The sequence below is a fragment of the Lithobates pipiens genome, unplaced genomic scaffold (assembly GCF_037356315.1).
Source record: "Lithobates pipiens isolate NorthernLeopardFrog02 unplaced genomic scaffold, aLitPip1_a1.2 Scaffold_27, whole genome shotgun sequence".
NCBI classification, from domain to species: Eukaryota; Metazoa; Chordata; class Amphibia; order Anura; family Ranidae; genus Lithobates; species Lithobates pipiens.
In genome coordinates this window covers 177,322,790-177,466,968 of record NW_027507788.1, presented here as the reverse complement: position 1 = coordinate 177,466,968, position 144,179 = coordinate 177,322,790, and the positions used below count along the sequence as shown (strand labels likewise).

The 144,179-nt window shown below is 43.0% G+C and overlaps 3 protein-coding genes across 4 annotated transcripts; 2 read left to right on the top strand and 1 right to left on the bottom strand.

The window, feature by feature from the left end:
- Positions 1–10,595: 10,595 nt before the first annotated feature.
- Positions 10,596–11,895, top strand: LOC143933271 (olfactory receptor 6N1-like). Its single transcript, XM_077456155.1, has 2 exons — positions 10,596–10,780; positions 10,901–11,895. The coding sequence occupies exon 2, from the start codon at positions 10,919–10,921 to the stop codon at positions 11,891–11,893; it is 975 nt and encodes a 324-aa protein (XP_077312281.1). The 5' UTR covers positions 10,596–10,780; positions 10,901–10,918; the 3' UTR covers positions 11,894–11,895.
- Positions 11,896–48,290: 36,395 nt separating this feature from the next.
- On the top strand, positions 48,291–49,804 carry LOC143934374 (olfactory receptor 1L6-like). The gene is given in 3 exon segments (XM_077457937.1): positions 48,291–48,501; positions 48,673–49,029; positions 49,031–49,804. Coding segments are annotated over 2 exon segments (936 nt in total). The 5' UTR covers positions 48,291–48,501; positions 48,673–48,826; the 3' UTR covers positions 49,764–49,804.
- Positions 49,805–56,729: 6,925 nt separating this feature from the next.
- ZBTB40 (zinc finger and BTB domain containing 40) lies at positions 56,730–127,198 on the bottom strand. Of its 2 annotated transcripts, XM_077457935.1 has the most exons (18): positions 127,042–127,198; positions 118,058–119,098; positions 114,482–114,615; positions 109,290–109,497; positions 106,792–106,943; positions 104,562–104,754; positions 102,819–102,955; positions 100,003–100,201; positions 96,825–96,958; positions 93,895–94,063; positions 90,218–90,664; positions 86,325–86,531; positions 85,688–85,852; positions 81,640–81,854; positions 78,615–78,777; positions 72,436–72,522; positions 64,001–64,227; positions 56,730–61,568 (listed from the first exon to the last, which is right to left on the bottom strand). In XM_077457935.1, the coding sequence occupies exons 2-18, from the start codon at positions 119,052–119,054 to the stop codon at positions 61,344–61,346; spliced, it is 4,059 nt and encodes a 1,352-aa protein (XP_077314061.1). In that variant the 5' UTR covers positions 119,055–119,098; positions 127,042–127,198; the 3' UTR covers positions 56,730–61,343. The 2 variants fall into 2 exon arrangements, with proteins under 2 accessions (XP_077314061.1, XP_077314062.1); XM_077457936.1 differs by lacking the exon at positions 72,436–72,522.
- Between the last annotated feature and the right edge of the window lie 16,981 nt (positions 127,199–144,179).

Sequence of the window (144,179 nt, the reverse complement as noted above, 5' to 3'; positions counted from 1 at the left end):
TTCTATATGTACATTACGTGGACTAACTTTCTAAAGATTTTTCAAAACTGTATTTTTTCTTTTTTCTTTTTACACATATTGTCATTACATTTGATTGCTAAGTTTGTATAAACCCACAGATATTGTTTTTCACTAGATTATCTAATCAATTTTTTTAATTAGGTTACTTTGTATTGTAATTTCAGTTTTTTGAATTGGGTATTTTCCATTGATATTTTGTACAAATGCAGCATCCATCTTAAAAGGGACCATTATTTGAACATTCCATCTTAAAGAAATGTGGCAGACATCTTTAAGGAGACCATTCCAGGCAGCCATTTTGAGATGAGGAGGAGCTGTAAGGGACAGAGGAGTGAGCACACATTTGGTGAGTGGGTACAGGAGTGTGTGCAGAGACTGAGCTGTCTATCTGCAAGGTACCCCAACACTGGAGATGCCCCCTACCTCCCGAGTGCATTTGGAATTTTCCTGCTGGAGACAGTAACTGGCTGTGCCCAGGACCCTGTTGTGAGTAGCTGTCCCCCAGGGACACTACCAGGAAATCAAGGAACAAGCTGGTGTTTGGAACTTTGCCTTGGAAATCATGAGTATTCTCCCTGGGATGGTATGAGGCATTTGTTGAACATCTTGTGTGACAGGACTGCCTGACAAAGCCTCCCCTCTCACTGCTGATGGCTAAAGTTATACTGAACAAACAAAGGATCGTTATTTGGTGGGGGAGGGGATGTGAACTGGACAACTTGGCATATACAGTGCCTTGCGAAAGTATTCGGCCCCCTTGAACTTTTCAACCTTTTGCCACATTTCAGGCTTCAAACATAAAGATATAAAATTTAAAATTTTTGTGAAGAATCACCAACAAGTGGGACACAATTGTGAAGTGGAACGAAATCTATTGTATTTTTGAAACTTTTTTAACTAATAAAAAAATGAAAAGTGGGGCGTGCAAAATTATTCGGCCCCCTTGCGTTAATACTTTGTAGAGCCACCTTTTGCTGCGATTACAGCTGCAAGTCGCTTGGGGTATGTCTCTATCAGTTTTGCACATCGAGAGACTGAAATTCTTGCCCATTCTTCCTTGCAAAACAGCTCGAGCTCAGTGAAGTTGGATGGAGAGCGTTTGTGAACAGCAGTTTTCAGCTCTTTCCACAGATTCTCGATTGGATTCAGGTCTGGACTTTGACTTGGCCATTCTAACACCTGGATACGTTTATTTGTGAACCATTCCTTTGTAGATTTTGCTGTATGTTTGGGATCATTGTCTTGTTGGAAGATAAATCTCCGTCCCAGTTTCAGGTCTTTTGCAGACTCCAACAGGTTTTCATCCAGAATGGTCCTGTATTTGGCTGCATCCATCTTCCCCTCAATTTTAACCATCTTCCCTGTCCCTGCTGAAGAAAAGCAGGCCCAAACCATGATGCTGCCACCACCATGTTTGACAGTGGGGATGGTGTGTTGAGGGTAATGAGCTGTGTTGCTTTTATGCCAAACATATCGTTTTGCATTGTGGGCAAAAAGTTCAATTTTGGTTTCATCTGACCAGAGCACCTTCTTCCACATGTTTGGTGTGTCTCCCAGGTGGCTTGTGGCAAACTTTAGACGAGACTTTTTATGGATATCTTTGAGAAATGGATTTCTTCTTGCAACTCTTCCATAAAGGCCAGATTTGTGCAGTGTACGACTGATTGTTGTCCTATGGACAGACTCTCCCCCTTCAGCTGTAGTTCTCTGCAGTTCATCCAGAGTGATCATGGGCCTCTTGGCTGCATCTCTGATCAGTCTTCTCCTTGTCTGAGCTGAAAGTTTAGAGGCACGGCCAGGTCTTGGTAGATTTGCAGTGGTCTGATACTCCTTCCATTTCAAAATGATCGCTTGCACAGTGCTCCTTGGGATGTTTAAAGCTTGGGAAATCTTTTTGTATCCAAATCCGGCTTTAAACTTCTCCACAACAGTATTACGGACCTGCCTGGTGTGTTCCTTGGTCTTCATGATGCTCTCTGTGCTTTCAACAGAACCCTGAGACTATCACAGAGCAGGTGCATTTATACAGAGACTTGATTACACACAGGTGGATTCTATTTATCACCATCAGTCATTTAGGATAACATTGGATCATTCAGAGATCCTCGCTGAACTTCTGGAGTGAGTTTGCTGCACTGAAAGTAAAGGGGCCGAATAATTTTGCACGCACCACTTTTCAGTTTTTTATTTGCTAAAAAAGTTTAAATTATCCAATAGATTTCGTTCCACTTCACAATTGTGTCCCACTTGTTGGTGATTCTTCACAAAAAATTAAAATTGTATATCTTTATGTTTGAAGCCTGAAATGTGGCAAATACAATTGATCAAACCTCAAATTTAGTTGGGATTTTTAAGGCAATATAAAAAAAATTATACTAAATATATATAAAAAAATATAAGTTTTATTACAAATACAAAAAGACATTACAACAAAAAAATCCATAAAATAACATTGTTGTGCTGACATATGTGTATAGCATAAGACAATACCACATGTGTAAATTTATGCGACAAAACAAGCGGCTATTTTTCCTACGCGTTTCGAAAAGTATGTATGAATAGTTTCTTCTTCAGGGAAGCCACTTTCTGTGAACACATAACAAGCTAAAAATATTTCAAAAAAATACATTTATAAATTTAACATAATAGACTTAAATCCCAACACTTGAATACTCACGTTTTTTTTTTTTTTCAAAAATAACAATATATATTTGCATTTTTGTATATATTTATTTATTCAATTTTGTGAACAACACTTGATGCTGTTAACACATGTTTACAAGAGGACTTACCTTTTGATAGGATCTGCGGTCACCGCACTCCCGGCCCAGGTAAGCCCACCTATGTGGCCCCATTGGGAAGGGGTTGTTGGGGTCTTAGTTTACCCTTTTCTTTTCCCCTTCCTGTTTTTCGGCCATCCACGTGCGCACTGGGTTCACTCTTGGCCGCCACTTTATGTGGCTGTCATGGGTTTATCCAATTTATCCCTGTGTCAGTGGTTTTAGTTCTTGCCTTTAATGGCATACCACATTAGATAAATTTAATTGGTGTTTATCTGTGAATAAATAGTCATTTTTGTGGATTAATTTCCATATGCCCACTTAAAAGAGTTGATTGGGACAGGCCGCCCTAAGTATAGTAGCTATTTTGAAGCTACAATATGAGTTTGGTCAGGATTGCAATACATTTAGCGATCCATGATCTATCATTTGGTTTTTGCCTTTCTGGATATAGTTCATGTAGATAAAAAAGATGGACGGCGCCGTCTCCTTGGTAACGACGCCGACATCTTCTTATTTGCTCTTCCGGAGGTGTATGCTTAAACTATCTGTTGTTTGATATAGTCACTTCCTGTTGTGGAGATGTCGTCACTTCCAGAAGTTCCTGAGAAGCGTAATTTCCGGTTCCGGTTGAGGATGACACACCGGAAGTGCGATGGACAGCAGCAATGACGCCGTGGTTTGGGTAACAATGGGCCCTGCAATTGGAGTAGTCTCCAAGTGAGACCTCCTATCAAAGGAGTAGTTTTGATAGTGAGGAGGAGCTCATTAAAGAAACCTCCTATCAAAAAGAGTCTGTGGATAGCTAGGAGGAGTCATCATTTCTATTGGAGGATTTTTTGGCGCCAATCAATTCAACAGGGGCTATTCAAGGCAGACGCCAGAAGTCCTATTAGGTGGGAACTCTCCATATGTCCTTTGGATTCTCAAGATCTGACTGTATTGGCAGGATAACCAGGGAACATAGGTCTATGAATATGGAACCTTGATACGGCGGTAAGCTAAGATTCAGTAACCTCTCTCTCTATGAAAAGTGCAAAGATAGGGGTCAGACTAAAATATTCCTTGGTTCTTTTTGCCTTAGGTTCTTCAGATAAGATTGGGGCTTATACAATACGATGTTTCCTCATTTGCTGAGCCATTGGACACATTATCAAAGGAGTTCTTTATTCCTATCCATTGTTGAGTCTTTTTGACTCCAGGGCTTTGTAGTGCGGTGACATTATAGCAGACCATCACCATCTTCATTCATTGGTTCAATCTTTTCCTCTCTGGCCCGTCTTTTCTGTTTTTGGGCGGAGCCAAAAAAAGAGAAAAATGTCCTCTAGGCACTAAAAACAAACATGTGAGTATTCAAGTGTTGGGATTTAAGTCTATTATGTTAAGTTTATAAATGTATTTTTTTGAAATATTTATTGCTTGTTATGTGTTCACAGAAAGTGGCTTCCCTGAAGAAGAAACTATTCATACATACTTTTCGAAAAGCGTAGGAAAAATAGCCGCTTGTTTTGTTGCATAAATTTACACATGGGGTATTGTCTTATGCTATACACATATGTCAGCACAACAATGTTATTTTATGGATTTTTTGTTGTAATGTCTTTTTGTATTTGTAATAAAACTTATATTTTTTTATATATATTTAGTATAATTTTTTTTATATTGCCTTAAAAATCCCAACTAAATTTGAGGTTTGATCAATTGTATTCACTATTTCAGGGATGATGGCAATAACATGTCACAGCACGAGTCCAATAAATATTCTGAAATGTGGCAAAAGGTTGAAAAGTTCAAGGGGGCCGAATACTTTCGCAAGGCACTGTATATATATATATATATATATATATATATATATATATATATATATATATATATTAGAATATAAAAAAATAAATACAAAAATACTACCTATATGTGCATGTAGCACCCCCTAGCTGTGTTGCTAGAGTGCTAGGATTTATGTTTGTAAGTGTAGGTCAATTTCAGATCTGGCTGGCAGCTAAGCCTGTGTGTGTTTTCTGGGTTGGGCAGAGACATCACTGAGACCTCTCCCCTACTTCTAGAATGTACTGGAACCTAGAAATGGGAGGGAAAGTAAGGTGGAGCTGTTTGGAGTTTTCTAAGGACCCAGACCAATCCCCAACAGAAGGGTTGACAGGGGGTAGGCCCCTCAAATACTCTGGGTCAGCCCAGCTGGGGAAGTGTGGAGTTCAGGTGGAAGATGGAGATGGAATGTTTAGGCTGTCTTGGCCTTTAAGGGAGCTCCCCAGTCTGGGGGGGTGACCTTGGGCCTGGGCTTGGGAGCAGGACCCTCTTCAAGACACATAGAGGTGTCCTGGCCAGGAGGCACGGGAGCAAGGAGGGGACAGCAGGAGAACATGCAGTCAGGAGGACTGGGAGACATGCCTGGGAGGACTGGCATGAAGCAGTCTGGGATGGATGCAGAGCCAGTCAGGAGGACTGTGGTGGCACGGGCAGGATAAAGGGGCAGCTGCAGCCAGGAGGGCTGGCAGGGCCTAAAGAGGTGGTGCTGGCAGCAGTAGCCACAGATAGGACAGCTAGCACCATAGACTACTACTTTTGCTACACCAAAGGGGCCCACGGTCCCTGCCTGCAAAGGGCATTCTGCTAAGATCCATCTGGGTCTGTGTTGGATCTAGAACCTGTGCTAGCAAGTCCTGGGAGTAACAGTCTGCAAGCAATTTTTTTCCTTCATTCGTTTCAACGAAAATTCAATCTTCAAAATTGCGAGGACCTTCTCCAAAATTAGGTCCTTTCGGCTGTAGGGCCTTTCATAGTTGCTAATTGAATACACAATGGTGGATAAATTCACAGTGCCAAACTTTTTGCCTGAATTTATAGAGCAGTACCAGGAGCTGCCGTGTCTATGGAAAGTGAAGAGTAGGGATTACTCAAATAAAATCAAGAGGAAGGCAGCAATGGAGAAACTCTTGGAATTGGTGAAGCCTCCGTACCCCATGGCAGACATGAATTATTTGAAGGCCAAAATTGGTATCCTGTGTAGTACATATAATAGGGAGCACAAGAAGGTCCTGGAATCCCACACTAACACAGGTACCACCACAGCCTGTGTTTTTTGTCTGACCAAACCGAACCACGCCCATCACTCTCAACACTTCCTTCCACATCGGCTGAGGCCACAGTTCCTGAGGCCCACCCTGGTCCTTCTACACAGGAAGAAGATGTGGAGGAGCCCAGCTTGACTCAGATGTAGCATTATTGAACATATTTGTATCCAAAAATAGAATGATGTTAACAAGACGTTATTGACCCCAAATTTCTGCCTTAACAAAGTGGTTTACATATCAATAGACAGTAGTGGCCAAAAATGATTGGGACAAGAATGAAAAATGCTGGGGTCAGAATGATAGTCTTTTCTATTTGTCCACATTCAATTTGCAATAGTCATGAGCTCAAAATTGTGTGTGATGGATGACTAAAAACCAACAAATATGTCCCATTTTCATACACAGGAAAGTCTCAGTCAGGACAAGCCCGTGTCCAGCAGCCAGATGGAGTCGCAGATACATCCCCTAGGCCATCCTACTAAAAGGGCCAGGAAGAGCAGGAACCTGGAGAAGGCCGGGGATGGCTTCCTCAGCCATGCAACAACGGCAATTAGTACAGCCCCAGATGCACAGGAGGCATTTGGCTGTATGACAGGGAATGAGCTGAGAGATATGGAGGAGGAGCAAAGGAGCATGTATGAGGAGCTAATCCTCAAACTCCTCAACAAGTGAAGGAGGGGACAAATTACATCTAAAACACCTTTGATTTACATGACACACCTCTACCATCCACACATCACAGCAGCCCCAACCACACAGCAGCATGGCAGACCATAGCAAATACTGCCCCAACAGCCCCAACAAGCCCACTGGCCTGGGGATTTTCACCCCTTAAATTTCAAATTTTCTTTTTGTTTATTTTTTCAATTATGATTTGAGTTGTTATACTTTTTTTGTGCAGAGAATGCAGTTTTTATTTAAATTATTTTATTTTGATTTGTAGGGCAGATTACATATATAATTTAGTTTATTTGATTTGTTAAAGAATGCACCAAAAAAAATGGCCTCAGCCGATGTGGAAGGAAGCATTGACAGCAATGGCCTGGGTTCGGTCTGGTCTGGCAAAAAATTAAGGCTGTTGTAAAACCAGAGCCTGGGGACATATATGTCATCTGCTGCTGCTCCCGATCTCTTGGAGTCCAGGACCTTATTGTGCACCCTATTAAATGGGCTCCTCAGGTTCCCAATTTTGTGCTTCACATAACTGAGGTCTGCCCTGGGTTACAAAGGCCTCACCAATTCCAACAGTTTCTCCATCGCTGCCTTCCTCTTCATTTTTATATGACCTTCTTGTGCTCCCTATTAAAGAAAAAATAAAGAATAAAAATACTTGGCCATGTGCTTTACTTAAAAAATGACAGTTTGTTTGTGAGTAGGCAGGTACATTTCAAAAATACAATGTCAAATTAACAAGGGGCACCAACATAGTTGTATCTTTGAGCTTGAAAACTACGAGATAATAATGGTGTTGTGGTAACTTGACCCAAAATAAAAAAAATAAAAACATTATTATTCTGGATATCACTAGAAAAAAAAGCCTTTTTAAATACGTTTAGCAGTGTCAATATCACCAGCAAAGCAGCTTCATTATTATCTCATTATAAAGAAGAGAATGTGCACTGCTTTTCAAGATTTCATAATTTGCCGTGTCATGAATGTGATATCTCCATTACGAACGCTAGTTTTACAAGACCTACCGCTTCTGGCTCATCCTTGCTTTTGAGCATGCATGTTTGTACTTTGGACATTTATTTGACGGGCTTGTGAACACACGCTTGGAAAATCCAACAACAGAAATTTGTCCACAGAAAACTCTAAAACCTGCTATCCAACATTTGTCCACAGAAAATCCAACAACAATTGTCCGATGGAGCATACACACAGTCGGATTTACCGCCAACAGCTTGTCATCACACATTTCCTGTCGGAAAACTCCGATCATGTGTACGAGGCTTAAGGAATACTGGCTACAGAGCAACATTGGTAAAGTTGAAGCACATTGATTAGAGGTAAGGATTGAAGGGATGAAAAAAAAACTCCTGACTTCCACTTTGAGAATTATGATTGTTTGCTAAATAAGAGTTTATTTTTTTCTAATATTTATTTTTATCACAAAAATCTAAATCTATGCTAATATCCCATAACTATCTATTTACAACAACATACACGATACCAGCTGCTGTGTACAAATCACTTGAGAATATATTCCCAAAGCATTCAAAGCTATTTAAGCATTGTTGACAATGCATTTCACACACACTGTTGAAGTTAATAATTATAATTATTAAGAGATGAGTTAGTAAGGCATTTACTTGTTTTTCTAGGTTTGCAATAACCAAAGACACATTTATTCACACAACATGTTTAAAGGACTCAAAGTCAAGAATTCACATTTAGTTTATCCCCTTACTTTATTCAGGAAATCATCTAGGCCAGGGTAAATATCTTTATTTTCCTTTTTTTAGGCTGTCTGCAATCTGCACTGTACAGTTCAGAAAGCAGAGTGCCTCCGACCAGGACAGAGCAGAAGGATGCTCATTTCATTCTTCTTGACTGGCTGCCTGGATTTACAAGGGATGGGGTTGAGGACAGATCTCAGCTAAAAGGTATAGAGTGGCTGTCTTATTCCAACAGTTGGTTATCTGTTTCTTTAGAAGGGCTCTACATAATACACCGTGGAGGAAAAACTTTATGTGCATGGTAGCCATTAGTTCTAAATAGAGATATACCACCATGGATGAATAGTAAAGCTATTCTTTAAATCCCCATTATTTTCTGAATATCAATGGAAGGCTACCTTCCTGCTGTTAAGAGAAAGAAGGTATGGATTATACAGTAAGTAATCTGCTAATCATTATCTGATCATGATCAATGAATTATTCATTGAGTAAGAAGGAAAGTGTTTTTCAGTGATTATTTTATTTATCTATATAGACCAGCCTTTCTCAACCTTTTCAAAACAGAGGAGCCCTTAAAATAACTTTCTGATCTCAAGGATCCCCTGCTAAAAATTAATATATCTAAAACTCATGAAACATTAGTGTGATGGTAAAGATGGTAAAGAGGAGAATGCTTCTTATGCCGCGTACACATGATCGGAATTTCAGCCAGCAAAAGACAGATGAGAGCTTTTCATCGGAAAATGCGACCGTGTGTAGGCTCCATCGGAATTTAGCTGGCCGAATTCCCGCAAACAAAAATTTGAGAGCATGTCAGAGAGCATCGGAAATTCCAATCGTATGTATGCAATTCCGACACGCAAAAACTCATGCATGCTCAGATTCAACTATGAGATGGAAGCTATTGGCTACTAGGTATTGAACATCCTTTTTCTAGTCCCGTTGTATGCGACACCGCATTCTTGGCGGTCGCAATTTGGTGTGACCGTGTGTATGCAAGACAACTTGAGCAAAATTCCATCGGAATTCCGTCGGGAAAACCAGCTGACCATTTTCCGACAATAATTCCGATCGCGTGTACGTGGCATAACGCGTTTAGTCATTGGGAAGAATTAGCCCCTTACAGATGGCTAAACAGATCAATGGTGTCACTGGAAACTTACCTGAGAGGCAGAAATTGCTCATTGCTCAGGGAACCCCTAGCAACCTCTGGAGGAACCCTAGGATTCCATGAAACTCTGGTTGAGAAACCCTGGTATAGGCTATAAAACAGGTACAGTGGGCCCATATGTCAAAATTCAGAAATTACTATACAGTACTTCTGAAAAATGAAATATTCTGAACAACTTATTATAAAATGAATTGTACAAAGAATCCATGAGGCTGTTGGGTGCAATTATCATCTAAGTTATTTGCCAGATGCATTTCAGGGCAACAGAATCTCCCTTCAGGGGTTGGAGGCACAGATGAGTGATTGACTGAACAGTGTAAAGTTTAGCTGCTGCAGCTAATTTTTCATGGCTGTGGTTTTATCAAAGTCTCAACTCAGTGAGACGGCAAGGCAGCAATCAAGTGCACAGCATTTGTTAAAATCTACTTTACATTCAAGCTCTGAAGAAGGGGGATTATTTTACCCCTGAAACACACCGGGCATCAATCTGTTATGAAAGGCCTACCTACCCATCTCATTGATTAATCCTTTTGGTGTTCCTTAGCTTATACATTTCGCCCAACGTCTCTCCATGGGTAGAGGGTAACCTACACTTCTACACACTTAAAAAATGAAGCATGTTAACAAATGAGCACAGCGCATTTTTTTTGTTTTGCATTCTTACAGCATTCCCCTCCATTTTAAATCTCTGTATTTGGTCACATAACATCTAAGAGGTAGATACGGGAAGACTTCCCTGTACCGGGTGATGCGATCACAAGTTATAACAGGGAGAAAATAGCTATGTAACACCCAGCAGCTGCACTGACTGCAGATACTGCTTTGATGTCTGACATAGTATATGTATTGGAAAGAAAGGGAGGCAGCCCATTCCTTTTGCCTCTGTTGCCCTTTAGTTTAGTTTCAAATTTCTGTCTTTCTCTTCCCTTTGCCCATCTCTTTCCCCTGCTTTCCCTGCTATTTCCTCTCTTTGGTGTACATGCGTACTTTACAGTGTACTTTTTCCCTTCCTTCAGATTTTCCTTTATTTTTATTTTTTTTAGCTCTTCCTCCATCTCCTTTCCCTTTTCATTTGTCTTTCGATGTTACATAGTTACATAGTAGGTGAGGTCAAAAAAAGACACAAGTCCATCCAGTCAAACCTATGTGTGTGATTATATGTCAGTATTACATTGTATATCCCTGAATGTTGTAGTCGTTCAAGTGCTTATCTAATAGTTTTTTGAAATTATAGATGCCCCCCGCTGAGACCACCGCCTGTGGAAGGGAATTCCAAAACCTTACTGCTCTTACAGTAAAGAACTCTCTACGCAGTTTAAGGTTGAACTGCTTTTCTTCTAATTTTAGTGAATTTTAATGTCTTATTAAAGAGGAAACGTTTAATGTTGTTACTTCTGTTCCCTTTATTACGTTGTTTATTTAATTATTTCTGTATTACAGGTACAACGTATACAAATTATGGAGAAACCTGACAACCATAGCAAAGTTAATGAAATGATACTATCTGGGTTCCCAAGTCTCGAACGTTTTCACATTTTACTCTTTGTGATACTTCTGATCATCTATCTGTTCATCATCACTGGCAATTGTTTAATTATTTTAGTCATTCAGAACGTGCCCAGCCTACACTTTCCCATGTATTTCTTCATTGGGGCTTTATCATGTCTGGAGATTTTTTATACAGCAGTTACAATTCCAAAAATGCTGGCCGACCTACTGAATAAAGAGAATAAAATCTCTTTCACTGGGTGCCTACTACAAGCCTACTTCTTACATGCTTTTGGAGCTGCAGAATGTTATATCCTTACCATAATGGCTTATGATCGGTATTTGGCCATCTGTAAACCGCTACAATACACATCTATAATGTCAACTAGGCTTTATCTCAGCTTAGTTATTGCTTGCGTTATTGGTGGATTTATCAGCCCTGTGCTTGAAGCTATCTTAATATCTCTTCTACCTTATTGTGGTCCAAATCATGTACAAAATGTGTTCTGTGACTTCCCTCCATTAATCTCATTAGCATGTACTGATACAAAGATGTACATACTGGTCGAGTTTGTGGTCAGCTCTTTCATCATCCTTTTAAGTTTTGCCTTTGTTCTACTATCTTACATCAGAGTAATACTTGTTATATTAAAGATCAAGTCCAAAGTTGGGCGTCAGAAGACGTTCTCGACTTGTGGGGCCCATCTGATCGTTGTCAGTCTATTCTTCGGCAGCATTGGCTTTATGTACTTACGTATTACAAAAAGTGCCTCTGTAGACTATGATAGGGCTGTTGGTCTTACTTACGCTGTTTTTACCCCTTTAGCTAACCCTATCATATATGGCTTGAGAAATCATGATATTAAAACATTTTTGCTCAGACGTGCACAATCTCATAATTTTTTTCACGTTCTGATTTCAAAATATTTGAACTTACATCTATAATATTTGGTGCAAGATATTAAAACTTTCATAATGCTTCACTGATGGTCTAATATGATGTTCATTTTTTTTAAATTGGGTTATGGGTAAAGTATATCTAAGGTCAAAACCTTTTCTTTTGCTTTGGATGGAGTGGTGAGAGGGTAACCACTTCAGCTCTGGAAGAATTTAGCCCTTCATGACCGGGCCATTTTTTGCATTTTAACTGGTAATTGAGCAGTCATGCAACACTGTACCCAAACAAATATATATTTTTTTCGCCATTTCTTTTTTTTTTTTTTTGCAATATATAATCGAAAAAAGACAAAGAAATGAAAAAAAACTATATTTTTTTACTTTCTGCTATAAAACATATACAATAAAAAAAATCAAATTTATTTATAAATTTAGGGCAAAATATATTCTGCAACATGTCTTTGATTAAAAAAAAAAAAACCAATAAGCATATATTGATTGAATTGCATGAAAGTTATAACATCTACAATCTATCCTAAATGTACTGGAATTGTAAAAAAAATTTATACTACAAATGGCAGTGATCAGTGACTTATAATGGGACTGCGATAATGCGGTGAGCAATCTGATACTAACCAATGCTGGGGGGGGGGGAACTAACTGCCATTGACATCACCAGTGACATTAACCACTAGCCGACCAGCGCACTGCGGCATACATCGACACAATGGCACAGCTGGGTAAATGGGCGTACAGATACGTCCCCTTTAAAGCATGGCATTGTGGGCTCCATGACTGTGCCCGCGGGTCCCGTGGACTTGATGTCCGCCGGTGTCCCGTCGATCGTGACAAAGACCGGAAGAACGGGGAGATGCCTTTGTAAAAAAAGGCATTTCCCCGTTCTGCCTGGCAACATGACAGGGATCTACTGCTCCCTGTCATCGGGAGCAGTGATCGCTGTCATGTCGGTGGAAGCCCATCCCCCAACAGTTAGAACACCTTCCTAGGACACACTTAACCCCTTGATCGCCCCCTAGTGTTTAACTCCTTCCCTGCCAGGGTGTCATTTACACAGTAATCAATGCATTTTTATAGCTGTTTAAATGACCCCAAAATAGTGTCAAAAGTGTCCCCCATAATGTCGCGGTCATGATAAAAATTGAAGATCACCACCATTACTAACAGAAAAAAAATAATAATAAAAATGCTATAAATCTATCCCCTATCTTGTAGACGCTATAACTTTTGCGCAAACCCATCAATATATGATTGCGATTTTTTATTTTTTACCAAAAATATGTAGAAGAATGCATATCAGCCTAAACTGAGAAAAAAATGTGTTTATATGTATATATTATATTTTGGGGGAATATTTATTATAGCAAAAAGTAAAAAATATTGCGTTTTTTTTAAAAAATTGGCGCTCTTTTTTTGTTTATAGCTCAAAAAATAAAAACCGCAGAGGTGATCAAATACCACCAAATGAAGGCTTTATTTGTGGGGAAAAAAAGGACGTCCAATTTGTTTGGGTGCAACGGTGCACGACCGCGCAATTGTCAGTTAAAGCAACACAGTGCCATATCGCAAAAAGTGCTCTGGTCGGGAAGGGGTAAATCGTTCCGAGGCTGAAGTGGTTAATACAGTGATCAGTGCTAATACTATGCACTGTCACTGTACTAATGAAACAGAAAAGTCACACTGGAAGTGTGAGACTCAGCACTAGACCTGCTGGATATGGATCATGTTCATCTTGATAATATAAAAGTGGATATAAAAATTACTAAATATTATTATTATACACAATTTATATAGCGCCAACAGTTTAGCCCTTTACAATGTAGAGGGGGTACAGCACAATTACAGTACAGTTCAATACAGAAGGGACAGGAGAGCCCGGTTCGTAGAGCTTACATTCTAAAGGGAGGGGGTGGTGGTACACAAGGCAATAGATCCAGGGAATGATTTGATGGGGGTGTCTCGGGGACAGTTGTTAGGTGGGTGTGGGATAGGCTTCCCTGAATAAATGAGTTTTCAGGGATCTCCTAAAGGTGGACAGGTTAGGGGCTGATCGGACAGACCCGGGCAGGGAGTTCCAGAGGATGGGAGAGGCTCTGGAGAAGTCCTGAAGGCAAGTATGAGAGGAGGTAACAAGCGAGCTAGAGAGCAGGAGGTCCTGGGAGGAGTGGAGGGGGCGATTTGGGTGATATCTGCAGATGAGGTTGGTGATGTAGGTGGGGGCAATGTTGTGGATGGCCTTGTATGTTGTGGTTAGCATTTTGAATTTTATATAGTGGTGTAGGGGGAGCCAGTGAAGCGGTGGCAGAGAGGGGCAGCAGTCACAGATATGTATTATATATTAATGAGACACTTCTTGGCAAGTGCTCTCTGACATTGGGAGTATGTTAACCTCTTCCCATTTCGAATATACACATATGACAAGGCAGCTCTCTCATCCTGGGCAGCCATCATATGACGTCCTAGGCTTCCCAGCCGTCTAGGGGGCCCACTGCTTCACTCAGGAGCCGATGCGTGTGCACGGTGGCTGCGATGTCCGCTGGGCACCTCGCGATCACTTGTCACAGATCAGGGACATGGATCTGGGTGTGTAAACACCCAGATCCATGTCCTGTCAGGGGAGAGGAGACCGATCGTGTGTCCCTTGTATATAGGGACACCGATTGGTCACCTCCCCCAGTCAATCCCCTCCCCCCACTGTTAGAATCACTCCCTAGGTAACACATTTAAGCCCTTGATCGCCCCCTAGTGTTAACTCCTTCCCTGCCAGTGACATTTATACAGTAATCAGTACATTTTTATAGCACTGATCGCTATATAATTGTTAATGGTTCCAAAAATTCAAGTCAAAAGTGTCCAATTTGTCCGCCGCAATATCACAGTCCCGATACAAATCGCGCAAACCAATCAATATACGCTTATTGCGATTTTTTTTGTACCAAAATATGTAGAATACATATTGGCCTAAACTGAGGAAGAAATAATTTTTTTTGTTTTTTAAATTGGGATTATTTATTATAGCAAAAAATAAAAAATATTGTGCTTCTTTCAAAATTGTTGCTTTGTTTGTTGATAGTGCAAAAAATAAAGGGCCGCAGAGGTGATCAAATACCACCAAAAGAAAGCTCTATTTGTGGGGAAAAAAAAATATATATTTCATATGGATACAGTGTTGCATGACCGTGCAATTGTCATTCAAAATGTTACAGTGCTGAAAGCTGAAAATTGGTCTGGGCAGGAAGGGGGTGAAAATGCCCGGTATTGAAGTGGTTAAGCGTGCCTGCCGTTACACCCATGGACCGCTGAAACTATAAAGCACAGTAGTGGAAGTGTTTATCCTGTTTTATCTCCATTGACAGAGGCTTTGAAGGATAATTCAAATGAAGTTATGTGATTAAGAAACACAGTGTGATTCTGTACAGCCCATGCATAAACCCTGTAACTGTGTATGAGAATGTTATTTGCATTATAACAACATACAGTAAGATGAAACCACATCGCGTATGGAAGCTGTTAAAATGAGTTGACTTCACAATATTTGGGAGAATTTATGGATATAGTCCTATGGTGGAATACTGTTTACATTGCAACTCATATTGTTGGGCTGAACTCAGCCTAGGACATATTTGGATGCCCAGTTCTTCTAGGCGTTCAGCACAGCACATCTTTTGGATTACTTGCAGGAAATATTAAGAATTTTAGCGTTATCAGCTCCAATTTCTGTTTCAGTATTTATAGTTGCCCATTTGGAAAAGATACCTTGGGTTGTTCTATGAAAACAGACACAAGGGCAATTGGGCATGGAGCATCCATTCCCACGTTTGCCAGTTTAATGCATGTTAACAGTGGTCATTTAACTACGTTGGCTAAGCTTTTTTTTTTTTAATACAGTTTGCATGTGTAAATAAACTATGCATTATAGTGTCACAAGCAGTTGATAATTGTTCTTGCTTTATTTGTTGTATAGTGCTGAGATATGATGGCACAGTGGTTGGTTGATATATATTTGTCTGACATTATGCAGTACAGACTTTAGAGGTGTAGCGGCGGCCTCCTGAAGAGTTTGTGTTTTTCAAAATTAAACTTTGCCTAAACTGCAGTTAGGTTTGGGTTTATTTGTCTAAATTTGACTTCTGTATCAGACTGACTGGACTGTGAAATGTTCAGCCTGGCCACAGGGGGCACTGTCTCTTGGGGCAGGCGTGGAACTATGGTCTGGTCAGCCACTTAAGTTACTCTCTTTCGGAGCCAGGTCAGTGGGAGTGGCTCTCGCTGTGCCCTCTGGGAGAGGGTATTTAAGATGCAGACGTCATGTGGTTCGGGGTTCCGGTCCAGTATGATGTGCCAATTACATGGTCCTGGTCCTCCTGACCAGCCCACAGGAAGGCTATGGCCTGGGGTGCGGATCCACCCAACTGTAATGCCTTGGGGCTGGCTAGCCCAGGGCAAGGAAACTAAAGGAGAATTCTGAGGTGGTTGGGTGCCGTCTCCGGTTCGGGAGAGACCCATTGTACTTCGAGCATTCCAGGGGAGGACTCTTTAGAAGAGCACCACGACGGGTTGGTTTTCTTAACAAGAGCCTGGAAGGGCTGAAATTACCGAAATAATCCGGTCTTGTGGATATCGCCAAGCAGGCTGAAAGATCCAGGTATCCTACAAGTGTTCTAAAGCTTAGTTTCCCTACATGTTCAGCAAAAACATCTGTGACAATGACTTTGTTCTTGAGTAAGCATCTTGTTGGCTTCTAGGCCTTGTGAGAGAGGGACTGTCCAACCTGAGTGTTCATCCAGCTGTGAATGGCTATTCTCTGGATGCAGTCAAAGTAAGTAAGTTCTTTAACGTTTTTGGACTTTGACATTGAGATGGTTTGACTTTTGCAAATAAAATCCATTCAAGTGGATCTATGGTTAGTCTCAAGTTACTGAGTCATCTACCACGGGACACCACCTAGACGTGTCACAAGGAGAACGGAAGGTAACGGTAAGCCCAAAAATAACCAGCAGCTCCTTCGGGGGTTAGTGCTACAGAGGTATAGTGAAGCAAATGGGCCAATCTGAGACCATACAAAAAGCTTTAATATTTACAAGGTTGTAGTGAATAACAGAACAGATGAAAAAATAAAAATAAATGTGCAAAATTATAAAATTTCCCCCTAGAATAAATATATTTCTCTTAAATATTATTAAGAAAAAAGAGGCTCAACTCATAATTTTCCTGCAGTGATTTGTTTTAGAAATTGTTTATTGGTTATATTTCCAATAAAAAGCACAAAAGTTCACAGACTATGTTACACTGCTCAGTACAAAGCTTTACAAAGCAGTACAAAGCCAATACAGTTAGAAACAACCCAAGAAATAAAGGTGAGAGGCCTGCAGCAACTGATAAATGCTCCCATGCGTGCTTTGGGCCATACCCTCGACCTCATGTTCAAACAAAACATGGATATTAACACACTTTATAACATGCCATTGCCTTGGACTGACCACCGCATAATCAAATTCAAAATAAACATAATTTACCAAATACCAACACACTCAACAACAATACACTTGACAAGATCACAGAAGAAACTATACTCACAACTCTTCAAAACTACACTATCCAACAAAATAGTGGTGTTAACCCAAAACTGCTCAACTGAAGACACACTCAACTCCCTTAACACAGCATTATTACAGACAGCAGACATAGTCGCACCAATACGCAGAGCACCCACCCGCAAAAACAATTCAGGCTGGTTCAATGACTCTCATACATCACTGAAACAAGAATGCAGAAGAGCTGAAGGAGCATGGAGAAGGAACCCAACGGAAAACCACACAAATTACAAATCACTCACCACAAGATACCACAAAGCCATCTTCATAGTAAAAAAAAAACATTTATCCAAAACCATCTCAAAAGCCATAAACAGCATCAAGCACTCTTCAAACTAGTCACCCGGACTATGAACCCCACCTGCTTAGAGTCTCCAGCAAACAAACACAAGAATTATGCGATGAGTTATCTGATTTTTTTCATTGACAAAATCACAACCATTCGGGAAATAAATCAGCAGAACATACCAAGTAAACCCATTCGGCCAGAACAAGAAGAAAAAAACACACAAAGTTTCTACAACCACCGAGATTTACTCTGGTTCCAATCACCACTGAAACCACCAAAACTATCATCATAAATATGAGACAGCACATTGCCAAACGACATTATTCCCACAAAACTTCTGAAAGAATGTACCGACATCCTGGCACCTATCATTGCATACCTCATAAACCAGTCATTTAAAGGGAATCGTCCCGACCTCCCTCAAGCAAGGCGCAATCATATCCCTCCTAAAGAAGCCTAACCTCGATTCCAAAGACCCAAACAAGAGCAGACCTGTGACAAGCCTCAACACCTTCTCCAAAATCATCAAGAAAGCAGTAGTACAGCAGCTACAACTCCATCTGGACACCCATAAACTCTTGGACCCACTACAATCTGGTTTCTGCCCTGGCCACAGGACAGAAGCTGCTCTCCTCAAAATCTGGGATGACACCCTCGAAGCAGCAAATAAAATAGAATCGTGTCTCCAGGTGCTGCTGGACCTCAGTGCAGCATTCAACACAGAAGACCACAAAACTCTGCTCACTCATCTCACAGAAGTATCTGGAGTTGCAGACTCTGACTTATCCGGGCTCGCATCCTTCCTAGAGAACTGATCTCAGAAAGTGAAACTAGGAATGTTCACTTCGGAAGCACAAAAAATTACATGTGGAGTCCCTCAAGGATCCCCCCTGCTCTTTAACATCTATCTCCGCCCACTCCTCAAAATCATCAGCAACCAGGATCTACTTTATCACTCCTACGCGGATGACGCCCAACTCTACCTATGTATCACCAACAAAAAAGACCAATACTAGGCACTGGAAAACTGTCTCTCATTGATTGGCGATTGCATGACTGAGAGCTCCCTTAAACTCAACTGATCCAAAACAGAACTCCTTTTCCTCCATGCAAACTGAAACAAAAACCCTGGCACGATGTCCACACCACTCACCATCCTTGGACAACCCATCACCCCTAGCACTAAACCAAAAAGACTCAGAGTCATCTTTTGCTCACACATGACGTGGATGCACAAATTGGATCAGTAGTCAGCGGATCCCACTACATTCTTCGCCTACTGCGTAGACTCATCCCCTTCATCCCAGAAGGAGATACGGCAGCAGTAGTTGGAACAATCATGAATTCCCGATTCGACCACGCAAATTCCCTCTAACTAGGACTTCCAAAATACCAAATTTATCATCTATAAACCATCCAGAACACAGCAGCCAGACTGGTAACTGGAAAAAAACCATGGCAATCAATCACCCTGTCCCTGAGGACCCTCCATTGGCTAGCCGTGAAGGATCGAGTAACATTCAAGACCCTCTGCCTCACTCACAACTGCCTCACTCACAACTGTACACAAGGAAAAGCCCCGCAATACCTCTGCACCAAAATAAAGCACTACACCCCAGGTTGCACTCTCCAGTCAACTAACTAGAACCTCCTCCACATCCCCAAGACCCGTTATAAATTAAAAGGCTAACGAAGGTTCGCAGTCCAAGGACCACGGCTTTGGAATGTTCTACCTGCGGACATCCACTTGGAAGAAAACTATCTGGCTTTCAGGAAGAAGCTCAAGACCCATCTCTTCTGAAAACCCAGATGGACACTGGCGGCAAAAGCGCTCTGAGGGGATTTAATTTACATATGTAGCTCTATTCAAGTTATTCATTCATTTATTCATTCGTAACGTTCCTAAGGGTTAACAATAAAAGTACAGTGGTGTGAAAAAGTGTTTGCCCCCTTCCTCATTTCCTGTTCCTTTGCATGTTTGTCACACTTAAGTGTTTCGGAACATCAAATCAATTTAAACAATAGTCAAGGACAACACAAGTAAACACAAAATGCAATTTGTAAATGAAGGTGTTTATTATTAAAGGTGAAAAAAAATCCAAACCATCATGGCCCTGTGTGAAAAAGTGATTGCCCCCTAAACCTAATAACTGGTTGGGCCACCCTTAGCAGCAACAACTGAAACCAAGCGTTTGTGATAACGTGCAATGAGGCTTTTACAGCGTCCTGGAGGAATTTTGGCCCACTCATCTTTGCAGAATTGTCCTAATTCAGTTACATTAGAGGGTTTTCGAGCATGAACGGCCTTTTTAAGGTCATACCACAACATCTCAATAGGATTCAGGTCAGGACTTTGGCTAGACCACTCCAAAGTCTTCATTTTGTTTTTCTTCAGCCATTCGGTGGTGGACTTGCTGGTGTGTTTAGGATCATTGTCCTGCTGCAGAACCCAAGTTCGTTTCAGCTTGAGTACACGAACAGATGGTCGGACATTCTCCTTCAGGATCTCCTGGTAGACAGCAGAATTTATAGTTCCTTTTATCACGGCAAGTCTTCCAGGTCCTGAAGCAGCAAAACAGCCCCAGACCATCACACTACCACCACCATATTTTACTGTTGGTATAATGTTCTTTTTATGAAATGCAGTGTTCCTTCTATGCCAGATATACTTGGACACACACCTTCCAAAGAGTTCCACTTTTGTCTCATCGGTCCACAGAATGTTGTCCCAAAAGTCTTGGGGATCATCAAGATGTGTTGTGGAGAAATTGAGACGAGCTTTGATGTTCTTTTTGCTCAGCAGTGGTTTTCTCCTTGGAACTCTGCCATGCAGGCCATTTTTGCCCAGTCTTTTCCTGATGGTGGAGGCATGAACGCTGACCTTAACTGAGGCAAGTGAGGCCTGCAGTTCCTTGGACATTGTTGTGGGGTCTTTTGTGACCTCTTGGATGAGTCGTCGCTGCGCTCTTGGGGTAATTTTGGGCGGCCGGCCACTCCTGGGAAGGTTCACCACTGTTCCATGTCTTCGCCATTTGTGGATAATGGCTCTCACTGTGGTTCGCTGGATTCCCAAAGCTTTGGAAATGGCTTTATAACCCTTTCCAGACTGATAGATCTCAATTACTTTCTTTCTCAATTGTTCCTGAATTTCTTTGGGTCTCGGCATGATGTGTAGCTTTTAAGGATCTTCTGGTGGACCTTACTGTGTCAAGCAGCTCCTATTTAAGTGATGCCTTGATTGTGAACAGGTGTGGCAATAATCAGGCCTGGGTGTGGCTAGAGAAATTGAACTCAGGTGTGGACAACCACAGTTATAGTATGTTTTAACAAGGGGGGCAATCACTTTTTCACACAGGGCCATGATGGTTTGTATTTTTTTTTACCTTTAATAATAAACACCTTCATTTACAAATTGCATTTTGTGTTTACTTGTGTTGTCCTTGACTATTGTTTAAATTGGTTTGATGTTCCGAAACACTTAAGTGTGACAAACATGCAAAGGAACAGGAAATGAGGAAGGGGGCAAACACTTTTTCACACCACTGTAGTTGCACATCCAAGACTCTGGGGTATTCTGTGATTTACAGTAGCCTGTTCTACTATTAGCCTTATGCCTTGTACACACGATTGGACTTTCTGCCAACAAAACCGTGGCATTTTGTCCGAAGAGCATTGGCTCAAACTTGTCTTGCATACTCACGGCCACACAAATGTTGGCCAACAGTAACAAATGTAGTGACGTAATACGTGATTTTTAAGCTCTTTTAGCACCACCCTTTGGGCTCCTTCTGCTAATTTCATGTTAGTAGAAGTTTGGTGAGTGTTGATGCACACTTCTTTTTTTGCATTTTTCATTTAGCGACATGTTGCGGAATCAGAGGAGATAACATGTTATTAATTATTGGCCTTGGAGTTATTGCTTTGACATTATTTTTATGGTTGAATAATGATTAGATTTGGTATATTTTCTATATTTTTGGATGCATAGAATGCACTTTTTGGTTAAGTTCTATTGGTAAATAGCATGTCTAATTTTTTTTTTTTTTTTTTTTTAATGCACAATAAAAAAATTGTGGAGAATAATACTTGGCTATGTGTTTTACTTCAAATGACAGTTTGGGAGTAGGCAGTTACATTTAAATAATACAATGTAAAATTGACAAGGGACACCAACATAGTTGTATCTTTGATCTTAAAAATTAGGGGATAATGGTGTTGTGGTAACTTGCCCAAATAAAAATAAAAAAAGCATAATAATATTATTCTTGATATCACTAGAAAAAAAAGCCTTTGAAAATTTGTTTGCAATAATTCCATAATATCACCAGCGAAGCAGCTTCATTATTATCCCATTAAAGAAGAAGCGAATGTGCGCTGTATTTGGAGATTTCATAATTTGCCACGTCATGAATGTTAATTCTCCATTACGAACGCTAGTTTACAAGACCGACTGCTCCTGGCTCATCCTTACTTCTGAGCATGAGTGTTTGTACTTTGGACTTTTGTCTGACGGACTTGTGTACACAAGATTGGAAAATCCGACAGCACACATTTGTTGGTGGAAAATTTGAAGACATGCTAGCCAACATTTGTTGGCGGAAAGTCCAACAACAATTGTCCGATGGAGTATACACACAGTCAGATTTTCCAGCAACAGCCTGACATCGAACATTTCCTGTCGGAAAGTCTGATCGTCTGTACGAGGCTTTAGTGTTGCCTGAGTATGAAGGGGCCTAAGTGCTGCCACATGGTCAGCTATAATGCAAGTGCACACCAATTGTAATAAGACCCAGTCCTCCAGGGGACCCACTTGGAAAAGTAGATATATCCCAGGGCCTTAAGCTTTCATTCTTGAGCATTCATTTAGGTAATATTGCAACATAAAATATAAGTAACCAAAGAACAAGAAAGGATAGAGAAAGGAGGAGAGGTTGGAAAGATAGTGTAACCCGTCCGATCCAGGAATGCATGCACATTGCTTCCCATGTTAGGTAGCTAACCCCAAGTTTTTTCAAATAATTTGAGTTTGTCCTTTAGAATTACAGAAATAAGTTGATTGACCATAGTCCATGATATTTGGCCTTCACCAACTCAAATGGGAGCAAGCAGTGATTTCAAGCAAATCTGAACCTCTCTCTTTCTGTCTCAGCAAGGGAAACAAAGTGTCAATGCTTCCTGGTGATATTTTGTGGAGCATTGTGATTGGTCACAGACATCAATCTTGAGTAAAGAATACAAAAATCAATTTGTGTTTTAAATTAGAAATAGGGAACTTCGTAGAGGGTTCAGAAACCCAACGGAGTGGTACACGCATACCAATCTGCCTTCTATTCTGTGCACTCTCTCCTCTCCAGCACTTTTGCTTGTGGAGTGGCTCATGACAAACATGGTGATCAGGGGCCTCTTCATGATATGATTGCTATGCCATTAGTTTTATTTGGTGGGAACATTGTTATCTGCAGATTGATGACAAGCACCAATTTGGGTGAAGAGTTTTGCCTTCCAAGAGAATTACCTATTCCATAACTTTTTAAGCATCATGCGATGCTGATTTGTGTCCTGTAGGTAAATGAACATTGCTCCACAAAATAGTAGAAGAGATTTTTGGATGACAACAAATTGATGCTACTGTGAATATGGTCCACAACTACAAAATACTAATACTATAGTGCAGTAAGTACTGCAGGAAATCATCATTATGTAAAATTACCTTATTTTATATTGGACCATTCCAATGCGCAGCACAGTGGGTAAGTTAGAATTTCTGCCTGGCAACACTGGGGTCCTTGGTTTAAATCTCAACCATGGCATGGAGTTTGCATGTTCTCCCTGTGCCTGCATGGATTTCTTCCAACACACAAAAATGTGATGGTGGCCACACAAAATATTGACACTTTGGGCCCAATTTGGACATTTTCACTTAGGGGTGTACTCACTTTTGTTGCCAGCGGTTTAGACATTAATGGCTGTGTGTTGAGTTATTTTAAGGGCACAGCAAATTGACACTGTTATACAAGCTGTACACTCACTACTTTACATTGTAGCAAAGTGTAGTTTCTTCAGAGTTGTCACATGAAAAGATATTTGCAAAAATGTGAGGGGTGTACTCACTTGAGATACTTGTGAGATACTGTATATATATTCTTTCCTGAAATATCCTGTATATTATTTTAAAAATGTATTATTACAATATATATCTATTCATTATTTCAAAAGTAATTTACAAACCTACTGCTAGAATTATTAAAACAACCCCTTTCCTTGCCTTAAGACAAATAAATACTAAATCTGAAAAAAATTGTTACTCAACAAATTTTATTGTGAAAATGTGCACAAAATTGGCACAAAAAAAATGTAAATCACATATAAACTCAAAGACAATACTTATTGTATATCACTTCCTGGGAGCTGCAATTGTTTTTGTTTTCTTTCCTTTTATTTTCACCCAGTAATCCTGTGAACAACAGACTTTTTGCTTAATGCCGTGTACACACAACCGGACTTTCCATCAGAATAAATTCTGACGGTCTTTCCGTCAGAGTTCCGCTGAAATGGACTTGCCTACACACGATCACACCAAAGTCCATTTGTTTAGAACGTGATGACGTATGACGGGACTAGAAAAGGAAGTTCAATAGCCAGTAGCCAATAGCTGCCTTTGCGTCATTTTTGGTCCGTCGGAATAGCATACAGATGAACGGTTTTCCCGATAGGAATTGATTCAGTCGGAAAGATTTAAAACATGTTCTATTTCTAGGTCCATCAGAATTTAAAAAAAAAGTCAGCTGAAGCACATACACGATCAGAATTTCTGATGAAATGATTCCGTCTGACCTTTTCTGCTGGAAAGTCCAGTTGTGTGTATGCGGCACTAGAGTTACAATGCATACTTCACTCCACTGCATTAATAGATGTCAATAGGTTGCTTTCCTGATTCAGACTACTAACCCCTTCTCCAATCCCTATCTCCATTGCTTAGGGCAGGGTTTCTCAGCCAGGATTCTAGGAACCCTAGGGTTCCTTCATAGGTTGCTAGGGCTTCCTTGAGCAATGAGCAATTTCTGCCTCTCAGATAAGTTAGCACTGACACTGTTGATTTTTTTTAGCTATCTGTAAGGGGGTAATACTTCCCAATGAACACAAGTGTAAGGAGCATTCTTCCCATTTACCATCACACTAATGCAGTGTTTCTCAACTCCAGTCCTCAAGGCGCCTCAACAGGTCAGGCTTTCAGGATTTCCCTCAGATGAAACAGCTGTGGTAATTATGAAGGCAGTGAAACTGATCAAATCACCTGTGCAAAATAATGGAAATCCTGAAAACATGACCTGTTGGGGCGCCTTGAGGACTGGAGTTGAGAAACACTGCACTAATGTAACATGACTTGTAGATACGGTCATTTTTAGCAAGGGTTCCTTGAGATCAGAAAGTTATTTCAAGGGTTCCTCCATGTTATAAAGATTGAGAAAGGTTGACTTAGTGATGGGGAAATTGCATATTACATATCCCTCTGTTAATATTGTGGCTAATGAATTCTAAGCCTCCAAATCTTTACCTTATACCAAAGGAATGTTATTGTTAGATGACTAGGATGTGGCCAAGCCCACTTTCTTCTTTACGATTGGCCATTTCCTTACAATCAAGTTTTATATTAACACAGTCAAAGCAGATAAGACCTCATTCTCATCTTCAGAGCTTGCAATTCTGCATGCGTCTCCGATTACCTATATGTCACGCTGCGTACGCAGATGGGACTCCGTGTTGGAAACAGCATCTTTAGCTAAGTACTAATGTTATATTTTCTGTAGCTGTAGCTATCATTACTTTTAATAAATGTTATACTTATAAGTATTTGTGCGATCTCTCTTTGCACATATTGAATACAACCCCAAAAAACATAAACTATCATGTGACTGTGATACAAGACTTAGGGGGGGCGTGGCTTGGTGCCTGAGGAAGATGGACGCTCGATTCTAAGCTCTCTCTCCCGGAGGTCCAGCTATCTATTCATCGGATATCTACATTACCGAAAATCATGGGGAGCACACCGCAAAACCCCTCTGGATTACCCCCCCGTTCGTCCAGGAGCCAAGATGCCCACGTAAGCCAACACATACCGGAGATATTCCGGACGCGGCCTAGAGGATCGGCATCTGACCCACAAGCAACACCGCGTGACAATTCACCTCATGGCAGAGGGCCTAACAGATCCAGAAGCCGGAGCCTGCATTCCCAACCCCCGGATCCACCGTTGTCTCAATCACTCAGTCTTGCGGACTTAAAAGCTATGACGGCGGACATCAAAGGAGCACTAGCGGCTGCGGTCTCCGAATTACGCGCAGACTTTCAGTCGATGGTCCTGAGAGTAGAAGACATAGAGGAGACACAAGCCCGCCATGACACTACTCTCTGCCGACTGCAACAAGTCTCCGAATCCCACGCGGTCCACTTGAGGGACATTAATCGCTACCTGGAAGACCTTGACAACCGTGGAAGAAGACACAACATTCGGGTACGAGGTCTTCCAGAGTCTGTGGAACCAACACAGCTTGCTCACTCTGTTGCGGCCATTTTCAATGGCCTCTTAGAGAGGCCCCCCGATACGCCTATTATCCTAGAGCGCATACACCGGGCCTTGAGACCCAGGGGCAGGGATGCTGATCCCCCTAGGGATGTAATATGCTGCATAGCTGACTATATCCTAAAGGAAGAAATTATGCGGAGGGCAAGGAATGGAGGGCAGCTACACCATCAAGGCGCTGAAATTGAACTATTCCAGGACCTGTCGGCCATTACCCTGCAGAGAAGGAGAGAGCTGAAACCTGTCCTAGACCTATTGAGAGCCCGCGCTATTCCATACAGATGGAAATTCCCTCTTTGCCTATCTGTCAACTATAATGGTCACACGGTCAATCTCAGAGTTCCTGAAGATCTTGATCATTTTTGTAGTACTCTCAATTTGCCTCACGTTGAAGTACCTGACTGGTACAGTGATTTTCGTCTCCCCCTGTTACGGAGAGCAGAATCTATGGAAGGCATAGCAGAGGCAGGCAACTTTAACATCGGCAGACGCAGGAGGAGCCATCCCCCTGCCTCATCACCGAGAGCACAAGGCAACTTGCGTAATCTCAGCCCTACAGCTTCACCGGACCACCGAAAGCCCAGAAGATCGTAAAGACTCTTATTACTGGAGACCAGTCTCGATGACACACAACCCACCGAACCGTGTTCTCTGTTTCTCCTGTTACCAGAGTTTCGTGCAGTCCCCCATAAAACCTAGAACCAATGCTGTTCCGAGGACTTCTATTCCCTTTTCCATTTGACAACCAATATTGATGTGTGAGAACTTTCGAATAGTCTTGACCTAGAATATACTCCAGATACACTCGGTCAGAGACTTCTCCTCCGAATATTCTCCCGAATCTTCAACATGGCACCTAAAGACTCCGCTCCTTTGCATCTGGCTTCGAACATCAAGCCTGTAGGTAAGCTGTCTTGCTGGACTATATATATACTCACGATCCGATCTCTAACAGTTGGAGAACTCACCCATGGACGTTGTCATGATCTCACGCTTAACTTTTCTTCTTTTTTCTTTTTGTGAAGCAGTTCCATTTTTTCTTTTACTTATCGGTTTACTATTTTTTCTGTTTTCCGCAAGTTTCCTCGGATCTCTGCTTACCTGATAAGCCAGACATACGATAAGGGTATACGTTCAGTTATAACAATCTGTATAGATTTTCATCTAATGTTATTTGCCTAGTCACTCTTTCATTCGATTTCCGAATTAATACCACATAGCATTGTATCTCCTTTGATTAGATTGACATGAACATTTGATCTCTTTGAGGCAGCCTTCGCTAGGGGAGTCAATCCCACCTAGTTCATAGATTCTATAGTTAACTTGAACCTCGGAACGTATATTCTCAAGCCCAGACTGCTCGCTTCACTTGTTGTTATTAAGATTGCCTTCTGATTAATGTTTATGTTTTAGACTAGTTGTACATTGTACTGTATTAAGAGCTCCCCTCCGTTCCCTCAGAGTTGTAACGATCATCTTCCTGATCAGAAATGATTCTCTCCATGACCTTTCTAAAGAACCTACACGTTCCCCGTAACTTTACATAGCAATATTTCCAATCTCCACCATGTTTCCGAACTTCCCCTCATGATACATATGTCGTCACAAACGAACCGATATCCCTCTTTATCCCTTCTTGACCTCAAGGGACATAGAGCATATACCCATCTGTGCTCAGTTACCAAACACTCTCCAACACAGGAATCTCTATGAGACTCACCTGACCTTTACTGGTATTATTTTCTGTCGGGAAGTTTCTACTAATACTTCCGGACCCCAGTTGTATTTACACCCTAAAAATCCACCTTTCACATCACATCTTATCCACCATATACTCACCTTTGCTCACAGATTTCCTCCTGTCGTCCTTGACCCATCACCTCCCCCTTTTTTTCCTATAGCTTATTATCCTTCCCCTCGTATCCCCCTTCCCAACCCCTTAGGTTCTCCGCTACTCGCCGTCTACTTCCCCAGACCACCAGGGAAAAGGTAATAAAAGTCATAATCCTCCCTAGACCACCAGGGATGCCAGTCAGCACAATGGGTGCCAATCAGTGCCCATAATGGATGCCAATCAGTGCCCACAATGGGCATCACTGATTGGCATGCATTATTGTTTGGCACTGATTGGCATCCATTACTATAGTATAACACCGATGCCGCCTATGAGTGCCCACCTGTGCCGCCTATGAGTGCCCACCTGTGCCGCCTATGAGTGCCCACCTGTGCCGCCTATGAGTGCCCACCTGTGCCGCCTATCCATGCCCACCTGTGCCGCCTATCCATGCCCATCCGTGCCGCCCATCCGTGCCAGCTATCAGTGCCAATTTGTGCCACCTATCAGTGTCCGTCCGTGTCGCCCATCCGTGTCGCCCATCCGTGTCGCCCATCAGTGCCGCCTATCAGTGCCACTTCATTGGTGCCACATTGGTGCCCATCAGTGCCGCCTTATCAGTGCCCATCAGTGTAGCCCCATCAGTGTCCATCAGTGAAGGAGAAAATGTACTTATTTACAAAGTTTTGAAACTAAAACAAAAAAAACTTTTTTTTTTTTCAAAATTTTCGGTATTTTTTTATTTGTAGCGCAAAAAATAAAAACCGTAGAGGTGATCAAATACCACCAAAAGAAAGCTCTATTTGTGGGAAAAAAATGATAAAAATGTCATTTGGGTACAGTGTAGAATGACCGCGCAATTGTCATTCAAAGTGCGACAGCGCTGAAAGCTCAAAATTGGTCTGGGCAGGAAGGTGTTTAAGTGCCCGGTATTGAAGTGGTTAATTACGATTTCGTTCATCATGCCTCCCCGGAATTCAATCCGCACGCCACAATATAGATCTCTCAAGATCGTATCTCTAAATGCGAAAGGTCTCAACACCCCCGAAAAAAGATCTCAGCTTCTGGCCCATGTGAAATCTCTGAAAGCTGATATAATTTTCATTCAGGAAACCCATTTTAGCTCTCAGGCCACACCTAAATTCTCCAACTTACACTACCCTCAGGGTTATCACTCAACCACTCCGAACTCTAAAACAAAAGGTGTCTCCATTCTCATATCCAAACAGACCCCCTTACAAATTACTGATACCATAGCTGACGATAATGGTAGATACATTTTTCTTAAGGGTTCCATACACGACAAACCTATTACTTTAGCAAATATATATAGCCCCAATTCGGCGCAAGTCCCCTTCTTTAGGACGATTACGAATCAATTGGCTGCTTTCCAAACAGGCATGTTGATCCTAGGGGGCGATTTTAATGTCCCCCTAGATCCCCTGATAGATACCTCAACCGGATCCTCTCTTCTCCCTTACAGGGCCCTAAAACAAATTAAACTGACGCTACAAGACCTCCTTCTCCACGATACATGGAGAACCCTTCATCCGACGGAGAAAGACTTCACCTTCTATTCTAACCCTCACGACAAATACTCTAGACTTGACTATATTTTCCTAACCCAGTCTGATCTATCCTACCTCAAACATGCGACTATAGAACCTATGGTCCTGTCGGACCATCACCCTATCTCGATCACACTGACATTCCCTGAGACTCATGACCGAACATATATCTGGAAATTGGACCCAGGTATCCTGACTGATACTGTTCGCACTGCACAAATCCGACAATGTCTCACAGATTATTTCATTGAAAACACTACACCAGATACTTCTTCTATCACCCAATGGGCCGCACACAAAAGTGTTATCAGAGGGAAACTTATATCCATTTCTGCTGAGCTCAATAGAGAACGAAAACGTCGCCTATCCGATCTCTTCATACGACTCAGAAAGTTAGAAGCGGCACACAAATGTACGTTGGCTGAGCAGACCCTCCACGATTTACAAGCCACTCGTTCCTCCATTCGTGAGGAATTAGGGAAAACTATCCGGAAAAAATATATGCTTTCTCAGAAACTATTTTACCAGTTCGGCAATAAAAGTGGTCACCTTCTAGCCCAAGCCTTGAAAGCCAAACGGTCGAAAACGATTGTACATTCCTTACATACTTCCTCTGGTAAAAAACTCACCTCAAACGAGGAGATAGCTAAAGAATTCGAATGCTTCTACTCTCATTTATACAATCTTAAGAATTCTGACGTGTCCCCCTTAGCTAACCTTCACAGACAACGCACGATGGAGGGATTTTTACGCCAATTCTGTCCCAAGATTCAAAATCCAGACATCATATCTTCTCTAGAGGACCCGATTACCCCTTTAGAATGGAAGACCGCCCTTAAACAGACTAAAACTGGAAAGAGCCCAGGCCCAGATGGGCTACCCGCGGTTTACTACAAAACCTTCTCGGAGGTTCTCCAAGATCCTTTTTGTAGAGCCTTCAACTCCATTTCAGACACTACCCCCCTTCATCAGGATATGCTAGAAGCTCATATAGTGGTAATACCGAAAGGTGACAAAGATCCAACCAAAGCTGAAAATTATAGACCTATTTCACTGCTTAACGTTGATTTGAAACTCTTCTCCAAAATTCTTGCTAACAGAATTCTTCCTCTTGTCCCTAAATTGGTCTCTTGCGATCAAGTCGGATTCGTCCCTGGCCGTGAGGCACGGGACAACACGATTAAAGCCATTAACTTACATCACTTGATCAAAACTTCTGGACAAAAAGGCTTCTTCCTTTCCCTCGACGCGGAGAAGGCATTTGATAGGGTAGCATGGGATTACATGCATTGTGTTCTGCAAACCATCGGACTGGGACCTCGGCTTCTCCGCTTCATTAATGCCCTATACATCAACCCAAAAGCGAAGATAAGAGTGAATAATACCCTATCGAGTGCCTTCTCCATAAAAAACGGGACCAGACAGGGATGTCCCCTATCCCCTATTCTATATATTCTCACTCTGGAACCTTTCTTAAATAGCTTAAGACATAACCCAGATATTAATGGAATTAAATCTAAAATAAGAGAATATAAAATCACTGCATACGCTGACGACATCTTGATGTTTCTCAGCAATCCCCTTATCACGATTCCATCCCTCTTAAAAGCATTTAGCTCATTTCATACATTGTCCAACTTAAAAATTAACTTTAGCAAATCTTATGCCCTCAATATCTCTTTACCTCATGAATTGGCCGAACAATGTAAACTCAACTTTCCGTTCCAATGGACCAATGAGACTATTACCTATCTGGGCATACAACTCCCAAAAAATCTAGACGACCTATACGCTAAAAACTACTTACCCATCCTACACAAGATATTGATGGACTTAAAACTATGGAACAAACCAATTTTTTCGTGGTTCGGTAGGGCTTCCATTCTAAAAATGAACATTCTCCCTCGTATCCTATATCTTTTACAAGCCGTGCCGATAAAACTCCCCATAGCCTTTTTTAAATCGTACAGACGAGCGTGTACAAACTTCCTGTGGAATATGCGCAGACCCAGAATTAGCTATTCCCAACTTTCTCTACCCAAAGACAAAGGTGGCATAGGTCTTCCTGATATCAATAACTACTACAAAGCCACTCATATGACGAGAATAATTGATTGGAACATTCACTCACCCTACAAAGATTGGATCGCTCTGGAAGCCTCGTTCGTAGACTCCCCTCTTCAATCTCTTCCATGGGTACAGCGCTCACACATGTCCTCTTTGACTAAATCCCATCCACTAATAGCCCCAACTTTACAATGCTTCTCTACTATATGTACCCAAAAGGAAATTTCATCCAACCCTGGACCAATGACCCCACTGAAACAAAACCCACTCTTCCCGCCAGGCATGCACGAATCTTTCCTTGTTAAACATTGGACAAACGAACCGATCCTCATTAAATCCTTTTACAACAAAGGACGACTGCTCACGACACAACAAATCGCAGAGAACATGCGAATGCCCCCAATCCCCATGTGGACCTACCAACAAATTCGACATTACCTGCAATACACTAATAAACAACATGACTGCACTAGATCTCTGACTCCCTTCGAGAAACTCTGCTCCTCACGGACACCCCTGACTCATCTCATCTCTTTGACCCATTCCCTTCTATTTCAGAGTTACATCCCTGGCACCTCTTTGGCTTGCAAGGCTTGGGAAAAAGACCTGGAACTTTCCTTTTCACAGGAAGATTGGGAACATATCTTTCTCAATATTCATAAAGGTACGCTGAACGTCTCAGCTCAGGAAAATGGATTTAAATTACAATGCCGCTGGTACCGCACTCCTTCCCTGATTCACTCCTGGGATGCACAGACTCCGGATACCTGCTGGAGATGCCACAATCAATGCGGCACCCTCCTACACTTGTGGTGGCTCTGCTCAGCCATACGTCCTTTCTGGCAGAAAATACATAAGATAATTGAACAAATTACAAGCACGATCATACCCTTCTCTCCAGCTCTCTTCTTACTACACCACAATGCCCACTCTAGCACATATTACCGAAAATCTCTCACACTTCACTTAATCAGTGCGGTGAAGCAATGCATCCCGACCTTTTGGAAGTCTCCCACCGTCCCTTCCATTGCAGAATGGCTTCGTAGAGTAGACAAGATAGCAAATATAGAAGAACTGATCCATATTCATACTGACACTCCGACGAGTTTTGGCTCGAAATGGGCACCCTGGCACCACTTTCGGAATACTGCTGACTTTCACGACATGATACAAAACCCCACCTGACTAACCGTCTGATATTTAGGTACACGTACCCAACACCATGTACCCCCTGGGTTTCACCTCAGATCTGTATTATACTACTCCTATCGGAGAGACCGTTTCTAGCATACGACACTACAATCGTTCACCCTAACTGGGTGTTGGTTCGTGGACGGCGAGTAGCGTATCTCATGAGCCCTCATCTTAGTCCCTTACCTGAAGCAACAATCTCCCCCCTCCCTGCCCTTTCCCCTTCATTCTTTATCCCATCCCTCCTTTACATAGTTCCCCCCCCCCTCTCCCGAAAAGGATATGCATTTCCAGAATAGAAGGTGTAAACCTGTACCATCCCCCCTTACCTCCTTCCATGATCTTTCCTTACTTCGACATGTTCTTCATTGTTACAATATGGCAATCCAACTTCAGACTTGTTGGTATTAGTACAACCCTACACGTACACAACGAAACGCTCTGATTTCACGTGCATCTGGAATCTCTTCTATATATTTCTACATGTTGTCAAACGTTTGATTAGACCTAAGGTTAACATCTACATGAACCGTATAACAATATACAAGATGTTTGTATTGTTAATGTTCAATATGGATTGCCTGTTATATGACTTATTCTTCTGTATGAGGTATTTTGAAAAACAATAAAAACTTTTGGAAAAAAAAAAAAAAAAAGACTTAGGGAGTCATTCGTTTATAGTTAACAGACCATAGCTGGGAAAACATATAGGGTTGTTTGATAAACACTGATCAGCTAGATTATTATTGTTACCAAGCATCTGAAGTTGGGTGGGATATATTAGGCAGTAAGTAAACATCAGTGGCGGTGTGTCCATCAAGGGCGCACGGGTGCTGCCCCCTCTCTCCAGCCACTCCCTCTATGACTGATGGATAGATTCATGCATTGCAAGAATCTATCCATGGCTGCCGCCACCACCCCCTATTAAGGCATCTGGCTCCTTTTCAGACACCAGGCGCCTGAATTACAGTGGCGGGGGTGTATGCTTGAAGCACCTGATTAGAGCCATAGGCTCTAATAGGCTTTAAAAAAGGTGCACAACTTGAAGCGCAAAGCATTGTGCTTGGAGTCCACCCAGGTGTGTTAAAAAGGTGAATGAATATTCGCTTTTCTAACACGGAACCGCCTCTCCACCAATTAGGTAGTGTGTGTCTGATACCCATCACCTGATTGGCTGAAAGGGCAGGCACTGTGATTGGACGCCTATCAGGAGGAGACGCATGGAGGACACAGGAGCCGCTATCTGAGCTGCTGCAAAGTCCCACAGCTCGCTGCTGTCACCTGCTGCCTGCCTGCCACCAAGATAGGGTAAGTGCCGGGCATATGGCTAGCGGGTGGGGGGTCACATTGGCAATTTTTGATGGGCACGGTATTGGAATTTGATGGGTCACAGTGGCAGAATTTGATGGGGCACAGTGGCTGCATTTGATGGGCACAGTGGCAGAATTTCATGAGCACAGTAGCTGCATTTGATGGGCACAGTGGCTGCATTTGATGGCACAGTGGCTGTGTTTGATGGCTAAGTGGCTGAGTTGATGGACACAGTGGCTGCGTTTGATGGGCACAGTGTCTACAATTGATGTTTTTTTTCCAGAATTTTTCAGCTTGTTTGTGCCCCCCCCCCCAAAAAAAATTGGAGCACCAGCCACCACTGGTAAACATGTTGTCCCTGAAGTTGATGTGTTGAAAGCAGAAAAAATAAGCATCACAGTTTGTTGTGGATGCAGTGCCCTCTACTTGTAGGTAGGTGCTTAGTGATGTGTTTTTGACAGTATAGGATATAGAGACAGGTAAATTCAGCCAGGGTCCTGCACTTTACTAGACCTGATTGTTTATTTAGCGATGGGAGTAGAAGAGTAGAAGGGGGTGTGGCCGCCTACACTTGGGCTCAGGGATAGCTCCTCTGCTTGACAGTAGATTCTGCTGGAAAGAGAGGATGGGCTGAGACCTGAGTGGCAGGAAACCCATGTGAGAGAATTGACCAATGGTTAATTTTTATGGTCAATGGGCGGTCTCTCATGAAACGGGGGGGGGGGGGGGCTCCATGCTCCGGGGGAGTCCAAGAGAGGGAGTTGGAGGTCCGGATGCCTGAGAGTTCAGAGATCCCGGAGCCTCTGGGAGGAGGCTGAAGCTGGATGCTAGTCCAGGGAGGCCAAAGTCTGGCCCCTGGAGAAGTCAGCATGTAGCGCTGGAGGAAGACCGGGTGTCCAAGGCGGGGATGTGCCGGATAGCGTGGAGGAGGAGGAATGAAGCAGAAGGAGAAAACTGGGAATCGATTTTCTGTGAGCAGAACATGGACTGTTGATTGGGAGAGAGCAAACCAGTAGAGCTATTCAGTAACTTCATACTGTGTATCCAAGGACCACAGTATCAAGCACTTTCCAGGAGTGAGGGAAGTTCGACAAGTCATGGAAATAGGCAGTGTGGCCTGTGACTTTGAGGTCAACATCCACAGCATTATTCAGAGTGATGCTTATCTGTCCATATTGGAAGTGCAACAAAAGAGAGAATTGGAACCAGGAAAGGATCGCTGTAAGGGATTAAATTAACAACAGCCACGGCTACAGAATTAGTACCCTTTTGACCTAAAACTGGGGTTGGATGGGGCATCTCATATACCCTATTGAACAGCCCACCGATTTATACCCAGAATAAAGCATTATAAAATCCAGAGTTCTGACTGTTTGGTATCATTTACTTGCATGGGTCATTGGAAACTGAGCCATCTGACAAAAGGTAATGAACAAACTCAGCAGCCCTCACGGGGGTATCGCTACATGTATTACCCGTGTCCATAGCCAAAAGAGCCTACGATGGGCAGGTGAGCATCAGAACTGGTCTGGCCTGATGAATCACATTTTCTTTTACATCATGTGGATGGCTGGGTGCGTGGGTGTTGCTCTATTCTGAAGTGCTTATTATCTTACTCGCTATGTGAGTTGCCAATTATTGTTTTTAATCCATTGAAATGGTATTACTCCTATACTTAGAGGAGCTTCTTTCTCTTGTTTTTAGGGCTGAATACAAATGCACGTCACACTTTTCACATATTTATTTGTAAATAAAATTGAAAACCATTTATCATTTTCCTTCCACCTCACAATTATGTGCCACTTTGTGTTGGTCTATCACATAAAATCCCAATAAAATACATTTATGTTTTTGGTTGTAACATGACAAAATGTGGAAAATGGCAAGGGGTATGAATACTTTTCCCACTGTATCTGGGGAACAAATGGCACTAGGATGCAGTATGGGAAGAAGACAAGCCAGCAGAAGCAGTGTGATGCTTTGGGCAATGTTCTGTTGATAAACCTTGGAACTTTAGTTTACCTTTACCAAAAAATGGACTATGTAAGTAAGGGATGCCTGTAGATAAACAAAACTGTACAGCTTTGCCCAAAGTTGAATAATGCCCTTCCCATAGGTGTAGGCCTATGCAGAAGCCTAGCCGAAAAAAAATCTTAGAGATGGCATCATCCTGTCCTTTCTTGTTGCTTGGACATTGCTAAGAAACTCCCAGCTGTTACTGCTCACCCTCACTATCACAGGAGAGAGCTCTCAAACCCTCGTCCATGTGTGGTCCACTATCTCCTCTGTCACAGCATCCCTGAGCTCAGAGCTACTGCAACAGGGGAGAGAGCACACACAAGGGAGTCTGAATCAGCTGGGAGTGTTTTAGCAAAGTCCTAGCAACAAGGCAGGACAGGATGATGCCATCTCTGAGAGTTGTTCGGGCCAGGCTTCACGAGGTGCATAAATGACCTACTTCTATAGCAAGGGCACTATTCAACTTAAGTCAAAGCTGCACAGTTTGCTTTGATCCACAGGTGCCCCTTACTTGCGTAGGCAGTTTTTGGTAAAAGTGAACTAACCCTTTAAGAATAAAAAAAACTTAAATGGGTAGCTCCACTTTCGTGGGGAAAAAATAGCAAATAAAGAAAAAATAGTATATCGTATACAATTGCGACATAAGTCATACTGTAATTGAATGTTATTAAAAATCACCTTTCCTTTCCAATCTGCAGCCGCTGTAATTTTCTGAGAATGCTACCTGCAGTTGTTCTGTACACACAGTGTGTACTGACCACACCCCAGAACATAATTTCCTGCTTGTGTGATTGGCTTACCAATTTTCCCAGAAATCTGTCCTAAGATACAAGTCAGTTTTCAGTCAACCCCTGCAACAACAATGTAATTTTGGGTGAGACACTCCCAGTGTGAACACGTATAAAGGGATGCAGGCCCAGCAGCTTTCCTCATTAGTGCCCTGCAGGTGCACACCTGATAGATAATTATGAAACCACTCCCACTAGACACACTCATCACTGAGGCTCAGAGGAACATACAGGGATTATTTCAGAATAACAAAAGGTAGGAATCTGCAACAAAGGTTATTATAATCCTTGCACTGTACATCACCCAGAGGGGAATGTTTTTTTTCTCAACAAAAGTGGAGTTACTCTTTAAAAGATCATTATTAATATGAAATACTGCAAATTAATATTTTGTATTCCCAAATCCTGCCAGCAGGTGGAAATCTTTTTTTTTTTTTTTAATGGTTTCCTTTACATCTTTGCAAAAAGAGGAAGACACATAGAGAAGAGTAACCAGCGCTGCACACCCCTAAAATACAAAACGTACAAAAAGAAAAAGGATTTCCCCGATGGGGCTTTTTGGCAGCGGGATGGCAAAGTCAAGTACCTTTATCATAGTTGTGTATAAAGAGATTGATTTATTCAAAAAATGTCCAATGTCATAGTATGGTTCAATACAATGTATACCATCTGGTTCAAAGAATACACATTACATATTCCACAGCCCAATAAAACAAACATGTATAGTTACACACTGTTGTATTACATAGTATTGTATAGCAATTGAGCCCCGACGCGTTTCGACCAACATATGGTCTCTTCAGGGGGACGGTTGGATCTGGAAAGATTTACATGAGTTCAAAGTTAAAAAACATGTCAATGCAGATAACATTTAGGTGAGCCAATGGTGGTATATTTACCGCTCAAGGGTGGAATGGGTATTCCTATCACCCAAAATCCTAAAAGCCGCTTAGGGAATCCGAGAGGTCTCTGATGTTCGCCCCTGCCTCCCCAGGGAGGAAGGAAAACCACCTCGGAGGACTTGCAAGGAGCCACACTGTTCACGCCCCTGGAGGGACGGAGGAGACTGCGCCTGCAATCAATACCCAATAGTAGTTATTTAGTATTTGCGTAAAGGTAAGTAAAATCATGGCGGTTTCACCAGGATATCATTATATGGTAAATAATTCTAAGTATATGTATATAAATAAAAAGACTGACGATAACAGGGGTTATCAAATAATAATTTGGCACGATATCATATATGTCCCATAAACATAGTAACTTAGTCAGTATTAAAAATAAAAGGGCATATTAGAGTAATAGAAATATATTAATAGTATTCGTGACAATGATCGTGCATTGTGAAGTGTAGATTACAAGGGTGATTGTGTGTGAGTGGATTGACACAGTCAACAAGTGCTGTATAAGTAAAATAATGATGCGACTGAAGCAAAAAACAAAAAACAAAACTTACATACTGTGAATGAAAACTAAAAATCAATAAAAGAATATGTGATAAATGTGGTAAATACTAAATACTTAAACATGAGTGTGACAGTGTGAGTGTGAAGGTATTAATGCCATCCTGGTAGTAATGAAATTTACCTTATGCAGTGTAAAAGTCCGTATGGGCTTGTACACTGTTGAAGCTTGTGACGATTGTTGGTTAGTAAAGCCAACCTGCTATTATGCAGGAAAGGAAGGGACTCGAATGCCAAAAAAGGGTAAATGCAGTACCATCCATCCAGGCAAGCATGTAGTCCTGGATTGCTAAGAAGCGTGCAGTCTTTTATATACATGGCTGTAGCAATTAGGGTAATTACGCAACAGGCGCCCGTCTTACCTCCCTCCCCCAAGAGATATGGCATGAGGGCCGCTGGATAAGCTGCCCATGTGTGGCTCCCTCGGCGTTCCGGAAGGCTAAAAAGCCCCGACCTCTGTCGTCATCTCCTCCGCAAAACGCGTGACGTCATGGCGCTGCACGCACGCCAAACGCGCATGCGCACTTCGCCAGAGACAGTCAGGAGACAAACAAGGAACGCCGCCGGCAAGGATAGGCTTATCCCGGCGGCCGAGTGTAAACCCCAACCTCCAGTTATAGCGCAGGAGGGCGGACATGTGGACTAGTCCAGCAGCCGCCCCACCTTGCCGGGAAGTCCTGGGGGGTCAGAACCCACCCCTAGGGATCCAGGCAAGCGCCACCAGAAACATGTCGTGACTCACAGCGGTCCCAAATCCAATGGCATAATAACATAAGTCATAACAATTGGACATTTAAACATAAAATCATAGAATATCCGGTAGGGACTATTTATGTTTGACTATTGTACAAGGGCTGTCTGCTACTTTCACCACTCCAATTATCTGCACAAAAAATTCCAATTAACGTTTTCCCACAAATATCGTTCAAAATATTCAAGCATCATATCATGCAGGGGTCCATAATGGATTCCTCCTAATGCGTGGAGGGGGAAGAGATTGGATCTCAATCCAATCCCCCTTTGTTTTAGAGAGATTATTGTTGAAAATCAAAAAATTGGCAAATGCAGGAGTTGGGATGATGGCAGAGGAACACACAGCCCTTGTCTTATCTCGAATGTGTCATAATGGGGAAGGGGTGTTTAACCACCCAATATAGAATGCAAAAAGAGGAAGACACATAGAGAAGAGTAACCAGCGCTGCACACCCCTAAAATACAAAACGTACAAAAAGAAAAAGGATTTCCCCGATGGGGCTTTTTGGCAGCGGGATGGCAAAGTCAAGTACCTTTATCATAGTTGTGTATAAAGAGATTGATTTATTCAAAAAATGGCCAATGTCATAGTGGGTTCAATACAATGTATACCATCTGGTTCAAAGAATACACATTACATATTCCACAGCCCAATAAAACAAACATGTATAGTTACACACTGTTGTATTACATAGTATTGTATAGCAATTGAGCCCCGACGCGTTTCGACCAACATATGGTCTCTTCAGGGGGGACGGTTGGATCTGGAAAGATTTACATGAGTTCAAAGTTAAAAAACATGTCAATGCAGATAACATTTAGGTGAGCCAATGGTGGTATATTTACCGCTCAAGGGTGGAATGGGTATTCCTATCACCCAAAATCCTAAAAGCCGCTTAGGGAATCCGAGAGGTCTCTGATGTTCGCCCCCGCCTCCCCAGGGAGGAAGGAAAGCCACCTCGGAGGACTTGCAAGGAGCCACACTGTTCACGCCCCTGGAGGGACGGAGGAGACTGCGCCTGCAATCAATACCCAATAGTAGTTATTTAGTATTTGCGTAAAGGTAAGTAAAATCATGGCGGTTTCACCAGGATATCATTATATGGTAAATAATTCTAAGTATATGTATATAAATAAAAAGACTGACAATAACAGGGGTTATCAAATAATAAATCAATCTCTTTATACACAACTATGATAAAGGTACTTGACTTTGCCATCCCGCTGCCAAAAAGCCCCATCGGGGAAATCCTTTTTCTTTTTGTCCTTTACATCTTTATCCACTTTGCTGAAAAAAGTTTGCGAATAATTGTAGAAGCTGACATATACATACAGAATGGGACGGCTCAGAGCGCTGACACCACCCCCTTTCTGCCTCCACGCTGTGTTTAGACAGGACCCTATGGATGTTTAGTTAGAAAGAGTGAGAAGACAAGCAGCTACTGCTGTGCTCTTTCGAAGAGCTTAGTGAACCCAGTGTCAAAGGGGTACTGTGAAACTCTATATCAAAAGAAACAAGAAAAAAAACTGATATAAAGCATCAAAAATAAATACATAATAATAATCCAAAAAAAAAAAATCTATCTATCTATCTATCTATCTATCTATCTATCTATATATATATAATTTTATTTTTTTTACACAAAAGGTTAAAATAAAAAGTGGCTTTACACCATTACAGTTTCTCTTTCATTAAACCCTAATATGCTTTTCACATGTAAATAGACAAAACAATGAAAACATTTAGAATACATACACCCTACAGTAATTCTTTAATTAGGCCCTGGGGAAAAATTCTAGGCTCACATACGGCTATTTAAACAAAGAGTAATTATTTTCTTGCAACCTTGAGCATCCAAAAGAAGGTATGCCATGTTGTTATATTTTTATTCTCAAAAAATAAATAAAATCAATATTAGGAATAAAATGTTAGTACATAATATAATATAATAACCGTTTGGTAAAGTATACATTTTATTATAATACTTGCTTAGGTGCTGAGACCATTATTTAATTAAACTGAATATTACATTTAGTAATGGTGGAATTTATCAGAGCATACAAGCTATTTGCTAGATAAACATAATTTATGCTTATTTCACAAATAAGATTAAGAAAAAAATATCTCTGTTACCCTACTATTTGTAAGGTACATTTCACATTTACCTACTTTAATCCAGTCCAGTTATGTGATCCAGCAGCTCCAGCTCTCCCGAGCTCTTCACATCAGACAAGATGTGAACTCCTGGAGCCATGACTTCAACCAAAGCTCCCATGGACCATCTGTTGCTGGCACTCCCTCCTCTCCACTGCAGCAGCCGCTCTCTGACATGTGACTGGACCAAACAGGATTAAAAAAAGGTATTTAGATTGCCCCTTTTCATACTGGCTATGCAGTATAGGTAGAAGGAGGGGGAAAACATAATTTTTAGGAATTGTTGTCATTAGCCTTCCACCTTCACCCCTTCACGACTCCTTAACATATAAATGCAGAACAGTTTATTATGGAAAAGACATCATAGTTATAGCACCACATCCCTCAATAATTTGTATAGTTGCAGGTTTTTGGGGTTTTTTAGGTGCATTTTATGAAAAATCCAGCGCTATATAAGTACCTGAAATAAATAATAAAAATAAATAAAATATTCCCAGGGTTAATCGTCGGAGTGGCCATCAAGATGAACAAGCACGTGTGTATTGCTGCTGTTTATTATTTGTGATTATGGATTAAGTGGGGTACACACTATAAGAAAATAGGGCAAAGGTTAGTCCGATTTTTCGCAATGTTTCAAAGCAGATCGGAACCCATGTAAGAAAATTCGTATGAATATTCTCGTACGACAAAGGCTTTTTTTGTTGTTTATTGTTTCTGATCATGCGCAGTCTTTCTTTTCAGTTTTTTCTTGTATGAAAATCAGACGAAAACGATACACATTAAACGAAAATTGTTTGTCCTGTCTTATACGAGAAAAATTTTGGACCATATACCATATTACCAAAAGTATTGGGATGCCTGCCTTTACATGCACATGACCTTTTCTTCAGGGAAAGCTGTCAAAAAGGTTTAGGAGTGTGTCTATGGGAATGTTTGACCATTCTTCCAGAAGTGCATATGTGAGATGAGGCACTGATGTTGGACGAGACAGCCTGGCTCACAGTCTCTGCTCTTATTCATCCCAAAGGTGTTCTATCGGGTTGAGGTCAGGATTCTGTGCAGGCCATTCCAGTTCCTCCACCCCAAACTCACTCATCCATGTCTTTATGGACGTTGCTTTGTGCACTGGTGTGCAGTCATGTTGGAACAGGGAGTGGCAATCCCCAAACTGTTCCCACAAAGTTGGGGGCATGAAATTGTCCAAAATGTCTTGGTATGCTGATATTGCCGATCTTAGCGCCATCCACCCAAGCAGCAGGAATGATTTTAAAGTAATATAGGCAATTTTATTCAGTTATTATATGAGTGCATTTTTTTTTCTCTTTCTCTTCTTAATAAAAAATAGCTCAGTGAGACTATGTCAGTTTTTGTATCCTTTTGAGCAGTGATTCATGCTTTATCACCTGAGCTAAGAGGATTACTGGATTTACGGAGTGAGAGTTCTGGGGAGGATTGCTTGAGTCTTGGGAGAGTCCAGCTGGCTTTATAGCATCTGATTGATTTGATCAAAGGTACAAAAAGACCTTTTATAATGAGAGTCAATCCATAACATGAGCTTGGTGCCCAAAAGGGGTTTGGTGGAGGTGTCTGCTATTACACAATCTGATTAAATGAACTGTCTATGTGGATTTGATCAGGATTGGTGGATTATATTACAGTTTTAGTCATGGACATTTATATGAAGGTGATGAGGGATTATAATTACACGTTTATAGTCAGCACAATTTAGATTTTTGTTACTTTGGTATTTTATGTTAATGTTTTTTTTGATTTATGAATCAGCACAGAATATTTTTATACACATATGTTGAGGGATTTTTCACTTTCATGCCTGCAGCTTTAGTTTAGTTTACTGGTGTACAGCCACATTTGTCCCAAATGACGGAGATGGTCAATTTGCTGGCAACAATAAAACAACTGGGGCAGCCTATGGTTGGCATGATTGAATACCATAAAAGAGTATAATGCTTCAAGTGTTATTTTTCTAGTTGCGGTCTGGAAATTAAAGCAAGCAACCCCTTAGCCATAGTCCTTTAATAAAGGACTTGATATCATTGCCTAGCTATATTGGAAAACATTATCTGGAATTTCCTGTTTCATAACAGCCTAGGTCAGAAATTATGGAAAATTAATAAGCTATATTATAACCCAACCACCATTTAACGGGGCACATAAGAGGACCAGGAGAGTGGTAGGGAACACCTTGTGAAATCCTAATGCACAAATAAAAAACAAACACAAGAGGCACCTCCCTCCAGGTGTAGCGATTTATTAAAAAGAATAAAAGATAAAAATGCACTCACTAGTTAAAAGTGGACCAAGGCTTGTCAAAAACCCATATAGACCTCCATAGATTCACTGTGAGGCAGCAGAGCTCTACAGGTTTGAGGCTGGCTGAAGCAGAGTTCTTGGTGAAAGTACAGCTGTCAGGCTTCAGGCTGGAACAAGGCGATAGCAGTTTTCAGAAGTAGCAAGATGGCTGCAGTTCTAAACAGATTAGGCGACCCATCAGACTTTGTAACAGAAGTGATGTTTCCTCGCTGCCGCCATCTTGCTACACCCTGACCTCGTCCACAGTAAGGATAGAGTGAGAAGGTGGCAAGCGGACATCTTAATTACACCCACCAGCGTCTTGCATTCATACAGCTATTTTTAACAGTAAACGGAGTATATATAGTGAAATGCAGTATTTTGAATTCCCTTATAATAATGAAATTTATATATATTTTTTTCACACAAATAGAGCTTTCTTTTGGTGGTATTTGATCACCATTTTTTTTTATTATATAAATGAAAAAATACAAAACTTTTGAAAAAAAAAAAAAAGTATTTTCTACTTTCTTTTATAAAACATATCAAATAAAATCAAATTTCTTCATAAATTTAGGCCAAAATATATTCTGCTACATGTCTTTGGTAAACACCAAAACTGGATATTTGGGGACACTAGTATAGTTTTGATCATGATTAACCACTTCAATACCGGGCACTTAAACACCTTCCTGCCCAGACCAATTTTGAGCTTTCAGTGCTGATGCACTTTGAATGACAATTGCGCGGTCATGCTACACTGTACCCAAATGAAATTTTTATCATTTTTTTCCCACAAATAGAGCTTTCTTTTGGTGGTATTTGATCACCTCTACAGTTTTTATTTTTTGCACTACAAATAAAAAAATACCGAAAACTTTGAAAAAATTTTTATTTTTTTGTTTCAGTTTCAAAACTTTGTAAATAAGTACGTTTTCTCCTTCACTGATGGGGCTACACTAATGGGCACTGATGGGCACCAATGATGTGGCACTGATGAGGTGGCATTGATGGACACTGATAGGTGGCACTGATGGGCGACACGGATTGGCACTGATAGGTGGCACAAATTGGCACTGATAGTTGGCACAGATTGGCATGGATGGGCGGCACAGATGGGCATGGATAGGCGGCACAGATGGGCATGGGTGGGCACTGATAGGTGGCACGGATGGGCACTGATAGGCGGCACAGGTGGGCACTCATAGGCGGCACAGGTGTTATACTGTACTAATGGATGCCAATCAGTGCCAAACAATAATGCATGCCAATCAGTGATGCCCATTGTGGGCACTGATTGGCATCCATTGTGGCACTGACTGGCATCCCTGGTGGTCTAGGGAGGATTACCTTTTGCTCAGCATCCCTGGTGCTCTGGTGGCGTCCCTGGTGGTCCAGTGTGGGCATCCTCGGGGGGGCTGTGCTGATAATCAATCAGCACAGACCCCCCCCTGTCAGAGGAGCAGCCGATCGGCTCTCCTCTACTCGCGTCTGACAGACGCGAGTGAGGAAAAGCCGATCACTGTCTCTTCCTATTTACACTGTGATCAGCCGTGATTGGACACGGCTGATCACATGGTAAAGAGTCTCCGTCGGAGACTCTTTACCGAGATCGTAGTTGCCAGGTGTCAGACTGACACCCCGCAACAACGATCGCCGCGATGCGCGCCACCGGGGGCGCGCAGTGGCTCATAATCCTGATCACGTCATATGACGTCCGATCAGGATTATGCAACCACTTTGCCACCGTCAATTGCCTATAGGGCGGGCAGCAAGTGGTTAAGATACTGATCCATACAGACACTAAACTAGTAATGGCAGTAATCATCTACGTATAATGTGGCTTTGATAGTGTGGCAGGTAATCTGTTGATAACTGAGGGACACTAATACAGTGATCAGCGAAAATACTTTACACTCTACCGAGGACACTGGCTGGTAAAGAGGGTTAACATCAAGGGGCAAAAAAAAAAGGGGGTTATCTGTGTGCCTAACAAGTGTAACGTGTGTTGATTTTACTCAAAGATCCCTGCTTTTCAGGGAGAAGAAACAGCCAAATCGCTGTATACACAGAGTTCTGTGTGTTTGTAAACACAGGACTCTGTGCTGTGACTGACCACAGCTAATCAGCAAGTTTCAGCCAAAATCATTGGCTAAAATCTGCTGACAAACTCGTGCTGTGTCCAATCACAGCATGGGCCAGCAGAGGGAGCACACACATGTGCGCCAGAAAACCAGCAAGTTCACTGCCACGTACGAGTCTGTTGCAGTGCCTGTGTAATGACATATTCAGCGACCCATCTCAGTTTGCTACGAAAGGGACGTTCCGTCTCTGCCATCTTGCTACACCCCACACTCATCCACAGTAAGGATACACTAAGAAGGGGGAAAGGGGACACGTGGTTATACCCACCAGAGTTTTGCTTTTTAGAGGTATTTATAACAGTAAAGTGAGTTTCTATAGTGAAATACAGGACTTAGAACTCCGTCTGACTACTTATATGTTGAATTTTAAAAGCAGCGAACTTCTGTCAGATTAGCAAACCCATGAGATGAGCAGGGTTGCCGCTGCTTTTAAAATTCAAGATCTAAGTAGTCAGACGGAGTTGTTATGTACTGTATTTTCACTATATAAACTGACTTTACTGTTATAATTATATGGACAATGCAAAACTCCGGTGGGTGTAACAACATGTCCGCTTTCCCCCGTTCACAGTGTATCCTTACCGTGGACGAGTGTGGGAAGTGGTTAAAAAGTGTGCCTTCTGCATTGAGGACCAATTCAATTAGAGGGCGTGTGGCCAGACTCATTACCTTACAGATGATGGGAACAGTTAGGAGTCCAACAAGACTCATTGGGTTTGATTTAGTAAAACTGGAGCGTGTAAAATCATGTGCAGTTGTGCATAGAATCCAATCAGCTTCCAGGTTTTGTTGTGAAAGCCTAATTGAACAAGCTGAAGTTAGAAGCGGATTGGCTACAATGCACAGCTGCACCAGATTTTTCACTCTTCAGTTTTAGTAAATAAACCCCATTCACTCTCAATTGATGGGAGAAGCTAGAAGGCTACCCGCTGCTAGATTTTCACGTCAAAAGACATGTGATGCCGCATACACACGACCGGACTCTCTGGCAGAAAAGGTCAGACGGAATCATTCCGTCGGATATTCTGATCGTGTGTGGGCTTCATTTGACTTTTTTCTTCAAATATTCTGACGGACCTAGAAATAGAACAGGTTTCAAATCTGTCAGATGGAATCAATGTCTATCGGGAAAACCATTCGTCTGTATGCTGGTCCGATGGACCAAATACGACGCAAAGGCAGCTATTGGCTACTGGCTATTGGGCTTCCTCTTCTAGTCCCGTCGCACATTATCAATTTATCAACTTTGGTCCGTTCGTATGTGGAAAAGTCCGTTCAGTCGGTACTCCGTCGGGAAGACCGTCTGACCTTTTCTGCCGGAAATTCCAGTCGTGTGTACGTGGCATAAGTCTTCTTTTACACTGCTCCATTGCACAAATCTGTGGAAAAAGGACATGTGACTAAAAAAACCCAACCGTGGGTGCATTTTTTTTTATACATTTTCCATTCATTTAAATGGGCAGTTGTGTTTTTGGTGTGGTTATCCTACAGCACCAAAAATGGTGGAGGACTTTAAAATTTTTAAAGCATTTGTTACCCCAACACTTATTTCTGATAATGCCTTGTTGATTTCAGAGAAGAATGGTCAGACTGATTCCAGATGATAGAAGGGCAACAGTAACTTAAATAACCACTCATTACAACCAAGGTATGCAGAATACCATCTCTGAATGCACAACACATTGAACCTTGAAGCAGGTGCCAATCATGTCAGCTAAGAACAGGAAACTGAGGCTACAATTCGCACAGGCTCACCAAAATTGAAGAACAGAAGATTGGAAAACCATTGGTTTGATGAGTCTCGATTTCAGATACGACATTCAGATGGTAGGGTTAGAATATGGTGTAAACAACACGAAAGCATGGGTCCATCCTGCCTTGTATCAGCAGTTCATGTTGGTGGTGTAATGGTGTGGGGGATATTTTCTTTGGGACCCTTAGTACCAACTGAGCATCGTTTAAATGCCACAGCCTACCAGAGTACATAGTCACAGTTATAGTAGGTAATGTTGAAAAAAGTTCATCAAGTCCAACCTATGTGTGTGATTATATTGTATATCCCTGTATGTTGTGGTCGTTCAGGTGCTTATCTAATAGTTTCTTGAAACTAATCGATGCTCTCCACTGAGACCACCGCCTGCTAAAGGGAATTCCACATCCTCTCCGTTCTTACAGTAAAGAACCCTCTATGTCTTGTTAAATTCCCTTATGCAAAAAAGTTTAGTTGTTGCTGAATATTGTTTCTGGCCATGTCCATCCCTTTAGGACTACAGTGTAACCATCTTCTGATTGTTCCTTCCAGCAGGATAATGCACCATGTCACAAAGCTCAAATCATCTCACCACTGGTTTTCTTGAACTCCAATGGCCTCCACAGTCACCAGATCTCAATCCAATAGAGCACCTTTGGTATGTGGTGGAACAAGAGATTCACATTATGGATGTGTAGCTGACAAATCTGCAGCAACTGCTTGATGCTATCATGTCAATATGGACCAGAATCTCTGAGGAATGTTTTCAAAACCTTGAGGAATCTATGCCCCAAAGAATTAAGCCAGTTTTCAAGTCAAAGGTGGGTCCAACCCGGTACTAGCAAGGTGTACCTAATAAAGTGGCCGGAGAGTGTATATCTGGTCACCTCCTGTGCCAATTCCTGACAGGTCCTTTACATTTCACTTTTTTTAGTTGAGCATATCTGTAAACCATATATTTATACATTATTCGTAACTTTGTTATTCTACAGAGGCCTATAACATCTTGGGAATAGGACGTGGATCAGGTCAGGATGGGGAGGATGAAGTCATCTGTAGAAGACGAGGCCAAAGAATGTGAGATGAAGCAGCAAGCCAAGTATCTTTAGAGATTTGTGCTTTGCAGTTTATATAAAAAAAAAAAAAATGACTAACTTATCTACAGACTTGGCAACAACAGATTTTATTTTAGTAGGCTTCTCCGATTATGTCCAACAACCCATTATTTTGTTCCCGGTATTTTTTTCTATATACATGCTTTCTATTTTGGGCAACCTTCTTCTAATTTCTGTCACTATCATATCTCCTCGGCTACAATCTCCCATGTACTTTTTCCTCAGCAACCTTTCTTGTAGACATGAGTTTGACAACAGTTGTGGTCCCTCGACTCCTTCTAAACTTACTGCTCAACCAAAAAAACATTTCTTTTCCAGAGTGCATTGCCCAAGTTTATTTTTTCATTGCCTTTGCAGGAGTTGAATGCTTTATTCTTTCCTCAATGGCCTATGACAGATACATAGCGGTCTGCAAACCTTTATACTACATAACAATAATGAACAGAAAGTTGAGTCTCCAGCTAGCCTTGGCTTCATGGATAATCAACTTCATCAACTCTATCCTTCACACGCTTCTAATTTCTAGGTTGTCTTTTTGTGGACCTCGACTTGTCCAGCATTTCTTCTGTGACTTACTACCCCTCTTTAAACTTTCTTGCTCAGATACATCAGTCAATCAGTTGGTTATCTTCACTGAAGGCTTCATGATCGTTGCATTGCCTTTCTTGGTAACATTGATTTCCTATATTCATATCATTTGGACCATATTGAAGATACCATCCTCCATAGGGAGGAAGACGGCATTTTCCACTTGTTCAGCCCACCTGACCGTAGTCACCTTGTTTTATGGAACAATGATTTGTGTGTATTTTCGACCATCATTTGCATATTCTCTGGTATATGATAAACTTGCAGCAGTTCTATACACAGTCTTCACGCCAATGCTTAATCCATTTATTTACAGTTTGCGGAATAAAGATGTAAAGATTGCATTCAAGAAACTTACACATTCTAATATATGTAGCTGAATCAAGTATTCAATAATACATAATAAATCTATGCTTTGGAACAGTGGCAGCTGGTGCTCAATTTTTTTTTTTTGGGGTGGGGGGGATTGGGGCAAAAAAACTGAAAAGTTCTGAAATAAAACCCCATACATTTCCACCACTGTGCCATCAAACGCAGCCACTGTGCCAAAAAATGCTGCCACTGTGCCCCATCAAATACAGCTACTGTGTCTATCTTATGCAGCCACTGTGCTCCATCAAATACAGCTACTGTGTCTATCTTATGCAGCCACTGTGCTCCATCAAATGGAGCCTCACCCTGTCACATCAAATGCAGCCTGTTACATAGTTAGGTTGAAAAAAAAGACAAGTCCCTCGAGTTCAACCAAAAAAAAAAATATATCATACAATCCCATATACCCAATTCTATACCCACAGTTGATCCAGAGGAAGGCAAAAAAAAACCCCCAGCAGAGCATGATCCAATTTGCTAAAGCAGGGGAAAAAATTCCTTCCTGATCCCCCGAGAGGCAATCAGATTTTCCCCGGATCAACTTTACTTATAAATGTTAGTACCCAGTTATATTATGTACACTTTGCCTTGTGAGCCTGTGTCCCATCAAACCCATCTCCCCCTCCATTCTTAGTGGAAGGTCCAGACCAGCACTTACCTTACTGTGGTGTCCTCTCCTCCTGTTGCGTCTCCTTCAGTGGGCACCAGCACCGGCAGTGGAGTCCGCTCCTCATAAGAGAGAAAACCGGAAGTGACAACAAGCTTCTATGTCAATCAAACTACCTGGCCATATTGATACATACTATGGGCGCCGGGCGGTAGCTGTTCGGTGCAATGGAATGCACTGCAAGGCCGGACAAAAACCTGCAAATGAAGTGCCACGTCTCTCGTATCTCGTGATTGCAAAGACGTGGCGCTTCCCATAGTGTCGGCGCCCGAACACAGTGTAATTAATGACCTTTATTTATTTTTTAGGCCATTTAAAAAAAGGAGGCGACGGGCCACCACTGCATTGGAACTGCTGTGCAGTTCTCTGTACATTTGAGCTTGGATTGGGAGAGCAAGAAGTAGCACAAGTAGCCAATCTGTTATGGTGCAGTGGTTTAATTAAAGGAGAGAGCAGGGTGAGAGGGAGATGTGTTTGTTATTCTGATGATTCTCCTTCACTGTCCATTCTCAGAGTGGGGAAAGAATACCTGTATTATTTAAGTGACACTAAGACCCCTTTCACACCACACCACCCATAGCGTGGGCAGTAAAACGCAGCTATTTTTAGCGGCATTTTACCACTGGATTTGCAGCACATTTCGCCCGCTGCCGGCAGTATTACAGCACTGCCCCATTGATTTCAATGGGGAGCAGCAGTGGAGGAGCGGTAAACACACGGCTCCTTCACCACTCCAAAGCTGCTGGCAGGACTTTTCCCTGACGTCCTGCCAGCGCACCGCTGTAGTGTGAAAGCCCTCAGGCTTTCACACTACAAACAATGGTGCAGCTTTTTTAGGGCGGATTGCAGGCGCTATTTCTAACGCTATAGCACCTGCAAAACGCCCTGGTGTGAAAGGGGTCTAAGGCCACTTTCACACCGAGGCACTTCTAAACTGCCAGTAAAAACACTGAGCGCTTTTGAAGAGCTTTCCCTTAATTTCAATGGAGAGGGGAGTTTTTCACACCCCTGCCAGCCACTGCCCCAGAGTGAAAGTGTTCATTGATTTTAATGGAAATACGTTTTGTGAGCTTTTTAGGCGCTGTTTTTAGCGTGAAAGCGCCTGAGAAGCACCTCAGTGTGAAAGTGGTCTAAATGATATCATTAGGCCCCTTTCATGCAGGGCAGACTGCGTTCTGATCAGCAGGGGACCTGTGAGCAGATCCCCTGCAAATCAGGGCAGATGACACGATCGTTACCCCTCAGTTTATGCAGAGTGGACACAGACAGCAGCCAGTCTGGTCTATGGTCAGACAGGTGTAAATAGCCTCCGCTGTCTACCTCTGATCTGCCTATAAGAAGAACAGATCCCCTTCAGTTTGTTTATATTGGACCAGATCAGAGGAGGTAGGCGGTTGTAAACAGACACAAGTTGGTTTCTATCTGCAGGTCCATAGGGATGAACTGACAGTCTGACCTGATCAAACAGTCAAGTGAAAAGGGCCTAAGTCTCCAAAAATAATCTATACACATCCACTGGTAAAAAGAACTGTAATCTATTTTTTATGAAATTGTTTCATACTGTGTTTTTCAGCCTCTTTGCAACATCCTCTGTGAGCTCCTGAATTTTTTATTTCCCTTCTTCCTTATATTTGGAATGAGCAGTACACATTATTTGCACTTGTGTACTGCTCTATGCATGCTACAACTCTCGTAGTCCATCGTCCCTGGTCCGTCTCAGAAGCGAGTAAGAGAGTGTGGCCTGTCAGCATTTCCTTTTCCTTTGCACACGTTATGCAATTCTGGTTTGGCCAATCAAGATTCCAAAGACTCCAAACCTGGAAGACCACAAAGTTAAGATGGAACCACAACTACCAAAGGAGAGAGCAGGCGTTGCAGGTATGTAGAGGGTTGATTTGATTAAAATCATGATTTAAATCACTAGCAAAAAGATTTGATTTAAATCATAATATTTAAAGCACAACGGTCATCTCTGTTCTGCAGCAGCTCCTCCTCTGACCCGCTGTTGACTCACCGACAGTCCCATTCACTTTAATGGGATGGCTGAGGATGCGGCAGGGACACAACAAGGCGACATTTTTAATTTCAAATTAACCACAGCACAGAAAAATCTGTTCTCCTGCCCTACCAAGCAGGGCGGTGCTGTGTAAATATCAGGACCGAATGGACAGAAATACAAATCTTTTAGCAAGTTTAAAAAAAAATAAAAAAACATATGTCCAGACATCAGGTTTAACCTTAACCATTTGACCACTGGGCACTTAAACCCCCTTCCTAACCAGACAGATGCAGCCCACAGCGCTGCTACAAATGATCTCTCCCCCTTACACTGTACAGATCGGTACCGAGAGGGGAGGGAGGAACCAGCGTCATGACATGACGTTGGTTTGTTCACAAGTGATCGCTCCATCATTTGACGGAGTAATCACATGGCAACATTCTGGAATGACGCCCTCCCAGAATAAGCCAACCTCGCTGTAGCCGTCTCTCGGCTATGGCCCTGTCGGCAATTGATAAGCGGAAGCTCCATTTATGGGTGGAGCTCCGCTTTGACCCGGTACCCCCTCCGGTGTCCCATTTTGCACCTTTCAGGAGGGAGCAGATACCCGTCTAATACAGGTATTTGCTCCCACTCCCTGCGACAGATCACCGCAGATTCTGTGGCATGCTATGCCATGTTTGGACCCCCCCCGTCTTCTGGGAGACACACAGGTCCCAGAAGACAGCAGGGATCCGTCAGGACTCGCGCATGCGCAGTAGGGAACCAGGCTGTGAAACTGCAAAGCTTCACTTCCCGATTCCCTTACTGAAGATACCGGCGCCTTAACCCAGGAGCGGAGGGACATTCAGCTTCGGGCGAGGACATCGCGGGCACCCTGAACAGGTAACCGTCCTTATTTGAAAAGTCAGCAGCTGCAGTAGTTGTAGCTGCTGACTTATTTTATTTTGGCAGAACTCTGCTTTAAGGTAGAACTCGTTTTTAGAGTAAGGGTGGGGTATAAGCTCTGTTAGATTTTTTTTTTCTGCCACTTGTGTCTCTTTGGGGAGATTTCCCTTCACTTCCTGTCCCATAGGCAAAACAGGAAGCGAGAGGAAATCCCTTCAAAGTAGGGGAATTCTTTGGGGACCCCCAGGTCACCAGAACTAGTATCACCATTGAAGGTTTCCCCTTACAGCATAGGATACTAGCTCATTATAAATAACTTACGTGAGATCGAAGCCCCCGAATCGGTCCTTGTTCTTCATCTCCGCCGCTGCCATGTATCCCGGAGTGACTTCCGGGTCTCACGGCTTCAGCGCTGTGATTGGCCAGAGCTGCGATGACGTCACTCCGGCACACGCGCGGGAGCAGTCAGTGATGGCATGTTCGCCTTCAGTTGCAGCGCACCCAGTGCGCGTGCGCCGTAGACAGCGGTGCCTTTTTTTTTTTTACAATATTTCCTTAACCGTGTAGGTTAAGGAGATATTTCTTGGACCTACAGGTAAGCCTTAATCTAGGTTTACCTCTAGGTCAAAGTGGTCTGTAAGAGTTTACAACCACTTTAAAAACTACCAAAGGAAGGTTCTATTTGTGTAAAAAAAAAAAAAAAAATTTATTTGGGTACAGTGTTGCACGACCACGCAATTGTTATTCAAAGTGAAGCGGGACTGAAAGGTGAAAATTGGTCTCGGCCGGAAGGTGTATAAGTGCCCAGTAATGAAGTGGTTAAAGTAGAGTTCCAGGCTAAACCTAACTAATCTTAAAAATGCTCCCCTCCCCCCTCCTAATACCCATGTTAACCTGTGTAAGAAAGCTGTAGATATACTCACCTATTTTCAGCCTGTTCTGGTCAGGTCATGTGATCTCCTGTGTCAGCTGCAGGGGAGAGGAGAGCACGCTCAGCAATGACTAGTAAAGCCTGGGAGTGATGACATCAGCCATAGGCTCCTATTGCTCATCTGTTTTCAGCGCTCCCTCCTCTCCCCTGTAGCCACCACTAACTTACACAATTGAGCTGGACTGGACTGAAAATAGGCAAGTAGTTTGGTTTATCTGGAAATTCTTTTTTTTAAAGTGGTTGTACATCTTATATCCAGTGAAGTGACTGGCCTTAGGTGATACGCAAAGATGAAACAAATCCTCTTACATAAGTTGTACCTGTTAGTCTGCAGTCTTCTCTTCATCGGCTCAAACTACTGAATTTATACAGCTTGTCTGAGCTTTCAGAAAGCAGGTGGCAAGGAGCTGAAGATACACTCCACGAGGAGAGCTGGTTGGAGGGAAGGGACACACAGCCCTTCACACAGCACACAGGAACAGAGCTGAAGCTATCAATCGCAGGCTGTGTTGCTGGAGATGCCTCCCATCACGTTTTTTTCTCTTGGTGTCGGGAAAACTTGTCGGCCGCGACTCATGCTGCTAGCAGAGGTACGAAACAGCAGACAGAAATTACACGTCGGGGTTTATTTACTAAAACTTGAGTGTGCAAAATCTGGCATAGCTCTGCGTAGAAGCCAACCAGCTTCCAGTTTTTTTTTTGTCTAAGCTTAAAGCGGAGGTCCACCCTAAAGTGGACCTTCCGCTCATTGGAATCCTCCCCCCCCGGCGCCACAATTGGCACCTTTCAGGGGGGAGGGGGGGTGCAGGTACCCGGTATCTGCACCCACTTCTGGCGTAGATTCTGCAGAAGGTATGCCCCTTTCCGCAGAATCTACGCCCCTTTCCGAAAGTCCCCCGCTGCCTGCTGGGAAACACACGGATCCCAGCGACAGCGGGGACCATCTTTATTGCGACTCGCAGTAGGGAACCGGGAAATGAAGCCGAAAGGCTCCACTTCCTGATTCCCATAACCAAGATGGCGGCGGCGGCAGCACCCAAGAGACGATCGAGATATCGGCTTCAGGTGCCGACATCGTGGGCGCGCTGGGCGGGTAAGTGTCACCATTTTAAAAGTCAGCAGCTGCAGTATTTGTAGCTGCTGGCTTTAAAAAAAAAAAAAAAAAAAAAAAAAAAAAAAAAAAACGGCGGAACTCCCGCTTTAATTAACCACTTGCCGACCAGCCGCCACAGTTTTACTGTGGCAGAATGGCACGGCTGGGTGAACCAATGTTATTTAACATCCCTTTGCCCTGTGGCCACTAGGGGTGCCCGCTGCTCACCCCCCTGGAGCCGATGTGAGTGCTTGTGACACACCGAGAACCGGGATCTGTGTGTGTAAACACAAAGATCTCGGTTCTCTGAAGGGAGGAGAGACAGATTGTCTGTTCACACAAAGTATGAACAGCGATCTGTCATCTCCCCTAGACAGTCCCCTCCCCCCTTCAGTTGGAACACAGAGAGGGAACACAGTTAACCCCTTCCCTGCCAGTGACATTTTTACAGTAATCAGTGCATTTTTATAGCACTGATTGCTGTATAAATGACAATGGTCCCAAGTTTCAAGTGTTCGATGTGTCTGCCATAATGTCACAATCCCAATAAAAATTACAGATCGTCGCCATTGCTAGCAAAAAATAAATAAAAGAATAAAAAATGCTATAAATCTATCCCCCATTTTGTAAAGACTATAACTTTTGCGCAAACCAATCAATATCCACTTATTGTGATTTTTATTACCGAAAATATGAAGAATACAGATTGACCTAAACTGAGAAAAAAAATTGCTTTTTAAATAAAAAAAAATAAAAAAATAAAAAAGGGGGGGGGGGGATTTATTATAGCAAAAAGTAAAAAAATTTTTTTTTTCAAAATTATCATTTTTTTTTTGTTTATAGCGCAAAAGATAAAAACTGCAGATATTATCAAATACCCCCAAAAAGCTCTATTAGTGGGGGGGAAAAGGACGCAAATTTTGTTTGGGTGCAACGTCGCACGACCGCGCAATTGTCAGTTAAAGTGGCACAGTGCTGAATTGAAAAACAATGGCCCAGTCATTGAACAGCCAAATCTTCCAGGGCTGAAGCAGTTAAATAAGTTGACATCAGAAGCTTAATGGCTTCCATGCAGTGCTGCACCAGATTTTGCACTTTCCAGTTTTAGTAAATCAACCCCTTAGTGCTCTGGATGGAGACAAGTACACACTATAGAGGGGTAGGCTTTGTTCATATTTCATGTCTGAGGTTTACACTTACCACTTTAACTGCTTTTTGGAGAACTGCCATGTTAGGCTGAGGAGAGGCTGCTCAAAGAGGAAAATATCAGCCTATGAAATAATGTCTCCCATCTCAGCTATAGTTTTAATTTGTTTCTGAAAAATGTACAATAAAAACTGTAAATATATTAACAATTCATATATATATATATATATATATAAATATATACACCAACTTGTGTTCAAGACTTATTGGTCCTTTAATATATAAAGTAACATTTCCAATAACTCTAAACAATATTTCACGTTTGAGCAATGCGAATCTGCTGTACAAAATAATCCTGTATATGCATAGAAGGCTGCTGGCCATCGTGTCGCTGTGTATTTATGCTTTGCTATAAACTCTCTGGTCTCTTCTAAACTCAAATCTGTTGCTAGAAGTTTTCTGGAACGTGTAGACATGCAGCTGAGCTTAGAGTGTATTTCTACTTTTGCGGCTAAATTGGGATAGCACTTAATTTGTTATGTGTAACATGTTTGCAAATTACATTTGGGGTTTCCCTGAATTGTCAAGAATTACACTTTAAAGCGGGACTCCGCGTTTTTTTTTTTTTTTAAAGCCAGCAGCTACAAATACTGCAGCTGCTGACTTTTAAAATAGTGACACTTACCCGCCCAGCGCACCCGCGATGTCGGCACCCGAAACCGATCTCTCGATCGTCTCTCGGGTGCTGCCGCCGCCATCTTGGGTATGGGAATCAGGAAGTGGAGCCTTTCGGCTTCATTTCCCGGTTCCCTACTGCGCATGCGCGAGGCGCGCTGCGAAATAAGGATAGTCCCCGCTGTCTCTGGGATCCGTGTGTTTCCCAGCAGACAGCGGGGGACCTTCGGAAAGGGGTGTAGATTCTGCGGAAAGGGGAGTGCCTTCTGCAGAATCTACGCCGGAAGTGGGTGCAGATACCTGTACTGTACAGGTACCTGCACCCCCCTCCCCCCTGAAAGGTGCCAATTGTGGCGCCGGAGGGGGGGAGGATTCCAAAGAGCGGAAGGTCCACTTTAGGGTGGACCTCCGCTTTAAAAGCCAAGATAAGCAAATATTGCCTGAATACAAATGGCACATGTATTCTTCCTAGAATCCTGGAGTGCTTTGTGTATTTCTTCCAGATCTGGGCAGTAATCCAGTGTGAGACTTTCTTCCTATAATAAAGACCGGTCACTGTTGCTCTCTCTCCTTGTGCAGGGTGACTGGTCTCGTCTCCGCCCCTTCCTGTACTTTCTACAGGCAGCCTGTAGTGGGTGGAGCCTGCTGGGTCCCTCCCACAGCTCTGCACAGGCCGAGTACAGCACAGTGATAAAGTCACCACTACTTTTAATAGTAATATCTTGGGAAATAAAAGGCATTTGGTGCACACAAAGTGGATTTATAGCCTTTGTCGGTCCTGAGAAACTACTAAATGAAAGCTTTGGGCTGGGAGTTCAGCTTTAACCCATTTATGACGAAGGTTACATTTTATTTTTAATTTGTGCATAAAATTCTTATGTTGCCGAGAGCAATAGGATATAAATAACTCTCACATCACTACTGTTCCAATATTGGAACAAGAGGCATGGGTTAAAGCAAACCAATACATAATTAGCATCAATAGTGATAAAACTTTAAGCCTGGGTTCACACTATTGCAATGCAGGAACCAGCGCGATTCCAGTACCGGTTCTCGCATCGCATCTCCCTCGCAGGCAGTTCACACTGCCTTCTGTGAACCGCTGCGGGTGTCAATACAAAGTTAACAACACTTCAAGATCGTTTCGCAGTGCCAACTGTGAATTCAGACAGGAATCAGATCGCATGGGTGGTGTGCTTCCAGTGCGGGGGGAAAAAAAGGTTCTTGCACCTTTTTCGTGCAAACCCAATGCGAGTTCAGCCATACAACTGTAGGGCTTAATTTGCATTGCATGTGATCGGCTCAGCAATGCGGTGCGAATCACATGCAACGTCTGTGTTCGCAATAGTGTGAAGCCAGGCTAAAAAATTATTCGCAATGTCAAGTCTACATTGGAAATAACATTTTTTTAGCTGGAATTGAACGTGCACATATGTTTACTAAATAAAAAAAATTTCATTTTTACTTAAATAATTAAAAAAAGAAAAAATATTTCTAAGTGACGGTTCACACCAGCACGGCTTTGAAGCCGACATTCTACACGACTTCATTGCGGCTTGCAATGCGGCTTCTTTAACAGAAGTCAATGCAGGTCATGATGAAGTCGTCCTAAAGTTCTGCAGGAACCTTTTACGAAGTCGGAGTGACTAGAACAGTTTGATTGCTGTTAATGGGGCGCGCCTTGTCGGGAACCGAGGATAAAGGAGCTTTGTCACACTCCTTGGCCACCTCGCATACACGCTTGGCGAAGAATGTCACCAACCTTTGTGTACGTCAGCAAGGCAATATTGAATACACCATCTCCACAGTACCATGTGAACAGTAATGCAGTAGAGGTGTCGGCCTACCCTATGGCTAAAGGCTGGATTAATGTCTGAACGACTCGTGGGCAGAAACACGCATTTCTTTCTGCGCTTTTGGAAACACGCATCGTCACTTGATGCCATTATTTCTTAAATGCGTTACCCCAAACATGGGTGTAAGTGCAGCATTTTCCATGAGAAAACCATGCATCGCTAAATGTGCTTGACTCCGTGCCAAAAATTGGTACCTGAGCTTCTGTGTGTTTGTCACACAACAGGCAGCCAATTCAAGGTAATAGGCTGTCATACCACAAACGTGCTAAATTGCGCAGTGCATCACTACACACACATGTGAGCCTAGCCTAACAGATGTAATCTTCTTTCCTTTTCCACATCTGCTGGCAGGGGGCAGAACCTGCTGGCACAGAGGGGATGTGAAGGCAGCCATGACAGGAGGAGAGGGTGGGGTTTATTTACTAAAACTAGAAAGTGCAAAATCTGGTGCAGCTCTGCATACAAACCAATCAGCTTCCAGCCTACCACTTAAAGTGGTTGTAAAAGGTAATTATTATTAATTTGTCTTCATAACAAAACTCGCTATAGTTACCTGTGCAGGACTTGGTCCCGCCCCTCACCAAAGTCTTTGACTGACAGCAGCGGCAGCCAATGGCTCCCAGTGCCCCAGCTAAGCCAGTGAGATATGAAATTGAAGGGAGAGAAGAGCTGCAGACGTGCAGTGCACAGCACTGGATCAAATGAAGGGCTCATGTATGTTAGGGGGGGGGGGGGGGGGGGGCAATACTGATGTCTAAACATTTTTATTTTTAATTTTATTACCATAACGCATTAGGCTCCTTTCATATAGGTAACTCCGTTCTGCGGGATCCACTTGCTCAGCAGAAGATCACGTCCCTGATCCCTGCTAGGCAGGCGGGTGACAGGTCCATCCCGCTCTCCTCTATGGGCAGATGAAAACGAACCGCCTTTCCTTTTCACCTGATCATATCCGATTCACCAGACTAATGGAAAATAGGACCTCCATCTGTCTGGATTTTGCGGACAGGGTTGGATAACAGTGGATGTCAGCGGACACATCCACCTCTCCATGGGGTTAAATGGAGGGTCCAATCAGGTCCGCCTGAAAACCTAACAGGCGGACTTGCGCGGAGATCCTGTGCGAAAGGGCCCTTAAGGTTAAAAAAAAAAAAAAAAGTTTAGGCTTTAGAACCACTTTAATTGAACAAGCTAAAGTTAGTGGCGACCATGCACAGCTGCACCAGATTATGCAGCGTGTGCGAATTCTTCATGCAAGTGACCTAACCAGAATATTTAAATGTTTTACATCGCATGCTGTGAAAACCTGTGGCAAGATTTACCTGCTGATTTTTTGATTTTGGGCAACTTTAACGCTGTAATTCATACTTATTTTTGTATGCAATCGAGACAGCTAAACAATAGAAGGTTGTGGTTAAGCTAGCCTTGGCAGAGCTTTTAAAAAAAAGTCACATCTGGTTATTTTTATTGCAATATATAGGTGTGAATGGGCTCTTTCACCAACTTTAACTTCCGAGAGCCTGGAGAGATTGTTTTCAGTATAAAGCTAAGGCAGGAGATTAAAGATCTGCAAGGACATCCAACTCTGAGGCAAAGGGAGTACAGTTTATACAGCCATTGATAAGGTAAGGCTGCATTGTTAAAAAAATTTAAAGAGGGGAAATTCACAGTTTTACAAAGAATCTCGATTTTTCAGATCTTAAAAAAAAAGGGTACAGGGCAGGGAACGCACTGCTATAGATCCCCAATATCTGCAAAAAAAATAACACAAAAAACAAAACAAAAACAAAAGGGCAGTTGCTGTTGTCACACACCTCCTTTGCAGCATATATTTTTCCTAAACATTACAAGTGCTCTTTAATAGAAAACATACAATTTTCTAATTGGTATCGCTTATCTTCGGTGAGGAATGGAGGGCAAATGAAATAAACAATGCATAATCATGATTAGGGACTTTGAAAGATGAATTGTGATTGGTTTGTAAGATGCTGCACTTTGCATTACACCCATTAGTGACATTCAAGCAGCGCTCACAGACAGACACAGACTGGAGACCTCTGCACTATGCAAACACAAAATGAGTGAAGCCTTTTAGTGTGGTTACTAAATCTGTAAAGTCTTGAAACTGCCATATGGCAAACTGAATGAAAATCAATTGAAAGCTGGCAACGAGGGGGGGATGGAGGAGGAGAGAGAGAGAAAACAAAATAAATAAAAAGCAATGCGGCGCCATGGGCAGTAATAAAAATAAAAACCTAAAATAAAACAAATGTGGTATAAAATTAATTTTGTAAATTACAACCATATTATATCCAAATCCATGGAAAGTGTCCTTAGCTTTGAGTTCTTTGAGTTACTGCAGGGACTGGATCTCCACAAATTAATGTTACTGTTCCATCAAATAAATCCTCCATGCTGACCGCTACTAGTTCTGTAGCCGTAGCTTGGTTGGTTTGGGAATCTGGTAGTGCCACAATTACTTGGGAGCCAGCCAGTTGCGATTCATCCAAGGTGATCACTTGCTCTGTAGTAGCGACTTGCTCCTGGGTCTGTATAACCTATGGATATTACAAAGCAGGTTTAGAACAGTTACAAGCTAATCATCAAAGTTGAAGTCAGGCCTAGACTGACTAACTAAGCTTAAAACGGCTCCCTCCCCCTCCTATTTTACCATCTTATAGATCAGGGGTGTCCAACCTGGGCCCCAATACAACATTGTAAACTTACTTGAAACATTTTTTTATTTATTTTTTTTGTAAAAATGCTTAGCGAACACATGTGGTCAAAGAAAAATTTGACAGTGTCTCTCTGCTGGACTTTTATAAGTTTCATCTTTCCAAAGAAAAATCTCCCACTCTTCATAAATCGCACCTTATTAATGTCATCAGTTTTCAGAAGCACCTATATTCATGAGCAATCATTTTCAAGGATGAAGCACAGGAAGGGCAAAATTAGAACCAAAATATCTGATGAGCACTTTGAGAATTACTACTAAAAGTGTCAAATATCGCACTTGTTTTATGTTGCCCTCTTTTACTATAAAAAAAAATATTACAAATAAAATGAGGTTTTATTACACACACACACATATATATATATATATATATATATATATAAAATATACAAGAGAACAATGTACAATGTAGGGAGATGCTGCCACCTGCTTCACTAGTACAAAAGAATTATTATTACACAATGCAGGGCTAGTAGTTCCAGTCTTCTTCCATTACAGTGGGTATGCCAGCAGGTCCTTTAACCACTTCAGCCCGGACCATTTTGCTGTTCAAAGACCAGACCACTTTTCTGCGATTCGGCACTGCGCCGCTTTAACTGACAATTGCACAGTCATGCGACGTGGCTCCCAAACAAAATTGACGTCCTTTTTTTCCCACATATGGAGCTTTCTTTTGGTGGTATTTGATCACCCCTGCAGTGTTTATTTTTTGCGTTATAAACAAAAATAGAGCGACAATTTTGAAAAAAACACAAATTTTTTACTTTTTCAGTGTCAGTGATTTTTATTGTGACTGCGACATTATGGCGGACACATCAGACATTTTTGGGACCATTGTCATTTATACAAATGCAGTGATTCCTGTGTAAATGACACTGGCAGTGAAGGGGTTAACCAGTGGGTGGCAGTGTAGGGGTTAAGTGTTCTTAGGGGTGTGTTAGTAACTGTTGGGGGCGGGGCTTTAATTTAGTGAACACTGATCTCTGCTCCAATCACATGGAGCAGAGATCAGCGTCACTAGCTGCTAGGCAGAACGGGGAGATGCTGTTTACAATGGCATTTCCTCGTTCAGCCGCCCCGTGAGACGATCGCGGGTATGCCCGCGGCGATAGAATCCGCGGGACCCGTGACCGGACTCATGGGGGTCCCGACCAGCACGTGAGCCTGCCACCGGCGGCGCGCTCGCGACGGCAGGGTGGCAAGTTTAAAGGGATGCACAGGTATGCCCATTTGCCTGCCCATGCCATTCTGCCGACGTACATCGGCGTGCTCTGGTCGGGAACCGGTTAAGGTCTTGACTTTACCTTCAGGGGATCACTACCAGCCTGCCAGCGAGGTCAACATTTGCATGTAGGGTTTGGGTCCAGTTCCTTTTGACCATGTAGCTGCAGCAACCAATCTTAAAAAGAGGAACTGCAGTCTGTTCACATCATTTGTAATAAAAACCATCTTTTCCATTCTGAAGCTTCCCTCCAACCACTTTGCATATTATTTTATATATACTGTGATTCTGTACTTGCCAAATATGCTGCCGAAATCTCCCTCCCCTGTGTCTGGCTACAACTATTTTAACTGTGCGCAGGTGAAGCTGATGCCTGTTCACTTCCTGGATTTACACAGAGACACACCTCCAGCTCTGCAGGTCTCATTGGAACTCTTATGACTCACCCCCCCTCCCTTCCTGACAAACTCTCTAGCTTGAGAGAGAGCTGTGCATGATCTCATAAGCCTAAGCTTTTTACCAGAAAAAAACAAAACAGGAAATGGGCTGTGTAAGGTATTTACTGGCAGAAAAAAAAGGTTTTACTATCCAAAATGAAAACAAGGGCAGAAGATAGAATAGATGGAAAGATGAAAAACATTACTGAAGTTCCACTTTAAGCCCACCAGTGCTCCATCAGGGGTATCAGGAAAATGGCCTGAAGTATGGTACTAAAGAACACAAAAGATCCTTCAGAAAGACATTTGTAGGCATATCCCCCACATAAAGACACTAACAGAGGTTTAGCTGTGCTAGGGGGGGGTTATGCCCTGGCTGGGTTTCCTGCTTTTTTTGGTGGGGGATTTTTTTTTTTTGTGGTCAGCGTCCATTTACCTGAAGGTGGCAGCATAACCCAAGTAGTCATGAATAGGAAGTCCTGGGATGTACATATATCTATATCATCACTTTAAGGATGAGACAAGTTAACAGAAAAATCCAGAAGTGAAGGAACTTTGCCAACGACAGATTTCTAAAAGTACAAAATCATGACATACCTGTACAACCTGAGCATTTCCTGTATCGGTTTCTTCTATTACGATGTTGGGATGGTCGTTTTCATAGTGTCTCTCTAGCTGAGTCTGGGAAGTAAAAAGTTCACCACACAGTTCACAACCAAATGTATTCTCCGTCTCATTAAAGTGGTTGGCAGCGACATGGTGCTGCAAGGCTCCAGGAAACTGGAAACACTCACTGCAGTAAAGACACTGGAATGGCTGGGACCCTAAAATGGACAAAAATTAACAAAGTCAAAGCTAAAAACAATAATTTATGATATGCAAAAAAAAAATATAAAAAAAAAAAAAAAAAAAAAAAAAACGAAATGTTTGTGTACCAAATGTAACTCTATATATCAGCATATAAAAATGCACAGGCGTATAACAAGCATCTTCATTTTAGGAAAAAAAATTAAATATTAAATAAAAGAACTTTGAAGCAAAATAAGGGTCAGTGCCCATCAATGCAGGCTCACCATTGCCCATCTTCAGCCTGATGAATGCCATCTGCAGCCTCACAATTGCCCATCAATGCAGCTTGATCAATGCCCATCTGCAGCCTCACAATTGCAGCCTGATCAATGCCCATATGCGGGCTCACCTGAGATTACTGCTGCCTCGGAGAAGACAGGGACGGAGGGGCACTACGAGCACCGTCAGATTAAATACAGCAAGAATCTCCCGTTCATTCTGCAGCCTCTTTAATACAAAGTTCTACGATAGACTGAACACTGGTTGCCAGCCCAGGAGACGGGACTTCCTATTACAGAGTAAACAGATTCTCGCTGTATGTAATCTGACGGCTCTTGTCCCGCCCCTCCCCGTTCCCTCCTAGGCAGCCCAAATTGCAGTATCGGCGTACAACTTGTACCCGATTTTCAGGGTGAAAGGGTGCGTGTTATACGCCAATAAATACAGTATGTTCTTTCATTAGCATTTGAAAGGACAGGGCCAGTTTCGAGGCCAGATTTGACACCTAGAGGCCAATAAAAGTTCCCATCGAAGTAAACAGATTGCCACCTTCCTGAAGCCTCCAAGAAAAACGACTAGTCATCTTGGCTACAAGGATCCGCAGGAGCTATTCGCAAGGCCCCAGGAGGACTGCAAACTTTGATTGTATTAATAGATACAAGGAACCTATTTTATCACTCATAAAACCTAAATTAGCAGCAGAGAGACAAAAATAATTCCTTCTGATGGTACACGTTGGGTTTACGTGTATCCTCCCCCCCCCCCCCCCCCCGGGTAGATTGGCCAAGGGCTAAAGTCCAGCCTACATCCATATTTCAATAAATTGGGGAACCTGCAATATGGACAAGGTTCTTCCACGAAGCCAGGTCAAAACTGGGGAGTTCCCACATGGTCCGGAATGCTTCTACTAAAAGATAAACGTCGGTAAAGTTTATTTCTGTTTTTATCCCTTTTGATTTTCATAGAAAATTTCCAATTGTGTGTCTTTTTGTATTTTTTAGTAACTCTTTTTTTTCCTTTGTATATATTTTATGTACTGCCCACTTTCAGAAGATAAAATGAATAAGTGTCTTCTGTGTACTAAGCTAGGACTCATATCTCTCAAGAGATTGTTGTACTTCAATGCCTAAGTGCTCAGTCTAAGTTACATGTCAATCAGTATGCAATTGCATGCAGATTGTCTGGCAGATCTGCCAGACAGAGGTGTGTGTGTGTGTGTGTGTGTGTGTGTGTGTGTGTGTGTGTGTGTGTGTGTGTGTGTGTGTGTGTGTGGCCCAGCCAACCAGTCTGCAGACAAACTGTTGGGTGGTGGAGGCTATCATTTATTGTGTGTCGGGTGTGTGGACAGTGGGAAGAGTGATTAACTCCGGGGTTCTAGCTTCTAGGATAGCTGGAGGAACCTTAGACATGTGTACTAACTGCTAGATTGCTCCCCAACCCTGAAGCCTCGTACACACGATCGGATGTTCTTCAGGGAATTGTGTGATGAGAGACTGTTGGCCTAAAATCTGACCATTGGTACGCTCCTTCAGACATGCATTGTCCAACTTTCCGCCAACAAATGTTGGATGGCAGGCTAGTAAATTTTCAGCGGACAACGTTCTGATTTCCGTATCGTGTGTACACAAGTCCATCACACAAAAGTCCAAAGTACAAGCACGCATGCTCAGAATCAATGCTCACCAAACACAACATTAGCAGAAGGTGCCTAAAGGATGACGATCAAGAGCTGAAATTCCATGTAGTATGTCACTACGTTTGGGTTTGTTGGCCGACAGTTGTTTACCATTAGTATGCAAAACAAGTTCCTGGCACACGTCCTTCGGACAAAAGTCTGACGCTCTGTTGGCTACAATCCAATTGTGTGTACGAGGCTTTAGAGTGCTCCAGGTTGTATGTAAGATTCATATCTGCCTGTGTGCAGCAGGCTGCACTAGTGGTGGCCAAAGATAGTGCGGGCTGTGAAAATACCACAACCAGTCTTATTGCTTTGTACAAGTATAAATTCACCCTTATTTCCTTATAACCCAGTCACAGAACCACGTCTTAGTTAGCTAGTTGCTGTGGGCGAGCGTAACCGTGGCAGTTTGCCACAACATTTTTTTCTTGAAGTTTAAAGGGGACGAGATAAAAAGAATTGAGACCTATGGGACATACTGCTGCTTAGAGGAGATCGGAGACTGGCAAACCAAAAGGTATTAATTAGCCCACCAGGATAATCCCTCACACTCCCATTATGCTTCAGTTTTGTGCATAAGCAGTGGTAGAAGTAATCAAAAGACAGAAGGGTGGAACCCAAGTCCCTTAGTCTTCATTTACAAGGCCATAATAATTTTACTGGTGTTATTACACCTTTTTTTTTGGAGGAAAGTTACGTATAGATGCGCTTAAACACTTATGCGTATAGATCTTGTTTTTATGACTATTTATTTTCCCCTTTTGTTTAGGCTTAAAGTGATTGCAAAGTCTTGCTTTTTATAAAAAAAAAAAAACACAACAAGCATGTTATACTTGCCTCCTCTGTGCAGTTGGTTTTGCACAGAGCAGCCCAGATCCTCTTCTTCCCGGCTCCCTCTTCACCGTTTCTGGCCCCTCCCTCCTGACGAGCAGCTGCTATGGGGACACCCAAGCCGAGCTGCAGCCCTGTGTGTCCATTCAGACACGCAGCTGCCATTCGGGCCCACCCCCTCTCTTTCCCAATTGGCTGACTTTGATTGACAGCCGTGGGAGCCAATGGCGCAGCAGCTGTCTGGCGCGGGTCCAGGCTGAGACTGCCATTCACTTTCACATAGCAGGCTTTGACTATTAGGGCTGAAACGAATCGATTAATTATCTAAGAATCGATTATAAAATGAATCGATTACTATTTTCATAATCAAATAATTGTGAGTCAATTAGTTGGCCTGCATACAGAATGCATTCATAGTTTCATAGTAAGTAAGGTTGAATAAAGACACCAGTCCATCCAGTTCAACCTGAGTGAGTGTCTACAATTGTCCCTATCCCTGTACATTGCACACTCACATCGGTCCCTACCCTCAAGGAGCCCACAATCCAAGGTCCCCATTCATATACTAGGGCCAATTTTGGACAGAAGCCAATTAACCTACCGGCATGTCTTTGGATTGTGGAAGGAAACCGGAGTACCCGGAGGAAACCCACACAGGCACAGGGAGAACATGCAAACTCCAGACAGGTAGTGTCGTGGTTGGGATTTGAACCAGCGACCCTTCTTACTGCTAGGTGAGAGTGCTAACCACTACATCACTGTGCTGCATTATTTGTTTACATATCAGAAAATACAACGCAGCACACATACAGCTCAGTACACTGTTCATACATGTCAGTAAGTGCCTGAGAACATGTTAATGTGAGGAGTAATGCCTCATGGGACATGTAGTCCTGGGCAGGAAGTGAGCGGTTCTAAAGGCAGAAGTTTGCTTTACCTTGCTATTGGGGCGCTCTATACTGTACTTAACGCAAAGCAAAAAGCACTGTAGAAACAGATCAAAAGCAAACTGCATAGGTGTGTACCAAGCCTTATGCTGGCCACACGGATCATTTTTCAGACGAGAACATTCATATGAAAAATCTTTGTACATTCGCTGAATGAATGTTTGAAATGTTCACTTGCTTTTAACATTCTGTTTTAAAATGAATGTAATTTCTGAACGAAAAACCACATACACTGTCTGAAAATTCCTTTGACCAAGAAGTTTATCATTTCTAAATGTTCCTGTCACTGTGGTTGAAAACGAATGTCGATTTGACCCCACTAATCATTCGAAAATCAAACAAACATTCTTACAATTAATTTTTTTTTTTTTTTGAAGGAAGATCTTGTTTTTGTATGGCCAGCATATAATATATTACAGTTCTGTTTGAAACTTTTTTTCTTTCTTCTTTAAAGTCTGATGATATTTACCAGATTCAACCTCTAATACTAAATACAGTATATTCTCCTCTAATAGTATATACAGTACATCTCCTCTAATAGAATATATAGTATATCTCCTCTAATAGAATATACATTATATCTCCTGTAATGGTATATACAGTATATCTCTTTTGTCTTATTCTTAGAGCGGATTCGAGATTTTGCTCTCTAATCATATAGTCGGTTATTTATATTTACCACTACATATAAATAGTTAATATGTAAAGTTTAAAAAAATGGCAATTTATTCTTAACTAAATTAAACGCCACACTTTTAAGGTTATTAATTGGTTTTGATTAATCGGCCAACTAATTGATTATATAAATCATTATTTGCAGCCCTAGACTTGATATGCGGCTCTAGGGACACCCATCGCTCTCTACCATTTCCTGGATCATAGACAAGCTCCCTCCCCGGTCAGCATTCACAGTGGTGGGCACAGGACTTCATTCTCATACAGCCTTAGTGGCTCACACACATACCTTGGTCAACTGAAAATAATGTAGCCGTGTTTAAATCCATAATTAAAAAACACTTAGTATATGTATATTTTTACAGCGGTATGAATGAAACCTTAATGAACTTCAAGAAAAGGGTTTTACAATAAGTAAATTCCTGTTCCTTTACTGCTCATTAAGGGACACAGGGAAAAAGTAATTCAGAGATTTAGGACACATCCAAAGACATCCAACAGAGGTATGGGCAATGCAGCTAACAAACAGCAACAAGCCAACAAGGTAAATGGCGGGTTCAAAGAACTATCTGCTACAGTCTGGAATGGTCACCTGGAAGGTAGGGAACATGCAAATGGGAAAAAACAATGTGGCAGCCTTTGAACCGATGCCTGATGCGGAAAAGCCCAAGATGCGCTCACTGATGTAGTGGAGTGTGCCGTGAGAAGAAAACGCAGAGCTTGTCCTTGGGCCAAATAGGCCTGAGCAATTGCCCAAGCACCCTAGAAATGGTAGATTGAGGGACCGGCTATAACCTACAGGGACCCTCAGGAATGATGAATAGTCAGAATGAAATAAAATATGGCTGAGGAACAGCTTGCACCACATACATACATATATACAGGGTAACTATCTGAACAACATCTAAACAAAGGCTGTCACCAGCGAATGAGAAGCAAGCAGTTTTTAAAAAGACTTGCTAGAGCTGAGATCTGACCCTCAAGAGTATTCAAGGTCAAAAGTTAATTCGGACATACAGCATCTCACAAAAGTGAGTACACCCCTCACATTTTTGTAGATATTTTATTCTTGAATTTTTTTATGTGACAACACTGAAGAAATGACACTTGTCTACAATGTAAAGTAGTGAGTGTACAGCTTGTATAACAGTGTAAGTTTGCTGTCCCCTAAAATAACTCAACACACAGCCATTAATGTCTAAACCGCTGGCAACAAAAGTGAGTATACCCCTAAGTGAAAATGTCCAAATTGGACCCAATTAGCCATTTTCCCTCCCAGGTGTCATGTGACGCATTAGTGTTACAAGGTCTCAAGTGTGAATGGGGAGCAGGGGTGTCAAATTTGTTGTTATCACTCTCACTCTGTCATACTGGTCACTGGAATTCCAACATGGCACCTCATGGCAAATAACTCCCTGAGAATCTGAAAAAAAGAATTGTTGCTCTGTATAAAGATGGCTTAGACTATAAGAAGATGGCCAAGATTCTGAAACTGAGCTGAATCTTGGTGGCCAAGACCACACAGCGGTTGAACAGGACAGGTTCCACTCAGAACGGGCACATGCTCAGTGTGATAGCCAGAGGTTGTCTTTGGGAAATAGACGTATGAGTGCTGCAAGCATTGCTGCAGAGGTTGAAGGGGTGGGGGCCAGCCTGTCAGTGCTCAGATCATACGCTGCACATTGCAGCAAACTGGTCTGCATGGCTGCCAGAAGGAAGCCTCTTCTAAATATGATGCACAAGAAAGCCCGCAAACAGTTTGCTTTAGACAAGCAGACTAAGGACATGGATTAATGGAACAGTGTCCTGTGAGATAAACTTATTTGGCAACCAGGTGAGGAGTACAAAGACAAGTGCGTCTTGCCTACAGTCAAGCATGGTGGAGGGAGTGTCATGGTCTGGGGCTCAATGAGTGCTGCCAGCACTGGGGAGATACAGTTCATTGAGGAAACCATGAATGCCAACATGTACTGTGACATACTGAAGCTGAGCATGATCCCCTCCCTTCGGAGACTGGGCCGCAGGGCAGTATTCCAACATGATAGTGACCCCAAACACACCTCCAAGACGACCACTGCCTTGCTAAAGAAGCTGAGGGTAAAGGTGATGGACTGGCCAAGCATGTCTCCAGACCTAAACCCTATTGAGCGTCTGTGGGCATCCTCCAATGGATGTTGGAGGAGCTCAGCTTCAAATGGAAGGTGGAGGAGCTCCATGAAGTTCTCTAACATCAACCAGCTCTGTGATGTCGTCATGGAGGAGTGGAAGAGGACTTTAGTGGCAACCTGTGAAGCTCTGGTGATCTCCATGTCCAAGAGGGTTAAGGCAGTGCTGGAAAATAATGGTGGCCACACAAAATATTGACACTTTGGGCCCAATTTGGACATTTTCACTTGGGGGTAAACTCACTTTTGTTGCCAGCGGTTTCGACATTAACGGCTGTGTGTTGAGTTATTTTGAGAGGACAGCAAATTTACACTGTTATACAAGCTGAACACTCACTATTTTACATTGTAGCAAAGTGTCATTTCTTCAGTGTTGTCACATGAAAATATATAATAAAATATTTACAAAAATGTGAGGGGTGTACTACTATTTGTGAGATACTGTAACTGGAGAAGGTCAAGATATACTTCCCTCTGTGCAGTGGATGTGCACAGAGCAGCCTGGATCCTCCTCTTCTCAGGTCCCTCCCTTCTGTCAAATGCCCACACAGCAAGCTATGGGGGGGAAGCCGAGCTGCAGTTCCATGTGTCTATTCCACAGCACCTTGTCTGATCAGCCCCATCCCCCATTCCTGATTGGCCCACTGACTGACAGCAGCAAAAGCCAATGGCACAGCTGCTGTCTCCCAGCCAATCAGAAGGGAGAGTCTTGGACGGCCGAGGGACTCGTGGGCATTGCTGGATAGAGAGGGGGCTCAGGTAAGAAGTATTAGAGAGAGGGCTACTGAACAAACTATGCCTTTTACAACTCCTTTAAATCTTAATTATTCTTTTTGAAATTAAAATAAAGATGTCAAACTTACCTGCTCTTTGCTATGGTTTTGCACAGAGCAGCCCCATCTTCTTCTGGGGTCTCCTGCCGGAGCTCCTCGGTAAGTGGTCCCAAGGAAAGCCTCTTTTCATGGGGGAACCCGTGCGTGCGGTCTCACGAGCCGTCCTTTCTGCGTCCATTGACAGAGCAGGCAGCTTGGCCCTGCCCCCCTGCTCGGCACAGCATTCCATTGACAGCAGCAGGAGCCAATGGCCCCCACTGACATCAATATGCCCAGGGAGAAGGGAGACAGCTGCTCTTGTGTACTTGGCTGGAGTGGATCGGGCTCAGGCAAGTATAAATGGGGGAGGGATTTTGCAGCACAGAAGGTTTTTCACCTTAAGGGATTAGTAAGATGCCATATATTACATTTTTTTTTTTTTTTTTTTCGCTGGACCCGGGAACAGGTAAGTGTCCATTTATTAAAAAAGTCAGCAGCTGCAATATAAGTAGCTGCTGGCTTTTAATATATATATTTTTTATTTTATTTTTTTAGGTGCAGAACCGCTTTAATGTACCATTCATAAAATGCAGACGGCGATATGGAGCCTGTGGTGTCTGAAAGAGTTCCCTCTAATGCTGCAAAAAATAAAAATAAAATAAAAAAACAAAAAAAGAAAACCCAGAAACGCTGCGATTTGAGAGGCTGATCATATGACTGGCAGGTCACGTGACCTGGCTTTACTCATGAATTATATGTCCTTGACACATATGCAGGCTTTAAACAGAGACTCCCATCACTCATTCTACATTTTCCAGCTCATCTGAAATTTTTCTTTATGGAGAATGTTACTTGCCTGAGTGTTTGCATTTGATGTGGACTTGTAGTGCGGCAGATGTGGGGAAGCTCTGCTTACATTTCTCACATTCATACCCTTTCCCATCTGAAATGGAAAAGAAAAAAAGGGGCTTTGTTATTGTTATCACACCGGGGGGGGTGAAATATGAGACTGTGGGCACAATTCACTAAAAGTTATCACATGCGTTATGACGGTCACGGGACCAGTTAACGAATGCAATAACGAAAAAGTAAACTCACCATTTCTCATATGGGGTATCTAGTGTAAACACCAGAAGCGCTCGTTAAATACCGCAGGAAAAGGCATTTCACTCAATTCACAGAAGGAAATGAAAAAAAAAAAATATGCATGCTGTAATTAAAACGGAGTGCCAGGCTTTTTTTGTTTATTAAAAGTCAGCAGCTACAAAAAGTATAGCTGCTGACTTTTAATAAACAGGCGCTTACCCTGTTCCACGGTCCAGCGATGCGGCCGCACAGACCCCCGCTCCTCTCCTCTGCGCCTTCATTGAAACTGGGCACCCGGGCGTGATAGCTTGCGGCTTTCATGGCCAGGCGCGCACTGCGCTCTCCCAGAGGACAGGCAATCTTCTGGGACCTGTCACATGTCCTACTTTAGGGTGGAACTTCGCTTTAAGTAGTGGTCCATGCGTGCAATAACTATGCGATAAGTATGGCAACGGTCAGGCCCAGGGTTTGAGGAAAGCGATGGGTTTAAAAATATTGGCAGGAAAGTGCAAGCTGAAGCAGGTGGCAGCTAGATTGCACTCAGGAGTGATCTCTGGAGGCTGGCTGACAGCGTAGCACAGACGATGGAGCCCTTTGAATCCAGTCTCCTGAAATTTAAAGTAAAGCAGAAGAGAAGATCTCAGGTGATCCTTTTAAAGGAAAGATGCTTTAACCACTTAAGGACCGGAAGAATCTTTCCCCATTAATGACCAGGCCATTTTTTGCGATACAGCACTGTGTCTTTTTAAATGACAATTGCGCGGTAGTGCCCAAACTAAATTGATGTTCTTTTTTCTCCCACAAATAGAGCTTTCTTTTGGTGGTATTTGATTTTATTTTTTGTGCTATAAACAAAAAAAAGAGCAACCATTTTGAAAAAAAAACAAAAACAATATTTTTTACTTTTTCTTTTTTTACTTCAAATCACTTTAGGCCGATACGTATTCTCCTATATATTTTTGTTAAAAAAAAAAAAAATTTGCAGCAAAGCGAATATTGATTGGTTTGCGCAAACATTATAGCGTATACAAAACAAGAGGATAGATTTATGGCATTTTTATTATTTATTTTTTTACCAGTGCTTGCGGTGATCAGTGATTTTTAGCGGGACTGAGACATTGCGGCGGACAGATCGGCCATCTGACATTTTTAAAACTTTTTTGGGAACCAGTGGCATTATTACAGTGATCCGTGCTAAAAATATGCACTGTTATTGTACTAATGACACTGGCAGGGAAGGGGTTAACATCAGGGGCGATCAAGGGGTTAAATGTGTTCCCTGAGTGTGTTTACTAACTGTATGGGGGACTGTGTGACTGGGGGAATAGACAGTGTCTGTGGGATCTCCCCTATTAGAACGGAGATTTGCCTTATTTACACAGGCAGAGCTCCATTCTCTCACTGCGGGGAATGATTGCGAGTGGGCGGCAGATGTAAAGTCCGCCCCACCCATCGAGTGGCTCACCCATTTGCCAGTGGGCATGCACGCCCACAAACTGCTGTGTACAAGCAGGCATACGACGATGGCGATTTGCGGAAACCAGCCACATCGCTGCTGTACAACTGCTGCTGCTGGTCCGAAAGTGGTTAAAGAGCACACATTGATGGATAAATTCATGGATGTGGATACCCTGTAGAAGTTCCGATTATCCAAGGCACTAATTCTAGAGATGTATACCCAACTCACAGGGTACCTTGAGCCCTCGACCCAAAGAAGCCATGCCAGTCATGACTAAATTGTTGGCTGTCTTACTTTTTTGGGGGAAATCGTCCTATCAGACGGTAGCTGGAGAGATGAGGGGGTTTCGCAGGTCTCATTTTCCCGTCTCCTCACCAATGTACTGCATTGGTTTCTGTGCAGTAACAGCTCAATATGTATTTCTTCTGGAATTTCACCAGGAGTGGGAACAAATCAAAAACAATTTTTTTATCAAATTGCCAAAATCCCACATGTGCTAGGTGCAGTTGACTGTACACACATTGCTTTTCTTGCACCAGCTTTTAAAAAGGAGCAGATCTACCACAACAGGAAAGATTACGACTACCTAAACATCCAGGTGGTATGTGACACCAATCTGGTTGTTAGGAACGTAGTGACTGGATTTCCAGGATCTGTGCACGATGCCCACATATATTACACCAATCCCAAATCTATGACGACTTTGAAAACCAGCAAGTCTTCACTTTACACCTAATCATCATAAGAGCAGACTTGTCCACGATTTTACAATTGGTGAGAAAATTACAATTATGTTATTTGCTTATACATGCATAACAAAGTAGAATGTAACTTCCTGCATTGAGGTTTGATGGTGGCAGCTGGGTGAAGATCCAATCGGATGCAATTCTGAGAGGTCCACCTGAGCCAGGCCACGCGTAGTCCGAGTGTCACAACGATGAGCTCCGGCGTGTTTGCATGCTCCATGTGCAGAGCCTGCCAGGAAGTCGGCGCAGCGCTGTGCTGCGCTAATCACAGGCAGTGAGACATTGTCCCGATGCGCAGCTGCAGAAATCAGGCAATGTCTCACTGCCTGCGATTAATGCAGCGCTGCGCTGACTTCCTGGCGGCCTCTGCACGTGGAGCATGCAAACACGCCTGAGCTCACCCCTAGTCACAAGTGATGTGATGTACAAAAGTATCTCACATAACAAAGCAGCTACATAGAGAGCAATTAACCAGCATTTTTGATTGGTGGACAATTGAAAACCTTTTTGCAACTAGTAGCCATCAATTATCTTTTCTACAAAAGGAAAGATAATAAAGCTATTATTGCCACATGGGTCATATTTGCCAGCCAAATTAGAAAGATGATCACTATCAGTCTACGAGAAGTTGTTCAAAGATGAACAGTGACACATTCACCTGTACAGTGGGTATAGAAAAGAATCGCCCCCTTTAAAATTCTCATATTTTGTTGCTTTGCAGACTGAAACAAAGACAGACACACTTTTTGTTTTATCCAGGTCAGTGTAACTTATCCAAGTGAAAGATAACACCAACATGTCTGAAAAAAGAATTAAAAACAGAATCACTGAGTTGGAAAAGGGCTCACCCCCTCCTAAAAATAACTTGTAAACTCACTTAGGTGTAGCCAATTACCTTCTCATTGGCATACAAAGCAATTCAACTGATCAGCTGTGGTCATTTTGATTAGCTCAACATGAAAAGAGCTTTCCTGGAGCATTTCATTCCCTGGTAGTGCAACTGAAGAAAACAATCCACTATGGGTGACAAGGCACTGTCAAAAGATCTTCTGGATAAAGTTGTCGACAGACACAAGTCAGGAGATGGATACAAAAAAAAAAAAAGTCAAAGGCTTCAGCAATGCCTAGAAGCACAGTGAAGTCTATTATGAAGAAGTGGAGAGTATTTGGTACAACACAGACCCTCCCTGGATCAGGACGTCACTTCAAACTGGATGAAAGAGCAGCCAGGAGGAAAGTGATCAGAGAGGCTATCAAGAGGCCTACAGCAACTCTGATGCAGTTGCAGGAAGTTATGACAAAGAGTGGTCCATGTGACAACAATATGCCGATATTCTCCACAAATGCGGCATGTATGGGAAGGTTGAAAGAATAAAGCCACTCCTCAAGGAAGGCCACATGCAGTCATGACTGAGCTTTGCTAAAACACACCTTGAAGATTTTGAGGCCACATAGAAAAAAGGTGTTATGGTCAGATGAGACTAAAATTTTATTATTTGGCTTCAACATCAAACAATATATCTGGCGGAAATCCAATACAGCTCACCATCCAAATGCCACTATTCCTGCAGAAAAACCTGGGAGGTGGCAATGTGTTATGGGGGTGTTTCTCTGCTGCACTGGACTGAAGCACTTGTCAGGAGAAGTATGGACGGATGGAAGAATGGATGGGGCAATATAATATCAAATTCTTGATGAAAATCTGCTGCCCTCTGCCAGAAAGTTGTCATTGAGAAGAAGGTTTACCTTCCAACATGACAAAGACCCAAACGCACAGCAAAAATGACCACACAGTGGTTGAAGGAGAAAAAGATGAATGTACTCGCATGACCTAGTCAGAACCCAGACTTAAACCCCATTGAAAATCTGTGGAGTGACTTAAAGACTGCAGTTCACAAAACGGTCACCATCAAATTTAACTGAACTTGAGCAGTTCTGCAAAGAAACAAATATTACAAAGTCTAGATGTGCAAAAGTTAGTAGAGACATATCCCAACAGACCAAAGGCTGTCATTTAAGCAAAAGATGTTAACAAAATATTGACACAAGGGGGTGATCCTTTTCCCAACTCAGCAATTCTGGAGCGCTGAGCTGTGGAGGGGAAGGGAGCGGCCAACTCAGCAGCTCGCTGAGAGGCTGAGACTGCCATCAGTCGAGGCACCTGTTGAATCCAGACTTCGGAAGTCGGGATGATGCGGTGCCTGGACTGATTCCAGTGATGTCAGCAGAGAGTGGACTTCAGACCGCTCCCTGCTGAAAATGGGTCACAGGAGTGCAAAATGAATTGCACTTTTGTGACCCTTAGGCTCGGTTCACACAGGGGGCGATGCGAGGCGACACGACTTGCCTCGCCGCGACCTGCCGCGACCTCAGCGGCGACTTGCAAATGACTTCTGTATAGAAGTCAATGCAAGTCGCCCCGAGGTCGCCCAAAAGTAGTACAGGAACCTTTTTTCTGAGTCGGAGCGACTCGAGTCGCTCCTCTTAGAACGGTTCCATTGTACAGAACGGGGGCGACTTGTCAGGTCGCGGCACGGCAAGTCGTGTCGCCTCGTGTCGCCCCCTGTGTGAACCGGCCCTTAGGGTCCGTTCACACAGGGGCAACACGACTTTGAGCGAGACTTTGGGAGGCAACTTGGACACGACTTGAGTATGAATCACAGCACGACTTGAGGCAACTTACAAGGCAACTTGAAGTTGCTTCCAGGAGAGGAGACTTTGCCAGTGGCCAATCACATAATAATCAGCTCTGTGGGAGGGAGGGGTTTGCCTAGAAAACTATTTTTACTTCCTGGAAAGTTGCTTCAGTTAAGACCGGGGATCAGACTTGGAGGCAACTTCTATTGAAATCAATGTGTAGAAGTTGCCTAGAAGTCGGATTGAAGTAGTACAGGAACCTTTTCTGAAGTCGGAGCGACTTCAGTAGTGTACATTAAGACGGCTCTCATTCACTTACATTGATTTTATCATGTTGCGCGACTTGAGGCAACTTGGGACGACTTCAAGTTGGATCCAAAGTTGCTCCTGTGTGAATGGACTCTAAGTGCCCGTTCACACAGGGGCGACGCGACTTGCAGCACGTCTCACAGACGCGACCTGCACACGACTTCAGCGGCGACTTGCAAAATGACTTCTGTATAGAAGTCAATGCAAGTCGCCTGAAGTCGCCCCGAAAATACTACAGGAACCTTTTTCTAAGTCGGAGCGACTTGAGTCGCTCCTATTAGAACGGTTCCATAGTACAGAACGGAGCGCGACTTGTCAGGCGGCTAAGTCGCCTGACAAGTCGCGGTAGTGTGAACGGGCACTTAGGGGAAGCCCAGCCAAAAACGAGCTCAGGATGGACTTCTCCTTTAATAATGTTTTTGTCCCCAACTAAGTAGACTGACTTATTCTTGCCCCTACCTTAAAGTGAGAGGGCTTCAAGAGCACTCAACAGACCTTCCTAACTCAATGAAAATAAAAGAGGGTTTTATTGCTGTCTGGCACAACAGATAATACATTTCACTTGTTACCCTGGTGACATCATAGCAAGGAAGAGGATATCTCCTCTTTGGAAAACACAGGCCGTAGGAAAAAAATAAAAAAAAACACACCAACAGAATCTGACCTTTCCTGATCCCTATCAATCAAAGCAAAACTAACAAATGCAATCAAATCCAATGTTGAGGAGTCATAGATGCAGCTAGATTGTGAATTCATCTTATAGTCAAGAAAATGTCATGTACTGGAACAATCACTCACCGGGATGCTCTAATTTCGTGTGTTTCTGGAGCGTTGAGGTGTTGGAGAAAACCTGTTCACAGGAACTACACTGCGCAGCAGAGAACTTGGAAGAACGATGATTCTGAGCAGCAAACAGGTCTGGATGATGTGTGCGATTGTGGTACCATAAACCAGACAGTTGCTGTAGAACAACACAAGAGGATATATTTCATTATAAAACACAAGACTTGATATAATGCCCCAAGTATTCATCTTGGGCAGCTAGAAATACTGTTACCAAATGATCTAGAGGTTGAGCCTGTGAAACTACAGCCAAAGTGTCCAAGTCCCAGCAGCACAGACTGTGCTTTCCTGAGCCTTACCCACACAGAGCCTGATGAACGAAACTGCTCCAATGATGGTCTCAGGAAGCATAGCAACCAATTAGGTTTAAATGTCAATGTTTTTATTCAAATTAAGACAAAGTAGGCGCTTCCGAGTCCTCAGTAGTCCGTCAATGCATAGTGAATCCAAGGGTCCCATGGTTTGTTGAACGTGGCTTGGTTATTTTCAAGGGTACACATGAGTTTATCGTTAATTACTTTTGAATGGGCTGAAATCACATCGCACTACAAAAGTAGTGCATGCACTACTTTATGAAACGCACCACAACTGGATTGCATGGTAGTTTTGTACCATGAGATGCAAAGGTGAGGAAATGCACTGCTTTCGTGACCTGTGTTTATGGCATTGTCAACTTTGCATTGACACCCACTACAGAGCACAAGGGCAGTGCGATTGGAATGTGATGTGGGAAATCGCACGGAAACATGGGTTTCCCGCACTGTATTCTAATGGCAATGGGCCCTTAAACTTGGCCAGTTGTTGTCTAAAGCCCCATAAACACTATCAGTTTTTCTACTGAGTTTTTCCTTAATATTTACCAAAACCATATAATATATGAGGTCAAACCTTAGGAGTTTCAATTTATATGCAATCAGGCAGGCCCTTGTACTACATGGTTTTGGTAAACCTGAAGGAAAAACTCAGCAGAAAAACAGATAGTGTGCATGGGGCTTTAGACTGCAGATTTGAACCTGACATACATAACCATTTGGACCAAAGTCCTGCAGGACCCCTTTTTTTGGTCCCCACCAGAATTGGATTGCATGGGTGTTCACACTGCGATATGTGGGGGTGTCATTAACTTTTTATTGGCACTCCCAACAGTTCGCATAGGGCAGTGTGAACCATTGTGCGAATTGAGGTGCTATGTGGGAACCAGCACTGGATTTGCAGGGTTCTCGCATCGCACCAGTGTGAACCGTGCCCTTGTGTTTTTCTGTTTCAGTGCTGTTATCAGCATGATAACTTCTTTCAACCAAGATAAAACCAGCCTGAAATTTGTGAGCAGAGAGCTTGACTTGTCACAGCACAGCTCTGCAAGTCTCTGCCTATGTGTGGTGTGTGACATTACTCCAATCAACTGTCTTGGCTGTATGCCAAGAATCTGCTCCTAGTGCTGAACAGGAAGAGAAAATCTCTAACAAGAACTGCAATTTCTAAAGAATATATAAAGATGAAGACAGCAGATATACATGTAGAACTTATGTAGGGAGATTTGCTTCATTGTGTATCATCTGAGGCTGTTCACTTCACCGGGTATATGTGAGGGTTTACATTCACTTTAATGCATTAAAGATAAAAAAAAACTACTGTGTGCAGCAGCTGCCCCAGCACCCCCTAATACTTACCCGAACTCCCTCTTTCCAGTGATGTCCATGAGTGCCTCAGCCGTCTGGGACGCTCCTCCTGATTGGCTTAGGCACACCTGCAGGCGCCATTGGCTCATGCAGCTGCCAAAATCAGTTAGCCAATCAGGAGAGAGAAGGGACGGGGCTGAACGGGGGCTCCTTGTCTGAATGAACACAGGGAGCTGTGACTTGTCCCAGGTGCCCCCATAGCAAGCTGCTTGATGTGGAGACACTCGACCGGAGGGAGGGTCCCAAAAAGAGGAGAGTCCGGGCTGCTAAGTGCAAAACCACTGCACACAGCAAGTATGTATAAAATATATATATATTTTTTTTAAATAACAAACAAGGACTTTACAATCACTTTAAACACGCTGACTAGATTTTAGATTGTGAAATAATGACCACGGCTCACATACTGCATAGTATAAATCTGTTAAATTAATACCTAAGGGACAATATAACCTAGTTCTACAGGGAAAGTCAGATACTTACTATATATGACCATGCAACACAAGGAGCCCAATCTGACCGATAACATTAGTTGTAAGGAGCTACTTTAAAAATATACAGCAATGGCTTCATATTTGTATTACAGTTTTAGGTCTTTATTACGGAGTTTGTTTTATCAGATTTTACAAGTTTTTTTATTTTTATTTTTTTTAGACAGACATGAAATCTCAGATGGCGGAGCTCAGAACAGGGGAAAGAGAGGAGGACGAGTTACTCTTCTAAATGATTCACTTTTATGCACTTTTCTGCTTGAGCTACTGAGATGTTAAGGAAACTTACACTTGCTTTTACAGGAAAGAAATTTCTGCAAAATGTGAAGCAAAGAACTAAAAGCGCCATTCTCCTTAAGACCCCTTTCACACTGTTTTGCCACTGGCATCAGCGGTAAAGCGGCGCTATATTTATCGCCGCTGGACCGTCATTTTAACGGCGCTATTCAGCCACAAGCGGTTTTAACACCCGCTAGCGGCCGAAAAGGGGTTAAATCCGGCGGTATGACAGCGCTGCTGCATTGATTTCAATGGGAAGGAGCGGTGAGTTCACCGCTTCAAAGAAGCTCCTGGCAGGACTTTTTCTGACGCCCTACCTGCACAACGATCCAGTGTGAAAGCCCTCGGACTTTCACACTGGAGTGAATGGAGCAGCTGTTTTAGGGCGGTTTACAGGTGCTATTTTTAACGCTATAGCGCCTGCAAAACACCCCAGCGTGAAAGGGGTCTAAAAAGGCAATACAAAATATTAATATTTTATATTTACCTGACAAAAAATTCCCCTTAAGGTAAAATGTTAAAGCTACGTACCTGATATGCCTTATCACAGATATCACAGTTGTAAGGCTTCCCCCCGACATGGGTGACAATGTGACGTTCTAGTAGAGAGGGGGCGCTGAAAATCTTCTCACACGACGGACACGGGTGATATTCCTTAGAATGTACAACCTGAATGTGTTGTCTGTTCTCCTCCAAAGTTGGAAAACTCATTCTACACTTCTGACAGTCATATGGATCTTCAATGTCTGGGGAAAAAAAAAAAAAGATTGTTACTTTTGGAGATTTTGCATCATTTTTTGTCCTGACGACACGCCATGCGAGGGGAAAACAAAGAAATAAAAATTCTCAACAGAGCCACAGAGTAGTCAAAAACGAACCCCTCACCAAAACAAAGAAAAGTTATGGTTGAATTATCCATTTTTAAATATCATTTGAATGTCCACTGAGAAAACATGGCTATTGAAATCATATCACAGATTATTCATACAAAGGGCTGCAAATTCCTAATTATAGTGCATATGGTGGTTGTGACATCACGCGTAGGGACGGGACAGGCATTCTAAGCTGATGTAGGCTAACAAGCTCACCGCTCGTGGAGATACATTTGGTTACATTTATGTTTTGTGAGTGCCTCCATTGTTTGATTAATAAAACACTACATATTGTTTAAAATACTACACTATCCGGTACCCCCTTTCTTTTATTACTCCTGTATCCACTGAGGGACAAAGACATACATACAACCCACTTTGGTCCAGGAATACAAGAGAGAAGAAGGAATTATTACCAAGGTTTACTTATTATGCGGTTACCTCATTACCGCAAGGCAAGAGGCCACTTCTCACTTGTGTGTGTTTTTTACAGGAAGAGGAGATACCCATTCCTCCAGCACTTCAGTTTACACATTGGAATGTTTATCTACACTGAGAAGAAAAGATTCTAAAGACTCTCATCCACAATCTGATTACATTGTGCACACTGTGGATTTGTTTGGATCAACTTTAGTGTACTGGAGCTGGCACTATTGGACTTTTTAGTATATTTTCTACACAGATTATCTGCATTTTGCACAATTTTTTTGCATTTTTTGCACACGATATATGCATATTTGCTGATTTGCTGAGATATATGTTGCTGATTTTGCACATTCCTGCATGGTGATCATTTGTATTTGTTCGTTTGCAATTTTGCACAAGTTATTTGTATGGATTGGCTCATTTGTACTATTATACACCGAGTATATATATCCCAGTCTTTTTAGTCATTTATCTGTGGCACTTTGATATCACTATTATCTGGTTGTATCAGCATTAACCTCCTCGCGCCCGCCCTATAGCCGAATGACGGCCGTAGAGCAGGCGCGTTCGTTCGGGCGGTCGTCCCTGGACGGCCTGATGTTTACTTCCGCAATGCGCGCCGCCGCGGGCGCGCATCGCGGAAGTTCTGTGTTCGCCGTGTCCCCCGGGGACAGGCAAACACAGATCGCTGTAAACGCCCAATCACAGCGGCCGTTTACAGCGTGATCGGCGTGTCCAATGGGAGATGATCTCATATGTAAACATATGAGATCATCTCGCAGCGCCGCTCTCCTTCCTCGCACAGACAGTGCGAGAGGGGAGAGATGAACGGCTGCAGCGGCAGCCGTTCTGATTCTGGAAAAAAAAAAAAATTTAAAAATGAAATAAAAAGTGCCATCCGCCCCCAGCAGTGCCATCCGCCCCCAGCAGTGCCATCCGCCCCCAGCAGTGCTATCTGCCCCAGTGCCATCCACCCCAGTGCTACCTGCCCCCAGTGCCATCCACCCCAGTGCTACCTGCCCCAGTGCCATCCACCCCAGTGCTACCTGCCCCCAGTGCCATCCACCCCAGTGCCATCCACCCCAGTGCCACCTGCCGTCAGTGCCACCTGCCGTCAGTGCCACCTGCCGTCAGTGCCACCTGCCGTCAGTGCCACCTGCCGTCAGTGCCACCTGCCGTCAGTGCCACCTGCCGTCAGTGCCACATAGTGCCATCTGTCATCAGTGCCACCTGTCAGTGTCACGTGCCATCTGTTGTCAGTGTCACGTGTCATCAATGCCACTTATCAGTGCCATCTGTCATCAGTGTCACGCGTCATCGGTGCCATGTATTAGTGCCATCTGTCATCGGTGGCACATATTAGTGCCACGTATTAGTGCCATCTGTCATCGGTGCCACGTTTCAGTGCCACGTGTCATCAGTGCCACGTATTAGTGCCACGTGTCATCAGTGCCACGTATAAGTGCCACGCGTCATCAGTGCCTCATATTAGTGCCATCTGTCATCATTGCCACATATTAGTGCCATCTGTCATCAGTGCCACATATTAGTGCCATCTGTCATCAGTGCCACATATTAGTGCCATCTGTCATCAGTGCCACCTGTCATCATTGCCACGTATCAGTGCCATCTGTCATCAGTGTCACGTGTCATTGTCCTGGTGCTTCAAAAGTGTAATAAATAGTCAACAAGTTAGATGTGTAACTTATGTTCCTAGAACACATGATGGCGCTACCTGCATGTTGGGCCTCTCTATGTGGCCAGGCTGTGAAAAAGTCCCACACATGTGGTATTGTAATACTCAGGAGGAGTAGCAGAATTTTTTGGGGGGTGTCATTTGTGGTATACACATGCCACGTGAGAGAAATAACCTATTACAATGACAATTTTGTGGAGAAAAAAAAAAAAAATGAAAAATCTTAATTTTGCAAAGAATTGTGGGAAAAAAATGACAACATCAAAAAGCTCACTATACCTCTTACTAAATACCTTGGAATGTCTACTTTCCAAAAAGGGGTCATTTGGGGGGTATTTGTACTTTCCTGACTTGTTCGGGTCACAAGAAGCGAGATAGGCCACCAGTACATCAGATGTGATCAATTTTGTGCGATTCGCACCACAGCTTGTAGACTCTCTAACTTTCACAAAGACCAAATAATATCCACTAATTTGGGTTATTTTTACCAAAGATATGTAGCAGTATAAATTGTGGCCAAAATTTATGAAGAAAAATTAATAATTTGCATAATTCTGTCACAGAAACAAAGAAATATGCGTTTTTTTTCAAAATTTTCGGTCTTTTTTCATTTATAGCGCAAAAAATAAAAACCCCAGAGGTGATCAAATACCACCAAAAGAAAGCTCTATTTGTGGGAAAAAAAGGACAAAAAATTCATTTGGGTACAGTGTTGCATGACTGAGTAATTGTCATTCAAATTGTGAGAGCACCGAAAGCTGAAAATTGGTCTGGGCAGGAAGGTGTTTAAGTGCCCTGTAAGCAAGTGGTTAACATAACGTTTATGTTTATGATTGATTTAATTTAGATTTCTACTACTACCTTTAGCAACCTATTTTTTTACTTACTGAGAACAGCGCAACATTTTTTATTCTCCAGGGCCCCTGCTTTCAGAAAATATATGATTGGGGTCTTAACTAGGCTTGTTCTTTTTAACATGTGCAAAAAATTAAAAATAAATAAAAATGTGAAAATGTCTCTGGCAGCAAAAAATTTAAAACACTGAGGCTCTGTTCACACCTAGGCGTTTTTCTGCTGTAAGCCTCAGCTCTAAAAAACATCCAACAAGACGAATCCCATTCATTTAAATGGCCCCTGTTCAGATCTGAGCGTTGTTGCCTGAAGCAAAACGTCTGTCACTCAAAAAAGTACAGGGGCTTATTTTTTGGCAGATTACATTAGTGAACTTTTGACCTGTACAAAAGCGAGGCAAAAATTGCATGACTTTCTGCCTGAAAATGGAACGCTTAGGTGTGAACAGAGCCTTAAGAAAGGGATGTTTATTTTTGCTAACACACCATGCTGCTGTTCTCAACACTGTTTTGGAAGATGTTGCCTTGTCACCTTGAAAAGTCATGTCCTCCAACATAAGACTTCTACAGTCAGTAGATGTACCTACCTATTAAAGCTTCCCCCCCCCCATGTATAAAAAAAAAAATCCAAAAACAAATAAAAAAAATCTGCCAATAAAGGCCCAGAAGATGTAGGATGAGAGTGACCAAAGAATACAGTCCATTCATGCAGCTAATGCATAAGCAGCGCTTACTATGGAATGTGCGCAGATGTATGGAAAGTCCATTGGCCTGGCTGAATCCTTTCCCACACTCTCGACAGACGTAAGGCTTGTCTCCTGTATGAGTTCTGACATGCCGCGTCAGCTCTATGGATTGTGCAAAGACGGCATCACAGTATTGGCAAACATACATCTTTCCTGTAATGAAATAAAAGCTTTGATCACATATTAGGGAATGCAACAGTTGCTTGCTCCAATGAAGGTCAAAAAAAGAACATCCATAGCTGATCGAAAAAAATGCCATCACACAAACTGCAGGGTGACTCAGACAGACCTAATTATAAAGAGCCTGCAAAATAACTGCTCTATCGAAAAGCAACCAAAAGATTGGCTAACAATTGGAGAGAAGAAAATGAAAAAAAAAAAAAAAAATGAAAAAACAAATGGCACATTCCTACATCACTCCTTTGAAATGACAGATTGCGTCAGGTTTATGACAATTTAGCTTTACACTAAATAAAACTGCAGCAAACCAGAGAAACTGTCTAGAGCAGCTTTATAAACAGGATAAGTTGTAGGAATCGACGTAAAAAAAAAAAAAAAAAAAAAATGTATAATAGAAATGATATATGCTATTCTATAATACATCAAAAGACTGATCTCACCGTACCTTCAGAATGCTTCTTTTTAGTGTGGTAGGAAAGGGCGGCAGCTTGTGTAAATGTCATATGGCAGTGCTTGCAAACAAAGGGACGTTCCCCTGTATGGAGACGCTGGTGGTTTTTCAGGGTGGAGTTTGCAGCAAACTTGGCACCGCACTCTTCGCAGGAGAATGGCTTCTCATCAAAATGCTCTGTCCGCTTATGGTACTGAAGGCCTAAGAGGGACAAAACACAACATAAGAAAAACGGTGTTCATAAGGCCATTTTCCTTCAAGGATTCCTATGTAAAATCTCTGTAAAACCATTGCAGATTTCTCCTAAAACCTCTAGGCAACATAATCCAAGAAAAATATTTTGCAAAATGTTATTTTTTATTCCTGACCATAATAAAACATGAAAACTACTATACATTATGTTTAATGCCCAAATCTGGGCTATTTTTTTTTTAATTCTTTTTTTAATGGTCCCAGAGCATGTTTAGGATTAAGGGCCCATTCACAATAGAATGCAGTGCAGGAAAGCTGTGTTCCCGTGCAGTTTCCTTACATAGTAGGTGAGGTTGAAAAAAAAGACACAAGTCCAAACTATGTGTGTGATTATATGTCAGTATTACATTGTATATTCCTGTAGGTTGCTGTCGTTCAAGTACTTATCTAATAGTTTATTTCAGGTACTTATATAGCGCCGTAAACTTACACAGCTCTTTACATATACATTGTACAGTCCCATCAGTTCCTACCCTCAAGGAGCTTACAACCCAAGGTCCCTAACTCACATTCATACATATACTGGGGCTAATTTAGACAGGAGCCAATTACAGAGGCACAGAGAGAACATGCAAACTCCAGGCAGATGGTGTCGTGGTCGGGATTCCAACCAGCGACCCTTTTTTGCTGCTAGGTGAAAGTGCTAACCACTACACCACAGTGCTGCCCTGTTTTTTTTTTTAAACTATCGATGCTCCCCGATGAGACCACGACCTGTGGAAGGGAATTCCACATCCTTCCCTCTCTTACAGTAAAGAACCCTCTATGCAGTTTAAGGTTAAACCTCTTTTCTTCTAATTTTAATGAGTGACCACGAGTCTGGTTAAACTCCCTTCCGCAAAAAAGTTTTATCCCTATTGTGGGATCACCAGTACGGTATTAGTAAATTGAAATAATATCCCCTCTCAAGCGTCTCTTCTCCAGAGAGAATAAGTTAAGAGCTCGCAACCTTTCTTCATAACCAATATCCTCCAGACCCTTTATTAGCTTAGTTGCTCTTCTTTATACTCGCTCCATTTCCAGTACATCCTCCTGAGGACTGGCCCTGGTAGCCAGTTTTAAATCCATGTACTCACCCTATGGTCCATGCCAACGGACCTTACTTAGTAAGTAAACATTTATCGGGAATGGTGTCAAATGCTTTTGTAAAATGCAGATACACCACGTCTACGGGCCTTCCTTTATCTAGATGGCAGCTCACCACCACATAGAAGGTTAATAGATTGGTTTGGCGAGATCGCTTCTTCATGAATCCATGCGGATTACTGTTAATGATACAGTTTTCATTACTAAAATCTTGCATATAGTCCCTTATCCCTTCCGAGGGCTTGCCTACTATTGATGTTAGGCTAATTGGTCTGTAATTCCCAGGGATGTATTTTGGCCCTTTTTAAATAATGGTGCTACATTGGCTTTTCTCCAATCAGCTGGTACCATTCCAGTCAGTAAAAATTAGGAACAATGGTCTGGCAATTACTTGACTGAGTTCCCCAAATACCCTCGGGTGCAAACCATATGGTCCCGGTGAATTATTAATGTTAAGTTTCCCAAGTCTATTTCTAATTCTGTCCTCTGTTAACCATGAGGAAGCTTCCTGGTATGTGTCATGAGGATAAACACTGTAGTTTTGGTTACTGAAGCCCCTCGATCCCCTCATGAAGACTGAGGAGAAGAATAAATTCAATACCTTCGCCATCTCCCCATCCTTTGTAACCAAATGTCCTCCCTCATTCTTTATAGGGCCCATTCCGCTGTCCTCCCTTTTTACTGTTTATATATTTAAAGAATTTCTTGTGATTATTTTTGCTTTCCTCCATTACCGTATGCGTCTTTCGTGTTCTCTCTTAGCCTCTCTAACTGCACCCATATTATTATTAAAAAGTTACTTGTATAGCCCCGTCAATATACACAGCGCTTTACATATACATTGCACATTCACATGGGTTCCCACTCTCAAGGAGCTTACAATCTAAGGTCCCTAACTCACATTCATATACTAGGGCCAATTTAGACAGAAGCCAATTAACCTACCAGCATGTCTTTGGAGTGCTTAAATTTCTTGTTGCATTCTTTGTAAAGTCTGAATGCTGATGATGATCCCTCAGCCTTGTATTTTTTGAAGGCCTTCTCCTTTACTTTTATAGGCATTTTTACATTGGAGTTAAGCCATCCAGGACTTTTGATTTCCCAATGGGATGCACCGACTAATGCCCTTATTTAATATGCTCTTAAAGCAAACTCATCTCTCCTCCGTGTTTTGTTCCCAAGATTGTGCACAGCCCTCCCCAACACCTCCCTTCAGCGATGTCTATACTACTTTTCCACTATGCACAGGAACATCACAGTGCCTGAATGTGTATACTGTTCAGGTGTGTGCCTGTTCAGTAAGAGCAGGAGAGGAGGGACAGAAGGAGGGGGCGGTTTGATAAAAATTGCAACTGCCCCCCTCTAAAAACATTCAAAAACCATTTGGACCGTTACAGCGACCTGATAGCTGAAGCGTCCCTGGTGGGGGGGAGGGAAGTAATGACAGCCGATTCATGATTATGGCAAAATGGGGTTATTATTTAGCCCATCTCATACTTCTCCTTTAAAAAAAATGCTGCTTCTGACAGGAATATTGTTCTTCCAGAAAACGTCCTCAGTCTTCCAGGCAAATGAAGCCCAGCCTCACTCAGCCAGGAAGACTGAGGACAATAGTAATGATTACAGGAAGCTGCTTGCACCAATAAAGGACCTTTCTGGAAGAGCCTCAGTCCTCACATGACCAAACCTCTAAAAAAGGTAAGTCTAGGAATAAAAACAAAACATTATTACTGCAGGGGGTATTGCCCAAGGGTGGGGCTTTAAAGGAGTGGTGGGGTGAAATCTTCTGCCATTGTTGTTTTAACTTTGGGTAGTAAACATTTTCTCTTTCTGCCAATAAATACCTTATATAGCCCACTTCCTGTTTCTTGTCTGGTAAAAAACCTAGGCTTATGAGATCATGCACAGCTCTTTCTCTCTCTCTCCTGAGAGTTTGTAGTGGTTGGAGGGATGCTTCAGAATGGCAAAGATGTTTTTATTACAAATTGTGTGAGCAGACTGCAGTTCTTCTTTAAAGTGGAATTCCACTAGTTTGTAAGTTTATTAGAAGTCGGCAGCTACAAAAAAAGTGTAGCTGCTGACTTTTAATAAACAGACACTCACCTGTACCAGTCTAGCGATGCGGCCGCCCGAAGCCTCGCTCCTCTCCCACTTCTCTCTGCGGTGCCGTCATTGCAAGTATGGACATCCAGCTGTGACAGCTTGCGGCTTCAAAGCCGGATGCACACTGCGCATGCGCGAGTCGTGCTCTCCTACTGGCCAGGCAATCTTTTGGGACCGGTGATGTGTCCCAGAAGATTGCAGAGAGGGAGGGCCCACCTAGGGGGAGAGGAGGAGTTGCATAGGAGGCGAAATGACGGAAGAAATGGGACAGGAAGTACCTGTCAAAACTAGGTACCCACTCCCCCTCCCAAAAAAACAATAATACATGCCAAATGCAGCCTATAAGGGGGAGCGAGGAACTCTTAAAGCGGAAGGTCAACTTTTGGCTGGCTAAAGTAAAACTCAATGGCAAAGCTAATTTGAAAACAAAAAATATCATGTGTTACCTGATGGATGAGCAAACTCCTTGCCGCAAATGTCACAAGTAACAAGCATTCGCCTTTTGCCTTTGTTATTACGCGAAATCAAGTAGCCATGGACTTCTTCTCTGTGCTGTTCCAGCTCTTTTTTGGAGGCCTGTACCACATTGCAGTCCTTGCACTGTAAAGGATTCCTTTTGGCCATTCTGCAGCGCTTCATATGAACCTCCAGGCGACAGCGGAAGAGGAAAATCTTATCACAGGACTTACAGATAAAGTTTTTCTTTGAACCTTTTTCTTGCCCAAGTTCTGCTCTCTCTTTTTCTGAATCCATCTCTTCGTTTTCATCATCCTTAGCTTCTTCCTCCTCTTCGTTCCTGTCCCCAATCTCTTCAACAGCATCCATGTGACAGTCATTGCTGACGTTCCACTTCTCATCATTTTGAAAGTTGCATTTACCTTCCACCAGCAGCCCTAAAGATAAAAAGATGACTTCTTGAATAAAATGAAGAGCCTTGTTTTAGGTTAAAAGAAAAAAACTAAGCAAAACAAAAAACAGGAAGATGCATTTCCTCAATCTCTCCTTCCCCAGTGAGATAACACTGTAAAGGACAGGTTACTGTATATCGCACTAGTATAGTAGAGTTCCACAGAAAAAGCGTAAAAGTTCTGTAAAACTCCAGGGTGAATGCTTGCTAATCTCCAGAAAGACACTCTATGGCGCACCTCTGCGAGACTGAAAAATCTCTAATACAAATTAAAATGGCGCCCGCTGCTATCTGAGTGGAGTAAGTGATGCACATTCATTTATAAAAACAGCCAATTAGTAACTTGTTTATAGCCAGTAAAGGTTCGCTTATCATCAAAGTCAGACCTGGGTGGCGTAGACAGTATCCACATCAGGTGTGTCCTGTCCCCAAAATACTCAAATTGGCAGCGATTTGTTGGTAAAATCCAGACGGAATCAAAAAGCGACTGGTGAGGCCAGTGGATTGCACTGCAGACCCGAAGTGACGCCACTACCCGAAACACTTCATGTTTCGAGGATCTATCCACTCGATCAGTATACTATTGAGCTGCAGATCTGGCCCTTTTGATAAAATCCAGATGCTGGTGGAATCAGGAAGTGTATCAACAAATCGCTGCCAATTTGGGACAGGACACACCTGATGTGGATACTTTCTACACCACACAAGTCTGACTTTGATAATAAGCAAACCTTTTGCTGGCTATATGCAAGTTGCCAATTTGCTGTTTTTATAAATAAATGTACCCCCTACTTAACACACTCAGATTGCACCCTGCGCTATTTTTATTTGTAACACTACAAAGCTCATACATGGTTCAGTTTTTTTGGATCAGTCAGTGGGCTTAAAAAAAAAAAAAAAAAAAACCCTGAACAGATTCCCCCATCCACACATTCAAGGTGGATGGAGGAATCCTCACCACTGCGCTATTGTATTCTGGCAGCAGGGAGATGCCTCACTGTCAGAAGACATAGATCAGCGCTGCAGCTATTCCATCAACTCACTGACTTCTGTTCAACTGCAGCACCCACACATGAATGAAAATTTAGGCGATCCCTGCTGAACTGGCAGACATTCGATCCATCTATGGTCACCTTAACTTTGTAGCAAGTCACAAGTTGAGAGGCTGCAGTATGAGCTGATATGCGTCAGATATTTGTGAACAGTGGCTGCTGCCCAGTCTCCAGGTTTTTAATGGTTGTATACTCTGAGCCAGCATCTCAGTCCAGGAAGTAAATAGTGACTTGGGATGATGCTTGAAAAAGGACGGTGCCATCCTCCTCAACAGAAATGTCATTTTCACATTTACAAACTACTTAGCAGGCATGCACTGAAAGCCAAACTCTGGGCACAATAAGCTTACTGGAATTAGATAGGTTGCTTTCCTCTAAAACTACCTGCCAAAATAAACACTGCTTTCTGCACCCTGCAAATGTTCACGCTTACAAGGAGGTGAAAAATACAGCTGCCTACTGTATTTCCTGGTCCCCCCGGCTATAAGCGCTACCCAGCGACTATGGTTGCATCTCCACCTACCGCTCCTTTAATTTGTAAATGGCCAGGAGCTGTACTTCCACCCAAGAACAATTGCAGGGTGAGGAAATGTGTACAATATGGCAGGGGGCTTTAGAGGAAATGGAATGTTGAACTAGCATGAAACCAGTAAGAAGCTCATTGTGCTCGGGGTGAGCTTTAGCATGTATAAACCGCACTGATTTTAGGATAACCAAGTGCATGGCACATTTCCTGGTTTCTATTTAGCAAGACAAAGATTGAAAATAAACAATAATAATCTAAAAGTATTTTACATGAATGGACCTCAGTAACCTGAGAACAAATGGATTCCTATTGGCTGTTAAATTAAATATTTGATCATTACTCTTTGCAAATCATTTTATATGTTTGAAGCAGTCTTCAGTCAGACAAGAATACACAGGTTGAAAAGGAGACCTTAAAGCAGAGTTCCGCTAAAAGAAAAAAAAGTCAGCAGCTACAAACTTAATAAAATCGGACACTTGCCTGTCCCTGGGTCCAGCAATGCAGGGGAATGAAGCTCCGCTTGTCCCCCTCTCCGCGGTGCCGGCACAGTCACTGTAGGTGCCTGGCTGTGGCTTTACATCGGGCACGCGATGCACGGCTTCACAGCCAAGCACACAATGCGCAAGCCGCGCCATGACTGGCCGGGCAATCATCTGGGACCTGTGACATGTCCCAGATGATTGCCGAGAGGGAGGGGGGGGAGAGGTGATCTCTCTTCCGGTGTCACGGTGTGCTGGGAGGAAGTGGGAGCTGGAACCCTCTAAAAAGAGGGTATCCGCCCCCCCCCCCAAAAAAAATGACATGCCAAATGTGGCATGTCAGGGGGTCACCTTCCCTCTTCCTTCTGGGTTCGCGGACTTCGGCTTTGAGAGTGGCTGGAGCAGCGATGGCATCACTACAGCACATGTGCACGGGACCCGCCAGTTGCAGCACAGGACTTTGAAGGAACAGCCTGGGTGGATGTTCCTTCAGAGTGCATGCATCGGTGATGTCACTTGCAGCATGTACAGTAAATATCTCCTAAATGGTGCAAGTTTAGTAGATATTTACAGTATTTACAGGTAAGCCTTATTATAGGCTTACCTATAGGTAAAATTCATGTATGGTAGTTTACACTCACTTTAAAAAGCAGAACTAAACCCACCGATTTAAAAGGTTTCGCCAAAACAGTTACATTCAAGGCATTCTGCTAACGAAATCTGTCACAACTACTTGTGCTCTTAGTCAACCTGTGAAGCCATCACATAGCTGATCACATGTGAAGCAACATGGGAACTGCAGATCAAGCAGAGGCCAAGATGGCAGCTTCCTTGGCTGTCAAGGATAAAAGGGTTTAGTTTAGCTTCAACATTTGCAAAAACATGACCAACTCAGTCTGCACTGGCATATGGTAAAAGACGAAGTGGTAGTCTGGTCTCACAAAATCTGACGCAGCTCTGCATGGCAGCCAATTAGCTTTCTAACTTCAGCTTGTTCAATTAAGCTTTGACAATAAAACCTGGAAGCTGATTGGTTTCTATGCAGAGCTGCACCAGATTTTGCACTCTCCAATTTTAATGAATCAATCCCACCATGTGGAATTGGCTGTGGACCCAATGCAGATTTACCATAATATACAGACAGCTGAAATCCCCTCACCATGTTCCTCCAGATCTTTGAACACGGGATTTAGGTCAGAGGCAAGGTCTTTGGCAGAACACAGCAAGTGGCAGAATTTCATGACAGGGATGGTGTGGTGCAGTGCAGAACTCAGAGCCATGCTTAAAGACAAATCTCCATCTTCTGTCTGGTCCGGGATGCTTAACAGCTGTAAAAACAAAACAAAAAAAAAAAAAAATATTGGCTATTAGAATGCTGGGATTGACAAGTGAATACATGCCCATAAAAATATTGCCTGACACAGGACCAATGCTGCAGTCCAGTCAATTCCCCCATAAGGGTTCATTCACACCATATGCAGTTGCAGCTATTCAACCACAAAATGCCTTGTCACGTGTGTGCCCAATTCACACAACTGCACTGCATTGATATGCGTAAAAAAAATAGTACTGGTGCAGCACTTTTTTCAGTGCAGGGCGAGGCAGTCAATTGAACTTAAAGCTGCGGTTCACACAAAAATTGAACCTACGCTTTTCGGGAACCCTGCCCCCCTCGGTGTCATATTTGGCACCTTTCAGGGGGGTGCAGATACCCAAGACAGGTATTTGCACCCACTTCTGGGCATAGACTCCCGCGGGAGTCTATGCCTCTTCCTGTCCCACCGTGCTGTCTGCTGGGACACACACGGGTCCCAGAGACAGCACGGACCATTTAGACTGCCCTGTGTGACTCACACATGTGCAGTAGGGAACCAGGAAGTGAAGCTGCAAGGCTTCATTTTCTGATTCCCATAGCGAAGATGGCCGTGGCAGCATCCGCGGACTGAGGGAAGATGGCCGTGGCAGCATCGGCTTAACAGTGATCGCACTGCATACCAGCCCCTGCACTGTTACACAGATGCGGGTGTGAAGTAGCCCTAAGAGTAGAGAATTCAGTGGGAGGCTATTGACATCAATTCAGATTTCCCAGTATGGTCATCATGTAAAGTCAGTGTAATTGATCAGGCCTAGCAGACTGAGGACACCAAATGAAGGTCAGAACTCCATTTGGTGTGTTATTCCATTCATACTAATATCACCAGCAAATGCCTTTTCTTCATAAAGGATATTTATTTCCACTGATATGATCAGTGCAAAAAAATGTTTTGAGATTGCACGGTACCAAAGGGCTGTGGCTGTGTGTATAGAGACTAAAATATGAATCACAAAAAAAATCCAGCAAGGGATCAAGTTATATTGCCGGTCTGTCACCAAATGGTTTACATTACGTATAAAAAAAAAAAAAAAAATAAATAAAAAAAAAAACACACGAATATTAAGGCTCAAAATAAAAAAAATAAAAAACCACAGAAAATTGATCACGTTAGGATTTCTTAAAAATTACATACAAAAGGAAAGCTATGAACAGTGAAATGAAAAAAAAAAAGTTTTAGAAGTGGTTCTAAAGGCAGAAGGTTTTTAACTTTAAAGCAGTTTCTCCCAAAATTGGAACTTCCGCTTATTTGTCTCCCCCCCCCCTACGGTGCCACATTTGGTATCTTTCAGGGGAGAATGGGGACCTGTTTTTGACAGGTCCCCTTCCCAACGATAAAGGTAAACAGGACAAATAGAAATGGGAAATCTCCTTAAAGTGGTTCATTTGCGTGTGCGTCATTTATAAAAATAAATAAAATAAAATGTAGCAATTTCAGATAGTCTCCTGGCGCTCATGTGACAGGCTGTCTCTCAGCAGGGCACACAGCATTAGGAAACAGAGCAGATAGTATACAAATGTAGATGTTATTCCAGCAGCAGGGGGGTTGGGGCACTGTCACTAGCTGACAGGCAGGGTGGGGAGGGCGGAGGAGGACAGAGGGAGACACAGCGGGATGATGGTGGGAACAAAAAACTGACCACGGTGTCAGGGGTCAGCAGCCCTGATGAACCATGGGGAGTTTACAGAGGTGAGGGTAGGAACTGGCAGGATCAGCCAGGTATTTCAGGGGGGGCAAAATACAGGACAGGCACTGTGTGTCATATATGCTTTAAAGGGACTGACTGAGTACAGAGAGATCGCTGTTCCTGATCACTAGGAACAGCTGATCTCCCTCTCCTACCCTGATAGGCAGATCCCCGTTCTGCCTCTCTTCACAGCAATCGTGGGTGGCTGGCGGTGGTCCACCGGACCTGCAGACAAGCTCCGGCGGCGCGTGTGCCCACAGTACCAAATGCACAGACCGACGTACAGGTACATCAGTTTGCGCAGCTGAGCTGCCTTGCTGTAGTATATATGTGGAAGGCGGTCGGCAACTGGTTAATGGTGGCTTCACCTCACTCTTATTCTAAGACACAGGCTGGAGGGACGTGGCACTGCAGAAATCCACTCACACCATGTTATTGCAAAAAAATAATAAAGATTTGATTTCAAATATATATTTTTATACCAATTTAAAACAGTTTATTTATATTATTTATTTTTACTCTGAATCCCAAAGGCTGTTTATTTTATTCTGAACATGTGACTGGCAGCAAAGGACTAGGACTACAAGCTCGTCGTCCTTAGGTTTCCCTGCAGACAGACTGGGAAAGAGCTGGGTCATGTTACAGCTGTATATCAAATAGGAAAAAGGGTACTTTTTTTTTCTCTTTTTTATAAATAATTACAGTGACATCATCCACACCAGGATCAGGGCTGCTCTGTGCGAACCATTACACAAAGCAGGCAAGTATGACATGTTTTTTCAAAGCATTTCATTAAAAGGGTTATACCCAGAAAAGGTTTAGCAAACTGCTTCAATGGTTGTAACATTATCAGAGAACAATTCAGAGGATTTATAAAAACTGAAGCAAAAGGAAAGCAACTGACCACACAAATCAATCAGGTGGAATCTTCCAATAAAAACACAAGAAGTCTAAAATTTTTGCAATAGTTTTCTGTGCTCCAGCTGTTACAAATAGGCCTCATAAATGCTTTAAATGATAAACATATACCTCTTTCACTAGGTCACTCAAGGCTTCATCCTCAGATGCCATTGAACCCAGGTGCTCACACTGTCGAAATGCTTGTGCAATTAAAGAGCTGTGTTGAATCAAAATTTCAGCGACCTCACTTTCTCTATTCAATACTGCCATCAGAAAAAAAAAAAAAATAAAAAAAAAATCAGGTGAAGCATAGAAAATGTAGCAGAAAGAGTAAACAAAACTTCTGACTTTACTGGCTTCTATATATCAGCAGTGCATCTAAAGCAGGAAACAGCATTTTCTGCAGTGCAGTGACCTGAGGGGATGTATATAACTCAAGGGGCGGCTGCCTTCTATAATACTTAAATTAGTGAAAACTGCACCGATTGAACCAAAGTCCCTTTGTCATATATTGTCGTAGAGTTATTTTGTCTGTGATTCTACCGGGGAGATATTCCCTCACATCTACCGTAGAGCTGCAAGATTCTGGGAAAAAAATGAGAATCAACAAAACAAGAAAAATTGAGCTAACTTTACTGTTTATTTTATTATTTTTTTTATTTTTTTATTATTCATTAAAGTGCATTTTTCCCCAAAAAACTGCATTTAAAAGACCGTTGCGCAAATACCGCGTGACATAAAATATTGCAACAACCACCATTTTATTCTCTAGGGTCTATGCTAAAAAATGTGTATGTATATATACATTATATATAAAAATATAATATATGTTTGGGAGTAACTTTATAGCAAAAAAAAAATAAAAAAAATAAAAAAAAAAAATAAAATAAAAGATGATTTTAACTTGAAACCAACAAGTGTCAGAAAAAGGTTTAGTCTTTAAGTGGTTAAACTCCCCTCATTTACAGACCGATGTTCATTCCTTTGATCTAAAGCGGGGGTCTCCAAACTTCGTAAACAAAGGGCCAGTTTACAGTCTTTCAGACTTTAGAGGCGGCCGGATTGTGGCCATCGGCAATAGAACATTTTTCTGGTATCATTGGGAGTAAATAGTGCCCAATCTTTTGTATTAGGCGGAGGAATAGCACCCAATTGTTTGCGTCAGTGGAAGAAATGGCACTGCATTGTTGATGTCAGTGGCAGGAATTATGCCCCATTTTTGGTGTCAGAGGGCAGAATAGTGTTGCATATCAGTGGGATGAATAGTGCCCCAAAGGGTCGGATAAAGTCAAGCAAAGGGCCACAGTTTGGAGACCCCTGATCTAAAGAACAGAATGTTACAATGTTTATAGTTAGCTCAGTAGCTGAAGAATGTTGTGAAACTTGGCAGACTTCCTGTTTTTTTGTTTTTTTGTTTGACAGCTGATGGCTTGAGCAGAGAACTCCACATAGAATCAGAAAAATTCGGTCAAGATCACAAGTAGGGAAGAATCGCAATCTCGATTCTTAATGATTAATCGTGCAGCTCTACTCACATTTTGACCCGGTGACACCAGGACAAGAAATCAGTGAAGTAGTTGTCACAGAGGCAAGGCGGCAGCAATAGCAATAAATACATTGTCAGTAGTTCTAACTCAGGGCTCAACAAACTCCAGGCGCAAGTCATCATGGCAACTAGAAATAGCGTCCTGGTGACTGGGCTACACTGCAGCATGGGTCTTGTCTGGATTCTGTCTCCCCATGTGACCCCCCCCCCCCACAGGTGCGCAGACTAAGAGGCCAGGCTGGCCAGTAATTGAGGCTGCAGCTTTGCGGCCTACTGAAGCAGGATACAGTGCTCGCTATCTTGACTGTGGGCATTGGCCTTTACAAGGCTTACATTTTTCAGGGAACCAGAGCCCTCCTCTAGTGGGTGGGGCTCTGACAAGCAGCCACTAATGGCATGAAGGGCTTCCCTTGCCTGCTCTCACTACATGCCCACCTCCAACATCTCCTTTCCAGTTTTACAGCTGGATTGCAATTAAAGGTGTTGCAGGCTTGATCTGGCGCCCTTTCCTGAGTGGACGGGGAGTGTGGGGCAGCTGGCGGGAATAGCTTCAGTTCCTTTTACACAACCCCTCCCCCACAAAGAGGGAAACACAGTTTTGTCTTCAGTTTTTTAATTCTCTTCCATTTCTCCCTGTCCTGCCACGGCCACACAGCCCAAGGTGGCATAAGAATACCTTGGTCACTGGATCTCCCATCACCCCCACCTTGCTGCACCGTCCTTCCTTAGTGAGCTGCTGCATAGCACATGCATATAGTGGTCAGGTGATGGACAGGCTGTGATGCTGCCTTTCTGCCTTGGGCCTGTGTGCTACTGGGAATGGCCCACATGCCTGTGTGCCCTCACAAGTGCCCCTGCTAGGTATTTTGGGCTACGTTTTCCCATCTGCAGGCCCAGGACTGGCATAGCGGGAGCTACAGGGTAGAGGGGAGGGAAGAGAGCTAACTCAGAAGCGATGTGTATGATGTCACTCCTGGATCCCTGTTGACAGTTTCCCCAGCCAGCATGGCCAGAAAAGAATGTAATGCAATGTGAACTGCACTGCATTCAGTGGAGCAGGGGGAGACATGCACATACAAACCTAACCGCATGCGTTGGAATGCCTACGCAATAAAACATTGATTGCAATACATTTTACATACTGCTGCACACAGACTGGTTCCTAACTCTTTTAGCTAGCTCCTAGACAGGGCAAATTTGTCAAGACCTGTTCTAACCCTTCCGTACTCCACTGAAAATGTATCCCTTTCCCTGCTGAAGAGATTTCCCAACATACCCTGTACTGACAGGAAGTCAGGGGTGAGGTTCCCCACAGCAATAAAAACCAAAAAAATAAAAAATAAAGGGGGGGGGGGGGGGGGGTCTGATTTCACCCCTTTTATCCAAAATAGAATAAAAATGTTGGCTATAGACGAAAGTAAAACAGTTCATACAAGAACTGAACGACAAGTATTTGTTAATATATTGAAGGTACAGTTAAAGTTAGCCAGTGTTTGTAAAGGGGCAAACTCTTATGAAGTGATAAAATTCAAAATGTATCCCCTATATCAGGAATATGAAATTAACGAACCTCCAGCTGTTGCAGAACTAAAAGTCCCATGAGGCAAAGCAAGACACTGACAGCCACAAGCATAACACCCAGAGGCATGATGGGACTTGTAGTTTTGCAACAGCTGGAGGTCCGCTAATTGCATATCCCTGCCCCATTTTTAAAGTGAACATGCCCTTTAATGTGTATGTTTGTCTCTGAAATTTTCATACCGCTTTGGAAGAAGACATCGGCTCCCGGCTCTTTACGGATCTCATCCATTAGAGACCTCACAGCTGAGCTCAGTTCTTCCATGGATAAAAGTAACTGCCAGACAGCCATTGCAGGCAAGGTTTGCTCCTCAAAGACTGTAGATATCATAACACTGAAAATGCGAGTGTTGCAGTTTTTCCTGACAATCTGCTCCATCACCTAGAAAGAAATTGTAAAAATAAATACAATATTTACATTTTTCACGTTCCCTGCTGAACTGGCCAAGATTTGATCCATCTATGGCTGGCGTAAGGAAGCAGAACAGCAATTACTTCCAACTTCCTCACAATATTTCACTTATGTGCGAGTACCATTAACATAAAATTTTGCATGAGAAGGATTTTGAACTGTGCACACAAAGGATGCCTGCAAACTAACAGTAATGCAGGACATATTCATGGGGCACATAATAGAAACTTTGAGTTCTGCTTTAACCACTTCCCGACGTGCTCATGACGATATATCTCAGCAAAGTGGCATGGGTGCGCAAAACGACGTACCCGTACGTCACTCAGTCATCGGCAGCTAGTGGGCGTCTGCACGCCGTGGGATCGTGCCCGCAGTTCCCGCGGACTCGATGTCCACTGGTGGCACATGATCGTGGCACAAGGAGGTAGAACGGGGAGAATTTAAAAAAGGCATTTCCCTGTTCTGCCTAGCAACATGACAGGGATCTACTGCTCCCAGTGATCAGGAGAAGTGATCTCTGTCACGTTCTGGTGAGCCCACCCACCCCTACAGTTAGAACATGCTGAGGGAACACGCTAACCCCTTTACCTGCCAGTGTAATTTCCTCAGTAATCAGTGCATTTTTATAGCACCGATTGCTGTATAAATGTCAATGGTCCCAAAATAGTGTGAAAAGTGTCCGATCTGTTCCGCCGCAATGTCGCAGTCATGAATAAAATCGCAGATCGCCACCATTACTAATAAAAAAGAAAAACAAATAATAAAATGCCATAAATCTATCCCCTATTTTGTAGACGCGATAACTTTTGCGCAAACCAATCAATATATGCTTATTGCAATTATTTTTTTTACCAAAGATTTGTAGAAGAATCCATATTGGCCTAAACTGAGGACAATCACGGCAGTCACATGATCATAAACCCCACCCCGCCTCCTGGCATCTGAAATCCCTTGAAGGGCCGGAGACCCTGGCGCCAAGGGGTTACGATGTGATGGCCGCATTCGGTTTCTTTTTAGCCCCCTCCCCCCTTTTATTTTCAACTGGTGATCCAGCCAGTAAGTCTGTTATCGTTCAACTTCCTTTAGCAATCTCCGCTGTCCAGCAAAAGTTGAAGTTGGAACATTGAGAGAAACTAATTAACACTGACAAGGGTGCTTATAATGGTCAGCTTTTATTTATGTAGGTAGAATCGTTCTCCTAAACAATTTCTGCAACTGCTGAAAAGTTTTAGATGGAGTTGGCTTTAAAGTGGAACTAACCCCCCCCCCCCCCCCCCCATCTTTTACAGAAAATGAAGTTGCCATCTTAGCTTCTGTTTGATCTGCAGTTGCCATGGTGCTGTGCATGTGATCAGTTATGACACTGGCCATTTGATGACTTGCGTTTGGTTGAATGTACAAGCAAATGGAACAGCTATCATTGATGGCGTGCCTTGAATGTAATCATTTTGGGAAACCGTTAAATCAGTGGGTGTAGTACTGCTTTAATATTTCTTAGTTAAAAGTCTATCTAAATCTGCTAGTACATCCAACACCACCCTCTTCCCAGAATGTGTAGGTTTAGGAGATATTTCTTGGACCTGCAGGTAAGCCTTAATCTAGGCTTACCTGTAGGTCAAAGTGGTTTGTAAGGGTTTACAACCACTTTAATGACTGGCAAGCTGCAATATATTAAAATGTTTAGATATGCTATAAGCAGCTCAGCAGAAAAAGCCAAGCTCACCCTGCTACAAGCACAGAAGGAGTGAGGAAAGATCACCCCACAAAGAAAGAAAATATTGTTGATGTGGCATTGAACGAAAAGTCTATTCTGGAATATATGGGCTTCTAGGGTCAGCATATGAACCAAATGAACCAAAATAAAACAAAGTTAAACACTTGCATCCAATATCCCTCTGCATTAGATTTCACATTGACTTGTATGAAAGAGAAAAACCAAAAGCAACATGAAGCATCACAAAGGCAGCAACAAACACAAGTGTCCACAGCTCCATGCAATGGCAAAACACAAAGGTCGCACTTGCAAATGGGCTCTGGCGTTCCGCCACCGTGGGGGGGGGGGGGGAGGCCCAAGACAGCAGGAAGGTGCCTGCTGTAGAACATGTGAAAGGGTCCCAATTGGGGACCACAAGGCTAGGCTCACACTGCTATGACCCCAAAGTCGTATGACTTGCCTGCAATTTCCTTGTGACTTTTGTGATTTAAGATTGCAGTCTATGGCACAGAAAAGTAGTGAAGAAACCTTGTTTTTGTCTGCTAATTGAGTTGCAATGATTAAGAGGGTGCCCACAGAAATGAATGTGTTCTTCAGCAGTGTGAACAAGGGCTTCTAAAGGGCCCCGTGACTGAAGAAAAGAACCCTGGGACCAATGGTTAGGGCCCCGTTTTTTTTTGCACCAGGACCCTGGATGTTCTAGTTATGACACTGGGTCCACAAAATCCAAACATGCCATTTGCAGATCGTTCAAAAATGATTCATAAACAGCTATAAAAAGCAAAATTGATGTAGATTAGGCCTAAATATATAAAAAAAAATAAAAAAAATAAAAAAAAAGGAGTTGTGCTACAAAAGACAATAGACGCTCACCTCTTTCTCACCATCTGTTAAATGCGATGCTGTTGAAATGCCACCAAGTATGATGTCAGCATCGTTCACCACTTCTGAAAAATTCTCCTGATATTGTTTCAGCAACTCTGCTCCATAATCAGCTGTGCTCAGCTTGCCTGCACCAGAGGAAGAGGAATATTTTACATCTGTTTATTATGCTGCCAGATAAGAGACTTTGGGGCAGACTTGCAAAGAATCACTTATTGGGTTTCTCACACTCATTGGGTCCCCCCCCCGGATTCCCTACTACATACAGGCTCAAGAGCACTGATAGAAAACAACCAGTCAGAAAGTTTGTAGGGCATGGAAGGAAACCGCAACACACACACAGGGAAGTAGGGCTGAAACAACTAATTGATTATGAAATTAATCGATTACTATTTTTAGAATTGATTAATCGGCCAGTAACATAATGGGGTTAAAAAAAAACGAAAATTAGCCCTTTATAGTACAAAAAGAGCAAATAATCGCTACTGTAAATATTATTTCACAGTTCTACAGAAAAAAAAAAAAAAAAAAAAAAAAAAAAAAAGGAACCCCTTAAAGCAGTGATTATTTGTTTTTTGGTATGTTCTGCAGACGCGCACTACAGTTCATTTACATGGTTTCCTATGGGAGACGTTCACATCTATGCTTTTTTCTGCTGCTGCATATTTGGAAAGGGTCAGGGACTTTTTTTTTTAAATGCAAAATGGTGCTTTTTTTTGATTCAATATACTTCAATGGAGACGCTGCAGAAAAGCATGTAATGTAATAGTTTTTTGCAGCAATTTGTGTTTTTTTATTCTGTCCGACAAATTGGGCAAAAAAAATAAAAAATGCAAAAACGCAAGTCCCAGCAAAAGAATGTGCATAAAAATAAACAGCAAAAAGCACTGCAGAAACAGATCAAAAGCAAAACTGCATAGGTGTGTACTGAGCCTTATGCTGACCACACAAATCAATTTTCAGATGAGAATATTCATACAAAATAATCTTTTTACATTCGCTGAATGAAAGAAAGTTGTTTGAAATTTTCACTTGTTTTTAAAATGAATGTCATTTCTGACCGAAAACCAAATACACTGTTGGTAAAAGGGATTTTCAAAATTCCCAAATTTTCCCATCACGGTGGTTGAAAATTAACGTCGATTTGACCCCACTAACGATTAGAACGTTCTTAAAATTACTTTTTTTTTTTTTGAAGGAAGACATTGTTTTTTAAATAAAAAAATTTGATCTGATGATATTTACCAGATTCACCCTTTAATAGTATATATCCTCCAATAGCATACACAGTATCTCTTCTAATAGTATATACAGTATATCTCTTCTGTTTTTCTCAGAGAGGATTCGATATTTTGCTTCCTAACCATATCGTTGGTTATTTACATTTAACACTGCATAGAGATATTTAAGAATAAAATTGCCTTTTTTTTTTTTACTTTACATATTAACTAAATTATACACCACACTTTTTAAAGGTTATTAACCGATCAAAACAAACCGGCCATCTAATTGATTATGAAAATAATCGTTAGTTGCAGCCCTACAGGGAAGTTACACAAACATGAGACGAACAGACTACCTCCATGTCCAATTAACATACCCAGAGAAACTGATGTGAGCACCACACTGCTAAACCACTGTAGTGCTCTGTGGGTGGCCACATGCATACCACTGTCCAGATCAGCTGAAACATTTGTTGCTAAAGACACACATTTTTCTAGGCTTGTTTTATACCTTTGAAGTTGGACTTTTTGCTGTGTGGCTCCAGTAGATCGAGCAATGAGTGGAGGTCAGGAAATGCTTCTCGGACAGCTTGAAGAAGCTTGATGAGACTGTCAGGGCTCAGGGTTTTGGTTTCTGATGCCTTCCTTAACAGTTTATCCATAGCTTCCTTATGTGACCCACCTTCACAGCAATCAATGATCACCTGTCAATATATTTAATGTTACACAAAAGCCACAAGGGGGGGTGGGGGAACCAACAACAAAAACACACACACCACTTTGCTCAACCTGAATCGCAAAAAGTGCTCTGGTCTTTGGCCAGCCAAATCCTCTGGGGCTGAAATGGTTAAAGTGACTCACCTAAAGCTGAGCTTCAGCCTTAGTGATATTAAACCCACTGCCACCATTTTTTTTTGATATTATGTTTATATTAGTATCTAAATACCTTTTTAAAGGATAAGTCCACCTGTGGAACGTTACACGTTTTACCCATTTTTAGGGTGCAACGAGTAACAAGTTCCAGCATCTGCAGATTTTCAACACTTCCCCCCCACCCCCTTTTCCCTGTGACAGCACCACCCACACAGCCACATCATTCATTCACAGTTTCCTGTGAATAAATGCCTACAAGTACCATCTGCCTTTGCAGCTGACGGCTTGTAGTTTGTCAATGAACTACTAGGGTTCTGGTGAGCACTCTCCTAGTCCATTGGTCTTTCTGCACTCAAGTAACTGCCTGCTCGTATGAGTCTGCAGGAGCCTGAGATTGCACATGTGCAATGCTCTGCAAAGTCCTTAGAAAAAAAAGAAAACGTGCATTTATTAATTTTCTGTTCAAAAATTGAACTTATCCTTTAATGCCTTGTACGCCGCAGTCAAGTGACTGCTTCACTAGCTCCACATAATGTGCAATTGGTGGATAGAGCTAGCTGGAGATCTCAGTTGCAAACTGCAATGTCACTGCAGTACTCTTCAATACAATAGCAGCTAGGCTCCCTGTATGCTCACACAGGGTGCCATGATTAAGAGGGGATTCCTCTCTAATTTTTCAGACAAAACTTTAGGGACGATCCACAGATTGTTTTTGCCAGCATAGCTATTGGCATTCATGCATAGATGGGACAAATAAAATGCTGCATGTATATGAAGACACACAGCATTTAAAACATATCCTCCTGTTGTAGGATATTAAAAGGGCAGAGTCTGGTTAACTTTTTCTTGGAGAAATGATAGCTGAAATCTGATTTGTTACTACACAGAAACAGACAGTTCTTATTTAACCACTTCAGCCCCGGAAGAATTTGCCCCATTAATGACCAGGCCATTTTTTGCGATACGGCACTGCGCCGCTTTAACTGACAATTGCGCGGTCGTGCAACGCTGCACCCAAAAACAAAATTAATGTATTTTTTTCCCGCACAAATAGAACTTTCTTTTGGTGGTATTTGACCACCTCTGTGGAATTTATATATTTATTTTTAACCATACTGTCATCAGTGCAGTACAGCATTACCATATGACCAGTGTGTTGGTGATCAGGGACACCGACCGGTGACCGTATGTAAAAGGAGAAAAAAAAAAAAAAAAAAAAAAAAAAAAAATGAAACAAATTTCTTCAGCTTTTTTTTTTTTATAACACACTGTGACCAGAGCAATACAGTGTTACCATAGTAATACTGTACTACTCTGGGAAAGCAATTAGGATTTTCTATTTTTTTTTTTTTTAACACGATTGCCTATAGCAGTGGATTTCATTAGTACAAGAAGGATTTTACTGAATGAAATCAATTCATTCAGTTTTTTTTGTGATTGGCCAGAGCTTATTACATGGTACAGATTGACTGATTGGGCCTGTCTGTACCATGTGATCACTGTGACCAATCCCAGCTAGCAACACAATTTGTATACAATGGATGGAATAAAAAAGGAAGCCATCCATTGTTTACAACTGTCATGTGATCTGCTGTGATTGTTCAGTGTTCACATAACACTAACAGCAGAACGGTACAGTGATAGGTCATCAGCTGTGGCCCATGGACACAGCCTGTGACAGATCGTACCACTGTGCAGCCCTGTGTTGTGGGAGTACATCATATGACTTCCTCCCAGAACAGAAGTGCTCCCGCTAGGCCATCATTTTACTATAGGCCAGGAAGGAAGGTGTTAAATATATTTGTGCCATATGAATCAAATAATATTAAGCCTTCCTAAAGAGAAAATAAAAATAAAATTGTAAAAACCTTTTTTTCAATTGTGGTAAGAAAGTCATCCTCTGCTGTATCTAGGCACTCAATAATTGGGCTGAGCTCTGTAATACACTGGATCAGCTCTTCTCTCCGTTCCATCAGAAGATCAAATAAAGTCTTTTCTTTTTCCACCAATGCCGGAGGCCCTGTGACAGACAAGACGATAAGGCATTTATAAAAGTTTGTGCAAACCAAAACATTTGTAGTTTCTGTGCTTGAGGGCCTAGGATACGTGTAATTTATTGTGAATAGTATCCACCCCAATGCACCATCAAAATGCATGTGGGCTGAAAAACACACAGCATCCTTTGTGGTTCATTGCATAAAAATGCAAACAATCAATTTTTCATGAACTGAGGTACGTTGCAGTCTGTTCAGTTTTCAAGGACTGTCTAATGCAGTGCACCAAAACATACAAATACATGTGTGCTGTAGTGCACTGCGCTATGCTGCACTAAAATTCAGACATGCTGCATTGCATCACAGGGCACCGTGTCAAAATGCATGGCACCATACGGCAACGCAGCACATCGCAGTGAATGAAGTGTACGTTTTTTTTTTTATAATGCATGCACAAAGAAAAAAAAAGAAAAAAATAAGCACACTTACCTGTCCAGGGCACCCGCGTTGTCCTCACCTGAAACCGACCCATCCCTTGGGTCCCAGGTGGAGGTGCCAGCATTTTCATTAGGGGAATCAGGAAGTGAAATCTTGCGGCTTCTCAGCCTGGTTCCCTACTGCACACGCGCAAGTCACACTGCGCATCCTGACTGGTCCCTGCTGTCTTCCGTCTCCCAGAAGAAAGTGGTGGGGGGGGGGGGGGGGGGGGGAGGGAGGAGGATCCAGACAGCGGAAGTTCAATTTTTTGGGTGGAACGCCACTTTAAGTACATCCATGCATTATTCTTTTATTTAATCCACTTAGCGACTGTAATAAGTATATATACACCTTGTAGTTTGCAAGTGGTTTACCAGGATTATGGCTAAAGATATCAGCCATAACCTCGGTATTTATTTTTATTTTTTTTACAGCCGAGGGCTGTCTTTTTAATGAAAGCAGTTGTGCCCCCTCAATCTCGCCGGTTGCTCTCGGGCTTACCGCCGGCTCACCCGAGAAACAACTTGACGGTGCCGCCGACTGGTCACACAGGCGATCAAAGAGTAGATCCCCTTTGTTTGCCTCTTTGGCCTTGGGAGGACTGGAGCAGGTTACTTTTTAAAGAAAAAGATCAAGGTTTTAAAAAGGTAAATGAGAGATTACGGATCTTTTTGACCCCAGATCTCTCCATAAAGAAGACCTGTCATGCTTATTTTTGTTACAAACCACGATTACATTCCTTGTAATGGGAATAAAAGTGATAAAAATAAAATCGTAAAGCACCCCCATCCCTCTGTGCTCACGCGCAGAAGTGGATGCATACATAAGTCATGCACGCAAATGTAAACATTATTCGCACCACACATGTGAGGTAGCGCCACAAATGTTAAAGTGAGAGCAATGATTCTAGAGCTAGACCTCCTCTGTAACTCTAAACAGGTAACCTATAAAAGGTGTTTAAAGCTTCAACTAAGGAGATTACCATAGTTTGTTGCCATTGCACGAGCATGCACAATTTTAAAGTGTGCCATGTTAGGTGTCTATTTACTCTTACTATTTACATGCAACTTGTTTACCCATAACAGAATTTTTCACAATTTATAAAAAAAATTGGGGTAAATATTTTTTTTTAAAATTCATTAAAGTGTCTTTTTTCCAAACAAGTTGCGTTTGCAAAACCACTGCGCAAATACCGTGTGGCATAAAAATGTACAACAATTACCATTTTATTCCCTAGGGTCAAAAAAAAAAAAAAAAAAAAAAAACACACCACACAACAAATATGTTATACTTTCTGCCTCTGTGCAAGGGTTTTGCACAGAGTTCCCCCAATCCTCCTTTTCTGGGGTCCCCCCTGTGGCACTCCTGGCTCTTCCTCTTCAAGTTCCCCCTCAGAGAGCTGCATTCCAAGGGGGCACTTGTGTGGGCGCGCTCCCGAGTCCTGCTGCTCCGTCCATTGACGCAGAAACCAGGACTCGGCCCCTGTCCCTCGGCTCTCGTGTCACTGGATTTGATTGACGGCAGCTAAAGCCAATGGCTTACGCTGCTATCAATCCGTCCAATGAGGACCCCGAGACAGCTGCTGGAGCTGCTATGCGCCTATCGGTGGAACGATGGGGCTCGGGTGGGGTGGAGTACTGCAGCACAGAAGGTTTTTCACCTAACTGCATAGTATGCAATAAGGGGAGAAACCCTAAAATCCTGTCCAACCCACTGGCCACATGAATGTACCCTAAGCCGTAGAGATAATTTTTTGTGGGATTTCCCTGAGACCTGAAAACTTTTTCAAGGGGTGGGGCTCATATGTTGAATAAGACTGGGCTAATAGAAAATACAAGTATAAAAAAAAAATCTATATAATACACTAGCAGGCTTAGATGTGAGCTTCTTTTTACCTGTATCTACAGTTACTTCCTCCACAGGATCTTCGGATTTTGGCTCTTTTTCAAGCAGTGCTTCATTCACACTTGGATTGGTGTCCCGGCACAACTTCAGTAAAGCCAGAACAGTCTCAACCACAATGCTTTGCCCATCTCTAACCTTTTCCAGAAGTTTGGCAAACGTTGAACTCCCCTCTTCAGCTTGGCAACATTCTACTACAACCTGCAGAGGAACACAGGCAATGGCATTAAAAAATACCATATATTTGGAGATGGAGCGATATTGCTGCGTTGGACAACTCCGTGCCATAATTAAAATGTGTGAATACCAGAATGGCTCATGAAGTTTGAAGCGATATTGAAGTCTTATTTTTTTAATTTTATTTTTAAATAACAAACATGTTATACTTACCTGCTCTGTGTATTGGTTTTGCACAGAGCAGCCCGGATCCTCCTCTTCTCAGGTCCCCTGCTGGCACTCCTAACCCCTCCCTCATGCCGGGTGCCCCCACAGCAAGCAGCTTGCTGTGGGGGCACCCAAGCAGGCACACTCTCAAACTGCGGCTCTGTGTGTCTATTCACACACACATGGAGACGAGGCTCTGCCCTGCACCCTTCAATTCCTGATTGGCTCCCCCTGCTGCCAAAAGCCAATCAGAAGTGCAAGTCCCCAGAGAGCCAAGGCTCTTGTGGACATAGCTGGATTGAGATGGGGCTCAGGTAAGTATTAGGAAGGCTGCTGCACACAGAGGGTTTTTTACATTCATGAATAGAATGTATTTGGTGCCTTCAGAACCATTTTAAATGATACACTTGTTTTTTTTATATCACTATTTAAAGTGATTGTAAACCTTAGGAATGAAATATGAACAAAACAAAGCAAAGCACATCCCTCTACAGCGTGTACTTGTCTCCATCCAGAGTACCGTACCAAGTGTCATTTCTGTCTGCTTTCACATTCCTCTGATATCTGTAGACACTTCTGACAAGTTTCCCCGACAACAAGAGAAGAAAAAAAAAAAAAAAAAAAAAAAATAAAAGGTGACAGGGGAGGGAAGCTCTAACACACAGCCTGTGATTGACAGCCTCAGCTCTGTTTCTGTGTGAATTGCCTCCCTTCCCTCCAATTAGTTCTTAGCTTTCCTCCCTGAATGTAACTTAAGCTCTCCAGCCCTTGCTTTCTGACAGCTCAGATAAATAGGTACATCTTATGTTGGAGGATTTGTTTAATTTCTGTGTATCACCTGAAGGCAGTCACTTTACTGAGTATATGGAAGGCTTTACAGCCACTTTAACACTTTAACCCTTTTGCGGACCTGCGCTGATTTATATTCTGCACCTCAGGTGGCCGGACCAGTTTTACAATTTTTTGTATAGACTGAAATTGTGCAACGGGCCTTTTTTATAACATATTTACTGCAATATTCAGCTTCAATCCAGAGATGACCCCTGCAGTACTTATTTTCTGTCTGCTTCTTATGAGCACATGAACAGATGGACTCCTTGTTCTGCTTCTTCCTCTCACACTTCAGCCCTTCTATACTGGGACTGAAAGAGGCTGATTCCAAGTCAAATTCAGATGCTTGCATTTAATCACAAATGAATGATTAGAGTTGCATTTGTGTCTTTTATATCCTCCTATAGTTCAGCTTTAATGCACACCAATGCAAAATAATCGTATACATCTTCCTTTTATGGTGTATATTGATTATTGTCATTAGGGGGCTGAGCAGAGAGTGGCAGGTCTTCTCTGGACTGCAGATGATGATCAGGGACACGGAATCCCGGACTTTCTTATTCCCTAGTACCTGGTGTGGCACGGATACGGAACTTCAGGTTGCATTCAGAGCTCTATTGGACTTTTCCACCTCCATCTACCGGCCAGAAAACTCAGGGAGATGAGCCCCATAGACATCTATGGGGCCCCACTGCACAGACATGGATGGGGAGAGAGGACTTGCAGCACTCGATGTCAACAAATACAGGAGGCCGCAGCATCGGACCTTGGCAAGTATGCATCTGTAGAGGAGGAGATCTGTTTACTCAGCAAAGGGGGTAAAACAAAATACACTTTTTCTAAAAATGAATTTATTCTTTAAAGTAGAATTCCAGGCTAAACCTAGTCTTAAAAAACCCTGATCTCCTAATATCGATGCCGACCATCCTGTGTAAGGAGGAAAATATTGGCCTATTTTCATGCAGCTCGGTGCGGTCATGTGATCCAGCTACCCTGTGTCAGTCAGCAGTGGCTGCAGGCAAAAGGACCTTTGACAACAGATGGGCAATGGGAGCCTATGGGTGACACCAGGGCTACCAGGCATTCCCACCCACTGTCAAGTGTTCTCTCCTCTGCCCTGCAGCCACCACTTACTGACCCAGGGGATCATGTGACCAGACAGGTGCAGGTTGAAAATAGGCAAGTACATGCACCTTTTTACACAGGTTAGTGGGTATACTGTAGGTCTTAGGAGGGGCGAGGACATTTATAATGTTTGGCCTGAATACGAATTTCACCTAAAATAAGAATTATGCCCCGTACACACGATCGGAAATTCCGCCAGCAAAAGCCCGACGTGAGCTTTTGGTCGGAAAGTCTGACCATGTGTATGCTCCATCCGACTTTTGCTGGTGGAATTTCCGCCAGCAAATGATTGAGAGCAAGTTCTCTATTTTTCTGACGGAAAAAGTTCCAATCGCAAATTCCGATCATCTTTAGCAATTCCGACGTGCAAAATTCCTACACATGCTCGGAAACAATTCGACCCATGCTCTTTGAACTTCATTTTCTCGGCTAGCCGTTGTGTTGTATGTTACCGCGTTCTTGACGGTCGAAAGTTCAGAAAACTTGTGTGACCGTGTGTATGCAAGCCAAGCTTGGGCGGAATTCCGTCGGAAAAACCATCCAAGATTTTTTCGATGCAAATGCCGCTCGTGTGTACGGGGCATTACATTACTTTTTCCCTCATAACCATTCATGCATGTGATTTTTTTGTAGTTCGTAAAATATATGATCCTGCCAGTGTCCTCCACCCAGCCACACTTTTGGTCTTCTGTCAAAACTAACCAAAGCTACAAACAAGTTGTCAGGTGGCGTGCATGCAACTCCATTGCCAGTCTGTTATATGAGGCGGAGACCCCCCTGTACTGACCTGCAGAAGAATGACAGATGTGCCGGCCTATCTGTACAACTGTGACCAGACCCTGCCCTGCTCTCCAGCTACAACCTGCAGCTTATTGTAATCACTCCAACACTTAACACAAGAGCATGCATTCCTGCATACTTCAAAGTAAACAGCAACAAGGAAATCCAGGAATGGAAGGATCATGTCCACCCACCTAAACTTGGCATGCATTATTTCAAAAACATGGAACATGACTGGCTGCGTTGGACAACAAACAGAGCTTCTAATGGCAGAAGGTATATTTATCTTAATGCATTCAGATAAAAAACCTTGTGTGCAGCAGCCTCCCCAGCATCCCTAATACTTACCTGAGCCCCCATCTCGATCCAGGGATGTTGCATGAGAGATTCGGCTTCCCAGGACTCTCCCTCCTGATTGGCTGAGACAGCAGCGAAGCACCACTGGCTCCCGCTGCTGTCAAATTCAGTGAGTCAATGAGGGGAGAGAGGGAGGGGGCCAGGGTTCTGTGTCTGAATGGACACAGGGAACTACAGCTCGGCTCAGCTTGGGTGCCCCCATAGCAAGCTGCTTGCTGTGGGGGGCACTCAAAAGGAGGGAGGGGCCAGGAATGCTGAAGAGGAAACCAAGAAGAGGTGGATTCTGGGCTGCTCCGTGCAAAACCACTGCATAGAGCAGGCAAGTATAAAACAGGTTTGTTATTTTTAACAAGAAAAAAACAAAGAGACTTACTTAGTATCACCTTAATGGATTCCTTGTATTAAGGTTTTAAAAACAAAAAAACTTCTTGCTCTCACAGGCTTTGTTGAGGCAGAGGAAGCCAGTGGCCCCTGCTGCTGTCAATCAAAGCCAGTGACGAGGGATTTGGGGGGGGGGGGGGGGGGGAGGCCAAACCCTGCTGTCTGTGTCAATAGATACAGATAGTGAGGCTCAAGAGGGAGCCTGCATGAATCTATGGGGGCACTCTGCACAGGGGAGAAGCCAGGAGCACCAACGGGGGACCTGAGAAGAGGAGGTTCAGGGCCGCTCTATGCAATTTTACTGAGCAGATAAATGCCTCAGGCACACTGGATGTTATAAAACCAGCAGTGGCTTTTATTTATTTATTTATTTATTTTAGCTGTTGCATATTTTAGCTTTTTTTTAGCAAAACTATACTCCCACAAAAGCTTATGGCTCAAAAACGCTGATAAACACATAATAGTTTCTCAGCTTTTATCAGAGTTAGAGCATTTTTACAGCTGAAAAACATAAAACCCACTAGGTTCTGGGTCTTTTTTCCAGCCAAAAAGCGCTGATAAACAGCCCGTGTGTGCATGGACACATAGGATAACATGCTGGGGAGAAGCTAGAAACAGCGGCTATAAAAACGTCCAGTGAGGCCATTATTTAAAAAATAAGCATTTACAATCACTAGAGATGCACCAAAACATTGGTGTTATCGGCAGCATGCTGATGAGAAAGGTGGCGATAATGGCACTGAAAATGCACCGCATTTTTGCTGCGAATTCGCAGCAATTTTATCATTATTTACTGTGCTTATGGCGTGTTTTTCATAGGTCACGTGACTCAAAAACAGCATCAAACATGTAACACGGGCGCGTTAATAATGCGTCCTTGCTGCGTTTTCAATGCATTTGAACTGGCATTTGAGCGTGGGGTTTTTGTGCGTTTTTTTTTTTTTTTTTTTTACTGACCAACAATCCACCAAGCTGGATTTTTAACACCACAATGGAAGCCCAACGGACCAGTGTGCATACATAGAATTTAAAGGGATACATTCTTCTTGAGATTCTCTTGTGCTAAAAAGGTGCCAATAATGGCTGCCGATACATTAATATTCATTTAAATTGATGATATTAAATTAAAAAGTAATACAATTCTATATAAAAATAGAGATATTTTTTAAAAACTATAAATTTTCGGTTTTAGGCCAAGTGCATCCCGCATTTTCAGTTCCAAAATTTCCATTCGGTGCACCTCTAACAATCACTTAACCTTGTTACTACTTATTTTTCCTGGCTATTGCAGACAGGTCCCCCCATCTTCCTGTAATAGTTCACTCACCTGTTTTTCAGTCTCTTTGATATCTTCACACTTTTTTAGATTTTCAAGAACACTTTGGGGGTCTGAGAGCGCTTCGCTGAATATACTCTCATAACGAATAAGAAAATCCAACTCACCCGATGCTTTCTCCAACTCTAAACATAACATACATCAAGAACCATTAACAAGCATCGAAATAAAAAAACAAAAAGAGGCAATTATTCTATTTTTTTTATTTAAAAAAATTCATACACATGGATGTTCAACTCCTATTGCCCCACGGCCAGCACACGCCATTTCTTACATTTAGGCAAGCAGCAGGGTTTAAGGATAGAGGTGAGCACTTTTGTAAAAGCGATCCGAGTGGCTAACTGGCAGCTGGATCCCTAGCACTGGGACACCCGAGCGGGCAGCCGGCGATCCCTCCAGCTAATCAGAGGCAGAACCGCTCTGTCCGCCTCCGATATAGGAGACAGAAAGCAATGAGCATACATCACTTCCGGCTTACCACGGCACCATTTTTAAAAATGGAACGCATTTGATCACACTGCTCTTGGTGTAATTAAAATGCTTTTAAAGGGCAGAGGAGCGATTTGGGGTCTTACTGGCCCCAGATCTCTCCATAAAGAGTACCTGTCACATGCCTACTGCTGTCACAGGGATTGCTTACATTCCTTGTGACAGCAATGAGAGTGATAAAAAAATAAAAAAAATAAAGTGTCAGTTTCAGTGCAAAGGCGAACGCATTCTTCGGTCTCACTCACACGCAAACAGCGAACGTCCCACACATGTGAGGCATTACTGCAAACATCAGATCATGGGATAATTCTAGCACCAGACCTCCTGTATAACTCTAAAGTGGTAACATGTACAGGCTTTTAAAATGTCGTCCATGGATAGTAAAATTTATGTTGTATGCTATTTTTAAGCGTGACATGTTTGGTGTCCATTAACTCTGTATAACATCTTTGAAATTTTACAAAACAATTAGGTTAAATATTGTGATTTTTTGCATTAAAATGCATGTATACATTGCACAAATTCCGTGTGACAAACAATTGCAACAACCACTTTATTCTCTAGGGCCTCTGCTTTAAAAAAAAAAATAGTAATAAAATGATATATATTAAAATGATCAATCAATAAACATCATTTATGATGATTAAAAGTTATAACGGTTACAAAATAGGGGATAATTTTATGGCATTTATATAAATTTTTTTTTTTTTTACTAGTAATGGCAGCGATTTTTATTGTGACTGCGACATTATGGCAGACACATCAGACATTTATCACCAGTCATTTATACAGCAATCAGTGCTATACAAATGCCTGTGTAAATGACACTGGCAGTTAATGGGTTAACCACTAGGGGGCGGTGTAGGGGCTATGTCCTGAGGAGTGATTCTAACTGTGGGGGGTCGTGGCTATGTGTGGCACGTCACTGATCTCTGCTCCCAATCACAGGGAGCAGAGATCAGTGACACTGTCACTAGGCAGAATGGGGAGAAGCTTGTTTAGCATCTCCCCGTTCTTTTTGTCCACGAAGCGATCGCGCCCACGGGACCCATGACCCGATTCACGGAGGTCTCGGCCTACGCACGCCGCCACTAGCGCACACTCGATGGCATGGCAGCAAATTTAAAGGGACATATAGGTACGCCCATTTGCCCAGCCGTGCCATTCTGCTGACGTATATCGGCGTGCACAGTTTGGGAACTGGTTTAAAAAAAAAAAAAAAAAGATTTTTCTTTCTTATTTAGTTTACCTTTAATTTTTTATTTTTATACTGTTTTAAAAAAAATAAAAATTGTCACTTTTATTACTATTACAAGGACCTCAGATCTCATATTTACACTAAAACTGAACTAAAAGATTTGTCATTTAAAAAAAAAAAATGATTTAAAAACAAAAAATAGCCCTTTAGGAGGTATGGGCGGAAGTGGCGTTTTGACGTGGCTTCCACCCTGCAATGTCATGGAGATGGGTGGGGGCCACCTTCCCCTCACTCGGCTCCCTGCACAGCTAATGAAAGAACCAGATCACTTCCGCCACTGCCGACGGCTCAGATAAGCGGTAGGAGGGGGGCCCCTCTCCTGCCACTGATAAAAATTATATTGCGAGGAATCCACCACAGAGACCACTTTTATCTTGTAGCCGTCCACCTGCTAAATATGAGGATACTGGGGTTATGGCAGCTAGCTGCTGCCATAACGATATCCGTCCTTAAAGTTAGGATGTATATCGGAGTGCGCTGGTCGGCAAGTGGTTAAATGCAGTTTTACTTACCTTATCCCTCGCTCCTGCGGCTTTCTCTTCTCTGGGCCACCGAAGCTGCTTCTCTCTGGTACTCCAGCCAACAGTCGCAATTTCAATGTCAAAACAAACAAACAATTGAGGATCAGCAGAAGGACCAGCATTGTAAGTAAGGGTGGCAAGGGTCTGCCCACAACACTGAGCATTGGAAGAGGAAAGCCAGATTTTAGATTAGTTAGATTTTTTTTTTTTTGTTAATTTTGGATAGCGTGAAGTCTTGTCTAAGGTACCATTAAAAAAAAAAAAAAAAAAAAAAAAAAAAAACAGTTGATTATATGCTGCACATTTCTACTGGTAAGGCCCCTTTCACACTGGGGCGGGAGCGGCGTCGGCGGTAAAGCAGCTCTGTTTTACTGTCGGTATGCGGCCACTAGCGGGGCGGTTTTAACCCCCGCTAGCGGACGAAAAATGGTTAAAACCGCACGCAAAGCGCTGCTTTGCCAGCGGTATAGCTGTGCTGCCCCATTGATTTCAATGGGTAGGAGCGGTTTAGGAGTGGTGAATACACCGCTCCAAAGATACGGCTATCAGGACTTTTTTCACCGTCCTGCTAGCGCACCGCTCCAGTGTGAAAGCGGCCAGATTTTTTCAGGCGCTATACAGGTCCTATTTTTAGAGCTGTAGCGTCTGAAAAACGTCCCAGTATGAAAGGGGCCTTAACGTGGTTCTAAAGGCTCAAGGTTTTTTACCTTAAAGCATTCTATGCAATCTTCTCTCTGGCGCCCCTCTCTGATCATTGGCTCACACAGAAACTGGAGCCATTGGTTCCTGCTGCTGTCAGTCAGTGAACCAATGAGGAGGGAATGTGGGCAGGCCGAGACGTGCTCTGTGTGTGCATGGACACACAGAGCGTGGCTCTGGAGCGAGCTTGCTTGAGTGTCCCCATAACAAGAGGCTTGCTATTAGGAGGCACTCAGCAGGGGACCCAAAAAATAAATAAAAAAGGGAGGATCGCCGCTGCTCTGTGCAAAATCATTGCACAGAGCAGGCAAGTATAACATGCTTGTTGTTTTTTTTTTTCTTTCCTTTAAAAATGAAGTACTAGTAGTGCATGTTGACAACACTCAACAAAAAATGGGTAGAATGGATCCCCTACTCACCTAACATGGAAGATGGCTGTCGTGGGGCTAGTCATCAGCTGTCGGAAATATCCCGAACAGTCAGCCTAACGTTACAGCCTGTAACCTCCAATATTTTCAGTTATGCTGGATAGCGAACTGTGATATAATTCTGTTTGACTGCATTGCAACAAAATAAAAAAATAACGAATGTAGGTGTTACCTGGCTTATCAAGTCTTCTTTTCTTTGCTGCGGGCTCATTACTCTCCTCGGGTTGGGGCAGCTCACCATCTTCTGCTGAAACGACCGCAGAGTCATCGGGACAAGTTTCCCCTATAGCAGAATCTGTAGTTTCTTCAACTACCGTTTCTGATACGAGCTGATTAGTGGTTTCTTGCTGTACTGGTGGAACACATGGTGATGGCACCGTTTCATCCTTAGCAGGAGGCGGCTCCTTATCCAACCCCTCAGATGTTGGTGCAGAATCCATCTGTGCGGGGCTTGGTGGTCCTTCTACACTTGAAGGCTCCATCACACAATCCACTTTTTCTTTAACACTTTTGGAGCTCTGCTGTGGTTGAAATTGTTCTGTAGTGCCCACAGGAGGAGAAGGATTGGTGGTTTGTAGGTTCCCATTAGCGTCCAGCTTCTTAGAAGAAACGGGTTTTGTAACTTTTTCGGCCCCTCGCTTCTCAGGAGCGGAAGCTAGAGACGCCACTCCAGTACTCATAGGCAGTAACATCTTATCAATGGCGAAAGTCTCACTTACGACATTGCTCCTGGGGGCTGCAGGCCTGGCTTCAGGTTTAACTAAGGTTAATGGCTTAACGGAAACATCCTTCACCTTTTGAGTCTGGGTGGAGTGATTCATGAGCTCCGTCAGGAGGTTCTTACAGCTCACAGCAACATCAAACATTTGAAGGCTGTCTGCCACAGTGATAATTTTTGTCAGGTTGTGTTTTCCAGGTGGAAGTTTTCCTGAATACATCATCTCCAGCAGCAGAGAGAATTCTTCTGGCGATACAACGGAGGCATCAATAGAAATGGTTTCCGTTGTTTCCAGTAAAGACTTAAAGAGGAGACTTGCAGCAGAAAGGACAAGCTTGTGAGCCCGGAAATGCAACGTACCAACAAAAATCGTGCAATCACAAAACTGCTGCTCTTTACACAGAGTGTAGACTTGCTGCAAGAGCTGGCGGCTGTAATTTGGAAGCTCCATTGTTTAAATATAATCTCTGTTATATGATGTATTCTTGAGGATACCTAAACAGACAAAAAAAAAAAAACAAATAATTTAACAGCACATAAATCCTGCTGAATTCAAAATCACGCATGTGCTAAATTTAAATAGTTTTGCAATTTTCTAGAGCACTACTAAAGCCTCGTACACATGGTACAAAAAATCAGAAGGGGGATTGTCGTTTGACAGACTGTTGTCCGAAGTTCGTACTATTAGTACGCTCCTTTTGATGATCGTTTACCAATTTTCTGCCAACAAATGTTGGATGACAGGCTAGTACATTTTTGTCAAATGACAGATCCACATCGGATCGTCGGATAGTCAGCACACAAATCCATCACACAAAAGTCGAAAGTACAAAACACGCATGCTTGGAATCAATGCTTACGAAATTAGCAGAAGGGGCTCAAAAGGTGGCGCTCAAGAGCTAAAATTCCTCATAGTCCATCACGAAGTTCGTGTTTTGTGGCACGACAATTTGTGTAATGTTAGTATGCAAGACAAGATGCTGGGACACGCCCTTTTGACAAAAATCAGGACGCTCAGTTGTCCAACAATCGTACCGTGTGTACGAGGCTTAACAGTCTAAAGCCCCATTAGATTTTCCAAAACCATGTAGTGTAAGGGCCTGCACGATTGCATACAAATTAAAACTCTTAAAGAAGAAGTAAACCCTGATGGGTTTTACTTCCTCTTTTGCTCCCCGCAAGGCTTCCAAATGAAAAGCATAATGGGCTAGTGTGCATCGCATACTAGTTCATCATTACCTGCAAACGAAGGCCACGCTGTCCCCTGAGCAGGCCACGTCCATCTTCATCCCTCTTCCTTCCAGGGCCACGGACTCCGGCACTGTGACTGGACGCAATAGTGGGAGCTGTCAGTCACGACACATGCTGGGGGGAGAAACGGCACGGTGGTCCATCTCTTCACAGCACATGCGCCAATAACGATATTGGCGCACTACAAGTGAAATATCGCCTAGACGGCGAATGTTTAGGAGATATTTCCACTACCTATAGGTAAGCCTTATTCTAGGCTTACTTATAGGTAAAACTCAACAAAAAGGGTTTACAACCACTTTAAGGGTTGACCTCATATTTTTATGGTTTTGGTAAATCTGAAGACAAAATCTGCAGACAATCTAATAGCGTGTAAGGCTGAAAGACACAAAAAAAAAAAAAAAAAGTTATAGAAGAGTCCCACTCCCACCCAACCGGTCACGAAAATTACGATCTGACTGACTGTTTACCACTGAAATGACCAGAACCCCTGATCCTGCAGGCACCCTTCAGGCTGTAAAACGGAGGCCCACAGCTTTTTCTCTCTCATGCTCCGGCGTTCACAACCTGCAGCCCTGCAATGGATTTGAGGACACAGACAATCCACTGCCAGAGTGTATGGAGAGTGCCAGCTGCCAGGGGACTGGAGGAAAGGATAAATAAAGCTGTTTTCTGCAGCCCTTAGACATATGAGCAAATAAACAAAACACCTTGTCAGTGCTGTGACCTATGATAAATGCTTAGGGGCTGGCAAGTCCCCTGAGTTGGACGCCGTGGACTAGTGAGTGCAAGCTGGGCAAAGGTTCTCCCAGATTATTAATTCATTCTGGCCATTGACACGCCTTATTCCTAAAATGTATCAAGCGTTTTTTCCTGCTCAAAAGCTCCTCTACTGAACACAAAAAATATTTTTAATTTTATATATAATTTTTTTAATGCCATTTCTCAGATTTATTTTTGATCACTTTTAGTGCTGTCACAGAAGTAAACCTCCCTTATGATAGCAATAGGCAGTGACAGGTACCCTTTATGGAGAAATCTGGGGTCTATTAGTCCCCAAATGTCTCCTCTGCCCTTGAAAGCATCTGATCCTATCACACAAGATCAGTGTGAACAGATGCTTTCACAATTTAAAAGTGGTTTACATCTGGAGAAACCTGCAGTCACAAAATACTAGTCGCTTCTGGTTTCCTATACCAAAGAGCTGACCGAGGAACTTCTGGTCCTTGATCAGCTTTATGGTAAGCTGGGCTCACCGGTGGGATGGTAGAACCCAGAGAGGCAACCCCTTGTGCCACTTGTAAAAACAATCCAGCAGCTAATAAGCCCCTAGGATAGCTTTTACATAAAAGCCGGCCGCTGGATGAAAAAAAAAAGCAATACCGGGATGATGCCTATAGCTGCAAGCATCATCCCGGTATGACCACTTGAAGCTACCAGTGTATTATGTACGTTAGGAACTTTTTAAGTGGAGAAAGGAGGGTGAGAGAGGCACCAAAACCACCTATGGTGCAGCAACGTCCAGAGACCAGACAGTATCCTGACAGCTCCCGTCATCAAGAGAGTCCTCTGGCATCTTCCCCACTCTCTGACACACAACGGCTGCTGTGCAGACCTGGTTTCTCTTGAGCTGACATTCAGATATACTAACTTGCCGGTCTTATTGGACACCTTGTGAGTGCATCACCTGTATTTTAAATTTTGTGTTCTACTTAATAAATGTTACTGCACCATAGGCGGTTTTGGCATCTCTCTTTCCACAGTGATCGAGACTCCCAATCCGCCATTGAGGTTGCCTTACCCCCTTCAAGCAGACATTCATATAGGCTTTTTGAACTCACAAATAGATTAGCCTTTCCACCTTCTGGAACTGTTGAACTCCCCTATTATCACCATCATTTAAAATTTTATTTTTATTAATTTCAATTTTTTTGGTATACTCATGGACCATTTTAACCGGAAGAGCACTATACAAAGCCTCTAAGGGTTCTATCATTAACCTGTAGATTGTTGCCAACAGGTGTAGTGCTGAATACAAACATTCTGTGCGTTTTTTGTTTAAGTGGTTAAAACAGATTGTTTTAGGTGTAGAGGTGTGTGTGCACGGGTCCTTATATATTGCAAGAAGAAAAGTACGTCATTTTATTTCTGAAAACTTGGGTGGCGACAGTGTAATGTCGATACTTAGGTGCTTTACATTATAAAGGCAGTCCCAGATTACAAACAAGAAAGGTTCTGTTAGTTTGTTCCCAAGTTGAATTTGTATGCAAGTTGGAACATTTTTTTTCTTTTTTAAAATGCAACTCTGGCCAAAAAAATTATTGTTTTAACTTTTTTCTGGTCAGCATAGTGAAGGGTTAACACCCCTCTAACATTTGTTTTGCTGTCTGTATCCCAGTTCAGAAAATTTCACCTCACTTTCTGTACCCATGACAATTTGGTTTTTGAAATTGTTAGGGTGTTGTGGAAACAAGTATTGGTGATAAAGCATCAGTGGAGACACCTTTTTCCCCCATAATAACTCTTACAGGAGAGAATTTCCCTTTCTAGGGGTAGATTTCCTCTTACTTCCTGTTGTCTCCCTCTGTTTGTAAGTTGGATGTTTGTAATGTGGGGACTGCCTGTATCCGCTTTGAGGTGGTGATGGTCACATTCATTACAATAATAATTCACACTAGTGCATGGATCTGCGTTTAGCGCACCTGTGCACACTACAATTCTGTGCTGGCTTGTGTTGCATTTTAATGCAACGCATGTAAGTGCATGTACAATGCACATTAACACAATGCAAGTAGTAAAAAAAAAAAAAAAAAAAAAAAACTTTGCATTTTCATCAATTTTGTCACTTTACAAGGACCCATATCAGTGGCCATCTTTGGGAAATTGGAGAATGAAGAGAAGGAGTGTGCAGAGTAGGGGCTCCCTAGTCACCGAGTCAGAATTTGGCCAAAATGAGAATCATGATTTCTTTTTTTGCTTAGAATAAAAATATTATCATCATTATACAAAAAAAGAAATTGGGCCAACTTTACTGGTTAATTTTTTTTTTATTCATTAAAGTAATTGTTTTCCAAAAAAAAATTGCATTTGAAAGACCGCTGCGCAAATAGAATGCGATATAAAATATTGCAACAACCATCATTTTATTCTCTAGGGTCTCTACTAAAAAAAAAAAAAAAAAAATATTATAATATAAATATATATATATATATATATATATATATATATATATATATATATATATATATATATATATATATATATATATATTATGTTATGTTTGGGGGTTCCAAGTAATTTTCTGGTAAAAAATAAATAAAAAATATGAAGGTATTAATTTGAAACGTGTCAGAAAAGGTTTAGTGTTTAAGTGGTTAAATGTTCCTCATTTACTCATGAAGTCTATTCCATTGACAAAACTGCTACAACATTAAGGCCCCTTTCACACGGACGATCCGTTCAGGTCAGCCTGTCAGTTTTTCAGGCGGACCTGAAGGGATGCTCCATAGAGGTCTATGGAGCATCGGATGTCAGCGGTGACATGTCCGCTGACATCCGACCCGCTCCGATCCGAAAAAGTGTGACGGAGGAAAAAGTTATTTTTCCATCCGTCATCGGATCGGATGACAACAGACACTGCGGTCCATCGTCACCTGATCTCCCATAGGGGAGAGCGGAGCTGTGACAGGTCCATCCCTGCACAGTGTGCAGAGACAGACCTGTCATCTTCCTGCTCAGCGGAGATCACTCCGGCAATCCCCGCTCAACAAGCGGATATCCACGGGGCAGATCAGCACTGATCCACCCCGTGTGAAAGGACCCTTAGACTTAAGTTTCACTGCTAAAGAAAGTTTAAAATTATTAGCCACAAGAGGCCAACTTATCTCATATACTGTATTATAGATCACAACCAAAGATTGTACTAACACTAACCACAAACTATAGCAAATTACATTTACCTGATGGTATACTATTTTTCAAAATTTTCTTATGTACAACTCGTTATTGTAATTATTCTGTCTTAAAGAGGGATTTGACTGGAAAAATAAAATATTAAAAACCAGCAGCTTTAAATACTACAGCTGCTGACTTTTAATAAATGGACACTCACCTGTCCCAGGGTCCAGCGATGTCGGCAGCCGAGGCCGATCGATTGACCGACCCTCGGCTGCTGCCGCCATTCTAGGTGAGGGAATCAGGAAGTGAAGCGTTGCGGCTTCACTTCCCGGTTACCTACTGCGCATGTGCGAGTCGCGCAGTGCAATAGTAATGGTCCACGCTGTCTCTGGGACCCGTGTGTGTCCCAGCAGACAGCGTGCTGGGACAGGAAGAGGCATAGACTCCCGTGGGAGTCTATGCCCGGAAGTGGGTGTAAATACCTGTCTTAGACAGATATCTGCACCCCCCTCCCCCCTGAAAGGTGCCAATTGTGACAACAGAGGGAGGGAGGGAGGGTTCCGATGAGCAGAAGTTCCACTTTAGGGTGGAACCCTGCTTTAATTACACCCTTACTTTGTACTACATTTTGCACCAAATAAAAAGTTTGTAAACAAAAATAAAGTTGTTATTCTTGGCAGACTTCCCAGTTTTTTCTTCTTCCTTTCTTTTGATTGCTTCAGAATAACAGATAGAATTATTTGCTTATTAAGAATCATGAAACACTTTTGTCAAAATCACAATGGGGGGGGGGCTCTAATTGATAGCTATTGATGACTTTGTAGCTCATGTTTGGGAACGTTGTAAATCCTGGCAGAAGGTCCAAAACTGCCTTTTACTTTCACATTCTGAGACGTTCTTTCACATTCCGTAAAAATGTGGAATAGGCTCCGTCAAGAGGTGGTTCTGGCCAGCTCAGTAGATTGCTTTAAAAAGGACCTGGATTATTTCCTAAATCTAAATAATATAAAATTGATAATGATATTTATATAAATAGTTGATCCAGTGAATATCAGCTTGCCTCCTGGGGATTTTTTTTTTTTTTGTCCCCGCTGGAGAAGATTGGATTATGCTTTATTGGGGTGTTTCTTTGCCTTCCTCTAGATCATCTGTGAGTAGAGCATTGTGTATATGGAAGTTTTCTGTTTTTCAAACAGACCAACTATGGGGGGGGGGGGGGGGGATTTACTAAAATGGTGCAGCACAACCAATCAGCTTCCAGGTTTCATTTTAAAGCTAAAGCGGCACTAAAGGCCGAAGGTTTTTTCATCTTTATGCATCAAGATGAAAAATCTTCTGTGTGCAGTAGTCTCCCTCAGCCCCCCCCCCCCCCCCAATACTTACCTGAGCTTCCTCCGATCCAGTTTTTTTTTTTTTATATTGAAAAGCCTGTGGCGTGCAAAACACACCCAAAAACTTCCACCCGGTGCCAAAAGAAGTGCACACACAAAGAGTGTATCACAAAAATGTGCAACGGGTGTACCACTGTCCTCCACGAGGAAGGACCTTACCCTCATCCCCCGGGGCATTAGGCTCCAAACGGGGACTGAGGTACCGTACATGGTCCATCTGGCCGAAACTAGATGGACCCCTTTCTCTGGAAGGTCTGCCGAAACAGACCCGCCCAAGTACTCGGTTGGGGCTCCCCCGAAGGGAGACCCCCAGAGAGAGAGAGAGAGAGGGTGAACCAAGCCAGAAGGCCTATGTCCACCCCCTCACAAGACTTTCAAGGCCAGTTCAGGGCCCGAGGACCGACACCCTACTCATCACACGTACACAGTGACAAAACAAAGATGTGACACAACACACACAAAAAAAATAAATAAAATAAAGTGAGGAAGGGATAGTGAAGAAGAGAGTGAAAAAGGTGGCCATTGTGTAACACAATGATCAGGCCCTCCGGCCAGGAATCAAAAATTCCTCTGGTCCCAGCCAAAATGCCAGCCCTAGAGGCAGGTGTGAAAAGACGTGTCATGGTGAAGTGACCTTGGTGCCTAACATCAAAGTGATAAATCACAGTGAAAGTAAAGCACCCCTGAACTGCCACTTCAGGGGCACATCACCACAGGCTTTTCAAAAAGCTTGCCTGACCCCCCAGACCACAGCAGCCCCCACCCCAGGCAGAAAGGCATGGAGATCCAGGAGCTTAGTGAGAGCCCTTTGCCATCAGGCCCCCCCCCCCCCGCTCCCATCACTCCTACCTAATTACATTCGGGAAGTACTGGCCGTTCCCCCGGTGAGAGAAAGGGGAACCAGCGTTCCCTCACGAAAAACTGACCGGAGTTAGAGCTGCCCCAATCCAGGCCAGAAGGCCAGGGTCCCCTCCCTTCAGTGCCGACCAGTGGTTCTCCGTCCCGATCAGAAGGCTTCCCTTTCGGCTACGAACTGCTCCAGGTTACCTTCACGCCAGCAGGTTTTGCATAGCAACCGCCACAGCTTCCTCCGATCCAGTGATGTACACGATAGCCTGGGCTCTCCGGGATTCCCCTCCTCATTGGCTGAGACAGCAGCGGACGCCACTGGCTCCCACTGCTGTCAAAGTCAGTGAGACAATAAGGAGAGAGGGGGCGGGGCTGAGCCGCAGCTCTGTGTCTGAATGGACACAGAGCAGCTGTTGGGCTAGGGTGCCCCCATTGCAAGCTGCTTGCTGTGGGGGCAATCAGGAGGAAGGACGGACCAGGAGTGCTGGCAAGGGACCCAAGAAGAGGAGGACTGCTCCTGCTCTGTGCAAAACCACTGCATGTTTGTTATTTTTTTTAACCAAAAAATAAACACGACTTTAGTATCACTATAATGCTAAATGCAGAATGCATAAAAAAATAAAATAAAATGCAACACATTCTATGGAAGAAGGGGGAAAGGAAAAAAAGCGAACGGAAGGGAGAGGAAAGGGGAAAAGCGAACGGAAGGGAGAGGAAAGGGGAAAGGGTAATGTTTACATTCTGATGAGTCTTCTTTCAGATTAGTCTTGGAATATATCACAAGATGAGTGAAGTCTGTACATACAGAGGAGGGAGCTGTCAGTGATGGTCCAGCATGTTGGATCTCCATCATCAATAATAATGGTGGTCCCCATCCCTCCTCCCAGCACCTCACCACTACCAGGCACACCGCTCGCTCCTCTGTGATAGGAGGAGGAAGGGGGGTGGTGCGGTCAGGCCATGCTGTTCCTTGTAGCCCCTCTAGCTCTCTTAGGGCCGCAGCCCGGTGCACCAAGTAGCCACTGCCTCCCTCCCCTCCGCCACACTCACCGGTTCTGCTCCCCCCAGTGACAGCGCTCTTGTTTATCTTCCGGTGCCGGTTTCCTGTCACACCTCCTTCTCCTCCTTCATGTCCCACACTAGGCCCGAATCCCCCCCCAACCTCAGCCTTCCCCTTCGACCTCGGCCGCCGTCACACGTACCGGAAGCGGCCCTCACGTACTGCGCGCATGCGCGAGCCGGCCACACCGAACGCTGTTTGTTTTAGGCGGAGCAATAAAGTTACTAAGGGGGGGGGGGGGGGGGAGGAGGCAGGAGCAATAAAGTTGTCGAGGATAAAAAAAAAAGAGGGCGGTCCAACCCCCTGGGAGGAGCAATACAGATATCGAGGCGGAAAAAAAAAATAGTATGTGAATGTGTAGAACTAAATCAGTGCACCGCTATATATATATATATATATATATATATAGTATCTCACAAAGGTGAGTACACCCCTAAGTGAAAATGTCCAAATTGGGTCCAATTAGCTATTTTCCCTCCCCTGTGTCATGTGACTCTTTAGTATTACATGGTCTCAGGTGTGAATGGGGAGCAGGTGTGTTCAATTTGGTTTTATCGCTCTCACTCTCTCATACTGGTCACTGGCAGTTCAACATGGCACCTCGTGGCAAAGAACTCTCTGAAGATCTGAAAAAAAGGATTGCTGCTCTACATAAAGATGTCCTAGGCTATAAGAAGATTGCCAGGACCCTGAAACTGAGCTGCAGCACGGTGGCCAAGACCATACAGCGGTTGAACAGGACAAGTTCCACTCAGAACAGGCCTCGCCATGGTCGAACAAAGAAGTTGAGTGCGCGTGCTCAGCGTCATATCCAGAGGTTGTCTTTGGGTAATAGAAGTATGAGTGCTGCCAGCATTGCTGCAGAGGTTGTAGGGGTGGGGGGGTCAGCCTGTCAGTGCTCAGACCATACGCCGCACGCTGCATCAAATTGGTCTGCATGGCTGTCATCCCAGAAGGAAGCCTCTTCTAAAGATGATGAACAAGAAAGCCCACAAACAGTTTGCTGAAGACAAGCAAATTTACACTGTTATACAAGCTGTATACTCACTACTTTACATTGTAGCAAAGTCATTTCTTCAGTGTTGTCACATGAAAATATATAATAAAATATTTACAAAAATGTGAGGGGTGTACTCAATTTTGTGAGATACTGTGTATATATATATATATATATATATATATATATATATATAGATATTATATTACAAAAAGTATTGGGACACCTGCCTTGACACACACATGAACTTGAATGGCATCCCAGATTTAGTCCGTAGGGTTCAATTGTGAGTTGGCCAACCCTTTGCAGCTATAAGACCTTTCAACGCTTCTGGGAAGGCATACATGCCACTAGGGATGAGCCGAACACCCCCCGGTTCGGTTCGTACCAGAACTTTCGAACGGACCCCACGTTCGTTACGAACGTTAGAACCCCATTGAAGTCTATGGGACGTGAACGTTCGAAATGGAAAGTGCTAATTTTAACGGCTAACATGCAAGATACTGTTCTAAAAGGGGTTTGGGGACCTGACTCCTGCCCCAGGGGACATGGGTCAATGCCTAAAATGTTTTTAAAAATGGCCGTTTTGGCGGGAGCACTGATTTTACTGACAATTAAAGTGAAAAAAAAAAGTGAAATATTCCTTTAAATATGGTGCCTGGGGGGTGTCTGTAGTATGCCTGTGAAGTGCCACGTGTTTCCCGTGTTTAGAACAGTCCCTGCACAAAATGACATTAAACGGAAATAACACCATTTAAAACTGCTTGCGGTTTTAATCTTATATCTGGTTCCTGCAATATGGTTGAAAATCATTGAGAAAAATGGCATGGGTAGCCCTCCCTGCCCATTACCAGCCTATTTGGGTCTTGTACGCATATTAAGGGGAACCCCGTACCCATATTAAAAAAAGGAAATGTGTGTGGCCCCCAGGCCCTATATACTCAGAACAGCAGTATACAGGCGGTGCAAACAAGAGAGGGACTGTGTAGGTTTGTTGTGTTAAGTTGAATCTGTTTGTAATTTTCAACTGGTACATTTTTAAAGTGTAGCTCCAGTCAAAAAAACTATTTTTAAGCTTTTTGGAAAACATAGGGAAGGGTTATCACCCCTGTATAATTTGTTTTGTCGTCCATCTTTTTTCATCTCACTTGCTGTTGTCTCCTTCCGTTTGCAAGTAGGAGATGTTTGTAAGTTGGATGTTTGAAAGTAGGGGCCTGCCCTATATGCTCTGCAGAAATGGCGGAACAAGGTGTTGGTTTTGCCACAACATTGTAAGCCCTCAAAGTGACTCTTGGTGGGCGCTGGAGCGCCCTGCTGTGAACGATTATATCAAGAATTGTAATTACATGCCATTGTTGAACAGTGGTAGAAAAATTGACCTTTGGTGGTTGTGGTGCTGGTGCCACAACACTATAAGTCCTCACCGTTACTCTGGGTGGGCACAGGAAGGGGCCCTCCTGTGAAATATTATATCAAGAATTGTAATTACATGTCCCTGTTAAACAGGGGCAGAAACATTTGGCCTTAGGCACTGCTGCTGGTGCCACCACACTGCAACCTCTTCCATATACTCTAGTTTTTTTGCTGGAATTAGCCCTGCTGCAAAGCATTGCATCAAAAATTGTACTTAAACGCCCCTGTTAAACAGGGGCAGAAAAATTGGGCCTTAGGCACTGGTGCTGGTGCCACCACACTGCAACCTCTGCCATATACTCTAGTTTTATTGCAGGAATTAGCCCTGCTGCAAAGCATTGCATCAAAAATTGTAATTAAACGCCCCTGTTAAACAGGGGCAGAAAAATTGGGCCTTAGGCACTGGTGCTGGTGCCACCACACTGCAACCTCTGCCATATACTCTAGTTTTATTGCAGGAATTAGCCCTGCTGCAAAGCATTGCATCAAAAATTGTAATTAAACGCCCCTGTTAAACAGGGGCAGAAAAATTGGGCCTTAGGCACTGGTGCTGGTGCCACCACACTGCAACCTCTGCCATATACTCTAGTTTTATTGCAGGAATTAGCCCTGCTGCATAGCATTGCATCAAAAATTGTAATTAAACGCCCCTGTTAAACAGGGGCAGAAAAATTGGGCTGCTGGCATCACCCAGAACCAAAAATGTTCTTCCAACATATCAGCAGAGGAGGAAGAGGATAGACAATCAACATAACAGGACAGTCACTCAGCATCAGCATAGGCAGTCTTGAAGGGATGTGGTATTTCCCAAAAAATTATTCGGTTACATCAGCTTCAGGTGCTTGGTAGCTGTGGGTGATCCAAGACTGATTCATCTTGATGAAGGTCAGTCGATCAACTGATTCGGTGGACAGGCGCACCCTGTGATCGGTAACAAAGCCACCAGCAGCACTGAAGGTGCGTTCCGAAAGAACGCTGGATGCAGGACAGGCCAGTAGCTCAATTACATACTGTGCAAGCTCTGGCCAGTGATCCATCCTCAAGACCCAGTAAGCCAGAGGATTTTTGGTGGGAAAGGTGTCCAAGTCTGACCTTGCCCCTAGGTATTCCTGCACCATGTAAATCAGACGCTGGCGATGGGTGCTGGAACCAATAATACCTTGGGGCTGCGGACTAAAAAATTGTCTGAAAGCATCAGTCAGACGGCCACCTTCTCCACCGCTCCTTCTGACCGATGCCTCAGCAACACGTTGTCCAGGACCAGGAGTTTGTAACCTCCCAGTCTCTGGGAACGCGTTGCACAGACCTTTCTGCAAGGCCTCCCGGAGATGTCTCATCCTCTGCTCCCTCTGCGATGGCAAGATAAGGTCGGCAACCTTACCCTTGTACCGTGGATCAAGGAGAGTGGCCAGCCAGTAATGGTCCCTCTCCTTGATCCGAAGAATACGAGGATCCTTCCGCAGGCTTTGCAGGATCAGGGAGGCCATGCAGCGTAGGTTAGCTGAGGCATTCGGTCCAGAGTCCTCTGGGTCACTAAGGACAACATGATCCGCAGCTACCTCCTCCCAGCCACGTACAAGTCCACGTGTTTCTTGGGACTGTAAATCATCCCTACAAGACTGCTGCTGCTGATGCTGATGCTGATGCTGAGTGCCAGCCTCCACCTCCATGCTGACACAATCACCCTCCTCCTCCTCTTCCTCCTCCTCATCCTCTTCCTGTGTGATGGGTGGCACAGCAGGAACACTGTCTGGATAAAGGGGGCCTTGAGAGGCAAGGAAGTCCTCCTCTTCCTGCCTCTGTTCTGCCTCAAGTGCCCTGTCCATTATTCCACGCAGCGTATGCTCCAAGAGGTGGACAAGAGGTACAGTGTCACTGATGCATGCACTGTCACTGCTCACCATCCTTGGGGCCTCCTCAAACGGTGACAGGACAGTGCATGCATCCCTGATCATGCCCCACTGGCGTGGTGAGAAAAAACCAAGCTCCCCTGACCCTGTCCTGGTGCCGTAGTTGCACAGGTACTCATTGATGGCCCTCTGCTGCGTGTGCAGCCGCTGCAGCATGGCCAATGTTGAGTTCCATCTGGTGGGCATGTCACATATAAGGCGGTTCTTGGGCAGGTTCAACTCCTTTTGGAGCTCAGCCAGCCGAGCACAGGCATTAAATGATCGGCGGAAATGCACACAGACTTTCCTGGCCTGCTTCAGGACATCCTGTAAGCCGGGGTACCTGCCCAAGAACCGCTGCACCACCAGGTTAAGGACGTGAGCTACACAGGGCACATGGGTCAGTTGTCCCTGTCGGAGGGCGGAGAGGAGGTTGGTGCCATTGTCGCAAACCACCATTCCTGGCTTAAGCTGGCGTGGCGTCAACCACCTCTTGGCCTGCCCCTGCAGAGCTGACAAAACATCCGCCCCAGTGTGGCTCCTGTCCCCCAAACAAACCAGCGCAAGCACGGCATGGCATCGTTTTGCCTGCGTACTTGCGTAGCCCCTGCAACGCCTACGGAGCACCACTGGTTCTGAGGACAGAGCACTGGAAGAGGCCATGGAGGAAGAAGAAGAGGAGGGGGTGGAGGAGAGGGGTGTGTCACAACCAATAGTAGCATTTTGGAGGCGTGGTGGCAGAACAACCTCCAACACTACTGCACCTTGTCCTGCATCCTTCCCAGCAGCCAGAAGAGTGACCCAATGGGCCGTGAAAGACAGGTAACGTCCCTGTCCATGCCTGCTGGACCATGAGTCAGCGGTAATATGCACCTTACCGCTGACCGCCCTGTCCAGCGAGGCAAGGACATTGCCTTCCACATGCCGGTAGAGAGCCGGAATCGCCTTCCGTGAGAAAAAGTGGCGTTTGGGGACCTGCCACTGAGGAACCGCACATTGTACAAACTCACGGAAGGGGGCCGAGTCTACCAACTGAAAAGGCAGCAGTTGAAGTGCTAGCAATTTAGCCAAGCTAGCATTCAACCGCTGGGCATGTGGATGGCTGGGAGTAAACTTCTTCCGCCGGTCCAGCAGCTGGGGCAGGGACATTTGCCTGCTATAATCGGACGTGGGTGTACCACTAGCAGAGTTCCCGGAAGCACTTGGCTGTGACACACCTAATTCTACACCTTCATTCCTCTCAGAGCAGGTTTCAGAGAGGACTGAAGGTCTAGTGGGGTTGGAGATGCCAGCTGATGAGGAGCAAGGAGAGGTCCGCTTTTTTCTTTGGTGTGGGTCTTTGAGGTACGCTTGCCAACGAGCTGCATGGCAGGTCAACATATGTCTGGTCAAGCATGTGGTGCCCAAGCGGCTGATGTTTTGGCCACGTGAGATACGCTTGAGACATATGTTGCAAATAGCAGCGGTGCGATCTGATGCACTCGTCTCAAAAAAGGCCCACACCAAAGAACTTTTAGAATAACGCGCAGAGGCAGCGCTCTGCACAGGCGGAGCTCTGCGGTGTGATTCAGTCGGTGTGCTGCCCCTAAGCTGGCCCCCGGAGGGCATCCTGCCTCGTTGGACATGTGCCTCCTCCTCCTCCTCCTCCTCCTCCCTCCTTCCAGGCACCCACGTGGAGTCAGTGCCCTCATCATCCCCTCCCTCTTCATCGCTGTAGCAAACCTGGCAGTATGCTGCAGCTAGTGGAACATGACTGCCAGATTGCTGTCCTTCTTGAGCATCCCCTCTCTCTGCGCTCACGCTACTGCCTTCCTCTAGCTGAGTGTCATCATCAGAGCCCACCAAACACTGGGCATCCTCCTGGAGCATGTACCCAACACTGTGCTCAAAGAGTTCAGGAGACTCCTCAGGAGGACGTGGTGGGTCTAGGGAAGGAGTCACTGATGATGACATTGAGAGGAGGGAAGACGGTGCGTTGGCAGCTGCTTTGCTACTACCCTGAGACTGGGTGAGAGAGGATGAGGAGGATGAAGAGGGCTTGGTCATCCACTCTACCAAGTCTTTGGCATGTTGCGGTTCAACATGTCCAGCTGCCGAAAAGAAGGACAAGCATGTCCCATGGCCACGTGCTGATGACAATGCACAGCGTCCACGACCAGCACTGTTGTCTCTAGACACAGAGCCTGCTTGCCCTCTTTTATCGGCTCGCGCCTGTCTGCCTCTCCTTGCTGGCCTTCCAGACATGGTAATGGCCTGAAGGGAGTTGGGTAAAACAGCAGTTGGGTAGTTTATATTGTGCTGGAGGCACACAACACCCACTAACTCCTGCAGATGCCTTTTTTATAGAACACCAGAGATAAAGGGGTATATACAGATGTATACTGTGCTGTGCTGGAGGCACACACAACTTCCAATAACTCCTGCAGATGGCAATTGGGCTCAAATAGAGAACAGCTATGTAGGTGGATTATAGCGGTATGTACTGGGTACAGAGCACGCAGACAGCACGCACTATCTCCTAACACTACTGACTGCAAGCTCTATTATTAAAGATAGATCACTAGCTATATAGGTGAGGTGAATATAGTGGTGTATACTGCGGTCAGGGCACAGACAATAACCACTACACAAGAGCAAGATAGGAAATCAGCCAAAAACGATCGGTGTGTAACTGTGTTGAAGGTACACAGAACACCCACTGCTTCAGATGCCAACACACTACACGAGGCCGCCTCAATGGCGGCCTTATATAGTGTGGGGCGTGCACTACACAGCCTGAGCTATGATTGGCCACAGGCATCCTGCCTGTGGCCAATCATGGCTCTCCTCGCTGCTGGCGCTGCAATTGGCCAAGCATGCGGGGTCACAGTGCATGCTTGGCCAATCATGAGCCAGTAATGCACTGCGCCATCGCAGTGCATTGTGGGCCGTGAGCGGCACACGAATTTTGACGCGAACGGACCAAGTGTTCGGATTTCGCCGAACGGACGAACAGCCAATGTTCGAGTCGAACATGCCACCAGTCCTAATTTTCCTGGGATCATCCCGAAAATTGGACCCTCTTCCCGATCTGAACGTGTCCTGATCAATATCTCAATATATTTTTTGCTTTTGTCCCAGGCATCGGGACTTTTTTTTGTCTCCGGCCGCCGCAGCTTTTGGCTATGAAAACATTGCCGCGAGATCTCCTTCCAGCTAGCAAGTCTCCGTGTTTAGTGGAAAGGGGAGGGGCCTCCAACCCGCTCAGCTAACCAGCATCAGTATACAAACAAATTGTCTACTTGTACACTGAAGAGAGAAGTCGGTTAGCTTTTCCGATCAGAGTCCCCTCCCCTCTCCACTGAACACAGTGAAGAGACTTCCTAGCCTTAAGGAGATCTCGCGGCCATGTTTTCATAGCCAGAAGTTGTGGCCAGTGACGGGTTGCCTAATGAATACCAGGAGATCCCGTAGGCACCACAGAGCTGTTGTCCGCCCCTCCCTCCCCCCGCTCAATTCTTTGCTGACAGCCAGAAGTGTAGGAGGAGATGCTGCAGGCACCAGTGACCACAATGAAAGGTAAGTGCAGCACTAATAAATAATCTCAGGATGAACTGAGGTTTAAATAATTATATATATAAATCACAGTGCACATGTATAATATACCCTTGTACCCTTGAAAGGACAGCGATAAACCAAATATGATAATAAAAACCGTGCAAATAATACAAACGTATTAATAGTCTCCAAAAATAATGTCCAAAGACGCAAATCACAAATATTTGAAACAAACAGTGAAAAGTGAGCCAAACAATATGAATATATAATATAATATGAATATATAGAAATATCCAAATTGTGATTCAAAGCAATTGATAGGTTGACTGAGAATCAGTGTGATTTAAGGATAACAAGATGTGCTCAGACTTGCTGATTTTTGGCCCACCACCAGAGTGTCAGAAGGCTTACCGGAAAGATGGAACCCAAATAGGTATACACCTAATGGATCAATTAGGCTTATGCCGCGTACACACGGTCAGAATTTCCGACAACAAATGTTTGATGTGAGCTTGTTGGAGGAAATTTCAACTGTGTGTAGGCTCCATCGGACATTTTGTGTATTTTCTGAATTTCCGACAACAAAAATTTGAGAGCTGGAGCTCAAACTTTCCGACAACAAAATCAGTTGTCGGAAATCTTGATCGCGTGTAGACAATTCCAACGCACAAAATTCCACGCATGCTCGGAATCAAGCAGAAGAGCCGCACTGGCTATTGAACTTAATTTTTCTTGGCTTGTCTTGCGTTTTGTACGTCACTGCATTCTTGAGGTTCGGAATTTCCGAGAACATTTGTGTGACTGTGTGTATGCAAGACAAGTTTGAGCCAAAATCCAGGATTTTATTGTCAAGACGTCCAATCGTGTGTACGCGGCATTATGGTGCAACACACCCAGGAGAAACTGACTTGGCAGACACGACCTCCAACCGAAAGACCAGCTCCAACAGTAAACCTCAATGTGGTAGGTATTAAACAGGAACCCGGGTGGATAGTTTCTCCAATTTAATATATTTGCATGTTTTGCAGGATTCTACCGCTTCATCAGTGGAAGATTGCTCCAAAACGGAGGGGATATGCTTTTTATTAGTCAGTTGGATACTATTCTCCTGATGAAGCAGTAGATTTCTGCAAGACATGCAAATAATATTATATTGGAGAAACTATCCACATGGTTTCCCATTTAATACCTACCCCATTGAGGTCTACTGTTGGAGTTGGTGTTATGGTTGGAGGTCGTGTCTGCTGAGTCAGTTTCTACTGGGTGTGTTGCACCATAATTCTGATTAACCCATTAGGTGTATACCTATTTGGGTTCAATTTTTCAGGTAAGCCTTCTGACTCTCTGGTGGTGGTGGGCCATAAATCAGCAAGTCTGAGCATGTCTTGTTCTCTCACACTGACGCTCAGTCTACCCTTCAATTGCTTTGGATCACACTTTGGATATTTCTATCATCATATTGTTTGGCTCTATTGTTATCTGGCAGAATGTGGGTTTATTCACTTTTCACTATTTGTTTTAAATATTAGTGATTCGCTTCTTTGGACATTATTTTTGGACACCATTAATACTTTTGTATTATTTGCACATTTTTTATTATCATATTTGGTTTATCACTGTCCTTTCAAGGGTACAAGGGTATATTATACTGTGATTTATATATACAATTTTTTGTAATCTCAGTTCATCCTGAGGTTATTTATTAGCACTGGCCTTACCTTTTACATGTTATTATCTAATTTTTGCAATTGATCCTTTACTGTGCTGGCTGCTTACTGACCATCTTTTGTAGACAGCACGGTATGTTTGTTTTATTTTTTCACATTACCAGTGACCACAGTGGCAGGTAAGTGGCTGTGCGGTGATCTGTTGGATGTTCTGTGGGGTGGGGGGGGGGGGGGTACAGAGCTGGGTTGAAGGTGCACATCAAGTCCTGTAGTAGCGCTGCATCTGGTGACAAGTGACTTGGCAGGTGACAAACTGCATCTGGTGGCAGACAAGGTGGCAAGTGACAATCCACATCTGGTGGCAGACAATGTGGCAACTGACATGCGGCATCTGGTGGCAGGCGACGTGGCAAGTAACAAGCTGCATCTGGTGATAAGTGACGTGGCAAGTTACACGCTGCGTCTGGTGGCTGGCGATGTGGCACGTGACAATCCACATCTGGTGGCAGACGACGTGGCAAGTGACTGATTCTCAGGGCTCCCACTGATTCTACATTATGGTGAACGGAACTATTTAATTTTATATAGCAATGTAATAATAGAAATGTGCTGCAATCATCATGGCACCATACCAACCATGATGCCGTGATGATTGAAGCGCCAACACCAGGTGTTTGGAGTATCTTTATCTGCTGATTGTTAAACTTTCTGGAATACATATTTTTATTATGGCGTAGGATCTGGGCCTGATGTCCCTCCATCCCTCTTTTCTTTCTTCTTCCTTCCTTCTCTTTCCTTCCCTCCCTAGTTTTTTCTTTCTTTCTTTCTTTCTTTCTTTCTTTCTTTCTTTCTTTCTTTCTATCTTTCTTTCTTTCTTTCTTTCTTTCTTTCTTTCTTTCTTTCTTTCTTTCTTTCTTTCTTTCTCTCTCCCTCTCTCTCTCTTTCCTTCTCTATCCCTTTCTTCCTTCTCCCTCCATCCCTCTTTCATCTCAGACTCTAACCACACCCCCTTTAAGCCACGTCCAATATTTAGTTTAAACCCCCGCCCTTTTTTTTTGCCGCAGCACGCTTGGCGCAATGCATTTTTTCACCCTCCTCTACATCACGTACCAAAATTATTTGAATCATGGTACTGACTTTGTCCAATATGGAACTGACCCTTTGACGGGCAGTTTTGTAACTGGACTTGTCCTTAGTAATTGTAAATTCAATCAGCTACAGTTGCCTTTGAAATCCGTACACTACAGACATTCTAATATAATTAGTAAATGAGACAAAAGCTTTCTTTTCAGTTGTATACGTTAATACATATACACTATATTTTGCAAAAGTATTAGGATGCCGGCCTTTACATGCACATGAACTTTAATGCCTTCCCAGTCTTATGCCTTGTACACACGATCGGAATTTCCAACGGAAAATGTGCGATCGGATCATGTTGTCGGACAATCCGACCATGTGTGGGCTTTCTTTAGACTTTTTCCGTCAGAATTTCCGACACACAAAGTTTGAGAGCTGGATCTCAAATTTTCCAACAACATGAACCGAACGTGTCAATTACGATCGTGTGTAGCCTAGTCCAACGCACAAAGTGCCACGCACGCTCTGAATAAATCATGAGACGAAAGCACTCGGTTAGGTAAAACTAACGTTTGTAATGGATATAGCACATTCGTCATGCTGCAATGTTAAAAATTGTTTAATGCAGCGCATTGCCTTTTTCTTTATAATGCTAGAAGAATGAAGTTGTTTTACTGCTCACATTCACACAGACTTCTCCAAATGTATTTCTTTATTCTTTTTCCTGATTTCATGAATATAATATTTTTATTCGTCAGATATCCTGAATCATTTTGGATTTTTATCTTTTACTTTTTTTATTTTTATTTTGTGGTTGCTTTTTTTAATCAAAATCTCCTTTTTTTTTAATTTTGGTCATCCTCGTAATTTTTTTAGTGTGTTTTGTGTGTCAACTTACCACAACACAATTATTATCTTTTTATTTTATTGTTTTATTTTTTAATCTCAGGGAGGTTGTTTGGTGTTGGTGCCCCTTGTTAATTTGACTTTGTATTTTTGAAATGTACCTGCCTACTCACAAATAAACTGTCCTTTTTGAAGTAAAACACATAGGCAAGTATTTCTTTAACCAAAAAAAAAAAACCTTTATTAGATGTCATAATCAAATAAACAGGAAGGCAATGCTGGAGAAACTGGTAAATTTGGCAAAGCCTTTGGCCCCCAGGGCATCAATTATTTAAATGCAAAATTGGTGGCCTGGGGAGTCCATATCTAAGGGAGTACAGTCTTGTCCAGAAGTCCCAAGAGATCAGGAAGAACAGATGACATCTATGTCTCCAGGCTGTGGTCATATAACAGCCTGCATCTTCTGTCAGACCAGACTGAACCCAGGCCATCACACTCTGGTCTTCCTTAAACACTTTGCTCCAGGCTTCCTTCCAGGCTGTGGCTCTGTTGTTTTAGTTGTGGCAGGAGGTTGAGGAGGAGGAGGGCGATGGTCGACCTCCTTGCTGCCACTTGCCACAGCCTCCTCCCGGCTGCCACTTGCCACAGCCTCCTCGCGGCTGAGGTTTTCCTGTGTATGTAAATGGGACATAGTTTTAGTTTTTTGTTCATCAATCACAAAATTTTCAGCTCATGACTGTTGCAAATTGAATGGTAATAAATAGAACAGACTATCATTCTGACCCCAGCATTTTTCATTCTTGTCCCAATCATTTTTGGTCACCACTGTCTATTGATATGTAAACCACTTTGTTAAATCAGAACTTACTGATCAATAATAACATCTAGTTAACATCATTAAATGTACAACAATAAATATGTTGAACAATGCTCTACCTGACTCAAGCTGGGCTCCTCCACATGTTGCTGCATGGAAGGCCCAGGTTGGACATCGGAAGCCTCAGCTGGGGTTAAGGAAGCCTTGAAGGAAGACTAGAGTGCTGGCCAGGGTTCCCTCTGGTCTGCCAGAAAATGCAGCCTGTCATAGTACAACATCCTGGGGACATAAACATCATTTGCATCTCCTGATCTCAGGGAATTCTGGACCTTCCTGTGCACCCACAGGTACGTACACCTCAGGCCACCAATTTTGGCCTTCACATAGGTGATGTCTGCCGTGGGGACCATCGGCTTCACCAAAGCAAGCAGTTTCTGCAGCGCTGCCTTCCTCTTTCTTAGGTCCTTAAAAAAGGGGTGGTGACCTGAAACTGAGGGAGCATGATCAGTACAGAAGGATCAAGCAAGTTCTTCAAAAAAGTAAGTAGTTGTCATGTGTTCATATTATTATTATTACTTCCATACTGCTTCATGTGCTTTTCTTTAGTGTTGTACAGTTTAAAATGGCCACTTTCATGTTCATGGGTTCAACAATCGTTCATAGTAAACATCATTCGTTCGCCGACTTAAAATACAATGTTTTTGAAAGTTGCAGTTAACTACATTTGTCCAGGCCTATTTCTAGTAAAAGGAAGTTTGTTGTCTAGAGGGGTTTGTAACTAAAATGAAATGCAAACTTGATTCAGCGTAAAGGAGAGGACACTCAGTAGCTGTTTACACATCTGGACTCAGGAGCACTAGTGTGGGACACCAGACCACCCTTTTTTATTACGGTGTCCCACACACATGCTCCAGTGGATACTATAGGGGTGTCTCCATCTGTCAAACTTTCACAAAACAGGTAAGTATTCCAGCTTTAGAAAGTCTCAAAAATAATGTTTTCAGTTTTGAACTCTGCCAAAAATGACAATTGTAAGACACTTCCAAGCACTGTTTCCTATTTCTGCCCTCAAATATCAGTGTGCTAAGTATTAAATTTTTACATTCTCATAGGGGAGAGACCAGGGACCCCACACCTCCCAAAGAAGGGGAAATACCAACACCAGAAGCAGAGGAGGAGGAGGAAGGAGAGGTTGCTGAAATTGGCAAAATTGTCACCACAACAGGTGAGTGTCTGAGACCACAGCTTCAGGTAATAGATGGATGCCTGCATTTTTATAATACATGGTGTGTTTTTTGGTTTATTTTTAGGTGATGTGGATGTTGTGGAAGAAGAATCGCATTTTACCAGTGAAAGTGCTCAGACCCTCATCGGGGAGATAATGGGGTGCAATCGCGATTTAAATAATCTCAAGAAAAACATCAATGATGTTCAACAAAAAATAAAGAACATCATTGATGTTTTAGGGAGAATCTGAAACACAAAACTAGCTAGCATCGATTTTAAATTTAAATACCAGTTTTATATTTTGACAAAAGCCAATTTTGGAAGATGCACACAGTGCTTCAACATGTGCTATCTCCCATTATGGGGGATCAATGTACACATTTTGTGGGTGCAACCCCTCCACTTTGCACTCCAAGTGCAGTTTCAGGTGCACTTTTGCAGTGCACTTGTAGTGCATAGTGGATTTGCCTTTAGTAAATAACACTCGCAGTGCTTTATAATTTTCCCCAATCACGCCATTTTCATGACTCCACACATTTCTGCCATGGTGCTGAAAATTAGGAATATTTTTGTCAGTAATGCACTACATACATTAACAACAAAAACAAGGTGTGTGTGTGTAGCAGACCCACAACATAATAAAAATATTATCTGATGAAGAGACTGTCACCTAATCTCGCCCAGAAATTTGGTTTGCACTGTTGAAGAAAAGGGCCCAAAAAATAAACAAAAAAAAGCTAGGAGACACCTAAAACAAACCAAGCAGTAAATGAAAACAAATATTATTGCAGTTTGAAAGAGAAATTTATAAAAAAAATGCCTCTCTGACATTGTCTGGCATATCAATGGCCCCCTACCCGCAAAGTACTCCATGTATTTGTTTCCAACCTCACAGGCGCTTTGGGGGGGCAAGCCAGGACAGCCAGCTTCAAGTGCCGTCAGGTTGGCATGTTCTGGAAAGTCTGCCTCAGGCCCAACTGAGGCCACATAGTTTGGAGAGTACTTTTTTTTTAAAAAATTGTGCAAAATACAGCAGGAAAGCTGTATATGATTCAGTTTATATGCCGCCATGTGGATGGGCATCAAAAATAGGCGGAACTGGCTGGCCATTATCCTGAAAGTGTTCTCTACCACTCTTCTGGCTCTGGCCAGCCGGTAATTAAAAACCCTCTGGTCTGGGGTGAGGGTCCTCATCGGGAATGGACGCATAAGATGGTCCCCCAGCACAAACGCTTCATCCGTGACAAAGAAAAAAGGGAGTCCTTCCACATTTTCCTCTGGAGGTGGCAAGCCCAAACTGCCACTCTGGGGATGCCAGTAGAACTGAGTCTGCGCAATCACTCTGTCCACATACAGGAACCCGTACGTAGCTGACACCTCCGCCAACATCACAATACTATTATACTCCTTGTAATTATAATAGTAGGACCCCGAGTTGGGGGGTGGGACGATGCGGACGGGTTTTCCCATCAATTGCACCTCCACAATTGGGAAAGTCCCAATGGGTGGCAAAGTGGGAGGCCACAGTCTGCCATTCCTTTGGCGTTGAAGGAAACTGTGGAGTCAAACAAGAAAAAAATTTGTCATTTTGCACATCAACATGGCAAGCAGATTAGACACAAACATTTTTGGCCAACATCAGTGTAATATTTTTGGAAATTAGTATTTAAAGACAAAAGTATAAGGTCCCCTTATCAGATTCCTCACCCCATCTGATGCCCCATTGCAAAAATTAGGGGGGGGGGGGATGTTTTGGACACACGGGCGGACTGTATGGCCTACTTAGTCCTTCGAAACACATTTCAGCGGACAGTCCGCTCGTGTGTGGGCTTCAGCTGACTTTTTCAGCGTGCAGTCTGGCGTACTAAGTATTTCGGATTTTTCGAAATTCTGTCCGTCATACTTTGGTTTCAGCGGACAATCCGCTCGTCAGTAGGCTAGTTCGACGGACTAAGAATGGCGCATGCTCAGAAAGGATTTACACGGCGGAAGGTTGCATTGCTGTGTATTGGACTTCCTATTTCTAGTCCCGTCATACGTGCTGTACACGTCATCGCGCAAGCTTTCGACGGACTGTTTGTGCATCCGTGTGTGGTCAAGTCCGTTCATTCGAAAGTATGACAGACTGTCCGTCGGATTGTATGACGGACTAAGTAGGCCATACAGTCCGCCCGTGTGTACGCGGCCTTAGAGTTATCAGACATGTGCATGACGAAAAAATTTGTTCCGTTATGATTTTTTAATCTAGTTATTTTGTTTAGTTCAATTTGGTTGATTCATTCAACACATATTCAGAATTCGTTTTCTGAAATTTCAAATTTACCGATTTTTTTTTTCAATTCAAAATGTTCAAATCGATAAATTTTCAAATTGGTCCAAACAAAAATGTTATATGTTTTCAATTTGAATGCAGCAAATTGAACAAACAAAAGAAAATATTCATCAAATAATTACAATGGCTCTTTAAAGAGGAAGTAAACTCTTGTAAAAAAAAAAATCAAAAAGACAACCTGCAAGACAAAAGCATAATGAGCTAGTATGCATAGCATACTAGCTCATTCTGTATTACTTACCACAGACTGAAGCCCCCAAAGTCGTCCTCGTCTCCCCCTCCAGCCGCCAACATGTTGCCCCGGGTATCGCGGGTCCGGCGCTGTGATTGGCCAGAGCCGCGATGACGTCACTCCCGCGTATGCACGCGGGTGACGCTGATAACAGCATGCAGACTGTTGCAGCGGAACATAGGTGCCACTGCGTCGGTTTGCTCTAGTGCGCATGTCATCGGCATATGCAGGACACAGGGGATTTCTCCTAAACCCTGCAGGTTTAGGAGATATCCTGGTTAGCTACAGGTAAGCCTTAATATAGGCTTACCTTTAGCACAAAGTTTAAAAATAGGGTTTACAACCACTTTAAAACCCTTTCATGACTAAGCCTGTATATATTTTTTTGCAGAGAATCTAGAAAATAAAATGGCGATTGTTGCAATATTTTATGTCACACGGTATTTGTGTAGCGGTCTTTTAAGCTCAACTTTTTGGGGAAAAATACATTTTTTGTTTAAAAAAAAAATTAAACAGTAAAGTTAGCCCAATTTTTTTGCATAATGTGAAAGATGATGTTACTCTGAGTAAATAGATACCAAACATGTCACACTTTAAAATTGCACATACTCGTGGAATGGCGACAAACTACGGTACCTAAAAATCTCCATAGGCAATGTTTTAAAAAAAAATAACAGTTACTAGGTTAGATTTACAGAGGAGGCCTAGTGCTGGAATTATTGCTCTCGCTCTGATGATCGCAGCGATACCTCACATGTGTAATTTGAACACCGTTATATATACGGGCGCGACTTCGTATGGGATTTCTTTGCTGTGCGAGCTCGTGGGGATGGGGGTGCTTTAAATATATATATATATTTTTATGCTTTGATTATTTTTTTGGTGTCACAAGGAATGTCAACATCCCCTGTGACAGTAGTAGGTGGTGACAGGTACTCTTTATGGAGGGATTGGGGGTCTAAAAGACCCCCAATCCCTCCTTTGCACTTCAAAGTATTCAGCTCGCCAAAAACGGCGATTCTGAATATTGTATATTTTTTAAAAACTGGCGCCATTGGCAGCCGAGTAAACCGGAAGTGACGTTGTGTCGT

Bases quoted from the DNA above. Each gene is read 5' to 3' on its own strand.
- LOC143933271 (XM_077456155.1), top strand. From the start codon at position 10,919: ATGGAGAAACCTGACAACCATAGCAAAGTTAATGAAATGATACTATCT.
- ZBTB40 (XM_077457935.1), bottom strand. From the start codon at position 119,054: ATGGAGCTTCCAAATTACAGCCGCCAGCTCTTGCAGCAAGTCTACACT. The intron at 102,956-104,561 runs GTATAAAACAAG...CCTCTGGTGCAG, and splicing joins CAAAAAGTCCAACTTCAAAG to GCAAGCTGAGCACAGCTGAT. The intron at 100,202-102,818 runs GTGAGCGTCTAT...ATTTCTTTCTAG, and splicing joins TAACAGATGGTGAGAAAGAG to GTGATGGAGCAGATTGTCAG.